The sequence below is a fragment of the Hordeum vulgare genome, chromosome 4H (genome assembly GCF_904849725.1).
Source record: "Hordeum vulgare subsp. vulgare chromosome 4H, MorexV3_pseudomolecules_assembly, whole genome shotgun sequence".
NCBI lineage: Eukaryota > Viridiplantae > Streptophyta > Magnoliopsida > Poales > Poaceae > Hordeum > Hordeum vulgare.
Genome location: NC_058521.1, coordinates 451,977,131 through 452,121,309, shown reverse-complemented (window position 1 = coordinate 452,121,309; position 144,179 = coordinate 451,977,131). Strand labels below are relative to the sequence as shown.

General features: G+C 42.7%; 1 pseudogene; it reads right to left on the bottom strand.

Annotated features, from left to right (window-relative positions):
- Positions 1–82,817: 82,817 nt before the first annotated feature.
- On the bottom strand, positions 82,818–84,171 carry LOC123450609 (annotated as a pseudogene).
- Positions 84,172–144,179: the final 60,008 nt, after the last annotated feature.

Sequence of the window (144,179 nt, the reverse complement as noted above, 5' to 3'; positions counted from 1 at the left end):
ATACCAAATTCACATGACTATTATTAACACGACTTATCCCATGTCCTCAGGAACAAAAGTAACTATGCAAAAAGCATAATCATAATCATGATCGGAGGTGTAATGAGTAGCATCAAGGATCTGAACATAAACTCTTCCACCAAGTAATCCAACTAGCATCAACTACAAAGAGTAATCAACACTACTAGCAACCTTACAAGTACCAATCGGAGTCGCGAGACGGAGATTGGTTACAAGAGATGAACTAGGGTTTGGAGATGAGATGGTGCTGATGAAGATGTTGATGGTGATGAGTCCCCTTCGATGAGAGGAGTGTTGGTGATGACGATGGCGACGATTTCCCCCTCCGGGAGGGAAGTTTCCCCGGCAGGATTGTCCTGCCGGAGCTCTAGATTAGTTCTGCTCAAGTTCCGCCTCGTGGCGGCGGCGAAACCACGAAAAAGCTCCCTCTCTGATTTTTTTTCCTGGACGAAACCCTCCATATAGCAAAAGAGGGGGGCCAGTGGGCCATTGGGCTGCCCACAAGCCCCCATGGCGCGGCCTGGGGGTGGCCGCGCCGTGCAGGCTTGTGAGCACCCCCTGGTGCCCCTCCGGTACTTCTTCGGCCCAATATTTTTTATATATTGGGAAAAAAATCTCCGTTGATTTTCACGGCGTTTGGAGTTGCGCAAAATAGGTATCCCAACTTTGCTCCACTTTCAGGCCAGAATTCCAGTTGCCGGTATTATCCCTCTTCATGTAAACCTTGCAAAATAAGAGAGAAAAGGCATAAGAATAGTACCGTGAAGTGAAATAATAGCCAAAGAAGCGATAAATATCAACATGAAAACATGATGCAAAATGGACGTATCAATCGCCTTTCATGCATGCATGCATTTTGTTTATCACCCTTTTGTTTGTTATACGATGCAGTCATGAAGGTGAGTGGAAGGAAGGTGGAGTGATACTTGGAATCCACAGTGATGGGCATGTATGCAAATAAACGGACTGGTATTAGATGTCCATGTACAAGATGCAAAGAAGTAGTAATTTTGGACCCTTCTGATCGTGGCAGTTTGAAGACCCTCTTGCCAATCAATGGTTTCATGGATGGCTATACTCGGTGGATTAGTGAAGATGATGATGACGACAGCCACATGGCAGGGAATAATGACATTGGACTAGACGAAGAGATGACCGATTGACATGAAGACGATGGCACCGGACACGGAGGCAGGGAAGACTCCGGAGACGGCGACGGGCAAGCGTCCGAAGACGGCGGCGGGGAAGACTCCAGAAAAGGCGGCGGGGCAGAGTCTGGATATGGAGGAGAAGATGCGACAAACACGCCATAGTATTTGACTCTACTAAGTTCGCTCGTGCAACACCCTCATGTTCGAGACCTCCTTCACAAGAGTACGACTTGCGACACAGTTGCTTCTAGAGAGGAGGCCAAGCTGGCGCAACTTGAAGTAGACTCGAAGACTCTATTATATGACGGTTGCGATCCCGAGATGACCCACTTGAGTTTCATGCTCGAACTTATAAAGACGAAGCTCAAAAGCAAATGTACAAACAAAAGCCTCGATGAGCATTTGAAGTATCTACATAATAAAGTTCTTCCTACAGGGAACCTGTGTCCTACTAGTGTCGAGGAGGCCAAGAAAATCATTTGCCCTCTTGATCTACCACACATTTCATACCACGCATACATCAACGATTGCATCATTTATCGAGGGGAGCACGCGGAAGCAAACATGTGTACAGTGTGCAATGCTTCTCGATACAAGAAGGCAGGTGATACGTCTCAAACGTATCTATAATTTTTCATGGTTTCATGCTATTATCTTGTCATCCTTGGATGTTTTATGTACATTTTATATCTTTTTTGGGACTAACTTATTAATTCAGTGCCAAGTGCCAGTTCCAGTTTTTTCTGTGTTTTTAGCTCTTTTCAGATTTAATTTTGGAACGGAGTCCAAACGGAATAAAATCCCCGAATAAAATTTTTCCCGAACGGAAGAAGATCAGGGGGCTTGTGGGCCAAGCCAGGAGGGCTACAAGGAGCCCACAAGCCCCCATTCGCCACCAGGGGGGCGGTGGATGGCAGGTTTCTGGCCTCCCCGGCGCCCCCTGACCTATCTCCTTCGCCTATATATTCCCTAAAATACAGAAAACAATCAAGGGATCCACGAAAATACTTTTCCGCCGCCACAAGCTTCCGTTTTCGGAAGATCTCATCTGGAGACCCTTCCCGGTGCCCTGCCGGAGGGAACTTTGGAGTTGGGGGGCTTCTACATCAACATCATCGCCCCTCCAATGACTCGTGAGTAGTTCACTTCAGACCTACGGGTCCGTAGTTAGTAGCTAGATGGCTTCTTCTTTCTCTTGGATCTTCAATACAAAGTTATCCGTGATCTTCATGGAGATCTATCCGATGTAATCCTCTTTGGCGGTGTGTTTGTCGAGATCCGATGAATTGTGGATTTGTGATCAGATTATCTATGATATATATTTGAGACTTTGCTGATTACTTATATGCATGATTTGATATCCTTGTAAGTCTCTCCGAGTCTTGGGTTTTGTTTGGCCAACTAGATCTATGATTCTTGCAATGGGAGAAGTGCTTGGTTTTGGGTTCTTACCGTGTGGTGACTTTTCCCGATGACAGTAGGGGCAGCAAGGCACACATCGTGTATTTTCCATCAAGGGTAACAAGGTGGGCTTTGTTGTAGATATGAGATTGTCCATCTACATCATGTCATCTTGCTTAAGGTGTTACTCTGTTCTTTTGGACTTAATACACTAGATGCATGCTGGATAGCGGTCGACGTGTGGAGTAATAGTAGTAGATGCAGAAAGTATTGGTCTACTTGTTTTGGACGTGATGCCTATAGATATAATCATTGCCATAGATGACGTCACGACTTTGCGCGGTTCTATCAATTGCTCGACAGTAATTTGTTCACCCACCGTGTACTTGCTTTCATGAGAGAAGCCACTAGTAAACACTACGGCCCCCGGGTCTATTCACACCTATTGTTTCCACTTTCACTTTTACTTTGCTTTGTTACTTTGTTGCTTTCATTTCTCACTTGGCGAACAATCTATAAGGGATTGACAACCCCTTCATAGCGTTGGGAACAAGCTTTTTGTGTTTGTGCAGGCACTTGAGATACTCCTTCACTGGATCGATACCTTGGTTCTCAAACTGAGGGAAATACTTACCACCGCTGCGCTACATCACCCTTTCCGCTTCGAGGGAACACCAACGCAAGGCTCCAAGGCCACGGGGGAAATCCTTTGCATATTTGCCTAGGAAGTCCCTTAAGGCATAGCCATAGCAGAAGGATTCCTGGTGCCGTTGCTGAGGAGAATCAAGAAAAGAATAGTCTCCCGTCAGCACGTGTTTCTAGCGCCATTGGAAGGTCTTTTGTTGCCGTAGCAGAAGTATTTCTCGCGCCGTTGCCGGGGAAGGAGATATCTATCCAAGTAGGTCTCACAAACTCATCTCTTGCATTTACTTTTTTGCTAGTTGCCTCTCATTTTCCTCTCCCCCACTTCACATTTGCCGTTTTCATTTGCCTTTCTCCTTTGCCGTTTTCTTTTGCCTTTTGCCTTTTTCCTTTGCCGGTTTTCTTGCTTGCTTGTGTGCTTTGTTTGTTTGTTGAAGTCATCATGGCTGAAAACACCAAACTTTGCGACTTCTTGAGTACCAATAACAATGATTTTATTAGTACTCCGATTGCTCCCGCCACTAGTGCGGAATCGTATGAAATCAACGCAGCTTTGTTGAATCTTGTTATGAAAGAGCAATTCTCTGGCCTTCCTAGTGAAGATGCCGTATCCCATCTCAATACCTTCATTGAGCTTTGTGATATGCAAAAGAAAAGAGATGTGGATAATGACGTGATTAACTTGAAACTTTTTCCATTCTCGTTGCAAGATCGCGCAAAAACTTGGTTTTCTTCTTTGCCTAAAAATAGTATCGATTCTTGGGATAAGTGCAAAGAGGCTTACATATCCAAGTATTTTCCGGTGGCTAAGATCATCTCCTTACGTAATGATATCATGAATTTCAAGCAACTTGATCATGAACACGTTGCCCAATCTTGGGAGAGGATGAAGCTTATGATTAGAAATTGTCCCGCTCATGGCTTGAGTTTGTGGATGATTATACAAATCTTTTACGCTGGCTTGAATTTCGCTTCTCGCAATATCTTGGACTCCACCTTAGGTGGAACGTTCATGGAAATCACGTTAGGAGACGCTACAAAACTCCTAGACAATATCATGACCAACTACTCTCAGTGGCACACTGAAAGGTCGCCTGCTAGCAAAAAGGTGCACGCTATAGAAGAAATTAACTCCCTTAGTGCTAAGATGGATGAGTTGATGAATTTGGTTGCTAGTAGAAATGCTACTGTAGATCCTAATGACATGCCACTATCTTCCTTGATTGAGAGTAGCAACGCTAGTTTGGACGTGAATTTTGTTGGTAGGAACAATTTTGGCAACAACAATGCTTTTAGAGGAAACTATGTTCCTAGGCCTTTTCCTAGTAACTCCTCTAACAATTATGGCAATTCCTACAAAAACACTTATGGAGATCACAACAATTTACCCTCTGATTTAGAGAGTAATATCAAAGAGTTCATCAACTCTCAAAAGATTTTCAATGCGTCCATAGAGGAAAAACTACTCAAAATAGACGATTTGGCTAAGAGCGTTGATAGGATGTCTTGTGATATTGATGCTTTGAAAGTTAGATGCGCTCCTCCCAAGGTCAACTTGGATGAAACTTTGAAAGCTATGCATGTCTCCATGAGTGAGAGCAAAGAAAGAACCGCCCAAATTCGCGCTAGGCATGAATGGTTTAAAAGGGTGCGTTCTAGTGATGCAAATCACGAAAATCTTAAAGTGCTTGGTGTGTTTCCTCTCGAATCTTTGTTTTCGCGTGTCAAACCTATTGATGGAGGGGATGGATATGAATCCACTTTGGTTGAAAAACGCCCCAATGATTCGGAGTCCACCTATCTTAATGATAAAGGTGTGGAGAGTGGAGTAGAAGAAATCAAAATTTTGGGTAGTAATGAAACTCCCACTTTGGATTTCAAGGAATTTAATTATGATAATTGCTCCTTGTTTGAATGCATTTCTTTGATGCAATCCATTGCAAACTCTCCATATGCTTATATCCAAAGCAAAGCCTTTACCGCGCAAATCATAGATGCTATGATGAAATCTCTTGAAGAGAAGCTCGAATTAGAAGTCTCTATACCTAGAGAACTTAATGATGAGTGGGAACCTACTATCAAAATCAAGATAAAAAACTATGAGTGCAATGCTTTGTGTGATTTGGGTTCTAGTGTTTCCGCGATTCCAAAGTCTTTACGTGATATTCTTGGTTTTCATGAGATTGAAGAGTGTTCTCTTAATTTGCATCTTGCGGATTCTACTGTCAAGAAACCCATGGGAAGGATCGATGATGTTCTTATTGTTGCAAATAAGAACAATGTACCCATGGATTTCATTGTACTTGACATAGATTGCAATCCTTCATGTCTCATTATTCTTGGTAGACCTTTCCTAAGGACTATTGGTGCTATCATCGATATGAAGGAAGGGAATATTAGATTTCAATTTCCTTTAAAGAAGGGCATGGAGCACTTTCCTAGAAATAAAATAAGATTGCCTTATGAATCTATGATGAGGGCTACTTATGGTTTTAGCACCAAAGATGACTATACGTGATTCCATCACCTTTCGCCTAGCTAAGGGCGTTAAACAAAAGCGCTTGTTGGGAGGCAACCCAACTAATCTATCCTTTTTCTTTCTGTTTTGTGTTTTCCCCACTTTCATAATTCTGTTATGATTGTGTTTTGTGTGTTTCCTTTTGCGTTTGTGCCAAGCAAAGACGTTATGATTAGTCTTGGGGATGATTGTTTGGTCATGCTGGAAAAGACAGAAACTTTCTGCTCACGAAAAGAGTTTTCGTTTTTTTCTGTAAGAGGTTTTGAGTGATTCTTTTTGCTGCTGATTCCTACGCAAATTCTTCAGACTGTCGTAATCTTTCAGAACTTTTGAAGTACCAGAAGTATACGAAATATACAGATTGCTACAGACTGGTCTGCTGTTAACGGATTCTGTTTTTGTTGTGTTGGTTGCTTATTTTGATGAAACTATTGATAGTATAGGGGGGTATTAGACATGGAAGATCGAAAATACAGTAACCCAACATCCGCATAAGTAGAATTTAAGTTTGCTACAGTACCTACGGAAGTGGTGGTTCGCTTTCTCATACTAATGTTATCACGAGTTTCTGTTTAAGTTTCGTGTTGTGAAGTTTTCAAGTTTTGGGTCAAGTTCTTATGGACAAAGAGATAAAGAGTGGCAAGCGCTCAAGCTTGGGGATGCCCAAGGCACCCCAAGAGATTCAAGGATGCCGTAAAAGCCTAAGCTTGGGGATGCCCCGGGAAGGCATCCCCTCTCTCGTTTTCAATCCATCGGTAACGTTACTTGGGGCTATATTTTTATTCACCACATGTTATGTGTTTTTGCTTGGAGCGTCATGTATCGTAGGAGTCTTTTATTTTTGTTGTGTCACAATCATCCTTGCTGCACACCTAGAGAGAGAGACATGCACTTACCGTGATTTTGTCGAGCTTCACTTATATCCTTTGGTAGACAATTCAGCTCACATGTGCTTCACTTATATGTTTTGAGCTAGATACTTTTGCTCTATGTGCTTCACTTATATCTTTTAGAGCACAGCGGTGCGTGGCTTGGTAGTTGATCTATGCTTTGAAATTAGTCTCGAAAGGGGTAGTTATCCAAAGGGATACGAAAACTTCCACCTTCATGTGCATGGAATAGTTAGAGAAGTTTGATTCATCTCAATTAGTTTTGAGTTGTGGTTGTGGTAATATTGAAGTTATGCTAGTAAGGTGTTGTGGATCTAGAAATACTTGTGTTGAAGTTAGTGATTCCCGTAGCATGCACGTATGGTGAACCGCTATGTGATGAAGTCTGAGCATGATTACTCTATTGATTGTCATCCTTTGCGTGGCGGTCGGGATAGCGCGATGGTTTATACCTACCAAGCCTTCCCCTAGGAGTATGCGTTGAATGCTTTGTTTTGATTACTAATAAAACTTTTGCAACAAGTATATGAGTTATTCATGACTAATGTTGAGTCCATGGTTTAGATGCACTTTCACCTTCCACCATCACTATCTTCTTAGTGCCGTGCAACATTCGCCGGTGCACAAAACCCACCATTGGCCTCCCTCAAAACAGCCACCATACCTACCTACTATGGCTTTTTCAAAGTCATTCCGAGATATATTGCCATGCAACTACCATCATGACATGTGCCACCACGTCTACATTCCCATTGCATGATTGTAAGATAGCTAGCATGATGTTTCCATTAAATGTCTATGCCATGCTAGATCATTGTCACGGTACACTACCGAAGGCATTCCATATAGAGTCATCGTTGCTCTAAGTTCTGAGTTCAAAGTGTGATGATGATCATTGATGGAGCATTGTCCCATGTGAGGAAATAAAAGAGGCCAAAGATGCCCACCAAAAAAAAAGAGGCCAAAGAGCCCACCAAAAAAAATGAGAGAAAAAGAGAGAAGGGACAATGCTACCACTTTTCCACACTTGTGCATATTAAGCACCGTGATCTTCATGATTGAGAGTCTCTCGTTTTGTCACCACCATATAGCTAGTGGGAAATTTTCATTATATAACTTGGATTGTATATTCCAATGATAGGCTTCCTCAAAATTGTCTTAGGTCTTCGTGAGCAAGCAAGTTGGATGCACACCCACTAGTTTTCTTTAAGAGCTTTCACATAATCTTAGCTCTAGTGCATCATTTGTATGGCAATCCCTACTCATTCACATTGATATAAATTGATGAGCATCTCCACAGCTCATTGATATGCCTAGTTAATGTGATCATCTTCTCCTTTTTTTGTCTTGCAACCTCCACCACACTCCACACCACTTATAGTGCTAAAACCATGGCTCACGCTCATGTATTGCGTGAGAGTTGAAAAGGTTTGAGAAAGTAAAGGTGTGAAACAATTACTTGGCTAATACCGGGGTTGTGCATGATTTAAATTCGTTGTGCAATGATGATAGAGCAGAGCCAGACTATATGCTTTTGTAGGGATAACTTTCTTTTGGCCTTGTTATTTTGAAAGTTCATGATTACCTTGCTAGTTTGCTTGAATAATTATTGTTTCCATGTCAATAGCAAACTATTGTTTTGAATCTAATGGATCTGAACATTCACGTCACATAAGAGGAGTTACAAAGGACATCTATGCTAGGTGGCATGAAAGCATCAAAAATTCATTCTTTATCACTTCCCTACTCGAGGACGAGCAGGAGTTAAGCTTGGGGATGCTTGATACGTCTCAAACGTATCTATAATTTTTGATGGTTTCATGTTGTTATCTTATCATCCTTGGATGTTTTATGTACCTTTTATATCTTCTTTGGAACTAACTTATTAATTCAGTGCCAAGTGCGAGTTCCTGTTTTTTCTGTGTTTTTGGCTCTTTTCAGATCTGATTTTGGAACGGAGTCCAAACGGAATAAAATCCCCGAATTAAATTTTTCCCAAACGGAAGAAGATCTTGGGACTTGTGGGCCAAGCCAGGAGGGCTACACGGAGCCCACAAGCCCCCCATCCGCCACCAGGGCGGCGGCGGATGGCAGGCTTATGGCCTCCCTGGCGCCCCCCTGACCTAGCTCCTTTGCCTATATATTCCCTAAAATACAGAAAAAAATCAAGGGATCCACGAAAATACTTTTCCGCCGCCGCAAGCTTCCGTTTCCGCAAGATCTCATCTAGAGACCCTTCCCGGTGCCCTGTCGGAGGGGACTTTGGAGTTGGAGGGCTTCTACATCAACATCATCGCCCCTCCAATGACTCGTGATTAGTCCACTTCAGACCTACGGGTCCGTAGTTAGTACCTAGATGGCTTCTTCTCTCTCTTGGATCTTCAATACAAAGTTCTCCATGATCTTCATGGAGATCTATCCGATGTAATCCTCTTTGGCGGTGTGTTTGTCGAGATCCGATGAATTGTGGATTTGTGATCAGATTATCTATGATATATATTTGAGTCTTTGCTGATTTCTTATATGCATGATTTTATATCCTTGTAAATCTCTTCGAGTCTTGGGTTCTGTTTGGCCAACTAGATCTATGATTCTTGCAATGTGAGAAGTGCTTGGTTTTGGGTTCTTACCGTGTGGTGACCTTACTCAGTGACAGTAGGGGTAGCAAGGCACACATCGTGTAGTTGCCATCAAGGGTAACAAGGTGGGCTTCGTCGTAGATATGAGATTGTCCATCTACATCATGTCATCTTGCTTAAGGCGTTACTCTGTTCTTTTGGACTTAATACACTAGATGCACGCTGGATAGCGGTCGACGTGTGGAGTAATAGTAGTAGATGCAGATAGTATCGGTCTACTTGTTTTGGACGTGATGCCTATAGATATAATCATTGCCATAGATGACGTCACGACTTTGCGCGGTTATATCAATTGCTCGGCAGTAATTTGTTCACCCACCGTCTACTTGCTTTCATGAGAGAAGCCACTAGTAAACACTACGTCCCCCGGGTCTATTCACACCTATCATTTCCACTTTCTCGTTTACTTTACTTTGTTACTTTGTTGCTTTCAGTTCTCACTTGGCGAACAATCTATAAGGGATTGACAACCCCTTCATAGCGTTGGGAGCAAGCTTTTTGTGTTTGTGCAAGCACTTGAGATACTCCTTCACTGGATCGATACCTTGGTTCTCAAACTGAGGGAAATACTTACCACCGCTGCGTTACATCACCCTTTCCGCTTCGAGGGAACACCAACGCAAGGCTCCAAGGCCACGGGGGAAATCCTTTGCATATTTTCCTAGGAAGTCCCTTAAGGCGTAGCCATAGCAGAAGGATTCCTAGTGCCGTTGCTGAGGAGAATCAAGACAAGAATAATCTCCCGTCAGCCCGTGTTTTTGGCGCCACTTGAAGGTCTTTTGTTGCAGTAGCAACAGGAAAGAAAGCTCCTCCAAAAGTTGTATGGTACTTTCTGATCACTCCCCGTTTGCAGCAGTATTTCACAGATCCTAAGGAAGCAAAGCTCATGCGCTGGCACGCGGAGAGGAAGAAACCCGATGATGGAGATGATCCGAAACTGAGACACCTCGCAGATGCTAGGCACAGGAGAGCATTCAACGTCGAATATGGATTTTTCGGAGAAGATGCAAGGAACATCATGCTTGGTGTGAGTACTAATGGCATGAATCCGTTTGGAAACCAGAGCACCAACCACATCACATGGCTCGTCTTGTATGGATGTAAAACCTCCCCCATGGAAGTGCATGAAGACAAAGTACATACACATGAGCATGCTGATTCAAGGGCGAAAACAACCGGGAAATAGTATTAACTTGTATATGGGGCTTCTGAAAGAGGACCTAGACACGTTATGGAAATCACGGTCAAGACATGGGACACCAGCACAAGAGATTAGTTCTATATGAGAGTTGCACTGATGACGATGGTGCACGACTATCTTGGTTATGGGTACACCTCAGGCTAGGTGTGCCACGGATAGTACAAATGCATGAGGTGCATGGATGATACAATGTCTCAGCAGCTTACGTCAACGAAAGATGGCGGGTCTAGGAAAATCGTGTACATGATGCATCGTAGAGGGATTGAAAAGGATGACCCATGGAGAAAACATGGAGATCTATTCAATGGTTTGGCTGAGCATCGAGGACCTCCACGTAAGAGGAGCGGTGCCAAAATCAACGAGCTGTTGAATAATTGGGAACGGTGCAATGCGCCGGGAAAGATGGAAAAGGCGCCGGAGCCGCTGCTGAAGGTATGGAAAACGAGGTCTGCTTTCTGGGACTTGGAGTACTGGCCCAATCACGAAACACCTCATTGCCTTGATCAAATGCATATCACAAAGAATTTCCTTGACAACTTGCTTGGCACACTGACGGACATGTCGGAGACGACCAAGGATGGGCCGAAGGCAAAGAAAGACTTGGAAGATTTGGAGATCGGGGGGATCTCCACATGCCCCGTAAAAAGTCGATGGAGGAGATGGAGATGGAGATGGCGGCGGGGCCAAGGGGAAGAAAAGTCAACAAGAAGGAGGAGAATTTTCGCCGCCTTCTTGCTTGACCTTAAGTCCGAAGGAGATCAATCAATTCATCAAGTGCCTTACAGGAATCAAAGTTAGTTCCGATTATTGTGGGAAGATAAGCAGATTTCTAGACACCAAGAAGAAAAGGTTCGGTGGGATTAAGTCTCATGACTGTCACGTGATGATGACGCAAATACTTGTGGTTTTCATTAGAGGGATAATGGACAAGAACGTCCGTGAGACGCTTACTGGTCTCTGCAACTTGTTCGATGTTATCTCTCGAAAGTCCATAAGTGTGAAGCAGCTCCGAAGGCTACAAGAAGAGATCGTTGTCACACTATGTGAGCTTGATATGTACTTCCTGCCCGCGTTCTTTGACGTCATGGTGCATCTGTGTGTCCACATCATGGACGACATCATCGACCTGGGGCCGACATTCCTTCACAGCTTGATGTCGTTCGAGAGGATGAATGGGTTCATAAAAGGATTCGTTCATAACAAGTCTCGTCCTGAGGGGAGTATTGTCCAGGGGTATGTGACCCAAGAGTGCATCTCCTTTTGCGAGAATTATATATGCAAAGAATACCCTGTTGTTGGTTTTCCCGTCAACAAGCACCATGGGAGGCTCGGAGGAGAAGGTCACAACAATGGTAGGAGGGAATTGTACATGGACTACTCGGATCGATGGGACGACTTTGACAAGGCTAACTTAGTAGTGCTACAACACCTGGATGTGGTAGATGATTATGTGACACTTCACCAAGAAATCATCGCAAAGAAGTACCATGATCAGGGGATGCACAAGACGAACGATGAAGTTTCTGTAGAGCACGACACCACTTTCTTGCGTTGGTTCAAAGTGCAGGTTCATGCTAATCACCCGAAAGAGGGCAGTGCAAATGGGTTTCTCATACACGTCTTAGCACATGGCCCTGATACGTCCACTTTGCATCATGTTATCATGTTGATATTTGTCGCTTCTTTGGCTGTTATTTCACTTCACGGTACTATTCTTATGCCTTTTCTCTCTTATTTTGCAAGGTTTACATGAAGAGGGATAATACCGGCAACTGGAATTCTGGCCTGAAAGTGGAGCAAAGTTGAGATACCTAGTCTGCGCAACTCTAAACGCCGTGAAAATCAACGGAGATTTTTTTCCCAATATATAAAAAATACTGGGCCGAAGAAGTACCGGAGGGGCACCAGGGGGTGCCCACAAGCCTGCACGGCGCGGCCACCCCCTAGGTCGCGCCATGGGGGCTTGTGGGCAGCCCAGTGGCCCACTGCCCCCCCTCTTTTTGCTATATGGAGGGTTTCGTCCAGGAAAAAAATTTAGAGAGGAGCTTTTTCGTGGTTTCGCCGCCGCCACGAGGCAGAACTTGAGCAGAACCAATCTAGAGCTCTGGCAGGACGATCCTGCCGGGGAAACTTCCCTCCCGGAGGGGGAAATCGTCGCCATCGTCATCACCAACACTCCTCTCATCGGAGGGGACTCGTCACCATCAACATCTTCATCAGCACCATCTCATCTCCAAACCCTAGTTCATCTATTGTAACCAATCTCCGCCTCGCGATTCCGATTGGTACTTGTAAGGTTGCTAGTAGTGTTGATTACTCTTTGTAGTTGATGCTAGTTGGATTACTTGGTGGAAGAGTTTATGTTCAAATCCCTGATGCTACTCATTACACCTCTGATCATGATTATGATTATGCTTTGTGAGTAGTTACTTTTGTTCCTGAGGACATGGGACAAGTCATGCTAATAATAGTCATGTGAATTTGGTATCCGTTCGGTATTTTGATATGTTGTATGTTGTTTCTCCTCTAGTGGTCTTATGTGAACGTCGACTACATAACACTTCACCATTATTTGGGCCTAGAGGAAGGCATTGGGAAGTAGTAAGTAGATGATGGGTTGCTAGAGTGACAGAAACTTAAACCCTAGTTTATGTGTTACTTCGTAAGGGGGTGATTTGGATCCACTAGTTTAATGCTAAGGTTAGACTTTGTCTTAATTCTTCTTTCGTAGTTGCGGATGCTTGCAAGAGGGGTTAATCATAAGTGGGATGCTTGTCCAAGTAAGGGCAGTACCCAAGCGCCGGTCCACCCATATATCAAACTATCAAAGTAACGAACGCGAATCATATGAACATGATGAAACTAGCATGACAGATCTTCCCGTGTGTCCTCGGGAGAGTTTTTCCTCCTATAAGACTTTGTCCAGGCTTGTCCCTTGCTACAAAAGGGATTGGGCCACTTTGCTGTACCGTTGATACTTTTGTTACTTGTTGCTTGCTATGAATCATCTCACCACACAATCACTTGTTACCGACAATTTCAGTGCTTGGAGATTTTTCCTTGCTGAAAACCACTTGTCAGATCCTTCTGCTCCTCGTTGGTTTCGACACTCTTACTTATCGAAAGGACTATGATTGATACCCTATACTTGTGGGTCATCAAGACTCTTTTCTGGCGCCGTTGCCAGGGAGTGAAGCGCCTTTGGTAGGTGGAACTTGGTAAGAAACATTCATATAGTGTGCTGAAATTTGTTGTCACCTGTCACTATGGATACTAATCCTTTGAGGGGCTTGTTCAGGGTATCTTCACCTCGAACGGAAGCACAAAGAGTTGCTCCTCAACCTGCTGCACCTACTGAAAATATTTGCTTTGAATTTCCTTCGGGTATGCTTGAGAAACTGCTGGCTAATCCTTTTACAGGAGATGGAACATAACATCCAGACTTGCATCTGATCTATGTAGATGAGGTTTGTGGTTTATTTAAGCTTGCAGGTGTGCCCGAGGATGAGGTCAAGAAGAAGGTCTTTCCTTTATCTTTGAAGGATAAGGTGTTGACATGGTATAGGCTATGTGATGATACTGGATCATGGGACTACAATCGGTTGAAATTGGAATTTCGTCAAAAGTTTTATCCTATGCATTTAGTACATCGTAATCGAAATTATATTTACAATTTTTGTCCTCGTGACAGAGAAAGCATCGCTCAACCTTGTGGGAGGCTTAAATCAATGCTATATTCATGCCCCAATCATGAGCTCTCGAGAGAAATTATCATTCAGAACTTCTATGCTCAGCTTTCTCATGATGATCGCACCATGCTTGACACTTCTTGTACCGGTTCTTTTATGAAGAGAGATATTGACTTCAAATGGAATTTATTGGAGAGAATTAAACGCAACTCTGAAGTCTAGGAGCTTGAAGAAGGTAAGGAGTCAGGTATGAATTTCACTTTTGATTGCGTTAAATCCTTTGTTGAGACAAATACTTTTTGTGACTTTAGCGCTAAGTATGGACTTGACTCTGAGATAGTAGCTTCATTGTGTGAATCTTTTGCTGCTCATATTGATCTCCCCAAAGAGAAGTGGTTTAAATTTCATCCTCCTTTAGAAGTCAACGTAGTTAAACCTACTCCAGTTGAAGAGAGAGTCATTGCCTATAATGATCCTGTGGTACCAGTGCTTACATTGAGAAACCACCTTTTCCTCTTAGGATAAAGGATCATTCCAAAGATTCAAGTGTGATACGTAGAGGCTATATTGGAACACCTACACCCCGTGAGAAAATTAGAGTTGAACCTAGCGTTGCTATCAAAGATCTTCTGTCTGAAGAAGTTGAGAGACATAATATTCACTTTTGTGAAGATGCTGCTAGAATTGCTAAACCTCACGTTAGAGACAAACATAGGCTTGTTGTTGGCATGCCTGTGGTTTCTGTTAAGATAGGAGATCATTGTTATCATGGTTTATGTGACTTTGGTGCTAGTGTTAGTGCAATACCTCAATCCTTATACGATGAAGACAAAGATGAGATTGCACCTATTGAGATAGTACCTATATACGTCACTATTCAGCTTGCCAATAGAGATACTATCTTCCCTGTGGGAATTGTTAGGCATGTTGAAGTCTTGTGTGGTAAAACGAAGTATCCTGCTGATTTCCTCATTATTGCTACCGCTCAAGATAGATTTTGTCCCATCATATTTGGCAGAAATTTTCTCAATACCGTCAATGCTCATATTGATTGTGAGAAGCAAACTGTCAGTGTTGGCTTTGAAGGTGTGTCACACGAGTTCAATTTCTCTAAGTTTGGTAGACAACCTCATGAAAAGGAGTTGCCTATTAGGGATGAAACTATTGCCTTAGCCTCTAGTTCCGTGCCTCCTACTGATCCCTTAGAGAAATACTTGCTTGATCATGAAAATGATATGCATATGGATGAAAGGGATGAAATAGATAGAGTTGTCTTGGAACAATACCCTATCCTTAAGAATAACTTGCATGTTGAACTTCTTGGGGATCCACCCCCACCAAAGGGTGATCCTGTGTTCGAGCTTAAACAGTTGCCTGATAATCTTAAGTATGCCTATCTTGATGAAAAGGAGATATATCCTGTCATTATTAGTGCTAGTCTCTCAGAGAATGAAGAAAATAAGCTACTAAAAACTCCGAGGAAGCACCATGCTGCTATAGGATATACTCTTGATGATCTTAAGGACATTAGTCCCACTCTATGCCAGCACAAGATTAAAACTGATCCTGAATTCAAACCAGTTGCTGATCATCAAAGGAGATTGAATCCTAAGATCAAAGAAGTAGTGAGAAAAGAAATACTAAAGCTCCTGGAAGCGGTTATTATCTATCATGTTGCTCATAGCAGTTGGGTGAGTCCGGTGCATTGCGTTCCTAAGAAGGGAGGCATCACCGTTGTCCCTAATGGTAAGGATGAGTTGATCCCATAGAGGATTATTACTGGCTATAGGATGGTGATTGATTTTAGGAAGTTGAATAAGGCCACTAGAAAAGATCATTACCCTTTGCCTTTTATTGACCAAATGCTAGAAAGGATGTCTAAACACACACACTTCTGCTTTCTAGACGGTTATTCTGGTTTCTCCCAAATACTAGTTGCACAATCTGATCAGGAGAAAACCACTTTCACCTGCCCTTTCGGTACCTTTTCTTATAGACGTATGCCTTTTGGCTTGTGTAATGCACCTGCCACCTTTCAAAGATGTATGGTGGCTATATTCTTTCACTTTTGTGAAAAGATTGTCGAGGTTTTCATGGATGACTTCTCCGTTTACGGGTCTTCCTTTGATGATTGCCTCAGCAACCTTGATCGAGTCTTACAGAGATGTAAAGACACTAAACTTGTCTTGAATTGGGAGAAGTGCCACTTTATGGTTAATGAAGGCATCATCTTAGGACATAACATTTCTGAAATAGGTATTGAAGTCGATAAGGCTAAGGTTGATGCAATCGAGAAAATGCCATACCCACAGATATCAAAGGTATTAGAAGTTTCCTTGGTCATGCTGGTTTCTATAGAAGGTTCATTAAAGACTTATCTAAGATTTCTAGGCCTCTTACCAATCTCTTGCAAAAGGATATTCCTTTTGTTTTTGACGAAGATTGTGAGGAAGCTTTCGAAATACTTAAGAGGGCTTTGATAACTGCACCTATTGTTCAACCACCTGATTGGAACTTGCCTTTTGAGATCATGTGTGATGCTAGTGATTATGCTGTTGGTGCAGTTCTAGGGCAAAGAGTTGATAAGAAGTTGAATGTTATTCACTACGCTAGTAAAACTCTAGACAATGCCCAGAGAAACTATGCCACTACGGAGAAGGAATTTTTACGAGTCGTGTTTGCGTGTGAAATGTTCAGGTCTTACATAGTTGATCATGCTGATCATGCTGCTATTAAGTACCTCATGGAGAAGAAGGACGTTAAACCTAGACTTATCAGATGGGTTCTCTTGCTACAAGAATTTGATTTGCACGTTGTTGACACAAAGGGTGCTGATAACCCAGTAGCAGATAACTTGTCTAGGTTGGAGAACGTTCTTGATGACCCACAACCTATTGATGATAGCTTTCTCGATGAGCAACTAAATGTCATCAATGCTTCACGTAGTGCACCGTGGTATGCTGATTATGCAAACTATATCGTTGCCAAATACATACCACCTAGTTTCACGTACCAACAAAAGAAGAAGTTCTTCTTTGACTTGAGGTACTACTTTTGGGATGATCCTTACCTTTATAAGGAAGGAGTAGATGGTGTTATTAGACGTTGTGTACTTGAACATGAACCGGGACAGATCCTACAAAAGTGTCACTCCGAGGCCTACGGAGGACACCATGCGAGAGATAGAACTGCACACAAGGTATTGCAATCAGGTTTCTATTGGCCCAATCTCTTCAAGGATGCCCGTAAGTTTGTCTTGTCCTGTGACGAATGTCAAAGAACAGGTAATATTAGGAAACGTCAGGAAATGCCTATGAACTATTCACTTGTCATTGAACCATTTGATGTCTGGGGCTTTGATTATATGGGACCTTTTCCAAAATCCAACGGGTATACGCATATCTTAGTTGTTGTTGATTACGTCACTAAGTGGGTAGAAGCTATCCCCACTAGTAGTGCTAATCACAACACCTCTATGAAGATGCTGAAAGAAGTTATCTTCCCTAGATTTGGAGTCCCTAGATATCTAATTACCGACGGTGGTTCACACTTCATTCATGGTGCTTTCCGTAAAACGCTTGCTAAGTACGATGTCAACCATAGAATTGCGTCTCCCTATCACTCTCAGTCCAGTGGTCAAGTAGAGCTAAGCAACACAGAGATTAAACGGATTCTGCAAAAGACTATCAACAGGTCTAGAAAGAATTGGTCTAAGAACTCGATGTTGCACTGTGGGCTTATAGAACTTCCTATAAGAATCCCATGGGCATGTCTCCGTACAAAATGGTGTACGGTAAAGCATGTCATCTACCTCTTGAGCTAGAGCATAAAGATTATTGGGCAATCAAAGAGCTCAACTTTGATTTCAAACTTGCTGGTGAGAAGAGGTTATTTGACATCAGCTCGCTTGATGAGTGGAGAACTCAGGCATAAGAGAATGCCAAACTCTTCAAAGAGAAGGTTAAGAGGTGGCATGATAAGAGGATACAAAAGTGTGAGTTCAATGTAGGTTATTATGTCTTGCTATATAACTCTCGTTTAAGATTCTTTGCAGGCAAGCTTCTCTCTAAATGGGAAGGTCCCTATGTTGTTGAGGAACTATATCGTTCCAGTGCTATCAAGATCAACAACACAGAAGGTAATTGTCCAAGAGTGGTAAATGGGCAGAGAATCAAGCATTATATCTCAGGTACTCCCATAAATGTTGAAAGCAATATCATCAATACCATAACTCCAGAAGAATACCTAAGGGATATTTATCAGCCTATTTCAGACTCCGAAAACGAAGAGGTATGTGATTCGGTAAGAAAGCAGAGTCCAAAACTTTTCCAATAGGAAATTTTCTCCGTTTTGGAATATTTGAAAAAATACAAAAATTGGAAGTAGTCCAGAAAGTGCGCGAGGAGGCGACAAGCCTGCACGGCGCGGGCCCACCCCCTAGCCACACTGTGAGGGCTTGTGGCCACCTCGTGCGCCTCCCGACTCCGTTTTCGTGCAGGCGACTCCTTCTGGTTTGGAAAAAAATCATTATATATACTTCCGTTTGGTCTGACCCCTGCATCACGCAGATTTCCTCAGTTTTTTGTTTCGAGCGTGTTTTCTGCCGCAGATCTAGGTCAAGATGTCTTCTCAGGATTTAGAGGGGGAGAGCTATGTGGCTGATTACCTTGCTAACCCCAAGGTCTATGGGTACTTTGATCCATATGGCTGGACTTCTGATGAGGAAGAAGATTATGATCCTAAGGGGAAGGAACAAACAAGTTCCGATTAAGAGGAGTCTCCTCTACCTCAACCTTGACGTACACATGTGGAGTTCAAGAAGTCGAGCCTCCCTGACTCAAGGAAGAAGCCTAAGACCTTGTTTATCCCTACTCGTTTCTTGCAGGAGAGTAAGCCGGAGCTTTGCCAAAGAGTGTTGAAGCTGGAGGAGGCAAATGATGATCTAAGGGAGCAGAACTTTATGCTCAAGTGGAAATTAGACAAGCTCAAGACCGCTTCAACAACTCCTCCACCTCCACCACCAAAGGAAGACAACTGAGCATTGGTATGGGCAATCCCCTTGGCTTTTGCCAAGCTTGGGGGAGTTGCCCCGGTATCGTATCATCATCACATCTTTTGCCTTTACCTTTTTTTTTAGTTTTCCTTTTCAGTTTTATTTTTCTCTAGTAGTTTAAAAGTCTTAGTGTTTTAGTCTGGAGTTTTGCTTTGTGTCACCCCTGATATATTCTTTCTCGTGAGCCATATAATAAAGAGTGTCTTAGTTGAAGGGCTTTGCCTCTTGCCATGATCAAAAGAGTGAGAATGGAACAAAAGCATGAAAGGTCATGTAGTGATCTTATGGGAAGTGATGGCTTCACATATAAAAAGAATGAGGATTGAAACTTGTTGAGGGTAGGCAAACGTATACCTTCTTCATTGTTGCAATTAATAGGAAGTGATAAGGAAGGAGAGGTTCACATATAAATATATCATCTCTGACACCATCTATGATTGTGAACACTCACTAAACTATTGCATGCCTAGAAGTAGATGTTGGACAAGGAAGACAACATAATGAATTGTGTTTGCTTGGCTCTGAACAATGTTATATGATTAGAGATCCCTTAGCATGTGACGATTGATTAGACCTCACAATAGCCAAAACTCCCGCACCAAGTAGAGATACTACTTGTGCATCCATAAACCTTCAAACCAGTTTTGCCATGAGTGTCCACCATACCTACCTATGGATTGAATAAGATCCCTCAAGTAAGTTGTCATCGGTGCAAGCAGTAAAAATTGCTCTCTAATATGTATGATCTATTAGTGTGTGGAAAATAAGCTTTATACGAACCTGTGATGAGGAAGACATAAAAGCGATAAACTGCATAATAAAGTTCTTTATCACAGGAGGCAATATAAAGTGACGTTCCTCCGCACTAAGAGGACACGCATCCAAACCTCAAAAGCGCATGACAACCTCTGCTTCCCTCGCGAAGGGCCTATCTCGTACCTTTACTTTTTGCCCTTGAAAGAGTCATGGTGATCTTCACCAACTCCTTATTCTGCCTTTGTCTTGGCTATCGTCATATGCTTGGGAAAGATCTATATTCATATGCCAACTTGGAGGTAGGCATTCATGAATTATTATTGTTGACATTACCCTTGAGGTAAGCAGTTGGGAGGAAAATATAAGCCCCTATCTTTCTGTGTGTTCAGCTGGAACTTTGATCTCATGAGTACCACGTGAGTTGTAGCAATTGTAGAGAACGAAAGAATGATTGAATATGTGGATTTGCTTTACAAGCTCTTATTGACTCTTTCTGATGTTGTGATAAATTGGAATTGCTTCAATGACTAAAGGCTATCGGTTGTTACTTCTCGGTAAGGTTCTTGATCCATGCTTTACTTTGTGAAGGAATTATCACTTTAGCATGAGAGATTATATATTGGTATGATGTTCTAATCATGATCAAGATGTATGCATGTTCGTATCTTGTTTTGTCGACACCTCTCTCCCTAAACATGTGGACATATTTATTGAGCTAGGCTTTCGCTTGAGGACAAGCGAGGCCTAATCTTGGGGGAGTTGATACGTCCATTTTGCATCATGTTTTCATGTTGATATTTATCGCTTCTTTGTCTGTTATTTCACTTCACGGTAATATTCTTACGCCTTTTCTCTCTTATTTTGCAAGGTTTACATGAAGAGGGATAATACCCGCAACTGGAATTCTGGCCTCGAAGTGGAGCAAAGTTGAGATACCTATTCTGTGCAACTCCAAACGCCGTGAAAATCAACGGAGATTTTTATCCCAATATATAAAAAATACAGGGCCGAAGAAGTACTGGAGGGGCACTAGGGGGTGCCCACAAGCCTGCACGGCGCGGCCACCACCCGAGGCCGCGCCATGAGGGATTGTGGGCAACCCACTGGCCCACTGGCCCCCTCTTTTGCTATATGGAGGGTTTCATCCAGGAAAAAAATTAGAGAGGAGCTTTTTCGTGGTTTCGCCGCTGCCACGAAGCGGAACTCCTCACCATTGTCATCACCAACACTCCTCCCATCAGAGGGGACTCGTCACCATCAACATCTTCATCAGCACCATCTCATCTCCAAACCCTAGTTCATCTCTTGTAACCAATCTCCGTCTCGTGACTCCGATTGGTACTTGTAAGGTTGCTAGTAGTGTTGATTATTCTTTGTAGTTGATGCTAGTTGGATTACTTGGTGGAAGAGTTTATGTTCAGATCCTTGATGCTACTCATTACACCTCTGATCGTGATTATGATTATGCTTTGTGAGTAGTTACTTTTGTTCCTGAGGACATGGGATAAGTCATGCTAATAATAGTCATGTGAATTTGGTATTTGTTCGGTATTTTGATATGTTGTATGTTGTTTCTCCTCTAGTGGTGTTATGTGAAAGTTGACTACATAACAATTCCCCATTATTTGGGCCTAGAGGAAGGCATTGGGAAGTAGTAAGTAGATGATGGGTTGCTAGAGTGACAGAAGCTTAAACCCTAGTTTATGTGTTACTTCGTAAGGGCTGATTTGGATCCACTAGTTTAATGCTATGGTTAAACTTTATCTTAATTCTTCTTTCGTAGTTGTGGATGCTTGCGAGAGGGGTTAATCATAAGTGGGATGCTTGTACAAGTAAGGGCGGTACCCAAGCGCCGGTCCACCGACATATCAAACTATCAAAGTAACGAACGCGAATCATATGAACATGATGAAACTAGCATGATAGAAATTCCCGTGTGTCCTCGGGAGCGTTTTTCCTCCTATAAGACTTTGTCCAGGCTTGTCCCTTACTACAAAAGGGATTGGGCCACTTTGCTGCACTGTTGCTACTTTTGTTACTTGTTGCTTGCTACGAATCATCTCACCACACAATCACTTGTTACCGAAAGTTTCAGTGCTTGCAGATTTTTCCTTGCTGAAAACCACTTGTCAGATCCTTTTGCTCCTCGTTGGGTTCGACAGTCTTACTTTTCGAAAGGACTACATTGATCCCCTATACTTGTAGGTCATCAGACCCCGCGCCCAAACTTGTGTCCTATGAGGCATGCAATATCAACGGTACACATTCTACATGGAGGCAAAAGACATGGACAGTGATTACCAGAACTTAGGGGTGACGACTGAATGTGTGATCGACTCCAACAACACAACTGAAAGATTCTACGGAAGGGTCGAAGAGATCTGGGAGCTTAACTACGCTGGAAGGCATGATGCGACGATGTTCCGTGTTAGGTGGGCTAAGGTCATCGTAAGAGGAAACAAGTATTTCACTACCATGTCTATACCTGACGCAAAGAGCGCTACCGTGAACGTTAACATTATCGCTAGAACTGAGCCATGGATACACACTAAGCACATGACACAATTCTTCTTCATAACTGACCCAACCAATCCCAGCCGTGTTGTCGTGAGGAGAGGCAAAAGGAACATCATAGGAATGGATGGAGTCGCCAACGAGGAAGACTACGACCAATACGGCAACCCGATGAGGGAAGATGACGATTACGATGAAGCATACGTGAAAAGAAGAATCAAGACTACATTACCTAAGAAAGATCGTACTCCATGGTGCCGAAAAAGACGAATCAAGACAACGAACAAGAAAGGAAAGAAGCTCAATGTGAAACGTCTTCGACCCAGCTGAGAAACAATCATTTATATATATGTATGTCTTTTGTGTACGAAACAACACATGGTTCCGGTAATATTCGCGTAGTGTGGGAGGGAGACGTTCTCATCGTCGACTGCGCGCGAAGCTGTCGAGATAGAAACAAAAAACAAAAACAAAAGGGAGATCAATACAAAAGAAAAATAAAAGTAAACAGAAAAGGAATAAAAAGAAAACAAAAATAATGAAAAGAAAACAATAAAGAAAATAATAAAAAGAAAGTAATAAGGAAAATAAAGAAAATAAAGTTAGCAGTAGCGCTGGATTAGTACCAGCACTGCTGCTAAATTAGCAGTAGCGCTCGAACTAATCCAGCGCTACTGCTATATGTCCTAGGTCATTTAGGAGTAGCGCTGGATTAGAACCAGCGCTACCGCTAAGTTAGCACTAGCGCTGGTACTAATCCAGCGCTACTACTATGTTTACTTAGCCGATTTCTCAACTCCCCCTCTCCCTCCGCTCCCCTCCCCTAGCTCCTGTGTCGTCGCCGCCGCCCGTCCCTGCGTGCCCTCGACCTCACGCCGCCCACCGGAGACGTCCTGTGTCATCGTCGCCGTCGAGGTACTCCGTCGCCGGAGAACTCTTCCTTCTCGACCTCCCGCCATCGCCCTCGACCCCACGCCGCTCGTCCTTGTTTCCTCTTCCTCGACCTCACACTATCGTCGGAGAACTCTTCTTTCTCCCCCGAGGTATGCCACCCCCTCCCCTACCACTACCATCGGCGGTGGATGAATGCCAGCAAACTATGTGCCACCTGTAAGTCACTCTTGACCTCACGCCGCTCATCCCTACGGCGGATGAATGCTCCAGGGTCTTAACAGTTTGCTTTGCAGTTCACTCATTATCATCAGCAATAATTTAGAGAGATAGTTAGGTAGTAGGTATAGGTTCAGAGTGTCAATGTAGATGTAGATGAGAGAAAGCCGCTCGGTCAGAGAACAATGGCAGAGCAGTAGCATCTTCTACCGATTGACTTCATCCCTGTGTTCACCAAACCATAGCTTTCCTTGTAACGCTACACCTCACAGTCCATCCAACACAAAAAAGGTTTCAACAGTTGATCAGAGCAATTTTTCTTGAGAAACTACACATCAAACAACGAGAGAATCGAGTGATAAAATGACTGAAACTGAAGGTGCCACAACCTCCACAACAAAGTCATGAGGTGCTCCAAGAATTTGTAGTAATTCAACCACAACCACTTCATCCGCTTTGCTGACCACAAATACATGCTCCTATAAATATAAGTAGTACTAAAAATGAAGTTCTGTAGTCGAGATAATGCTAATCTTTCCTTATGTTCCGACGAGTTTCTCACAATGGAACTACCAGTAGGTGGAAAAAAACAGAAGAACCAGTAGATATGATACAACCATATACTCATTTGATAAGGACGCAATGTACATGGAAAAAATAATATGAGTAAGAGATCATGAAGTTGATGCCAACATATACTAAGTTAGTATGACCATGAGATTGCACAATAAATTTAGCAACTTCAACTGGTCCCAAGGAAAAGCAGAGTACCATGGGCGCTCTGAAAATGCTCAAACCAGGAAGTTAGTTTTTTATCTGTGCTTAACAAGTTTAGATTTTTTTTGCAAATTCCATATCTTCTACAAACTGCTTTAGTACAATTTTAAACATGCTATTGAAAAGTTTGGTTTAAGCGTATGCCTTAGCAGGGACGCACTGCATGAAATACATCATGGTTGTTTTATTATAGGCAACATGTCATTCTTTTGTGTGTGTTAGACATATGTGTCATGTGAGATACATATGTTTTGCCGGAGTCATGGCCTACTGCTCCATGTCTTATTTTTTAGAATAGATCAAGAAAATAACCGAGTGGCCTATGTTTTGCCGGAATCTTGATTCATTTCCGTTCCGACAAATTTCAGGCGCTCCATATGTCCACTTTTTAGCAAAGGTCATGCCGAAATTTTCCATGAATTTCGGCATGACTTGTGCTAGAAACTAGGACATATCAAGTGCCCGGACTTGCCAGAAAGGGGAATGAATCAACATTTCGACCAAATATAGGCACCTTTTTGTTATTCATGTTATTCGGCCTAGAATTTAACTATTATACTTTAATACTCATAGGAAATTAATATGTCTAGCCACCACTTAGCCGGGAGTTCTGGTCACCACGAAGAAGACCATTTTGAGCAAGCTAATCTTTTATTTAATTACCTGGACGAACACCAGATGCGGATGCAGGGTGGCAGTGAGACCAACCCCGACATCGACACTGGCACCGGCAGCGACAGTGGTACGGACACCAAGACCGGCGATGATGTTAACATAGCCAGTGAAGGACTGAAGCCGAAGAGGACAAGAAAACCAAACGAGCTCGGCACCCGACAAATTGTGGTCATGGCGATACACCCCACGAAATTAGAGCCAACGGTGTTGGAGGCAGCGTGCAAGTGCTACGACAATCCACTAGGATGCATCCTCAGGGAAACTGCCAACATCAATGACAAAAAGTTAAAAAATATACCACATACGGAGCACACGCTCCTAACAAAGTTGTAGAATAGGTTCTTGTTCCCCGGGCGGACTTAATGAAACTTCTGTGGGATGATGAACCCATGACCAAGATAAACAACAAGGCAATGGTGACGTTCACCAACGCCTTCTCCGCCAGGAAAGTAAGGGTGAAAAAATGATTATGAAGAATGAACCATGGTCCAAGATTCATGCTGACAATATGTCTCTAACAGAAGAGGACTTCAAAAAATTCAAGGAGACTTGTGCTACAGAAGAATCCCAGAAAAAGAAGGAGAAAAAGAAGGAGCTCCAGGCGAGGAACACGCCTGCCCACAACCTCGAAAGTCGTGGTTACATGGGGAAGAGGCACGTATGGGCCAAGGAGGACGCCGAACGTGAAAGTTACGGAATGCCACACCCCTTGGCGGAGTTCACCTACTCGTAGGAATGTGACTGGATCAGGGCCCAACACAAGTGGGACCCCATCAATAAGGTATTTTACACGGACCCGAACACAAGGGAGTTCATGAGACTACTAGTAATTGTTGTATTATGACCTTATATTAATTAGCTTCCAATCAATTCGACAACATGTTTTGTCACATTTGTAAACCATCCATGTTCCTGTTGCTGAAAGAGCAGCACCAAAAGGCAGCCGAAAGCGATGAGTTGTCTCAATCGTCGGTGAGGCCCAAGTGGGACAACCCGTTCAACCGGGCCCTGAACATACTGAAAAATGTCTCGGTGGATGAACCTCCATCGCATGGACGTGTTCACCGCGTCGGATATGGCACCTCGTGGATGAAGTGCTACCACGAGAAGCCGGAGGAAAAAAGCAGATACGGCACCTTACTCAACACATCATCAATGAGAAGGTCGCGCGGGCGATCGATCAGAGCAAAGCTAAGACCAAAGAAGGGCCGGTCAAGGTACTCAAAGATAAGGTCAATGCAGCTGTGGCATCTTCCTTGGGCCAATTGATTCTGACCGTTTTTTAGTTTCTGAAGAGGAATCGAGAAAAAGGGCGAGACGACTTTCCCCTACTCACCTTTGTCAGGAGCAATTCGGCGAACATCACACCACCATCACCTGCTCACGCAACCGCACATGCTCCCATACTTGGTCTCACTGCTGTTCATAGCAGCCTGTCGTCGGTCTCTGGTGTGCTCGGCGGGGCTTCATCTTTGGCTGAGCTCGACATCATCACGGTAATTACGCGTCATACACTCTTTACCAGCATATCTATATATTCTTCCGTTTCAGTTGCCTTTCGGATGTCTGACGTCGTAGTCATGTGTTCGTAGGCCGACAAAAACCCGTGCACCCTACTGCACAATATCAATGGCCATAAGGTGGACGTGGGAAAGGCAACGATCATGAAGCCAAAGACCGCATGCTCCACAAACAACAGATGTCCCATGGCGTCTTCAAAGTTTGTGTGGCCAGCGTCAAAGCAGGCTTCGAGTATTTGCCCTTTGTTGCACCAGTCGATGATGACGAGACCCCTAAACAGATTGGCACATGCAATAGGATCTTGCCTTGGACGTAGACTCACCTTCATGTTGAGCTTCCCGGTAGCACACCAACAACAACTCCTCAACAAGGTATGACCACCACCCCACCTACCCAATTACCTGCACCTGTCGTGGTGGTTGATAGTGGTTTACGCAGCATGGGAGAGCCTCCATTAGTGCTAGGTGACGTCGCCCCGTCGAAGAAGCCAATGTCGATGATGTCATGGAGGAGGATGCTGATGACCCTAACCAGTATATCAATACCGGCTATGGCGATGCTCGGGAGTATGACTCACACTATGAGCATGGAGATGACTTGATGATGCCTGAATTGCCAGAGCCGCAACGTCCTACGGCTGATTGCAAAAAGTCTCTCTTCATGCGATCCTCATAGGATACGCCACCAGATGCCACCTCTACCCACCAAGAACAACACGGGATCTGTCCTCTGGTTATTAGCCCGTCGATGCTAGGGGTGGTGGTTAGGGAAGGTATGGTGGACTCACTACCGCCATCCGCTAAGAAGCGAAGGAGGAGACAGGAGAAGAAAGGCTCTAAAGGCGCCAGAGCTGCTTCAAGCAGCCAGCTGCCTCTGAAGCCCCGGGAGGTAGATAGAATACCTGTCTTAGGTGCGGAGCATTTCCATGTCGCTGGCCACCCGATCCTACCTCAGATTGCGCTAGAGAACATACTGAACAATGATCTAAGGGGACTTCATGATGATGTGTTGGCCATAGAGAGAAGACTTCTCAACACGGAAAAACAGGATACCCACTTTATGTGGCTCAGGTTCTGGGTGTGATGTCATACGTCGACAGATGGCCTGCGGATAAGTTCATCCTGTGATCCATATTACCAAGCTGGATTTTCAGTTCATCCATCTGTATGCGTTGTATCTCAACTACATCATGAGGCGCGAGAACATAGAATATATCTGCGTCTCGGACCCGTACTATATGCACAAGAGCTTCTTGGTAGTCTACAAAGAGCACCGTGACTATGCGAGCAAGTACATCAGCGATTTCATGATCGCCAATAAGGACAAGGAAATGATTCTCCTGCCTTATCATCCCATGTAAGTCATCCAGGGATATTCATTCGTAAGTTTTGATCATTCCTTTCCAAGCATTGTGGCTAATTTGAGGTGTACCTATTTTTCACAGCGGGAGGGGGGCGTCCTCATCTGTGTGTACCCACAATAGTCCCATGCTCTGTACTTGGACTCAGCGAAGAACATCAAGAAAAAGGATTACACGCACATAAAGAGTGTTCTCGATAGTGCCATTTTAAACTTCAACTTTACTCGTGCATATATTCAGGTGAAAAGGTAGAGGAATCAAGTGCCGTCTTTCAGCCATAAGACCGATTCTGCTGCATCCAGCAACCGAATGGTAGTAAGGCTGATGGATTCTACCTCACGCATCACTTGATCGAGTACAGAAGGAATAAAAAACGCCTTCGCATGTCAGCTACTTCCCGCGATGCCAAGATTGTCAACTAGGCCACAAGCGTAGCAAGGACACCGGATCATCGAATCTGATCTGAGTTTTATCATATACAGTCTGAACTTGCCCAAGTGATCATTAAGGAGGTTGTAGAACAAACACAGATGTTCTTCCATGGGCCAATGGGGCGAGAGAATGTCCGAGAACTGATACGCGCTCAACGTATGGACCTGAATCCTTTCAACAATCTCAGGTCATTCATCGCTGACTAGAAGATTGGGGCACCGACATGGAGTAGTGATTGACGATGACAATGTGTGTTTATAATTAGTACTACCGGCTTTCTATGAACTAGCGTATACATCGCTCTAGTTAATTAGCTTGTGTATGAGGAACTTCGTTATTTATGTTTACTGCAGGTTGCTTGTATTTTGCTAACTATGCCTCTTTGTGTTTATCAAGTACATTATGTTGCATATTATCGTCCGATTCATCAACTTACGATGCAGGTACATAGATTGGACATGGAAAAGGACCGCTATGTCGTATTCATTGGGATGGTTCCAGGAGTCTACGACCATTGGCTAGACGCTCAGGCCCAGGTGGACAGGTACCCAGGGGCTAGTCACAGAGGGTTCGATAGCAGAGCCGAAGCGGAAAATAGTTACTTGAAGTGGATGCTACGGCAAGAGAGGGAGCGAAACTGGTGCCTCAAGAAGTACTACATAGTCGCGCTCTTGATCATGCTGATCGCTCTTGTCTTATACATCATGGTTTACATAGGGATGATGAAACTTGTGGCTATGCCATAACTTGTGTATCCCTTTTTCAACATGTGATGATATTTGTGTTGGATAATGATGATGATTATGATGATGGTATGACGAGACTATTGTATGTGTATGATATGATGAGAATAATGTATATTTACTATGATATGATGAAACTACTGTATAGAGCATGCACAAATACAACACAAATACGTAGAGGAGGAATAAAAATGTGAAATCAGGAAACCTTAGAAGTAGCGCGGGTTAACAGCAACGCTTTTTATAGAGCATCGCTACAAATAGTTAGTAATAGCGCTCGCTGGAAAAGCGCTACTACTAACTATACTTACCATCGCGCTGGCTGGAAAAGTGTTACTGCTATAAACTTAGCTGTATCATGTTAGCAGTAGCGCTGCCACCAACGCTACTGATATGGGTAAAACAAGCACTACTATTAGGCTTTCTCCTAGTAGTGAGAGTATGTTCATATACTATATATAAGATACTACAAGTATCTTACATGAAAAAATATAGTTAATTCATAGTTTTTATAATATTAAGAATTACGTACATCAAATGAGTATGCTAAAAATATGATACATACTACCTAAAAAGTACTATATATATCATCTAATTATTTTTATATAGTACATACTACACATACATACTCTCCGATATGATAGATACTACTTACAACATACCAAACAAAAGTGGTAGTAACTACACCCGGTCGTAAGAAACATTTGTCATATATGTATATATATCAGTTTTTTTGTATGTAGTATCTATCAAATCGGACAGTATGTATACATAGTATGTAGTATATAAAAATGTTAAGTAGTATATACATTAATTTTTTGGTAGTATGTATCGTGTTTTGAGTATGCTCATTTTTACGTGCAAATATATATGTATTTCATAAGTATAATAAAAAAGGACCAACTTGCAATTTGTTCACGAAACACTTTGAAGTATCTTATATATAGTATATCAACATAGTTACAATGATAAATTATTATATACACTACCACATGTTTGTATATAAAACATGCGGGGTATTATATATATATATATGTATATATATATATGTCTATATATATATATGTATGTATATACATATATACATTTATATTTATATATGTATGTATATATGTATATATTTATATGTATGTATATCATGTATTTGAAAATATTTATCGTGTATATAAATTAAAATCTGATGTGTACAAAAATATTGAATGTGTACCAAAAAAGGTTAACATGTGTTGAACAAAAAGGAAACCAATGTAAATCGACAAGAAAAGAAATAAAGAAAACGAAAAGGCAAAGAAAACCAAAGTTTAACGAAAACGAAAAAAACAAAAGAAAACCAATGAAAAACAACATAATACCAAATTTATAACACAAACAAGAAAAACGCAAAGGAAAAAGGTGAAGAGAAAGGAAGAGAAAGAAAAATTAAAGAATGTAGAAGAAAAGACCTAGTGAAAACCGATAAATAAACGAATAAAACTGGTGAAAACAATAAAACTAGAGAAATGAAAAACCAGGGAACTGAAGAAACCCATGGAAGAAATAGAGATAACCGAAAGAAAAAAATAACAACAGAGAAAACGGAAGTGAACTATAATAGATCGAACACAACATGTGATCGAACCAACAGGTCGGTGCTTTACTGTAGATAGTAGGGAAAAGCTTTCAACGACCCGAACCAAACATCTAGCTTTTTTCAGAAAAGGAGGATTACCCCCCAGCCTGTGCATCTGGACGATGCATGTAGCCATTTTATTAATTATTCACAAAGACCTTACAAGTAGTACATCAGTTTGTCCGAAGCCACCATCTTAGCAACAACTATCGCTACTCGTAACCACTTGATGAAGGAGTGACGATAGTCCGACCTAATACCAAACAGACATCGCACCAAAGCCTAACATCTAAAGTCGGAGGCCCCAACCGAGCCACATACTGGGTTCAGGGAACAAACCGGTCCAACGCACTCTCATGTGTCGTCGCCGCCATCTTCCACCAATCCATCTTCAGAGAAGAAACTAACACACCGACTTGCTAGATCTCTCTGCCATCGACGCCACCATGACGCCAGAGAGCACCTCCTGCACGAGTCCATCTCCACGCATCAGACACTGAGTCTCCGCTGTGCCACGCTGCCGAGATCCATCACCATCAGTGAGTGAGATGAAGCACCGCTCCACCAAAAAAGCCATCCACTGGTCCCTTAAGCCCGTGTACACCTCCAAGAATGACGTCCCCAAGAGGAAAACGATACCTGCGCGCCGCCGTCATCTCATCTACTGATCTAGGGTTTCCCCCGGAGGTAGGGGATAGAGGTCTTGAGCTTCTTCACGGCGATGCCCCCAAGAAGGTGACGACATAGAAGAGTGATGCCATCGCTGGACTTAGCAACAACCCAAGAACAAGGATTTCTCCCGGATCCGCTCGACAAATCTCCGTCTCACATCATGCGCACACGCGACCACCGATCTCCGCCACCGCAGAGAAAGCTAGCCACTCAGGCCAGATCATATCTGACCAAAGGGCCAACTATGCCTGCAGCTGACCAGCCAACCAAGTCCCTACATGTCGTCGCTGATCCGAGGAGACGCAACGCCACGGCCCGATGCAGCAGCTGCCGCCGCTCGCCGCTGGGAGCGAGCCACCGAAGCGCGAGGAGCGAGCCACTCGGATCTGGGGACGCACATCCGTGCGCCTCGATGCCCCACGCCACCCACGCGCACGAGAAGGAGAGGCTCCTCCGCCACCGCCGTCATCCGCCCGGGCTTAGACCGGCGGTTTCCTCCAGCGGTGGCAGAGGGGAGGGGTGGGATGGGGAGAGACCGACGGCTAGGGTTGGAGCCCCTCGGCCGCCCGCGCGGGGGGCAGCGGAGCTCAGCCCTCGCCATCGATTCGCTCCCTACACCCCTCCTCCCTGGTTGATGATCTTCACATATTCGCATCCAAACTCTAAGAGCAACTCCAACCGACCGATCCAAAAGGACGGTCATTTTATCTATTTTTTAATTCATTTGGATCGACCCAGCAGACACCAACGTCCGTTTCGATGTTTGGGTTGGTGCATGCGTCCAACGCTGACCCGATCCATTTTTACCGGCGTGTGAAAAAAATAAAGCATTTTTAAAAATAATGAACAAGTATTAATTAAACATTAAAAGCCGTCCATGGAGGCAGGCGAGAGTTCACGCGTCTCCATTACATTAATTAAACATAAAAAAAACATAAACTAGGAGGCAGCCCTAGGTGGCGGCGGCATCGTCGTCGGGGCCGGTGAGGTCAACCAGCGTGGGCGCAGGGCCGGTCCGTGGAAACACCCTGTTCTAGAGCGCAACTACTTGCGCCTCCATCATCTGTCCCGCCAGCACAGGCTGTTCTGGTGGCGGTTGATGGGGATATGTACCTAGGATAGGGTCATAGGCCTAACCTACATGTCCTACCCAAGAGCACTACATTAAAGACTTAAAGATTACAAGGAAGACTTCGACTGACTCGCCATGGCACATGGGTCAATCGGTAGAACATCCACTTGACGACTTTCTCCCTTCACTCGACGTGAGCCTTTCACTCGGAAGAACTAGAAGCCAGTCGACTGTAGAAGATCATAAGCCACTCTCTTACCTCTTCAGGTTGCGTTGGTTTTCCCTTGAACAGGAAAAAGTGATGCAGCAAAGTAGATAAGTATTTCCCTCAATTTGTTGAGAACCGAAGTATCAATCCAGTAGGAGGAACAAGCAAGGACCCAATAGTAGCACCTACACAAATAATCAAACACTTGCACCCAACGCTATAAAGGGGTTGTCAACCCCTTCAAACTTATTTGCAAGGATGAGATCTGATAGAGATAGATATAAAAGATTGCGGAAACAAAAGTAAATAGATTGCAGCAAAGTATTTTTGGTATTTTCGGTTTATAGATCTAAAAATATAATATGGAAAATAGACCCAGGGGCCATAGGTTTTATTAGAGGCTTCTCTCATAAAGGAAAATAATACGGTGGGTGAACAAATTACTGTCGAGCAATTGATACAAAAGCAAATAATTATGAAGATATCTAAGGCAATGATTATGCATATAGGCATCACATCCGTATCAAGTAGACTGAAATGATTCTACATCTACTACTATTACTCCACACATTGATCGACTCCTTCCTGCATCTAGAGTATTAAGTTCATGGAGCACCAAGCAACACATTAAGTAAGATGACATGATGTAGAGGGATGAACTCAAGCAATATGATGAAACCCTCATCTTTTTACCCTTGATGACAACAATACAATACGTGCCTCGCTACCCCTACTGTCACTGGGTGAGGACACCGCAAGATTGAACCCAAAACTAAGCACATCTCTTATTGCAAGAATTACCAGTCTAGTTGGCCAAACCAAACCAATAGTTCAAAGAGACTTGCAAATATATGAAATCATGCATATAAGAATTGAGAAGAGACTCAAATAATATTCATAGATAAGATGAACATAAACTCACAATTCATCGGATCTCGACAAACGCACCACAAAAGAGTATTACATCGGATAGATCTCCATGAAGATCATGAAGAACATGGTATAGAATATCAAAGAGAGAGAAGAAGCCATCTAGCTACTAGCGATGGATCTGTAGGTCTGTGGTGAACTACTCACACATCATCGGAGGGGCAATGGAGTTGATGTAGATGCCCTCTATGATCAATTCCCTCTCCGGCAGATTACCGGAAAAGGCTCCCAAATTGGATCTCTCGGGAATAGAGGCTCCCGACGGCGTAAAAGTATTTTCGTGGCTCTTTTTGTGATATGGGAATATTCGACAATTTATAGGCCAAGAAATAGCGTTAGGAGACTTGCACGGGGCCCACAAGCCAGGGGGCGGGGCCACCCCCCAAGGCGCACCCTGTAGGCTTGTCGCCTCCCGGCAAGTGTCTTGCCCCCTACTCCAAGTCTCGTGGGTGTCTTCTGGTCCAAGAAAAAACTTTACGGAGATTTTGTTCGATTCGGACTCCGTTTAATATTCCTTATCTGCAATATTCAAATACGTGGAAAAAAACAGAAACTGACACTAGGCTCTACATTAATAAGTTAGTCCCAAAAATAATATAAAACATCATATTAATGCATATAAAACATCCAAAACAGATAATATAATAGCGTGGAAGAATCAAAAATTACAGATACGCTCGAGACATATCAAGCATCCCCAAGCTTAATTTATGCTTGTCCTCGAGTAAATAATTGATAAAAATGGAATTTTTGATGTGGAATGCTACTTAACATATTTATCCATGTAATATTCTCTAATGTGGCATGAATATTCAGATCCATAAGACTCAAAACAAAAGTCTAGTATTGACACAAAAACAATAATACTTCAAGCATACTAATAAGGTAATTGCTTCCTTCCAAAATAAAATGGTCTTAGAAAGTTATCCCTACAAAATCATATGGTCTGCCTATGCTCTATCTTCACCACACAAAGTATCTAAATCATGCACAACCGCGGTGAAAATCAAGCAATTGTTTCACACCTTTTATGTTCTCAAACCTTTTCAACTCTCATGCAATACATGAGCGTGAGCCATGAATATAGCACTATAGGTGGAATAAAGTGTGGTGGAGATTGCAAAAGGAAAGGAAGAAAATAGTCTCACATCAACTAGGCATACCAACGGGCTATGGAGATGCCCATCAATAGATATTAATGTGAGTGAGTAGGGATTGCCATGCAAAAAATGCACTAGAGCTATAAATGTATGAAAGCTCAAAAATAAAACTAAGTGGTTGTGCAAAACATGTATACCACTAGTTATATGAAAGTGACAAAATAGGACTCTCTATGAAGAATATGGTGCTACTTTGAAGCACAAGTGTGGAAAGAGATAGTAGCATTGTACCTTCTCTCTTCCTCTCATTTTTTTCTTTCTTTCTTTTTCCTTTTTTGGATGGGCTTCTATGGCCTCTTTTATTTATTTTATTTATGGGTTTTAGTGACCTCTTTTATTTTTTTGTAATGTATGGAGACTCATCCCAACTTGTGAGGGAATCATAGCTTCCATCATCCTTTTTCTCGCAAGGGACAATGCTCTAATAATGCAAATCATCACACTTTTATTTACTTACGACTCAAAAGATTACAACTTGATATCTAGAACAAAGTATGACTCTATTAGCAATATGGAACTGATGGTGCGTGTCATAAAAACAAGGCGGTGTTGTTCCATGGCAGTATATCTCGGAATGGCTATGAAAATGCCATAATAGGTAGATATGGTGGCTGTTTTGAGGAAAATATATATGGTGTCTGTTTTGAGGAAGGTGGGTTTAATGTACCGGCGATAGTTGCGCGGTACTAGAGAGGCTAGGAAAGGTGGAAGGGTGAGAGTGCGTATAATCTATGAACACAACATTAGTCATGAAGAACTCACATACTTATTGCAAAAGCCTATTAGTTATTGAAGAAAAATATTAGACGCATAATCCTAGGGGAAGGGTTAGTAGGAGTTAACCATCGCGCAATCTCGACCTCCACACAAAGGTTGACAATCATTAAACAAATCATGCTCCGAATTCATCACATAACGCTTCACCATACGTGCATGCTACGGGTATCACAAGCTTTAACACAAGTATTTATTCTAATTCACAATTACTTACTAGCATGACTCTCATATTACCATCTTCATATCTCAAAACTATATGCAAGGAATCAAACTTCTCGTCATATTCAATGCACTTAATATGGAAGTTTTTATTATATCCCTCTTGGAAGCCTATTATATTAGGACTAAATTCATAACCTAAAGCAATTACCATGTTGTTTAAAGAACTCTCAAAATAATATAAGTGAAGTACGAGAGTTTAATAATTTCTATAAAATAAAACACTTACCTGCTCTAAAAGATATAAGTGAAGCACTAGAGCAACATTGCCTAGCTCAAAAGATATAAGTGAAGCACAAAGAGTATTCTAATAAATTCACGATTCAGCGTGTCTCTGTCTAAAAACATGTGTGCATCAAGGATGATTTTGGCAAACTAAAAGGTAAAGACTCATATCATACAAGACGCTCCATGCAAAACACATATCATGTGGTGAATAAAAATATAGCCTCAGGAAAATTTACCGATGGATTGAAGACGAAAGAGGGGATGCCTTCCGGGGCATCCCCAAGCTTAGGCGCTTTGGTATCCTTGTATATGGCTTGGGGTGCCTTGGGCATCCCGAAGCTTAGGCTCTTTCCTTCCTTATTCCGTAGTCCATCAACAAAACATGAAAACTTCACAGCACAAAACTCAACAGAAACTCATGAGATCCGTTAGTATAAGAAAAATAAATCACCACTTAGGTACTGTTGTGAACTCATTATTTATTTATATTGATGTAAAATTTACTGTATTCTAACTTCTCCATGGTTCATACCCCCCGATACAACCCATAGGTTCATCAAAATAAGCAAACAACACAAAGAAAACATAATCTTTCAAAAACAGAACAGTCTCTAGCAATGTGTTTACTTTGATTACTTATGTAACTCAAAATATTCTGACAAATTAGGACGGTCTGGTAAATTTGTAAACCAATATTGTGTAAAATATTCAGATCAAAAGCATGTTCCAGTGAATTTATAAAATTCGTCGACTTAGAGCGAAAGTTTATGTTTTTCAGCAAAATCAACTTGCAAACACCATAGACCATCCCAAAGGTCTTACTTGGCTCAAACACTAATTAAAACTAGAAAATACAATTATTACAGAAGTAATAATGTGTGCATCACTCGAAAACAGAAACAAAAACAAAAGAAAATAAAATAAAATTGGGTTGCCTCCCAACAAGCGCTATTGTTTAACGCCCCTAGCTAGGCATAATGCAAAAGATCTAGGTATTGTCATCTTTGGTATGCAATCCATATGTATATCTCATAATAGATTCATAAGGTAATCTTATTTTATTTCTAGTAAAGTCCTCCATGCCTTTCCTTAATGGGAATTGGATTCTAATATTACCTTCCTTCATATGAATAATTGCACCAATATTTCTAAGGAAAGGTTTACCAAGAATAATAGGACATGTAGGATTGCAATCTATATCAAGAAAAATGATATCTACAGGCACATAATTCCTATTTGCAACAATAAGAACATCATTAATCCTTCCCACGGGTTTCTTAATTGTATAATCCGCTAGGTGCAAATTTAAAGAGCAATCATCAAATTCATGAAACCCTAGCACATCACATAAAGATTTTGGAATCATGGAAACGCTAGCAACCAAATCACACAAAGCATGACACTCATAATATTTAATTTTAATTCAAATAGTAGGTTCCCACTCATCATAAAGCTTTCTAGGTATAGAAACTTCCAACTCAAGTTTTTCTTCAAAAGATTTCATCATAGCATCTGCAACATGTTTACTAAAAGATTTATTTTGACTATAAGCATGCGGATAATTCAACATGGATTGTAAGAAGGAAACACAATCAATCAAAGAGTAATTATCATATTTAAATTCCTTCAAATTCGAAAGAGTGGGCTCATTTCTATTTAAATTTTTGGCCTCTTCCATCCCACTTTTATTAATCTTATCATTAAGATCTAAAAACTTTGAATCATTGGGACGCCTTTTAAATAAAGTTGACTCTTCTACTGTTCCATATTTTTCAAGATTTATACTAGAAACTAAAGATTCAATAGGTGTCACACCAATCACTTTAAGATCTTCATCATTATTATCACGAGAAAACACCTTTTCAAGCCATTCACGCTTAGCACGTGTTCTAGCGGTTCTTTCCTTGCACTCATAAATAGAAATTCTCATAGATTTTAGAGACTCATTAATATCATGCTTGGGTGGAATAGATCTAATTTTCAAATAATGAATCTCAATAGAAATTCTATCAATGTTCCTAGCCAAATCATCAATCTTGGGCAAATATTCTTCAATCATAGCATTGAAACCTTTTTGAGAGCTAATGAATTCTTTAATATTATTCTCAAGATCAGAGGGCATATTATTATAATTTCCATAATAAGTTTTGTACTAATTACCATAATTATGTGAGGAATTACTAGGAAACAACATGGGTTTGAAATTACCACTATACGCATTATTGCAAAAAATTGTTCCTACCAACAATATTCACATCCATTGATTCATTATTATTTCCAATCAAAGAAGACAAAGGAATATCATGGGGATCAATAGGAGCACTCTTAATAGCAAAAAAATCATTAATTTATCCATCTTTCCACTCAAAGCATTTATTTCTTCCATATCATGCACTTTTTTACTAGTAGGAGATCTTTTTGTATGCCATTGAGAGTAATTAGCCATGATATTATCTAGGAGTTGATTAGCTTCTCCTAACGTGATTTCCATAAAAGTACCACCCGTGGAGGAATCTAAAATATTTCTAGATGTAAAATTCAATCCCGCATAAAAAATTGTATAATCATCCAGAAACTCAAACCATGCGCGGGGCATTTCCTAATCATTAGTTTCAACCTCTCCCAAGATTGTGCAACATTCTAATGATTAAGTTGCTTAAAAATCATTATATCGTTCCTAAGGGAGATAATCTTAGCGGGCGGAAAGTACTTGGAAATAAAAGCATATTTACACTTATTCCATGAATCAGTACTATTTTTAGGTAAAGATGAAAACCAAGTTTTGGCATGATCTCGTAGTCAGAAAGGAAAAAAGCTTCAATTTAACAATTTTATTATCCACATCTTTCTTATTTTGCATATCACACAACTCAACGAAAGTGTTTAGATGGGATGCGGCATCTGCACTAGGATGGCCTGAAAATTGTTCTTTCATAACAAGATTGAGCAAAGCGGCATTAATTTCACAAGATTCCGCTCTAGTGGCGGGAGCAATCGGAGTACTAATAAAATCATTATTATTAGTAGTGGAAAAGTCACATAACTTGGTATTTTCTTGAGCTATCGTGACAAAGCAAGAAATCTAGCACACAAGGAAGAAAACAAAAAGATTAACTGAAAAAGGGCGAATAAAAAGGCAAATGTTTTGGTATTTTCTAAAAATATTTTCAGAAGTGGGGGAGAGGAAAACAAGAGGCAAATGGCAAATAAAGTAAATGCAAGATATGAGTTTGTGATTGGTACTTGGTAGGCGTGATCTTGCTATGTATCCTCCCCGACAAAGGCGCCAGATATCCTTCTTGCTACCACTTGAGCTTGCGTTGATTTTCCCTTGAAGAGGAAAGGGTGATGCATCAAACTAGATAAGTATTTCCCTCAGTTTGTTGAGAACCAAGGTATCAATCGAGTAGGAGGAACAAACAAGGCCCCAATAGTAGTACCTACACAAATAATCAAACACTTGCACCCAACGCTATAATGGGGTTGTCAATCCCTTCAAAGTTATTTGCAAGGATGAGATATGATAGAGATAGATATAAAAGATTGCAGAAACAAAAGTAAATAAATTGCAGCAAACTATTTTCAGTATTTTTGGTTTATAGATCTGAAAATATAATATGGAAAATAGACCCGGGGGCCATAGGTTTCACTAGAGGCTTCTCTCATAAAGGAAAATAATACGGTGGGCGAACAAATTACCGTCGGGCAATTGATAGAAAAGAAAATAATTATGAAGATATTTAAGGCAATGATTATTCATATAGGCATCACGTCCGTATCATGTAGACCGAAGCGATTATGCATCTACTACTATTACTCCACACATCGACCGACTCCTTCCTACATCTAGAGTATTAAGTTAATGAAGAACAGAGTAACGCATTAAGTAAGATGGCATGATGTAGAGGGATAGACTCAAGAAATATGATGAAAACCCCATCTTTATACCCTTGATGTCAACAATACAATACGTGCCTCACTACCCCTATTGTCACTGGGTGAGGACATCACAAGATTGAAGCCAAAACTAAGCACTTATCCTATTGCAAGAATTACCAATCTAGTTGGCCAAACCAAACAAATAATTCGAAGAGACTTGCAAAGATATGAAATCATGCATATAAGAATTCAGAAGAGACTCAAATAATATTCATGGATAATCTGAACATAAACTCACAATTCATCGGATCTCGACAAACACACCACAAAACAGTATTACATTGGATATATCTCCTTGAAGGTCATGAAGAACATGGTATTGAAGATCAAAGAGAGAGAAGAAGCCATCTAGCTACTAGCTATGGACCCGTAGGTCCGTGGTGAACTACTCACACATCACAAAGGGGCAATGGAGTTGATGTACATGCCCTTCGTGATCAATTCCCTCTCCGGCAGATTATCACAAAAGGCTCCCAGATTGGATCTCCTGACGGCATAAAAGTATTTACGTGGCTCTTTTTGGCGATATGGGAATATTTGGGAATTTATAGGGAAAAAATAGGGTTAGAAGACCTGCAATCAACGTTTTTTTAAGGCTCGACAGGATCGCAGGCTCGACGAAGGTGTCTAGATCAATCCCATCCGCGATGCGGGTGGTTGCATCGATGAAGGTCTCCATGAAGTTCTCAAATTGAAGCTTTTTGTGTTGGCCACCTCGAGCGCCTTGAGTTTTTCCTCCTTAGCCTCCTTGCAGTGGACCCGGATGAGTGGGAGAGCCACGTCAGCTCCGCAGCATGCAACAGATTTCTTCCACGTCTGCACTCAATCGAGAACTTGGTTAAGGCGGCTCATCATTGACTCAAGGTCAGTCTGGAGGGTGTCTTCCGGCCAAAGTTCCTTATCGATCCTCTCAAGTGCGGCACTCATTCGGGTGACATATCCTTGATATTTTTTGAGATGAGCATCGAGGCGAAACATGTTCAAGTCCACAACATCCCTAACACATGACTTGGTAGGGTCCATATTTGCTCGATCTCTTCGCTCTCCTGGTAAAAGTCCTGGAAGAAGTCTACACGAAGGGAAAATGAAAAGTTGGCCACACTAACATTCGGTGGAAATGGAGGAAATTCACTCGGCGAACGAAAGTTACCAGTAAGCATGCTGAACATCTTCTTTGCGAAGTCGCCCAAGTACTTCTCCATGCCGTTCCTCCTCTTGGTCATCTATTCAAGCTTCTTGTTCCGGTCAGCCCGTTCCTGCTTCAGTTTGCATTCTCCTCCTCCAATTTGCTGGCTGCAACGAGCTTCTTCTCCGCGGCCTCAGATTTCTCCTTAGCCTTAGTGAGTGCTTTGTACTTGTCTTCGAGTGCCTGCGTCAAGAGATTCAGATCATTTGTGTTCACCTCCAAGTCGAGCTGAAGCTAGTTCTTCTGCTTTTCCAAGTCGATGTACTTGGCCCCAAGCTCAGAGGTTTTCTGAAATCATCAAAGAAGTAGTTCAGTCGACACCAATATTTCTCCACTCACGAGTGTTACAAGTACTATAAGTACGAAAGAGGACCCTGGGTCCAAGTTCTTAAGACAACTGCCCGTCGTAAACGATCGACAGTACTCTCGGGGACTACACACAGTGGGTGCATTTGATGTGCCCCCACTAGATACGACACCACTCGACCAGGTCCGGCCTGTCCGAGTCAAAACAAGAAAGAACGAGAGAGCGCAAATATATACAACTGTCTCAAACAGACCACCACCGATGCAAGCACTTGACGGTGGTCTTGGGGACTACTCCCAGTGGATAGACTCAACATGCCCCCACAGGACCTATTATCACTCGCGCAAGTGTGTCCTGTCGAGTGTCAGCAACTATAAAAAACCAATCAAAGACCCCTGCCACTGTCACCGTCATTCGACCGCTATCTCGGGGACTACACCAAGTGGGTGCACTCAGCGTGCCCCCACTGGACCAAAATGAAGCAAGTATACGCCAAAAGAAAACACCTAGTGGGTGTAGAGTCAAGATGGACAAAATTCAATCGGAAATGCACTTACAATCGCACTTACTCGGACATTAGCACGAAGCGTCGAGCTGGTATCATATGCCAACTTGCTGGCCTCATACGCCTCCTTGGTTCGCAGCATCATCTACTCGGCATGGATCATGGCCTCCTTAATGGCTCCAGTCTGGTCTTCTTGGACATGGTGTAGAGAGAATGCAAGCATTGGAGGAGTCGGCACTACAACCGAGGTCACAGGAGTTACTAGAAGTTGTTCAATCGGTGCTGGAGTCACAAGGGTTGAACTTGTCGGAGGAGCATTCGACAGCGGAATCTCAAGCTTAGTTTTAGCTCGGGACGAGTAACGAAGTTCTGAAGGTAATTCAGCAGTCGATTGCTGCAGTTCGTCATCATCTTCCAAGTGGTTGACGTCTAGCTGTTAATCGACAATGTTCGTTTATCCAATCGACGAATTACATACAGAAAATAGAATAGAGTGAAGATTTCTTATACCTCGTTGGGAGGTGACCACGTCTGCAGCATCCACGTCCATGTGGTCCTCTTCGTCTCCCGGAGGTGATGTCACCGAGGTAGGAGCTATGACAAGCAAATTCCACTCGTTCATCAAAGGCATGAAATTCCACATCAACAAAAGAAAGGAAATAAACACTCATGCTGAGGTGACTGGCACAACGATCCTCATTCGGGGCAAAGCTTTTTGAGGTTTGGGGGCGTCGGGTTTGGGCTGTTTCGCAGCCTTCTCTATTGACTCAGTTGTTGCGGCCCGATCACGCTTCACATTTCTGGTGCTTGTGCTAGGGTCTTCCTTGGGGTAGCCGTCGGGTCTTGGCGATGCTTGGATCAGGACTCGTTACGTGGAGGAGATTGAATCTCTTCTTCACTCTCCTCAGAGCCATCTTCATTGTCCTCAGCATAATCACTGTCCACGCGGTCGCCTGCACTCTCTTCACCAACGTCAAGTTGATCTCCGTTCGGCATGGGCGAATACATATTTGTCAACTCCTACAAGATATAAACAGCTAAGTCAGTTGACTGGAGATTCAATCACTCGACAAAGATATGAAAGTATTCAACAAGGGCATAACTCACCACGTTCGGCGGTCCATTCTCAGCAGAGAGGGGCAAGACACGTTTGGCTCCCACAGGGTTGTCACAGGCCCCAGTGCTGCTCCTGAGCCACTGCGCCATGGTTTCTTCATAGACCTCCTCTGGGTGTGATAGAGTGGAGTCCCCAGGACCCAGATAATGCCACATGGCGTGGTCTCTTGCTTGTAGAGGCTGGATTCGCCAACTAAGGAATGCCTCTAGTAGGTCCATCTCAGTCACCCCGCCACGGATCAGATCGACTAACGTATTCACCAAAATTCCTACCTAGACCTTCTCCCCCTCTGACACAGTCAGCGTTTGATACGTCTCAAGCGTATCGACTTATCCAACCACTTTTGCTATTGTTTTGGCCTCATTCTTGCATGATTTGAATGAACCTAACCCGGACTGACGCTGTTTTCAGCAGAGCTGCCTGTATGGTTTTCTTGTGTGCAGGAAAATGGATATTTAGGTGTCCCGGAAAATTGCAATAAAAATAGAGAAAATCCATGCATCGGGAGGGACCCTGGGCCAGAAGATGGGCCAGAGGGGGGCCACCAGGCCTCTAGGCGACCTGTGGGCGCGTCCTGCCCCCTAGCCGCGCCAGAGGCCCCCTGGGTGGGGTCCACCTCCTCTGGTGCCCTACTTTGGCTCCTATTTTTACCCATGAAGAAGAAATCCCAGAACAGAAGTCGTTTTGCAAGTTCTCTACGCGGAACCACCGCCACCCTCGGTTCTTCTCCGGGAGAACTAATATGGAGGCTGCCTTGGCCTCCAGAGAGGGGAAATCGTTGACATCGTCATCACCATCACCACTCCATTACCCTTCCATGGCTTCCCCATCATGTGTGAGTAATCCCCTGCTATAGGTGAATGGGATGGTAGAGATTGGATGAGTTAGATCATGTAATAGTTTGTTGGATTGTTGGGGGCATGTTGCCTATCATCTACTATGGTGTTTATCATCTTTGCTACTACTTGTTACTCTTAATGATTGTCACTTTGGGCCCGAGTGCCATGATTTCAGATCTGAATGTCTTATGTTTTCATGAATATATTTGTTTTCTTGATCCTATCTATGAGTAGTATGCACCTATCGTAGTCCAGAGCCGACTATCCTAGTGGTGATAGCTTGGGACACCAAAGGGGATAGACTATAGTTTGAGGATTCCATGTATCCATTGATTGTTAATGCTTTGTTCCGGTGCTCTTTGACAGGAGCACCTTAATCTCCATAAGTTACTTTTGGCCCCTTTGGTAGCGGGATGGTAGGACAAAAGATGTTGTGCAAGTTCTTATTGCAAGCACGCACGACTACCTTGGGATACATGCCTAATGTTTGATATTTGCCTAGATGATCATTACTTTTCTATGTGCCTTGCCCCAAGTTAAATACATGATATCTCTCATCCAAGACCAACCATCCATCTCCCTAGCCTACAGTGTTTTAATCCTTCTAGTTACGAGTTGCTCTACTTTTGTTGTTTTACTTTCATTGCTTTGTCACCATTATCTCCGTTGCCACAATCACTTTCATATCACCGTTCCTACCAATATTTCATTGCCAACCAAGTATCTTTTAGGTGCGGTTGAATTGACAACTCAACTGTTAAAGCTTATAAATATTCTTTAGGTCCCCTTGTGTGTAATCAATAAATTGGGTTATCTTATCCGCGAAGAGTGTTGTGATCTCCTACACTTGTGGGTTATCAAGACTATTTTATGGCACCGTTGCCGAGGATCATAGCTTTATTTACAAGTCTACTTGCAGTTATTTTGCTTGCTGTGACTTATTCGGTATGGGTAAGAAAGGAGACCCCAAGGTTCCAATTTTACCATCCACTACACGAAAAGGTACTGTTCTTAGCACTAGCGCTACGCTTGATTCACCTTCCGTTATGAGTAAGTTTGCTTCACCACCACATGCTGCTTCTACCAAGTCCGTCACTATGCCTGATACTTTTTATGATGCTTCTACTACTGTTGATGAGACTGGTTTACTTGGTTATTTTATTGAGTCTCAGATTGCTAAGGCTGCAAAGCACACTACAAGGAATATGCTAATACACGACGCTATTTTTTCGTCGCTACATCGTCGCGGTTTTAATTTACAACGATCTCACAACGAAAAACCAAGCGTCGAAAATGGAGCGTCACAAATGAACAGCAGCGATGTTTTGATCAAAATCGTCGTAACTTTTACGACGATTCCTGGATCGTCGTAACCTTTACGACGATTCCTGGATCGTCATAACCTTTACGACGATCCTAAATCGTTGTTGGCAATCAAACCCAGTCTACGTGGCAGTCCTATGTGGCAAAATTACGACGAAATCAAAACGTCATGGCTGAAATCAGCCCAACCCATTTCAGTTGATCACATGGGCTGGTTTTAGTTTTTTGGGCTTTTTCTTATTGGGCTTCTTTTTGGCCTTGGCCTATTTACATCCATTTTAGTATTTTTTTTCTGAATTTTGATTTGTGGCCTTTTACTATCTATTGATTTTATTTTTTTACCATTTTCTTTTTCTTTTTGTACTGGTCCCACATGTCATGCTGATCTCAAAATTAGTCCCACATGTCAGAAATTTCACATTTTGTCAAATAAATATCATGACTTGGTCCCCTTGTCAAGTTTGCATTTCATAGGTATTCAAATCACATTCAGAGTCAATATTTCAAATAGGCTAGGGAGCAAATGATATTCGTCCAAACCAACATTAAATTTGTCTATTACAATCTTTACATTACACGACTATCCAGATACATCTAATACTGCCTACTATTACAATACATATGCTACTCTTTGTTGATACACTTCATAGCATCACACTTGGCTTTGTACTTCACCTGTGCAAAAAATAAGAATAAGATGTGAACGAACACCGCAGGTATTTAAATAACAGCATTTACAAAAAAAGTGTGAAATAACACTGCAGGTATTTAAATAACAGAAATTACAAAAAAAATGAATAGTGGCCCAGGTGCACATTATTTAACTATTTAAAGATGAATAGTTCCACATTTCAAATTAATTGTAGGGCAAGTCATCAGGATATCAGCAATGGTGCACATGAAGGTAGAACATGAGCATGGCCATATTTTTATCTCATCTATCGTTTATACAAACACACTAACATGTCATCCAAGCAACAAAACATATGTACTATTTTCACTTCTAGTACCAAATAGCATTTGAATGTTTAGACTTGAGATAAGCAGGGATACAAATGTACCAAGCAAGCTAGCACCATCTTCACACTTGCTGCCACTATTCATTTTTAAATAACAGTTTCTATCAAGGTTCTTTGCTGCCACTACTCATCCATAAACAACAGTAATATCCTGATGGCTTTGACAAGTTTCTATAATATAACACTGCATATGATCCAGGTTCTTAACTCCGTGTAATAATATCTTGGGAGTTGGAATCGAATCTTAGTTACATACATACACAGACACATTATATTATTGACTTATTGATGATATGATCTAGCAAAATACTCCACCTACTACTCTGACCCAGCAAGCAAAACACACACACAATCTGCTAAGCAATGCTGCTCTCCAAGCAAATACTACTTCATATGCAGAGTTGACAACATAAGGTTGAACTATATTTGACATTGGAATCTTAAAAGGTTAATTCCTTCGCAGACTTCCGTTTACTCACCCAAATCGCCATATTTTACCTTCGGGCATAAGCACAAACAGATCTGGCTACTGCCAGATCCTAAAACCGCAGCCTACTATTGACCCACGAAGTCACGAAAACAATTCAAATTATGTAGGTCTGCTACTTGTATGCCATACATTCATACAAACTTAGTTTGTGCTATATTGCATATTTTAGCAACAATACCCACAGGTTTGTAGTTGTACCATGGATTGCAGAAGCTGACATATAACAATTTGCCAATCAAACTATCATCAATATTTCTCTAGTCCAACATTTAACCTACAATTTAATTGTTACTACATGCCAAAAGTGTCTGAGAAAAGTTAAATCTATCAAAATTTGCATGTCCCAGTCAAATTTGAATAACATACCACTCGTAGTAGAGATCAGGAAATGGGAATACGGGAGGAAGGGGGCAGGTGGAGGGTGGAGGACCTTGTCGAACTGGAACCACTCATAGTAGGGCGGGTCGAAGATGCCGTCGAAGTCGGACTTGCCCATGTTCCAGCCTGCAAGTGCAAAGTGAAAACACATCAGAAAACAGTATATTTGCACTAAGCAGTGTAACCATCCCAAAATATAATTACATCAAGAAAAATAGACAGCTACTATAGATGGTATGCGACATCAAGAGAAGTAAATTTGTCCAAAAACTCGTAACTCAGAAGTTATAAGGTTGTTCCAGAATTTCTTGGTACCAGCATACGTTATTCTATATCTCTAATTAACTCAACCAAATCATAGATTATTACTAGTGTTGCCATGTGCACCAGCTGCACAGAGTGAATGCACCTGACAATCCACTTACAGCAAACGGATCGAACACGGCGCTAGAAAGGGAAGGAAATTACTGATTTGTCAATATGAAGGCGATTTATGAGTGTGAATCGGCACTTCCTAGTGTATAAACTTAGATGCGGCTATGTGAGAGATCAGACCATAAGCTCATCTTATGAAAAAAAATCCTTAGCGAAAGAACGTCAAAACTGGGGGACCTGCTGAATGCTAATGCACTCTTCTCTGGCTAGATGCTCGTATTTTCCTTTTCAGAATGGTCAATTTCTTCACAACCGTTCTAGCAACTGTTCGTGTTTATTTCCCACCACTTGCACCACTTCAATCAGCGTTGGTACTAAGAACAGAGTTTGTCCCGACAGAGACCGGCAGCTTGAGAAAAGAAATGATGGCATAACCCTGACGGGAACTCGGATGAAACAACGGACGCAAACCAAATGGATCACTAGCATGCCTAGCAATGAGAAACGAATCTCAGTTTTGTGGTACAAGGCTGATTCATAGATTGGTACTGAAACTGAAAAGATAAGATTAATTCAGAGCCCAAGCATGGGAGCAGCATCACCCAGAGCAGGCCCTAACCAATACTTGTAGATAGATATTACCAGTACGTTAATAGCCAAAAGAAACAAACAGAGCAGGGATGTAGACATGCAGTGCGTAGTAGCACACCCATTATTTGTACATTAGTGGTAGGTGCGCGCCCTGGGCGCGCCTCCTTGGCGTATCTGGGCGTACTAATCTAGTTGATGGATTTGTATACATATCTATGCAGTCCAAATAAACACCAGTTGTTAAAGAATAAACATAATAAAACTGCAGCAGCAAAATATTCACTCAACAGAGCAAGCAAAGCAAGGTATCATGGTTCAACTTATGCAACTACCAACATCTGTTTTATTGAAACAATAGAAACTTGAGACTACAACAGCATCAAGAAAGCATCATGATTTAGGCTTCACAACTACCAAAATGCTACCTCGTGCAAAAAAGGACAACAAATTGTTCGGGTTAGCATCATGTTTCAGGTTACACAACCACAAAAATATCAGGCTAAGCCATTGTCTTATAGTTTCAGGAAAAAGGATTACAAGAAAGTTCACCCATTAATGTGATTCAGATTCATCCTACCATAAGATCATAGAAGTTAATTGTCGTCCGTGTTGGCTTCATCTGATGCACTGTTTTGCTCATGGGACACTGGCCCTGACGACCCGTACCTCCTCCTCCACAGCACCGCCTACGACCGTTACCTCGGCGTCACGTTCAAGCCGTCGTTGCTCGGCCACCACGGCTGCCGCACCGAGCAGCACGACTACAACGACGAGCGGGACTTGATGGCCGTCATGTGGTGGGCCGCTGGGGCGGGCTTCCGGGGCGTCGTCCTGCTCGGCAGCGTCTCCGGCCGCCTCCTCCGCGCCAAGGGCACATACCTCCCCTGGACCGCATTTTGAAACAGGCATGAAAAATTCAAAAAAAAAATTAAAAAATTGAAAAACCTTCGCACTATGTCATTATATGTGACCAAGTTACCAGGAAAAATAATAAAGTTGTAATATGCCAATTATTTAAAAAAATGTTCTCAAAAAAGGGCTATCATGTGTGAAGATTCATGGCTTTCAAGCCAAATGATCAATCTTATGGCCACATTCATGACATAGTTTGTTGAAATGATATAATATTATGCACAAGGGTGCATATTGGAATGTCAAACAATATTGATTAAGGAAGTTTTCATTTTCCTTAGATGTGGCTAAAATTTTATGGACAGCTATGTTTTGGGCACATAGAGGATGTGGAAAAAATTCAACTCATCGGGATATTCCTATCTAGTACTTCATTCACAAAGTTGTTAGCTGAACACAAACTTTGGAAATTTGCTGAGAAAGATTTACTAGGCAAATCGTTACGAATGTTTCCATGAGGCAATGATTTGGATAGGAAAGAGTGCCCAAAAAATATGAGGGTAATCAAAGAAATAGAAATAACACTTCCTTCACAAAGTGCTATTTTGAACAAAATAGGAAAATGAATATTGCTGAATTATTTTTGAACTATGGAAGGAAGGGCTTTCACATATTTGAGAAATATATGATCCAAAGTATTTATGAGAATTTTTCGAGAATTTTTGGAATGATAGAATAGTAGGTTGCTTCACAAACTAGGATGAGGTGGGATAGAATGGACCCACGAGTGACATGTCAACATAGTTAGAACGTGTTACGACATTTTTACAATCATCGTAAAAGTTACGATGATCTCATCTTATGCGGTTACGACGTTTTTGACTCACATCGTCGTAATTTATATGTAGATTTGGTCCCGCAAATGGTTTACGACGATATCAGATGAAATTGTCATAGATTTATGACGAATTCATCAACGACATCTTAAAAAACGTCATGTATGAGCATATTTCTTGTAGTGGCAGTCTAGGGTTGAAATTCCTGTTACACGCTACCCCATTGGTATATCCTTTGGTTACCCAGACTTGAGTGGTCTCAGAAAAAGAATTCTTGATGATGATTTATGCAGGGAGCTTACAGAGTGTGTTGACTCTGACACTGCTCCTGTTAAGAAGCTGCATGAAAAGCATTCTATGAAGAACAAATTTACTCCTCATCCTAAATTTGCTTCATCTCCTATTTGCATTGAGTATGCTGATTTTGATTTCTCTGTCGATCTTTCACTTATATCCACAGGTGAAGCTGACCCCTTTTATGGCAGAGAAAATGACGATGCTATTGCACACCTTACCAAACTCACTGAGTTGGGTGGCTTATTACCTACAAAGGACAAGAAGAGAAATTATTATGTTACTAAGCTACTTCCTTTCTCTTTGAAGGAAGATGCTAAAGCATGGTATGATGCACTACCATGTGATTCCATTAAGAGTCCTCAAGATTTTTCTCAATCTTTTGTTGCTAAATATTTTCCTTCTCATAAGCAACATGCTGCTTTACAAAGAATATATAACTTTAAACAGTTGCAGGATGAGCACCTCCCTAAAGCTTGGGGGAGGTATTGCACTTTACTTAAGGCTAGACCAGGACATGGAGTCCCTAAGAATGAATTGTTTGATATATTTTATGTTGGTCTAACCGATGAATCTAGAACCTATCTGGATAGTTGTGCTGGTTGTGTTTTCATGGAAAGAACACCGGACGATGCTGAAGAACTAATGGGCAAGATAGCTAAGAATCATGATCATTGGTCCGTTCATGAACCACCTCCACCACCCAAGAAGTGGGGCATGCTTTTCTTGAGCCCCAAAGTTATGCAAGAATCCAAGAAGTCTATTAAAGATAAAGGTATTAAAACTGAACATGTGAAGAATCTACCTCCTATTGAGCAATTATGTGAGCCTACCACTCACCCACCGATGGTAGAGGTACACTCTCTTTCAGAATTCAATGCAATAGACGTCCCTCATGGTAAGCCCCCTGATCAATGTTTAGATGAGCTTGATAATTTCATTGTCAAGAAAAATCACTTTAATGAGAGGATTCAAAGCCAGTTGCATGATAATTCCCTTGCTATCAAAAGTTTGCTTGATGTTATAAGTAGAACTCAGCTTGAACAAATTTCTAATGTGCAAAAATATTTGCTTGCTAACAATACCAAACAAGTTGATACTCAGGCATATGGTATAAAGACCCGAGGTGGTACACACACCCAAGGCCCCTCTATCCGGAGGGGCATCCAAAGAGGATCGAGAAAGATTCTCAATTGCAGGAAGAAGATGTTGTTAGCTCCCCGAAGAAGAAGAAGAAACACAAGTAAATTGACAACTCCAATGATCCCATAATTTATGAAGAACCTATTGTTGATCCTAATAGTATATCTATTTCCGATGCTGAAACTGAAGTTGGTGCTGAACCTGATAAAGATAATGAGAAGAATGATCCTCCAGAAGTACAAGAAGAAGAAGCACCCTACAAGCGCAAGAGATGTACTAGAGAAGACTTTGTTGCAAGAAGACATGGGAAGGGAAGAGAACCATGGGTACAAAAATCAATGCCCTTCCCAGGTAAGTATTTCAAAACCAAACAAGAAGAGCATTACAATAAATTTTGTGAATGGATGAAACCTCTTTTTCTTCAAATTCCTTTGTCTGATGCTATTAAGTTACCTCCGTACTAGAGGTATATGAAAGTATTGTTACTAATAAAAGAAAAGTTCCTAATGAGACAATATCTACTATGCTTGCTAATTACTCTTTTAGTGGTAAGATTCCTGAGGAGCTTGGTGATCTAGGTATACCCACCATTCCTTGCTCCATAAAAAATAATTATGTCAGAACTGCCTTATGTGATCTTGGTGCAGGAAGCAGTGTTATGTCTTTCTCTCTTTACAAAAGGCTTTGTCTAGATAAACTAATCCCTACATACATCTCTCTTCAAATGGCTGATAAGTCAACGGCCGTTCCTGTTGGTATTTGTGAGGATGTTCCTATTGAAGTTGCTAATTGCTTGATCCTTACTGACTTTGTTGTGCTTGACATGCCCGAGGATGGGAGCATGTCTATTATTCTTGGTAGACCTTTTTTTAACACCGCAGGTGCTATTATTGATTGCAATAAAGGAAAGGTGACCTTCAATGTTAATGAGAAGGAGCACATGGTATATCTTTCGAAGAAAGTTGATAAAAGGCATGGCCTTAATTCTATTGATAATATTGAGACCGTGAAAGTTGGAGAGTGGGATTGTCCTCTACATGTGCACCACAAATACAAAACCATTATGGTGGGGACAATATCCATTAAGATAAAGGTACCATGATTGCTTTGTAAGAAGTGAAACTTTTTGCTCGGTATAACACATGTTTGGTAGTAAGACTTGATCAACCTTGCTAACAAATATGTTTTCTATGAGTAAAAATAGAAGCTTGTTATGTTTTCATTTCTTTTACCTTTCATCCTCCTTGTTGTACCAAAGTTTTATGTTTCTGAAGCTTCATATGTTTAACCATTGTTTCGAGCTTTCCGGAAGTTTTGCAGCTTTCGGTACTTCGATTTTTTTTCAAAAGTGAAGTTGTCAGAAAAATTCCAGAAAATTTATAATAAAAATTTCCATTGAAAAAGAGATGCAGGGACACCTAGGGCCAACCAGGGGGGCCACCCCTGGTCCAGGTGGCTAGGTGGCGCAACGTGGCCCTGGCCGCGCCCATTGGTCGCCTGGGCCCGCCTGGTCCCCTTTCCAGGTACTTCTTCTTCCCTTCTCTCTCTCTCACTCCAAAAATCTCGATTTTCACCTGGAGCTCGAGTTCTTGCTATTCTTGGTGGCAAATTTCGATTTCTCTCTACAACCCATCATTTGCATTGAGAATTTGAGCATTTGCTCCTCGGTATGTGACTCCTCCACTCCTCCAATTAGAATTTTGATTGGTAGTCTTATTTGTGAGTATTTAGGAGTTCTTGGTGCTGTTCATATGAGCTTGCATCCATGTTGAGGAATTTGTTTATGAAGTTTTGACGCAAGCTTATGCATCTGGGAAGTGAGTAGAATAGTTTTCTCCGTCTCATATTGCTTAAACCTTCATTTTTGTGAGGTACCAAAAATTTCAGAAATGAGTTTGTTTGGAAAAGCAAAAGGATGGCTTGGGAAAAAGAGACATGAGCCTACCGATAGACTAACTAGAGCTGCAGCTTCACCTTCAACTGTGAGACCAAGTTACAATGATGATATCGTGCCACCGAAGTTGCTGCACGAGACGGACACGACACGTGCCATGGCATACCCGTGTTCAGATTTCCTTACGGCGGCACGTATTAAGGATGAGTTTGATAACCTCTGTGCAGCTGCAGGTTTGGCACGTCTCGTAACATGACGTGTGCCATAATATCCAAAACTCACCTATTATTTTGTCAACTGGTTTAGATATAATGATAAAACTTCCATGATTGAATTCAGATTATCTGAGGATGTCTTTACCATGTCTTTGGCAGAATTTTGTGACGTTATAGGTGTGCGGAATGTCGGGAAGACGACCAAAATGAAAGTTCAGCCCTATGAGCTGAAATCCCTATTCGCTTACCTTTGCAGCAAGGATCCGCAAGACATTCACCGGGGGAAGATCTCCAGCATCTTGTTTCCCCACATCAGGAATTTCGCATACTATATTGCCCATGGGGTGTTAGCTCGTGAGAAGACGAGCAACATTTCGGCTCCGGATCTCGCTATCTTGGCAACCGCCCTCTTAGGAGATAACACATATAATATTGGTCCTTTGATTGCTCATCGCCTCGTCGCTAACAGCGGCAAAGGGCCTCACTTTGGTGGCATTTATGCCACGCTTATCCTCGAGCACCTCGGGCGCATTGTACGCACGGATGATACGCCTTTTTCGTTCATTAGTTTTGATCTTACCGCTATGAAGAGGCATGAGTTTGTTACTAGGACTTCTGAGTTTGGCAACCTTGTTTATATTATGAGGTTTGGCGAGCTTACTACTCGCGAGATCCGTCTACCTGCACCGCTTTTGTTTGATTACACTAGAAGGAACAGATGGTCCTTCACCTCGACTGAGCACAAGTTCGTGATCCAGCAGCAGTTCCACAACCCCATGGAGAGGGTTGTTCTCGAGGAAGAGGAGCCTTCTCCTTGGGAGGACAGTCGGGCATCAGTCTACGTGCCCGAGGCTCCGTACGATTCTTGGAGCTACCTGTACCACTCCAGAGCCGGAGGGAGCTCCTGGAGCCCACAGTAGATAAGCCCAACTTAGGCCAAAAGCCTAAGCTTGGGGGAGTTCGTACCCTTCTCCCCTTTCATTGTATCATCCGTGGTTTCCTTTTTAATATTTTTGGAGTTTTTGACTATTCTTCGTTGTTCTTTCTTCGCAAAAACAACAAAAAGATTTCTCTTTTCTTTTGCTTTCGTTTAACCTTTGGAAAACCCAAAAAGATTTATTTTCTCTCTTAAGTTTGCTTTGTTTGTAGAGCTCAGCTCACGTCCATGGTTGCAATTGCACTTGATTATAGCTTTCTACGTTCGATCGTGCAAGTGACGATGCAATAATGACGAAGTTTGATGGAAGGGATGCAACAAGGAAAGCTGGTATGAACTCTATTTGTTTCTACTTTTGTACATATGCATGTACTTATGATCTAGAGACTAGCTTGTAGTGACATAGTGCTATTTTTACAATGCTTTCCCAGTAGTTCATGCTTTCTTTGTGACTAGTCTTATAGCTGGACTGCATAATGCGTTATCGAAATGATTTGCATGCATTACATTGTTCATGGTTTGGCGCATTGAAGTGGTATTTCCCTTTGGAGTATTTTTGGATCGACTTGTCACATGCTTACACATGTTTATGACTAGAAGTCTATCAAGCCTTGATGATCTTTTTATTTTAGAATAGTTATATCGCTTTCATGACCGATTCAATGTTGCTTTATCGCTCTACATGATTATGACCGTTATTGATCTCTAGTTGGTTGCTTCCCCGTCTTTTGCAAGCCTTCACCCGTACTAAGCGGACTGACTGCTTGTGCATCCAAAATCCTTGAAACCAGTTGTGCCATATGAGTCCACCATACCTACCTATATGCGGTATTTATGTGTCGTCCTAAGTAAATTTGCATGTGTTGTATTCTAAATTTTCAAACGAATATTTGTTTTGTATTCCCGAATCGCTCATGTATTGACTAGGGGCTATTAGTATCTTCCATGCTAAGTGGGTTATTCCCAAGATATGTGTTGATTCACTATCATTCACGATGAAGTGCCTGGTAACCGGGATGCCCAGTTCCATGCTCAAAGTCAACTAAAATTTAATGAAACAAAACTCCCCCGGGATTATTGTTTGTATGGACGGTACCCGTGGATTCGGCTCACCGTGGAGTGTGATCGATTGGTGGAGGGGGAGTAAAAACTTTACTCTTCTGTTTGGGAACCGCCTATAATGTATTTAGCATGGAAGATATTGAGATCTCTTAGTTGTTATGTTGACAATGAAAGCATACCACCCAAAATTTTGATTCATCTCTGTTTTAAAAGCTCGAGTTCTGGCACCTCTGCAAATCAATGCTTCCCTCGGCGAAGGGCCTATCTATTTTACTTTACTGTTGAGTCTTCCTCTTCCTATAAAAAGCACCAACTATAGAGAGCATAATTGTCATTCTGAGTGTAATGTGCATTGTCCCAAAGTACCACATTGTCTTCTACATGATTGTGATATTACTCATTCTGAAATATTTATTTCTAGTCTCCTTTAAGACTCCGAAGGAGCGTGTGCATTTATGTTTTGCTTCACTCATGGGGCTAGCGAGATACCACTCTAGTATGTCTGAGTCATTTGCATTGTGATCTCGTCATGATTTTCATTTGCATATTATTCATTCTTAGTCATTTGAAACTCTTCACATGATCGAAGGATTGCTTCGTGCATTGTTTTTGTAGCATTGCTGCAATACTTGTTGGACTTGTTCGTAGTGCATGCTTATATACATCTAATGAAGCAAAAGAGTTTGTCAAAGTTTTCTTTGTCGCGTCCAGTTCGTTGAACTGAATTGCTTGAGGACAAGCAATATGCTAATCTTGGGGGAGTTGATACGTCTGAAATGCATCGACTTTTCCAAGCACTTTTGCTATTGTTTTGGCCTCATTCTTGCATAATTTGAATGAACCTAACCCGGACTGATGCTTTTTTCAGCAGAGCTACCTGTATGGTTTTCTTGTGTGCATGAAAATGGATATTTAGGCATCCCGGAAAATTCCAATAAAAATAGAGAAAATGCACACACCGAGAGGAACCCTCGGCCAGAAGATGGGCCAGAGGGTGGCTACCAGGCCTCCAGGTGACGTGTGGGCGCGGCGTGCCCCCTGGCCGTGCCAGGAGGCCGTCTGGGTGGGGTCCATCTCCTCTGGTGCCCTACTTTGGCTCCTATTTTTACCCGTGATGGAGAAATCCTAGAAGAGAAGTCGTTTTGCAAGTTCTCGACGCGGAGCCGCCACCACCCTCGGTTCTTCTCCGGGAGAGCTAATCTCGAGGTTGCCTTGGCCTACGGAGGGGTGAAATCGTCGCCAACGTCATCACCATCACCACTTCATTACCCTTCCATGGCGTACCCCATCATGTGTGAGTAATCCCCTACAAATATGGTCTTCGCCTGCAAAGTAACTGTCCGCCCCGTAGAGACGGGCCCGTGGATGACGTTTGCCCTACTGGCAGGAGACTGCGGCTTTGTTGCACTAGAAGGGGAACCTTTGGGGGATGCCTTTGGTAAGCCGGTGCGCCCCCGCCTTCATTGCACCAAAGGGGAAACTGTCATGTGCTGCCATCTGCTGCTCGCCTGTCCTTTCCTGGCGTCACCTTTGACTCGTGAGGCCCGACCCTACCTCGGAATATCTGCCGCTCCGGACGGGTCCTGAGGAGGCCCCCTGCGGGTCTTGACGCTGCTGCTCCTCGTGAGGCTTGACCCCTCACGAGGGCCTTCCCTTAAGCCGTGCCGGGCTTGTTGCTTTGATCCGGTGAAGCGGGCCCGCCCTGGGCCACATGCAGGAAGGACTGGGTACCCCCAATCCCCAAACGCCGACACTGGTAGCGGACGAACACGGCGAGAACCGAGCGATCGGACAGCTTGGTCACGCCGGGACCCGTCTTCTTCATATGGGCGACGCAGCCGAACGTGCGCACGTGCTCGACACTGGGCTTCCTCGTGTTCCAAGCCTCATACGGGTCACCCTGTTGAGACTCCTCGTGGGCGCTCTGTTGAGAATGTACACAACACACTTGACAGCTTCTCCCCAAAATTTTGCCGGCATGCCCATGCTCTTGAGCATGCACCAGTTCATCTCGACCACCATTTGGTTGGGACGCTCGATGACCCCATTCTGCTGCGGTGATTGCGGAGCAGTGGTGTGGTGCACGATGTTGCCCTGCTCGCGGTGGGCCTTGAACTCGCCGATGTTGAACTCGCCGCCCCTGCCCGAGCGGAACGTGCGCATGCGACAGCTCTGCTTCGCCTCGGCCTGTGCCTAAATTTTCTTGAAGCGCGCGAATGGCTTGTCCTTGGACCTGAGAACTTCCAGCGACATGTATCTACTATAGTCATCAATGACCAAAAGGAAATACTGATTACCACCCACAGTCACTGGCTTGATCGGACCGCAGAGGTAAGTGTGCACCAGGTCGAGGGCGCGCTCTGAGTGATGCGGGCTCGCATGCGGGAACGCTAGGCGATGCTGCCACCCGATCGTGCACTCGTCGCAGATCCCATCGGTGTGGTCCACTTGCGGCATCTTGCGAACCATGCCTCTCCTGGACATGACGTTCATGGCGCGGAAGTGGAGGTGGCAGAGGCGGGCATGCCATAGCCACGTCGGGTCGTCCAACTTGGCCATGAGGCACGCCAGCGCGGCCAGGTCCAGCCGCAGTATGTACATGCAATTTGCGGTGCGCCTGACCCGTACAAGAAGGTCCCTCGGTTGGTTGAACACACAGAGGTGCCCGTCCTCGATCATGGATTTGCATCCGTTCTCGTCCAGCTGCCTGAGTGAGATTATGTTGGCCCGCAGCTTAGGGATGAGGTAGACGTCCGCGAGCATCCGATGGTTGCCGTTCGTGCACCGAAACATGACGCTGCCCTTTCTCTAGATTGTGACGAGGGCGTCATCTCCGAACCGCACGGAGCCGTGCACTATTTCGTCGAGGTTGAAGAAAGCGTCGTGCGCCCCGGTCATGTGACTGCTGGCACCGGTGTCCAAGTACTAGGAACCGCGCGCTCCGGTGGTGACCGGGACGACGCACTCTTCATTGAGGAAGACCGCCTGGGCACGCACAAGTACCAACTGCACCTCGCTCGCGAAGCCCGCGGCCTGGACTGGCCGCTTGCCCTCCTCGACGGTTGCCAGTAGAAGCGCTAGTGGCTCCACATCCGCCTCAGCAAGGTTCGCCGTCTCGCCTTGGTTCTGGCGATCGCGCTCCGCCTTGCGACAATCTCTAGCCCAGTGACCGGGAATGTTATAGTAGCGGCACTTTCCCTTTCGCTTCACGCCGGCAAGCTTCTTGCTGCCGTCGCCATGCCCACCGGCCCGCTTGCCGCCTTGCAGTCGTGAGACGGAGTGTCCCTTGCCGTCCTTGGTGCCTGAGGACGGGCCCTGGCCTTGATGCTACAGGCGCGCGTACCACTCCCTCTCAGTGAGGAGCAGTTCGCCAACACCATGGTCGACGTCGTCAAGAGTGTAGCTCTCTTCAACGGACTGTAGGCGCCCGCACAGCTCCTCGATCGAGAGCGTCCGTAGGTCGACGAAGGATTCGATGGCCATGGTCATCTTCCTGAACTTGCGTGACACCGCGCGGAGAAACTTCAGGACGGTGCGGTACTCTATCACAGGACTCCAGCTTGTTCACGATCGCTTTCAGACGAAGAGAGAAGTCTTCAATCGAGTCACCATCACAGAAGCATATATCCTCGAACTCGCGTCGGTGGGTCTGCGCCTTGGCCTCCCGGGCACAGTCGCTGCCCATGCGCATCGTCCTCAGCGTCTCTCAGGCCTCCTTGGTCGAGTCCTTGCCAGCGAGCGCACGGATCTTCTCTCAAAGCACTTCTCAGGGCAGCGCGGCCAGCACGGCGCGATCGTCGTGACCGCCGTCGCCGTACTCCATGGCCTCCCATAGGCACTAGGCCTGCAGCTACACGCTTATCACCATGGCCCAGTCGACGTAGTTGGTGCGAGTGAGTGTCGGATATTGGATAGAGCCTCCACTCTCCCTCACCACTCGCTTGCGCACCACCTGTTCGCCATGCCGTCCAGGGCACGGCGGAGGCAAGTGCGACACCCTGCAATGGTGCGCAGGAGACCTGGAGCCGAGGCGTGCCACGCTGTCACCAACGCCATCGTTGCCTTGCTGCTTGTTTCCGCCCTCGCCCTAATGAACACCGCCACCGTCGCCCTGCTGAACGTTGTTGGCACCGGCTTGCGGACCGCCACCACCAGTGCCATGCCGAGCCCCACGGCCTCCAGCCATGGATCTTTGAAGGCTCTGATGCCAATTGTTGTTGGTGATTCAGGGCGAAGCCGAGGATGAACAAAAGAGGCGAGGCAAGTTTTGTGCTGCGAACTGATGCAACTTTTTGGTTTCTCCTTCCTTTTATTCATAGAACTAACAAACATGCAGCGAGATTAGCTACGCTACTAGTTCGTGCCATCCCACGACCTCGAGCACGCTCCTGTCACAATTACAATCGCGCCAGTCATCGTACATCCCGCGTCTTCTAGCGCTTAACAGAAACTAACCGAAAAAACTTAGCTGAAAACATGCAAGTGTCTAACAGAACCTACACTACGTTATTTCTGAAATTGAAACTTGAGACAGGTGCGACAGGCTTAGACGAGCTAACACCACTATCGGCTCACTGTGAGCTCCTCCTTCTCCTCCCCCTCTCCGTTTACTCGCGCGTGTCCCCTAGCCGCTTCTGCCACCGTAGCCAGAGCTCACCACCACTGTTTACCTCGCCACCACAGCCATAGCCAACCAAGCTCACCCCCGAGCTTGGTGTCATTCTCAACACCTCCCTATGAAGTGAACGCGCTCACGGGATATCACTCCCATGCATTCTAGCGGCTTTCTATTGAGGCCGTGGTTCAGCCGCCGCCCTTGCTTATCACCGACACCGATTCTGGCCGCCCCATGTCCGCCGAGTAGCCCAAATCGAGGTGGCTCACTCTGCCCGTTCAAACGGGACCGTCCGCTCCCGTTTTGGCGGCCCATAGGAAAATCCCGACGCCGGCCCGACGTCCTCTCTCGCGTTTTCGATCACCGGCGACGAAGCTCCGCCACCCGCCGGCATGGCTGGCCGGGGGCCCGCACGGGGTCAGTGCGAGTGGACCGTGCGGGTCTAGTTGAGTAGGTTGACCCGGTCAATTGTGCTGAGTGGGCATCCCTAGTCACTGAGATGTGGACCTACCATTAATTTAACTAAACCCATTAACTAATTAATTAGTTTAGCTTAATTAGACACTCACAGATGGGCACTGCCCTCTTAATTAATCAAAGTTTATATTTAAATTGAGGGATTAGCCCTAGACACTGACATGTGGGCCTTGTCCACTATTCCAAGGGATAAGGTTGATCGAGTTAGCGCGGTGACTGGCCAACATGACCCAACTATCAGCCTCTCCTCAATCGGATGTTGACCAAGTCAACAAAACCCATGAGTCATCCCGTGCGTGACCTCGTTGGGTACACTTCTGTGTTCATATACTTTTTGCTTTTTAATTTCAAAATTAAATAAATCAAGAAATTTCAAAAAAGTTTAAATGTTTGAAAATCATATAAAATAATCTATAACCCACATGAAAATAATTTAGATATGAAAATTTCTTAGAAGAATATGCTATCCACTCGTCTGTCACATGCCTCTAACATTATGAACGTGGATCCTCCCCCCTGTGATTCATCTGTGTGATAACCGCTAAAAGCAGGGAAAACATTCCCAAATATTTTCGCGCTTCGTCTGTAATGTGTAGCATTGCGTTAGGTCACCCCAACACAGCATAATGCCATGTCATGCATAGTGATGCATTTGATTGCTTTATATTTAATTTTTTTCTCCCCCCTCTTCTCTTCGGTAGACCCCGAGACCGATGATGCTACCAGGTACGACTACACCTCTGGCCTCCAGCTAATTGTAGCAGAGCTTCCTAGCAAGGAAACCCCCTTGATAATTCCTATATCACCCAATTCCATCTCACTAATGCTTGCAATAGAATTTGCTACTTTGTTGATTGCTCCTATTCTGATGCATAACCTCGTTTTGTAACCTTCTATTGTTACCTACTTGCTTACCCTATATGCTTACTATAGGTTTGATAGTGAACCAATAGTATCCCCTCACCCTGTCCGTATTGACACGCTTCATCATCGATGACTCGATCAATGTGATCGACGTCCTGAGACCGACACACCACCTCAGACCCCTTAGCCATACGAATCTGCAGAGCGACTATTGAGTGCTAAGGGTGATACCTCGTAACACACTCCTCATGATAACTCTGTAGAGTAGCTAGTCGGTCATGGATTACGGAGGGTGATTCCTCTTTCACCACCTCCAATGATGCTTCTGTCATGCAGTGCCTCAAGTCTGAACCTGTCAAGGGTGATACCTTCTAGTTCGGCATGACGGTTACATCGAGTGGAAATCCATCGAGGGTGATACCTTGGTTTTCCCCCTTGATCACACGGACACATTGTTACCTTTACCTATTGCCCCAATTACTGGTTTTGTAGGACTGAAGGGACATATTGTACCCCATGTTGAGGTGGACCTGAGTTCCCAACAGTCTCTTGTGAGTTGTATTGACCTCTAGGGTACCCGCGAGATAATTACGAGGTTTGGCTGGGCAGGCAGACCGCCCCAGGCGAGGGATGAGCCTGACCCTTGTCGTAAGTCCTTGAGATGGGGCAATAGGATAACCAATCATTTCTGCGCACTCCCAAGACACTAACGGGTTTGGATATGTGACCTGAGTAAGCCTCCGGCCTTTTTTGCAATAACCACCAAGGGGGAATAAGTATGGGCACTCTTCGTCGTACATTCTCCCAAAAGCTCTTCAGACGTCACAGTGAGTGGCACGCGCCTGGGTGGCCCGCGTAAGCACCTTCTTTGTAGAAAGAGGTAGCTAGGACTAATCCCGACCGTCCTCGTAACACGCAGGAGTGCAAAGGGTGATGGGTTGATCAGCCGAGGCCAGACATGACCTGGAAATTAAGTCTAGCCGAAGTTAATCGGACGTGTTGGGTAAGTTGGTGCACCCGTGTAGGGAAGTATATCTATTTGAATAGTCGTGTCCACAGTAACGGATGCTTGGAAAGTATCCTCATCTACTACAACTACAACTGGATACATGTGGTACTAAAATGAAATGATGGCTCTGGGATCGCTTCCTCGCACGGAGTCAAGGAAGGATCTTTGGGCATTGACACTGCATGCTTACACATGTTGTGTTAATCTTTACTGTTCAAATCCTGCAAGATGCTAGTCTTCGGTAGGCTAGGCATTCCCTTCTGTTTGGGTTGTTCTAAAGTTTAGTCCACAAATACACCCCCTTTCCCCTTGATACCGATGCATATTTTTTAGCATAGATTTGATGTAAGTCTTGCGAGTACTTTGGAGGAGTACTCACCGTTGCTTTGCTCCCCTTTTCCCCTTGATACGTAGTTGCGATCACATGATGGAGTCCTGGAGCCAGTTGATCCCGCTGATGACTACTACTACCTTGATGGAGCTTACTGCTACATGGAGGCCGCCGACGACCAAGAGTATATAGGAGGCTCCCACGCAAGAGGGTTGTGCCTTTTTGATCTAGATGTTGTTGCTTTTGCTAGCCTTCTTAAGACAGACTTGTTTACTTATGTATATACTCAGATATTGTGCTTCCACAGACTCTTATGTATTCGATCTTAAATATTCGAGCCCTCGAGGCCCCTCGCTTATAATATGAAGCTTGTATTATTTTATTTGTGTCAACAGTTTTGTTGTGATATCTTCACGTGCCTCTAATCTTGGTCGTGTGCATTTTCATGTATGATTACTGCACGATTAAGACTAGGGTGTCACAAGTTGGTATTAGAGCCGACTACCTGTAGGAAGCCCCTTTCCAACTCCCTGTCCGAAGTTGAGTCTAATCTTTGAAAAAATATTTTACTAACATTGTTGTGTGCCTCACGGGCCGACATCGCAAATGGGTGGTATTAGGATATTTTATTCCTCTTCCTTACTCTCGGTTGTGATCTCTCTTCTATTTTGGGTTAATGGTTTTTCTAACTCTAACATTAGATTTTCGTAATCACGTCCATCAGAGAGCCATTTTATGAGCAATTGTTTCTTTTGAAAGTATGATGCACACACTATCATTTGACATCTTTGAACCTCCTTGTTTCAAATGCGTCCCACTAGGTAGCTCGTACATCACACTATGGATGTCGCTGTGACTAGATTCCCGGCTATTTCGGTCGACCTATTGACCAAGATGGCATATCACTCATACCCCGAGTACACTGTTTATGAGGACTGCCTTGAGTTCAACCAGGAGAAGTACCATGCTATGGTTTGTATCTTTGATTAGCGGAACACTTCCATCATTGAGCTGCACACCTATCATGGTGTTGGAGTCACTGTTGATATGCCAGTCTATGATGCTTCCGATGCTGCTAGCATCCATCTCCGTGGAGAGCACCCCTGCTTGGAGGAGATTGGGTTCAAATACATTATGTATGTCTATGTTGGGGATGAGAGTGGGTACTACACTATTGTGTGTATCCCTTACGTGCAACATCATTACGACCGCGAGTTCTAGTTTAGTACACTGAGGCTTTGGATCATACTGCCCGAGCTCTTGTTGTTGAGTTGTACGCCACTTTTACTGGTGTTCACAATGATCTAACAAAGTTGCTACCAGCAGTCAGTGCGAGGATGCAACTTGAGCACATCCTTTACCTACGCAGGATGGAGGTACCACCAGGTTTTGAATGGCCTGCTGTTGGAGGATTTACTCCTCCACGTGGGCCTATGCTGCCCGTTCGGGACCAGGTTCTGCACCAGAGTATTCACGAAGCAGAAGCTCCTCATATCAAGGGAGGCATGCATAATCACCTATAGCTACCTTGCTTTAGTGGTTCTCTCCAACGTTGATATAGCCATCGCTATGTCCCATTGTTGTATCCCTCTATCACGTGCCTACGTGCTGCCTAGTCTTTCTAGGTTATATTTATTTTCAAACTTGTAACCACTAGCTTGTAATAGACTTATGTATGTATCTGTATGTTATGTTTGACTACTATGATGTATCTATTACACTTCTTTCATTGTGCATGTTACCTCATGAATGATTCCTTGTCTTGCTATTACTCAATACTAAATTACCACTGTTACAATTTGACAGGATTTTTAGGCCAGCTGGTCGTGGTCCTGGTGCCAACGATCAACCACTGCCTGAATATATGGACGGAATGGTACAACAGTTTGAGCACAACCATCAGTTTAGGCAAGGACTTATGGATCAGTTCCCTCAGTCGAATATGAATCAACAACCAACCCTAATAAGTCTGGAAGACTTTGTGCGCCTCAACCCTGCTATCTATCGCAACTCAACTTAGCCCCTTGATGCCGGTGACTGGCTCCGCGACATTACATATGAACTAGAGTCTGCTAACGTCCCCCTTGTCAAATATGTCACTTTTGCATCCTACTTCCTGAAGGGTCCCGCTGCTCAATGGTGGGACAATCATCGGTGTTTCGTGTGAGTTGGAACCATCATTACCTGTCCGGAGTTCCAAGCTGCCTTCTGTGCCCACTACATTCCTCACAGAATCATGGACAGGAAGAAGAAAGAGTTGCGCAACCTCATAGAAGGCAACAAGACCGTAGATGCTTATCAGCAGGAGTTCCTTGACATGTCCCGCTATGCTGAACAAGATATCAGTACTGATGCTCGCAGATAGGAAAGGTTCCGTGAAGGACGTCACCCTGATATCAAGCTCACACTCCTTGTTCAGGAATTTATTGACTTTGCGACCTTAGTGAACAAGGCCATTCATGTTGAGACTGGTCTGCAGGAATACAAGGAAGTCCTGAAGCGCAACTGTGACATGGGCCCATCCTTGGGCTCAGCATCATCGCAGAAGCGGCGTATATGGTTTCCCCATGGCATGTACCGTCCACCTACTCCTGCTTCTAGGCCATCATATATTGCGCCTCATCTCCCTCCTCCACCACCTAGGGAGTCGAGACTTCCAGCTGCACCACCCCAAGATCTTGCTCCCCATCCCAATGATGAGTTGTGCTTGAAGTGTGGTCGTCTAGGTCATTGTGCAATCAGAATCAGAATTAGCTTGCACTGCCTTCTACTAACCATGGTAACAACTAGCCTCACAATAACAATGACACGCCTTGTTATGGTCGTGGTCAGGCTAATCAGATTGATCCGAATGAAGCTCAAGACCAGCCTGCTACTGTGATGTGTATTCTTCTTATTAATTCAGTACCACCTTTTGTTTTATTTGATTCAGGAGCATCACATTCTTTCATGTCAGAAGATTTTGCATACATGCATGTCATTAAATACGAAAAGATGAACATTCCACTAGTGGTACACACCCCGGCGGGCCAATGTCGAATCTCCATGATTAGTCACAACATCACCACTGAAATAGAAGGGTTGGAATTACATGTCTCCTATTATTTTGAAGTCTTCCAATATTGCCTCATTCTGGGAATGGATTGGCTGAAAGCACATACCGGTTCAATCGTTGTGCTACAAAAACCGTCCATCTCCTACATCCTTTGAATGAGATAGTAAGCTACAATAATCATCTTGTTCGAGATGCTGAAGCCTGGATTTATTTCTTAAATGCATTGAATGTGTCACCTCTTGAGGGGATTGAAAGCATTCCAGTTGTTTGTGACTTCCAAGATGTCTTTCCAGAAGAACTTCCGGAGTTCCCCTTGTTAGAGCTGTCGAGTGTGTCATCGACTTAAAACCAGGCACCACTCTTATCGCCAAATGACCTTATAAGATGCCACCTCATTAACTCCTTGAACTTAAGGAAGAAATCAACAGTTCACTTTGCAAAGGTTTCATTTGTCCAAGCTCCTCCGCCAGGGGAGCACCTTCTTTCTTTGTGAAGAAGAAGGATGGTACAAATCGTTTGGTCCAAGACTACCGACCCATCAACCAAGCAACAATTCAGAATAAATATCCACTTCCTCGGATCAATGATCTATATGATCAACTTGCTGGTTCGTATGTATTGTTTAAACTCTACTTGAGGTCGAGCTACCACCAGATCCGAGTATGTGAGGAGAATATTCCAAAGACCGCATTCGTTACTCGCTATGGTTCATACAAGTACACTGTCATGTCTTTCGGTTTAATCGATGATCCAATAACCTTCTCTCGTTTGTTGAACTATATCTTCATGGACCACCTCAACAAGTCCGTCGTGGTTTATCTGGATGATACCGTGGTGTATTCCAAGAATAAAGAAGAACATGCTGAACATCTTTCTTGTACTGGAAAAGATTCGAGTGCATCAGCTATATGCCAAATACTCCAAGTGTGAGTTCTCGTTTCCTGAAGTGACTTACCTTGGTCATGTGATCTCCAAGTGAAAGGACCACGATGTCGCCTAGAGGGGGGGGGGTGAATAGGCATTTTAAAAAACTTCTATGAATTTGGCGTTATCCTAATGCGGAAATAAACTAAGAGGATACTTTTCAAGCACAAATCCTAAATATACTAGGCTCAACTAAGTGCACCAACAACTTGTTCTACTAAGATGAGAATAAGAAGATTACTAACAAGGACAAGTAAGTTACACAAACTTACTTGAGCAATATCACAAGATATGTAAGAGTATGACACAAGTTAGCAGTTCACACTAAACACAAGATATATCAATAGTAGCAAGTATGAATTACAGGATATAAAGTGTCGGCCTAAATAATTAATCTTTACATGGAAATAGCCAACACAATATAATGAGGACAACAATATGTAGTGAAGGTACTCTCAAGTAACCAAAGTAAACCACAAGTAACGAGTTAGGGTTAGGGATAACCGAAGTCAAGGAGATGAGGATGTATCCCGATGTTCACTTCCTTGGAGGGAAGCTAGTCCCTGTTAGAGAGGCGGATGTTACCACGAAGGCACACCAACACCACGAAGTCTCACCCTATTCTCCTTGAGATATATATCACCACGAAGGCGATTCCGAACCGCTAGTGGTAGACCTTGACTCGGCCTCCAAACCTTCACAAACTTTTTGGGGGACAAATCACAAGTTGATTCCTCACCGAAGCACTCCTACCGCCTAGGAGTCTCCAATTTCCAAGAGTAACAAGATCAAAGGAAAAATTCTCAAGACTTGCTCAAATCACAAATTTCTTAGGTCAAAAGAGAGAGGAGGAGTGGATGTATGCTTGGATGAAATCTCTCTCAAGAACTCTCAGAAATCTCTTCGGGATTTACCACAAGAATTCTCAAATCCCTCTCTCTCAAATCCCACTAGAAGCAACTAATGCTATGAAGATATGGAAGAGGAGAGGAACAATGGAGGAGGTCAACAAATGAACCCTAGATCTATGGGACAGTTTTCCCCCAAATGGATTGGAGTTTTGAGGCTTGGGGGAGGAGGAGAGAGCTCAAAAAAATGGGGAAATCTCAGATCCAAAAGCTCTCGCCTGTTGGGGAAGAAGGGTGCCTTATATAGCGCCCCACCAAATCTGCCTGTTATACACAAAAAGATGTTGTCCGGAACTTTCGGGCTCCCTATTGAGGCACACAATGTAAAGTTTCTGGTTAGCCCAATACTTGCCCCGAAACCTGCCTAGAACTTCTGGCCCCCGGAACTTCTGGGAGGGACCGGAACTTCCGGGCTCCCTTTGGGCCAGATTTTTCCAAACTTTCTGTTTAGCCTAGAACTTTCCCCGGAACCTTCCCAGAACTTCCGCCCCCAATAAATAGCGAGCATACCAATAGTAAAACATGCTAACTTTTACATACGAACTCCAATTTTGATGATGTTGGGCTTGTTTTGTAGCTATTGAAAAGCTCCAGGTCCTCACATAGAGAACCACCCAATATCAAACAAAATGGATGATGCAATCAATGCGAAGGTTTGAGTATAGAATTTGGGGAACCCTTCTTGGCTACCGGTTTTACTTTGGGATATATGATAGGAGTGGAATTGTGTATAGAAGATGTTGACTTGAGCAAGTCTATTAGAATTCCTTTGATCCCCTATTATTAGTGCAGGATACCTATAAATCAAAGATCATAAAATAGCTACACTATTAACGATAATCCATTCTTGAGTGTATATGTTTATTCGGTGATCATCAATCCACACCACTAACGTCAAAGGAACTAATACCTTTGAGTCGATCCTTTCACTTGAGCTTGATGTTATTGTTTCTTCTTGGCTCAAGATGAAGACAAGACATTGATGAAGTCTTCAAGTAGCTCTCCCATACACAATGTGGAAAGCCTTGCTTTGTATTCATCTTCACTTGTCCATCATGTGAACATCCACAAGCTTCAAGCATGTAATCCTTAGGGATGGTTACCTTGAACTTGACCTTGTCAAACATGATCATGAACACTTGATGTCATCCTCGCATGGACACTTGGAATCTATCTCTTGACGTGAGCCCATGAGAATTACCTAACCCTCATAAAAATAGACAACACATAGTATGGGTTAGTACACAAAGTGCAATTGAAAATTATTTACCATACCACAAGATCCCATGTGGTACATCATTTGCGCTTGTGCGATGACCAACTTTGAGTTAACTCTTTGTTCTTCATCTTGGTCAACATTTATCTTTGATCGATGATTAATCTTGATGTATTGAAGGACCTTTTCAATTCTTCACTGTACTTCGTTGCTTCAAGAAAATATTACCAATATCTAGATTCACCATGACCATATCAAGTTTCTCGATGAATCTGAGATTGGCAATAACTTGCTCGTCTTCATGACACAACATGGTCTCTTTGGAGGCACATTAAATTCTTCACTTGAATTACTTGCTTGAAGATATAATCATCCATGACTCAACATATGAGCTCACCATGATCTTATTTTCAAGACATATGTAGAATTCTTCTCTTAATTTATTCTCTCAGGATCTTGATCCATCATTTTTCAAACCATAAGCAAAAGCATGAGAATGTCTAAAATCCTCAATGAACTCCATATAGATCACATCTTGTTCATCACATGGAATTCATCTTGATCGTATCATATTTGATTCAATCATTGAGCTCAACCTTGATGCATGCACAACAATATGTATATGACATCCATTTAGAATTCATTCGAGATCCTTCTTGCATCTTCATGGAACAAACATCCTTCAGTTCATCCAATATTCTTAATGCATTGCAAATAGAACATTCCTTCAAATGTATAACTCAATGCAAACATTAGTACATTAGGATTGTCATCAATTACCAAAACCACACATGGAGACTATATGCACTTTCACCAAGGATGGTATTGCAGTCAACCCAGAACGATTTCAGGCCATTCTTAATTGGACTCCCTTGAAGAATGCCAATCGAGTCATAAGTCTTCTCGGACTCGTGAGCTATTGCCGCCATTTTGTCAAGAACTTCTCCAAGATTGACAAACCCTTGACTAATCCGCTTCACAAAGGCGTTAAGTTTGAGTGGACCGAAAATATCGGGAAAGCTTCCACGCACTCAAGGACAACCAGACATCTTCTCCAATGCTTGCTCCTCCAAATTCTCGTAAGGACTTTGCCATTTATTGTGACACATCCCATCAAGGATTTGGTTGTGTCCTAATGCAAGAATGTAGGGTTATTGCTTATCCCTCATGGCAATTGTGCCCTCATGAAGATAACTATCCAATTCATGACCTCAAACTCACTATAGTTATCTATGCACCATTGTTGTGGGGACATTACCTTCTCGGTAATCGTGATGATATCTGCACCGACCATCAAAGTCTGAAGTATTTGTTTACTCGGCCCGATCTGAATCTCCGTCAGCGGTGATGGATGGAAGCAATTACTGAGTATGACTGCGGTATTTCTTATACCCCTGGCAAGGCCAATGTCATGGTCGATGCCTTGAGTCAAAAAGCTTATTGTAACAACCACATGGTTCAGAAACCTCAACCGTGAGCAGAAATTGAGTAACCTGCATCCTTAGAGAGGATGTGAATCTCCTTTTGTGACGATGCATATCTACAACCTTGACACACGGGTTAATTATGAAAAGTGGCAAAAGAAACCTTCTTTTTCACTGAATGATCACTTTTAAAAGATGATCTGGAAGGAGGTTTATGCATAGCAAGAAGTCTAATGGCAGCTCTTCTTTTTACAGGGGCTAATTAAAATCCATTCTGCATCGCATTCCTTCCTCCAAATCATAAGCTCCCAGATCCAATTAGGACCACCATTTCCCCAAAGATGGAAAACACATTTGAATTCCACGCAGGTAAAAAACTGAAGATGCGCAATCATAAAACCAACCTTCTTAGATGAAACATTGAAGGAGAACACCATGTCCTTAATATGAAGAACACCAAAGTCAATAGCAGATCCGCCGATAGCACACTCGAGAGCTGTAGCCACTGAATCCTCAATAAGACGAAAACAATGCCTCCTTAATGAAACTACCAATGTGAAGGACCGAAAAACCTCCATGGGGTGCACCAAAGAACCAGTAGATCTATAGATCTTATCGGCAAACTCTAGTCCCTTGGAGAAATCCAAGCCGAGGGTTGATCCACGATGAGAACCCGTCTAAGATGGGTATTATCACGATCCTGAAGAGATGCCGGAGAGATTGATGGGAGGAGATGCAGTAGACGTAGGTCAGATTACAAGATCATCGGGAAGGTGGGGATGGTGGTGGTGGTGGTGGTGGAGGATCCATTCCCTTATAAATACCGCATTCTCAAAATCCATTTTTGTAGTCTCTCAGCTAGTAGTTTGGTCAAAACTTTAAGAAGACAACTTAGTAATGAGATCGGTCAAAAATTATTCACTCTTTCAGGTGATGTATTTTTTTGGATGAGGGTTATAAGGGAAGTGTTGAGGAAATTTAAATTGATTTTACCTTCCCAAAAATCAAGTCATAATTAATAGAAAATCTCCTTAATTATGTCCCACCAAATTTTGAGGAACTGTCCATTGAAACCATCCGGTCCTGGTGCTCTATCTAATGAGATTATTTTAATTATGTTGTCAATTTCGTCCTTGGTATAAGGATGTGCTAATTCATCTAGTCCTTCGTGCCACTTTATCAAATCCAAAAAGTCAAAATCATACAACATTAGACTTTCAATTCTCATTCTGGTCTTGAAGCACTCAAAGAAAGTTGCAGCTTTTTCTTCATGGCTTTTAATCATTCTTCCATCCGGTAGTGGCAAAGTTGGGATAACATTACATTTGTATCTCTTAGTAGAAAGTGCATGAAAATATTTGGTGTTCTCTTTTCCATCCGTTGCCCATGTGTAAGTACAACATTTTTCCAATAAGCACTTTGATATTTCAGCAGCCTAAGAAGATGCTTTTTTAGGATTCTTCGAGATTGTCTAGTTTCAACAACACTTTATTGCAATTCTCAATTAATAACTCCATCTTTGATAGAGCTTCGCTTCATTTCTTCCATGCATACCACTACAAGAAATATGCTAATAAACGACGCTATATTTTTGTCGCTACATCCTCACGGTTTTTAATTTACGACGATCTTACAACGAAAAATTAAGCATCGAAAACGAGGCGTCAAAAGCAAACAGCAGCGACATTTTGATCGAAATCATCATAACTTTTACGATGATTCCTGGATCGTCGTAACCTTTACGATGATCCTAAATCATTGTTGGCAATCTAACCCAATCCTACGTGGCAGTCCTACATGGAAAAATTACGACGAAATCAGAACGTCATGGCTGAAATCAGCCCAAGCCATTTCAATTGATCACGTGGGTTGGTTTTATTTTTTGGGGCTTTTCTTATTGGGCTTCTTTTGGGGTCTTAGACTATATACAACCACTTCTAGTATTTTTTTTGAATTTGTTTTATCATTATAATTTGGGCCCTGGCCTTTTAGTGCCGAAATACATTTGGTCGAGTTCAGTTTTGGCCTTTTTTCATTTTTGAATTCAACATTTTTTCTTTTATGTTGTCAATGGATCTGTAAATAACAGCCCATACAACTTTGAAGCCCATACACATAAATCTGAAGCATCTCTAAATGATAGCCCACACCACAAAGTTTGAAGCACATTCCGAGCTCTGATAATATAGCCAAAACTTGTAGCACAACCAAAATCTGCTACCAAACTTATAGCACAATCTGGTACATGTAGCGACCCGACTCAAAAGGAGTCAAGCCTCTGTGTATTTGTGCCATCCCCGGATCAGTATGCTCGCACACATAGTACATCAATGTATATATCAAAGTGCAATCACATGTAAATAACGTTAAACTGATATATACCTACAAAATCTCAGCGGAAACACTCAAAGGGAGTGGAGTCCCAATAAACACCAACGACAGGTTGAGTGCAAACCGTAACCCTGAATCATACTCTTACTCGTCGAAGAAAGTATCTGCAACATAAGACGTTGCAGCCGTGTAGGTCAACACATTGAATATGTCGGCAAGTCACAAAAGAGAGAGGTGAAAATATCATCTATACTATATGCATATATGGCATGTGGGGCTGTAGTTTAAGTTTTGCATAAAGAAAAATTTTCCTACAGCAAGAGAGGGTAAAAGAAAAATTTACTACATTGTTGGTTGTTTAATGAGAAGGTTCCACCAACCATTTCTCATACCCAAGTTATCAATATTACCCACATCAAAGTTAATGGTGTTGAGAATTCCTGATAGTTTCAGTTCCTTTGGCTCAAGTTGTCCATGACAGTGGACACTGCTAATCGATTAGGTTTGAGTACTCTGCTGAGTTTTGCACACGTTCCCCACAAGATTTGATCGCCCCCGTTGGAGTCCTCGCACTTCAGGGTGTTTGAGAACCGGATGATCAAAACATGGTCTTCCAAAGGGTTCCTCTTAGCCACTGTCGGTGCCCATCCAATCCTACCGTTCTTCTACATCTCGTAGCACCGCCCGTCCAGAGTCACCACGATGTCCAACCAAGCCAGAGCCCATAATGACTTTTGGTTGTGCAGGTAAGCCTTGGGTCTTGAATTATCCATCCATCTCTTCGTGCGTGGGTGATGCTTTCCGCAAGATGTCATGGCGCTTCCCCATGAATCCAGGGTCATCCACTGGTTTCCCCAGGGAGCCCATCAAAACCGTCCTTCACCAAGAGGTATATTGCATCATGAGGTCTTGAAAGTCTTGAAATCTTCAGGTCTTGATTATTAAGTTCTCACAATACTCATGATAAACACTCAACCAAACCCGTCAACTAGAAGCATATCCAAATAACGTCCCGGCCAAAGTAACAAGGGGCTTATGGGTGCCTATTACAAGGTACTACTCAAGAATAAAAGTTTCCAAGTACCTACTTTGTACGCAATGGGTGAAGAAGGTTGAGACTAATGCAATAAACCCACAGGGAAAAATATGATCAAGGTGAACTTGTCTGGTAAGGTTGATGAAGATGATTATCGCTCACAGAAAATAATTTGATAGAACTATACGTCACTCCTCGATGAAATCTATATAATTGAACATAGTATTCATATAAGCAATGATACTAGAAACAACAAATAAAATTTATCCAATTAATCAAATCAAACGAGAATCCAAAAGAAACTTCGAAGAAAACTTTGGAGCCTTCTACTATAACAATCACTAAGTACTTTTTGTTCTAATGAAACTTAACACCAAATAAAACACTAAAATAGTAAAAATAACAGAAAAGAAAATATAAAATAACTAAGATAACATAAGTAAAATTTATAAAACAATATTATTTTGAAAGTATTTTCAAATAGGAAATCAAATTTGCAATGAAATCAATTCGCAAGTTAGTATAGAACTAGAATTGATTCCATGCAAACAAATAAGAATAAGTAAAATAAAATTTTGTTATTTTTGAACAGTTACTAGTAAATATAAAAAAACAAAATATAACTTGTCACAATTACAAAAAAACAAATTAAGAACAATTAATACAAAAGAAATAGCAAGAAAACTAAAAGGGGCTAAAACATAATATGTTTTGCTTAAAACCCTAATTTAAAATATCCTAAAAATTTCGAATTTAAACCTACTTATAAATAATATCACTAGTGATCAGTAGCAAAGAGAATCAACTCAAAAGCTATTTTAAACTCTCGATATTCACAAAACAAGGTATAAATCAAATCTGTTTAAACTCAAAATTTAATTATTCAAACATAGTCTTCATCCAACGCAAAAAAGAATCAACTAATTTGGAGATACAAACTAATAGATAGTCGCCGGAGTTGGAGAAGACGTCAGGGAGGTGGCCCCGATGGTCGGCTGAGGCGGCGTAGGGTTCCAGGAGGAGCAGGGGGAGCTCCGGCGAAGCTTGGTGGCATCAGCAAGGGTTGGGGCCACGGGAGGGAGCAGTAGAAGCTCCTGGAGCTTCGGTGGGGGCGAGCTCCGGCGACGGTGGAGGGGCAGCGTTCCGGCGAGAGGAGTGCGGGGCTTGCTGGGAAAACGGAGAGAGGGGAGGCTCCTCTATTTATAGGCGGCCTCAGGAGGGTCGGAGAATGAAGGAGCGAGGAGATCGGGTCGATTTGATTTACTCCTCGCCATGGAAGGTTTTGTACGTGAGGAGAGGAAGGAGATCGTTTGGAGGAAGAAGAAAGAGATTTGGGCCATATTTGCTAAAGGGCCCAAAGTCACTTTCCTAATAAAAACGATTTATTTCCTATTAAACAAAACAGGAAAGAAATGTTAAATAAAAGAAAATCTATAATACTTTTATATAGACATATTATATATCAAAATTTGCACAAAAAGATTTCCTATGAGATGAACATATTTTCAAGGCAAAAAAAATCTCAAAAATTCTAATAATTCAAACAGTGCTACTATTTTAAATAAAAGGCAAAGAAAACATTTTGAAAATACTAAAATGGATTAACATTAATTTCTCTCCATTTTTATATTGAAGGGAATCATTTTACCCTATTTTCCATGTATTTTATTTTTGGAGAAAAACAAATTTGAAAACCACTTCAAAAATTGATTTTGAAATTTAATATAAAACATTTTCAAAATAGTCTTGTGAGTTTCATAAGTTCAAATAAAATTTCAAATGGCCCTTCGTTTGGAGTGTCATATTGCTCCTCTCAAGATTTAGAATTTTGGGTAAGGGGATTTTGAATTCATTTAAACTTTCAAATAGGACTAAATATGAAATAGATTGCGAAAGGAATTATTTTCACGAACCACCTTTTTTTCCAAGTCCTTTATTTTGAAGAAGTCATATTATCTTCTCTCAGTGATTTCTATTGGACGAAATTGGAATTCAAAAGAAACTGGGAAAGTCATTTTATTCCCTCTCATTCAAAAGTTTTAAATTTTTTCAAATTTCACTCAAGTCTCAATCACGCAATCAAACAATCAATCAATCTAGTAATTATTATAACATACCAAGATTTGGGATGTTACAAACCTACCACACTTAAAATGAATCTCATCCTCGAGATTCGAAGAGGCTAGAAAGAAAAGTTTAGGGTTTGGTGGTCTTCTAAAAAATCCAATTTCGTCCAAAGTGGGGTGCTACCACACTTAAAATGAGGGTTACCGGTCCCTCAAAATTCATGGCAATCCTCTAGGGTCCTTAGCACTATGCGTCTCTTCACATTCTTCGCAGTAACTCCTTTCTTGAAGCTCTTTTGTTTTAGCCATAAAGTTTTCCTTCAAAATTCAGTGTTCTTACGTCAATATAAAGTCATTCTGATACTGGTTCTTCTTAGCTGACAAGTCTCGTGATCAATCTAAATAACATATCGATGATTCTCATGGTGGTCTACCATTTCTGGTTATCCTTCAGTGAAAAGGGCCTTGGTTTCATCCTCGCCGAAAAATACCTACTTTTGACAACAACTGCCAAGTATAAGGGGTCTCCATCATACCATTCTAAGGTTTAAACAAAAGCTTCAAAGAACGTCTTCTCTCTCTTTGGGTAAGTCTCTCAGATTTACCATTCCGAATAGCAAGAGAATGATAAGAGTAAGTCATCATGGTGATCAATCCATTTCGCACCCAAATCATTACTCTGTATAAGGTTTAGCGAGTCTCGTATTCGAACACTCGGGCATCCTCACAAGCGTTGCCGAAATTCTCTTGTACAAGAAGGAAGTTCGTACGAATCCTTTGGTTCTGCAAGCTGAACAAAACATCTATCGTGTTCTTCACCACTCTCAGGTTTTCGTATGCTCCTAAGAAAACGTTTGCTGATCCATCATAGCTTATCCCTTAATGCTCCTAGGATAACCTTCATGAAAATCTTGAGATGCATCCTTGGTACCGGTTGTATTCCTTTAACTCATTTTCCTTTCCATTGGTTTGTATACCAATAAAAGTGTTTGTTTCTCATATTAAATCTCTCCTCAAATTTCCAATTCCATGGTACATTATTCAACTGTTGTCATCCCCATAGTTTGATATGGTCCAACATTTCCTTCAATTGTATTCAGTGGGTTTGATTCCTTGGTATGCATGGTACATTCTTACTCATTGTATCCTGTGGGTTTACCGATTACTACCACACTTAAAATGAAATATACTCACGCCTGCATAGTCCATATTTTCTCATATCCTCGAAAATGAACATAGATCTTTGTACTTGGAGAAAAAACTCATACAATTTCAACATAGGAAATCATGACACAATAAATTCCATTGATTCATGAAGTTATTACAATCTCTAAGTCTTCTATTACAAAATTCAAATGCATAATCTCATGGACACGAGTGCTTCATGTTACACTTATTGCCATTGTCAAAAATTAACTACTCCATTTTAGCTTTTTTCCTCTGTGGACATTTAGTAGCATAATGTCCTGCTTCCTTGCACCGGAAACAAATAACTTCCGACCTGTCTCGAGGCTCCTTGGTGTTTGTTGTTGCTCCTTGGTTTTCCTGCTTCCTTGCTAGGCACATATTGGCATAGTGACCTAAGGTTTTGCATTTGAAACATGGGATATAACTTAGGTCCTTATCTGCAGATATTTGGCTCATCCGAGTGTACTTTCTCTTCTTTCTAGACTTCTTCGTTCTGGCCAGTTCTTCTATTTCATGAGGATCAAACTCTACTTTTTTTGTCGGCAAGTTCCCCAGACACTCTTGGCTTTCCTTCGTGCAATCTTGTGAAAGGTGTCCTTCTCCACATGAGTAGCAGGCATTGGAGCAAAATCTGGTTAGGCCTTGTCCATCAGGTTCTTCAATATTTTCGTTCATCACATGTTCTTCTAAAATCTTCTACTTGAATGTTTCCTTCATTGCATCTTTCTGCTACTTGACCACTTGTTGCACCTTGGGGTAAATGTAACACTAGGCTGGGTAGTGGGTGGTTCCTTCACACAAGAAACAAGCCACCTGAATAGTTGGGCATTCCTCTGATGAGTGATTTTCTTCACAATGAGGGCATCCATCCTTGTGTTCTTCCTGGGTGTGTCCTATTTCTCCATATATCTTGCATGCACAAGGCTTTTTCATCGGGTTATCATAGCACTTCTGAATGAGACGGGATCTTAACAGAGTCTTCTTGAATTCGTCCCAGGTTCTTGCTCCACTAAATCCTTGTATGGCGTGATGCATTTTCCACCAGATAGCAGCACCTTGGGTAAAGTAATGAAGAGCGTGTGCAACTTCATACTTCCTTGAAATCAAATTGCTCCCGAAGTGGTTCTCCATGTTCTGAATCCATATTTCAACTTCCAGCTGGGTCATTGGTCCAAAGATTACAAGTCCAGCTTCATACGCCATCTATTGTGTCCAACGTTTTTGGGATGAGATGGGTAAGACGGAGAGGGAAAGAGGAAGATACACACAATAGAAACAATATTTTTGAGAATAGATTTTATTTGTGGCTGTCGGAACACACACACAAATTAATGCTCACAAATCATCGTATCTAACGTGGGTATATAACAGGGGTTTGTACTTCTAATTGCCATATAAATATTGGAACACTTTAGGGTCTTCGAATTCTTCGGGTCTTGAGAGTCTTCAATAGGCGCAGCTTCAATTCTTCAAATGCATGGTGAAATCCTCTTTACTTTAAAGTGGGACTCAGTTGATCCTTCATGTGGTCAAAGGGGAAAGGGTATTCTCTAACTATTTGAGGTCAGAGAGAACATTTGATGAAATCAGAAGAGATGATAAGTAAAGGATGTTCTTGGAAATAAAATTTTAAAGAGATCCTTTCCTAAGGGATTTCCAGTTTCTAGTGTCACATCCTACAGTCAACATGTGCTCTGTACCATATCTATAGAGACCCGACTCAAAAGGAGTCAAGACTCTGTGTATTTGTGCCATCCCCAGATTAGTATGCTCGCACACATAGTACATCAATGTATATATCAAAGTGCAATCACATGTAAATAACGTTAAACTGATATATACCTCAAAAATCTCAGCGGAAACAGTCAAAGGGAGTGGAGTCCCAATAAACACCAACGGCGGGTAGAGTGCAGACCGTAACCCTGAATCATACTCTTACTCGTCGAAGAAAGTATCTCCAACATAAGACATTGCTGCCTTGAATATGTCGGCAAGTCAAAAAAGAGAGAGGTGAAAATATCATCTATACTATATGCATATATGGCATGTGGGGATGTAGTTTAAGTTTTGCGTAAAGCAAATTTTTCCTACAGCAAGAGAGAGGGTGAAAGCAAAATTGACTACATTGTTGGTTGTTTAATGAGAAGGTTCCACCAACCATTTCTCATACCCAAATCATCAATATTACTCACATCAAAGTTAATGGTGTTGAGAATTCCTGATAGTTTCAGTTCCTTTGGCTCAAGTTGTCCATGACCGTGGACACGGCTAATCGATTAGGTTTGAGTACTCTGCAGAGTTTTGCACATGTTCCCCACAAGATTTGATTGGCCCCATTGGAGTCCTCGCACTTCAGGGTGTTTGAGAACCGGATGATCAAAACATGGTCTTCCAAAAGGTTCCTCTGAGCCACTGTCGGTGCCCATCCAATCCTACCGTTCTTCTACATCTCGTAGCACCACCCGTCCAGAGTCACCACGATGTCCAACCAAGCCAGAGCCCATAATGACTTTTGGCTGTGCAGGTAAGCCTCGGGTCTTGAATTATCCATCCATCTCTTCGTGCCTGGGTGAAGCTTTCCGCAAGATGTCATGGCGCTTCCCCATGCATCCCGAATCATCCACTGGTTTCCCAGGGAGCCCATCAAAACCGTCCTTCACCCAGAGGTATATTGCATCATGAGATCTTGAAAGTCTTGAAATCTTCAGGTCTTGATTATTAAGTTCTCACAACACTCATGATAAACACTCAACCAAACCCGTCAACTAGAAGCATAGCCAAATAACGTCCCGGCCAAAGTAACAAGGGGCTTATGGATGCCTATCACAAGATACTACTCAAGAATCAAAATTTCCAAGTACCTACTTTGCATGCAATGGGTGCAGAAGGTTGAGACTAATGCAATAAAAGCATAGGTAAAAATAAGATCAATGTGAACTTTCCTGGTAAGGTTGATGAAGATGATTATCGCTCACAAAAAATAACTTGATGGAACTATACGTTAGTCTCCGATGAAATCTATATAATCAAACATAGTATTCATATAAGAAATCATACTAGCAATCATTCTAACAATCAATATCACAACAACAAATAAAATTTATCCAATTAATCAACTCAAACGAGAATCCTAAAGAAAGTTCAAAGAAAACTTTGGAGCCTTCTACTATAACAATCACTAAGTAGTTTTTGTTCTAATGAAACTTAACAGCAAATAACACACTAAAATAGTAAAAATAACAAAAAATAAAATATAAAATAACTAATATAAGAGAAGTAAAATATACAAAAAAATATTATTTTGAAAATATTTTCAAATAGGAAATCAAACTAGCAATGAAATCAATTCGCAAGTTAGTATAGAACTAGAATTGATTCCATGCAAACAAATAAGAATAAATTAAATAAAATTTTGTTGTTGTCGAAAAGTTACTGGTAAATATCATAAAACAAAATATAACTTGTCACAATTATAAAAAACAAATTAAGAACAATTAATACAAAAGAAATAGCACGAAAACTGAAAAGGGCTAAAACAAAATATGTTTTGCTTAAAACCCTAATTTAAAATATCCTAAAAATTCCAAAATTAGACCTACTTATAAACAATATCACTAGTGATCAGTAGAAAAAAGAATCAACTCAAAAGATATTTTTAAACTCTCGATATTCATAAAACAAGGTTTAAATCAAATCTGTTTAAACTCAAAATTTAATTATTCAAACATGGTCAAATTTGATATCTACAAAAACTACATAAAATTTGTGATCCAACGCAAAACGAATCACCTTATTTGGAGTTCTAGACTAATAGATATGAATTTTCTAATTTTGCTCTTATTCTGAACAAAACAACGTTACGGGATTTTTGAATCTCACCGGAGATAGTCGCCGAACTTGGAGAAGACGACATGGAGGTGGCTCCGGTGGCCAGTCGAGGCGGCGGAGGGGTCCAGGCGGAGGAGGCGAAGCTCCGGCGAAGCTTAGTGGCGTCGGCAGGGGCTGGGCGCGATGGGAGGGAGCAGCAGAAGCTCCTGGAGCTTCGGTGGGGGCGAGCTCCGGCGAGGGTGGCGGGGCGGCGTTCCGGTGAGGGGAGTGTGGGGCTTGGGGGGCAACGGAGAGAGGGTAGGCTCCTCTATTTGTAGGCGGCCTCGGGAGGGTTGGAGAAGGAAGGAGCAAGGAGATCGGGTCGATTTGATTTACTCCTGGCCATGGAAGGTTTTGTACGTGAGGAGGGGAAGGAGATCGTTTGGAGGAAGAAGAAAGAGATTTTGGCTAGATTTGCTAACGGGCCCAAGTCATTTTCCTAATAAAAATAATTTATTTCCTATAAAATAAAATAGGAAAGAAATCATAAATAAAAGAAAATCAATAATACTTTTATATAGACATTTTATATATCAAAATTTGCAGAAAAAGATTTCCTACGAGATGAACATATTTTCAAGGCCAAACAAAAATCTCAAATATTTTAATAATTCAAACAACGTTACCGTTTTAAATAAAAGGCAGAGAAAACATTTTGAAAATACTCAAATGGATTCAAATTAATTTCTCTCCATTTTTATATTGAAGGGAATCATTTTACCCTATTTTCCAAGTATTTTATTTTTGAAGAAAATAAATTTGAAAACCACTTCAAAAATTGTTTTTGAAACATAATATAAAACATTTTCAAAACACTCTTGTGAGTTTCATAAGTTCAAATAAAATTTCAAATGGCCCCTCGTTTGGAGTGTCATATTGCTCCCCTCAATATTTTGAATTTTGGGAAAGGGGATTTTTAATTCATTTAAAATTTCTAATAGGACTAAATATGAAATAGATTGCGAAAGGAATTATTTTCACGGACCATCTTTTTTCCAAGTCCTTTATTTTGAAGAAGTCATGTTATCTTCTCTTAATGATTTGTATTGGATGAAATTGGAATTCAAAAGAAACTAGGAAAGTCATTTTATTCCCTCTCATTCAAAAGTTTAAAAAGTTTTGAATTTCACTCAAGTTTCAATCACTCAAGCAAAAAATCAATCAATGTAGTAATTATTATAACATACCAAGATTTGGGATGCTACAGTACAAAATTACACAACCAAGTGCACAAAATCTGCTACCAAGCCAAGTGCTTTCACAAAATCTTCTACCAAACCAAGTGCTATCACAAAATCTGTTATCAAGTGCATAAAAACTGCTACCAAAATTTGTTTTGCTTGATGGGCGATGCTTGGTCAGAACTTCCGCAACAACCGAAAAAGAAGACTTTCGCTCTTCGCCTTATTGTACAGGAGCAATCATCTTCTCTTCCATCTCAGTGTGAAAGATAATGGATGCATTGAGAAAGAGTTTGGATCCATGAGAAAGAAAGCAAAATAAGCGGACAATAATGAGGAAAGCATCACCATCAGGTAAGAGAGCAGGCAAATACTCTATTCACATAAGTAAACTATGCACTACATGTGATGATGAAGATGATTTGCACATTTTACTGGACACGCTATTTCACCACTAAGAAAGAGTTCTGGGTATCAAATTTTCAGATCATCATAAAAACTAGGGCAGAACAAGAGTAGCAGATGGCTGATTTGTGATGGGCTGGGCATCAGGTTTAAAAAGCTCAATTTTGAAACATCAAATGTATCACAATAATTGTATGAAACATCAAATCGACACCTTACTTTGACTAACCGTACCAATCAGACACACTTTGACTAACCTTAAAAATACGTTGTCAGTGGAGTGGACGTGAAATCCTATTAACGTGATGTTAAAAAGAGGCACAAGCGTTGGTCTCTTAAAAGCGTTGGATACAAAATTGTTTCCTACCATTGTGATGTCCTATTTATCAAGATTAAATAATCATGTCTCCAGCTCTTGGAAACATGGGGCTGGGCTTGTTTCATTTATTCTATAAAACAAGATTGTGTTGCTGGAATTGTACCAAATATTCATTTTTAAGAGAGAGAACTGTACCCATATTATATGGAACATGTAATGCTACCATATTTCTATGTGAGACCTTAATTATGACGCCTATTATGAATATTTCATTTCAACTAGTTAATTGCCTTTGCGCTCTAGTCTGGATTTGTTAACATGTTTAAGTACTTTAACAAATTGGCCGTATCAATTGGACTGAAACCTGTAGATTATGGACGTAACTTTATCTTATTGACAGAACTAATTCATCCTAGTAATTATCAAGGCGTAGGACAAAATGCAACACACATGGTAGAGTAAATCACACATACCAAAGCAACATAGACTTGAAAGAAACATCTGCCATATACTACAAAGAGCACTGGGCAGACAAACTTACATGCGCTACATATCCAAGCACAACTGCTGACCACTGAAGCTCCTTATGGCTGTAACTCGTCTCCTTTGTCTTGGGCTTTCCAATTTTCCAACCAAAAAAGGTAAAGGGACCAACATGCGGAGATTTGATAACACTGAGGAAATGAATTCCATTTCCATTCTCTTGAGGAAGTGCTCCATTCTCTTGTGAATGTGTTTGACACTCTCCTGCAAATGTGGTGTCATTTCATCATAAATGGATGCAGGAACTGAGATATAAGGATCGATTGTGTTTTTAATGTGACAGCATGATTGCAATTTCCTTGCTTATACGAGCCTATGGGGCATACACACTAAAAATATGCACATTAGATCAAACATTGTTGCTCAGGGGAGGCACACAGATGATGAATTCTAACCATTAGTGCGGGAATGGCGGTTTTGTGCGACCGGTAGCTCACGGAAGACCCTCACGGGGTACAGGGCAGCGACCTAGGCAACCATGGGATGTTGCCTCGTCCTGAGCAGCCTCTGCAGATCCCCAAGCGATGCCTTCTCCGCGGATTTTAACTCTTTAGCTTCCTGCAATCGATTAGGGTGAGACGGATGATTTCAGAACGAACGCAGCCAGACACAATACCCAACACATTCCGATCGATCTCGTGTGGAGGGGAGGGAGAAACAGGCAGGTACTTGCACCTGTCGGTGCGCGGCAACGAGGGCCCTGGAGAGCGGCATCACCCGCTCGATCTGCGCGTGCATCTGCTCCTTCTGCCGGTCGACGCCGTCGGCGGCCCCCCTCCTGGAGACGACGAGGTCGTCCGCGCGTGCCCCCCGCAGCTCGAGCCGCTGCCTCATCTCGTCTAGCGCCGCGCCCTTCCGCAGCGACTCCCTCCTCACCTGCATGCCCGAGACAGGCATGTAAAATCAAGGCCATGCCAGAAAGGGGCGCGACCAGCAAAGCAGACCAGAGCAGAGCAAGCAAGCGAGAAGCAAGGCATTCGGACCTCGAGCGCGGCCTCGAGGCGGCGTTCCAGGCATGCCCTTTCCTCCACTGCGGCCACAAGCTGCACGGCGAGGGCGCTGGCCTACTCGAGGCGGCTCCGGAGGTCCGGCCACGCGACCGAGGCTTCGGCACCCGGATCCGGACTGGACCTCGGGCTCATCGTAGTGGACACCGGCGACGCACATGACCCTGGCCGCCGTGAGGAAGCCGAGGCGTGTGTCGTGCTAGTGACTAGTGACCGTAGGAAGCAAGCTAGCGAGCGAGCGAGCGACGCGAAGCGAACCCACACAAGAAAGAAGGTCTCGGTCGGTGGCATTTCGCGGACGGGGAGGAGGTGGTGGTGGCGGCGAGGAGATGGGGACGAGGGAGGAAGGGTGGGATGGGGGATCTGGGCTAGGGTTTGGGCTGCGGGTGGGGTTATCTCTTTTTCAGGTTTTTGTTCTGTAGATAGATGGATGGATGTATGTGGGATGGAGAGATGGATGGATGGATGGATGGGCGCCATGTCATCGATCCGTGGGAAGGGTTCTGATTGGTTTGGAACCACACAAATTTTCACTAAAGTTAGACCACATTTTACGGATGAGGACCAATCTATATGCACTTCTGATATTTCTAGCTATTTTTAATTATTTTCCGTGTGGCAAAATTTGATTTTTTGTGAAGAACCTACCAAAATTTTGTTGCAAAATAGAACTCCATCAATTTTCTAAAATACTAGTACATATTTAATATACAATTGACCAAATGATTGGGTGTCAAAAGCTTTTATCCACCTCTCATGAAAAAGAAAAAATTCTGCCGATTCAGTTGGAAGCAGGTCAATTTTGAACTGCAGCTGCCTCATAGTTTGCTATTTATATTTTTCAAAAATAATTTGTAGGTACAAAAGTATTTATTTCTTCATAGATACTCCAAAATATTTGCAAATATCAAGCCCTAGCTACGAACGGTCATACCCGCCGTTTTGACCGTATTTTGAAATGGGCATGAAAAATTCAAACAAAATCAAAAAATTGGAAAACCTTCGCATTGTGTCATTATATGTGATAAAGTTACCAGGTAAAATAATAAACTTGTAATATGGCAATTATTTTTAAAAAGTGTTCTTAGAAATGAGCTATCATGTGTGAAGACTCATGGATTTCAAGCCAAATGATCAATCTTATTGCCACATTCATGGCATAGTTTGTTGAAATGATCTCATATTGTGCACAAGGGTGCGTATTGGAATGGCAAGAAATGTTGCCTGAGAAATTGTTCATTTTCTTTAAATGGATAATTCATTTTCTATTTTTCGGGTACCCAAAATGAGTTTTTTTGGAAGGACCTACCATATATTTGTTGCAAAATTGGACCAAATCATTTTTATAACATACTAAGACATATTGAATGTGACATTGACCAAATGGTTGGGTGTTAAAGGCTTCTATCCACCTCTCGTGAAAAAGAAAAAAATTCGTTGAATCAGCTGGAAGCAGGTCAAATTTGAACTGCAGATGCATTATAGTTTGCTCTTTAGTTTTCTCAAAAATAATTTCCAGTTACACAAGTATCTGTTCAATGAGAGAAACACCAAAAGTTTTCCAAGATTCAACCACTAGGTAGGAACGGTCATACCCGCCATTTTGACCGCATTTTGAAATGGCCCTAAAAAATTCAAAAAAAAATGGAAAACCTTTGCATTGTGTCAATATATGTGACAAAGTTACCAAGAAAAATAATAAATTTGTAATATGGCGCTTATTTTAAACTAGTGTTCTTAGAAATAGGCTATCATGTGTGAAGATTCATGGCTTTCAAGCCAAATGATCAATCTTATGGCGACATTCATGACATAGTTTGTTGAAATGATCTAATATTATGCACAAGGGTGCATATTGGAATGGCAAACAATGTTGATTAAGGAAGTTTTCATTTTCCTTGTATGTAAAAATCATTTTCCATTTTTCAAGTTTCCAAAATGAGTTTTTTTGTGAAGGACCTACCATATATTTGTTTCCAAATTGGACCAAATAATTTTTCTAAAATACTAGGCCATATTTAATGTACAATTGCCAAAATGGTTGGGTGTTAAAAGCTTTTATCTAACTCTCATGAAAAAGACAAATTTATGTCGATTCAGTTGGAAGCGGGTTAAATTTGAACTGCAGCTGTATTATAGTTTGCTCTTTATTTTTCCCAAAAATCATTTATAGGTATATAAGTATCTATTTAATCAGAAATACATGGTATGGTGGCTTGACGTCGAGGTTTGGATGGTGGTCGAGGGCCCCAACTCTAGAGCGCATAAACTTGCATGCCAGCCGCGTGGTCACCGCTTGACCGTTGCGTTGTCGCGCGTTCTAGGTGGAATAGCCATGTCTGGTTGATTGGACACTCCATACGTAGGTGTTAGGAATAAGAATACAATAGAAGAATCTCACGAGGAGACTGAACTAAGCTCAAACATGAATTAGCAGCCAAGTGTTTGATTAGCGGTGTGGGTAATGCACATAGACAATGGGCCTAAATTTTGGCTGAGGATCATCATCTACTAAGGAGACTCTCTTGGAAAATTTTATCTCAAATGGATGAACCTAGCTCACACTTGCTTTGCAAAGTACCACACTGTGCAGAAATATGGATGTTGAAGGTGGGATCAAATGAATGAATGGATTGAGCTGAAATTTGATGTATGATGTTAATTTGGGCATATGAAGGCATTGTAAAACAATTATACCATTTGGACATGCCAAAGTGACACTTCCTTCACAATGTGCCAATCTGGACAGAAAATGGTAATTGAAACTGGGCTCACATAGATGATTGTATTGAGCTGAAATTTGGAGGAGGATGATAATTTGGGCACATTAAGGCACTGTAAAAATTTCATAAAATTTGGATAAACAAAAAATGTACTTCCTTCACAATGCTCTCTACTGAACATAGTATTGGGAAAAATATTGAGGGAAACTGGCTGAATTAAATGAGCTAAAATTTGGTGGAGTGAGTTTATATGGTCAGTTTCATTCCATGGTAAATTTTCATCAACTATAAAGCAATATAAAATGTAGTTGCTTCACAAACTGAAAATATTACCGGAAACAAAGATTGGATGATGAGATCACATGGATTGTTAGATTGGGCTAACATTTTGTGGAGAGCTATGTTTTGGGCACATAGAAGATGTGGAAAAATTCAACTCATGAGGATATTCCTATCTTGTACTTCCTTCACAAAGCTGTTAGCTGAACAAAAACTTTGGAAGTTTGCTGAGAAAGATTTACTAGGCAAATGGTTACGAAAGTTTTCATGAGGCAATGATTTGGATAGGAAAGAGTGCCCAAAAAATTTGAGGGTAATGAAAGAAATAGAAATAGCATGTCGGGACCCCGATCCTAAGCCATAGGAATCCAGCCTGTAACACATCGCATCTCTTTGCGGTCTCACGCACGGTTAACTCCACGGCTGCAGCCTTACCATAGCCGGGACCGTTTGCACCTTTTGACTCGCGTATGCAATTGTGTCGCTAGCAATCCAATGACAAAGATCCCGGATCGACATGTCTAGTCATAAAGCAAAGTGGCAGTTCCGCACAGGGACAGGCATACATGACCCAGCAAAGCAGGTGTCGGGGGTCACCAGCGAATGTAGACGAGTCGTAGCAAGCTACAAGGACTCCATTACATCGCGGGACATTCCCCAAAGGGGACAGACACAGCAGCTAAGAAGGACACACGCCGGTCAACCAATATGTCCGGAGCAGCAGCGAGCTACCATGGCTCGTTGGATCACAAAGGGGCATTTCCCTGTAAGGAATGCTACCAAAGTCTACGGCTAGGTAATCGAACCCCATACATATCAAGTACGACACACGTACGCATGGCATACTGATATGTATAGATACATCGATGGCATCACAACATAACCATAAACATACAAGCTTTATTTAAGAGGCTCGGAAGAGCCACACAGATAATATTACACAGTAGGGGTCTCACGACCCATCATAACAGTCATGCAAGTTACAAGCCAGCGGAAGTAATTAAATTGTCTGAGTACAGACAGATGAAACTAGAAGGCACATGGCCTAACTATACAACAGACCCACCCTAGGGCCAAATTGTAGCTGGGACACCAGCTACTCGTCGTCGTCGATGTCTAGGAAGAACCCTCCATTAGGGTCATTAACAACCTCTGCAACAATTATTAAGCAAACATGAGCACGGAGGTACTCAACAAGACTTTAGGATAACTATGTACTCATGCAATGTATCAATAAGGTATTGTGGGGTTTCATGCGGAAAGCCAGCATTTGACTCGTGGCTAGACAACTTGCATTTTAAAACAATTTTTGACAACTTGATTTGTCGCACACGAGTCCACTAACACCACAACAATACTCCATTATGGAATCATTCCGTCTCCATACGGAAACGCCGTCCACGACACTCACGCTTATCTTGACAATTTCATGAGTAGCCATTGAAGTTATCTATGAACAACATATGTCTCCAAGTAGTCCATATCCGCGGACGCGGCTATTCGAATAGATCATAACCCTGTAGGGGTGTACTTCTTCACACACGCTCTCGCCACTTATCGCCATGTGCACGTCATGCACCTCGGCAACCTTCAAGCAGAAGCCCAGCGAGGGAGTCGGCCACGACCGTTAACCACGCTAATACTTAGTCCAGGTCTATCGCCTATCTGAGGGTAACCCGCACGGAAGTCCGGCCGAGGTTTCCGCCACGGCCTCAAACGATGTGCGCAGGGTTCCCAAGCCCACCATCCGGGTGCCACTTGGTACACCGTGCCACTACCTACCGCATCACAGCCCACCTCTCAGGTCAGCGCTATGCACGGCCTCCAACATGACTATAAACACCAGAAACTACTTGCAACTCCTGGACCGAGTACTAAGTGAATAATAAGTCGAGAGGGTCAATTAAGTATCCCAACGTGTGGTAGTATCTAGTCTTGGATTACATACACGGAACTCAGTTCCTAAGGACGGTTCCAATGAAACAACCCGCCATGTACTCCTACATAGCCTTTCACCGGTACCTTTACCAAATCAGGTTCAACACACCACCTTTACTTACTGAACACATTCTCACAATTCTGTTCATCTCCCAGATGACAGACCATACACAACTCTAAGCATAGCATGCATAGCAGGATAAGGCACATCATGGCTCAAGCATCTATCAGGTATGCTAGGTTGCAAGGTTCAGCTATTTACTGTGACAAAGACATGTCATGCAAAGGAAGTGGGTTCAACTAACGTGGCAAAAGCATTTGAAGCATTTGATCCTAATGCAATAAGTAAGAGCAGGAGCGAGAACATGGGATTTATCGGGATGATCAAAATGGTTGCTTGCCTTGTTGCTCAGAGGAGGGACAATATCCGTCAGTCGGATATTCGGTGGAATCCGGAGGAGCGGAGCCTACCGAAGAAAATGACAACAATCAATAACAATCATATGAAACAAGATGATGCATGAGCATGGCATGAGGATGCAAGGTGGTATGCTAATATAACTAACATTCATTAGTTTGAAGTTGATTTGAATCAGATTCAAATATCACTTCAAACGAGGTATTCTCGAATACCGTTTTAATTGATTCGACCTGATGCTCAGATCAACTTGTTTTTAACATGCATGGAAATGTTATGCTAAGTTGCTGGTTGTGATTGAACAATGTTTGATCATAGCATTTGAAGTGGAATTCAAATGATTTTGAAATTCCATCTCCAAAGCATTTATAAAATTTAACTTATACATTATTCTATATGTTTGGTCTAGTAACATTTTCAAAGATATTCAGATTCCTTGGATTTTTCTGATACTTTTTCATATATAAATTATTTTCATTGGAGTTACAGATTAATTTCTATGATTTTTAGAAGTTTTGGCATTTTTCTAGAATTCTTTTAAATCAGAAAATCTTTACTGCATCAGCATGACATCAGCAGGTCCAACTGGCCGTTGAAAGTCAAACCTGACCAGTGGGACCCACTGGTCAGTGAATCTGGTCAGTTTTAGATTAGTTTTAATCTTAATTAGCTAATTAACAATACTGGACCCACATGTGAGTGACTTATTAAATTAATTAACTTTATTTTTATTAAACCAAATATCCAGAGGCTGGCCCCACACGTCAGTGGCTCAGGCCAGCTGAGATCCACCGGCGGCGAGGTCGTCCTCGCCGGCGGGGAGCCTCCGGCGACCACCAGTACGACGGAGGGCATCGGAAACTTGTCTCCGACGACCAAACACACGGCGGAGACCACAGGAAGAACGGCCACTCGACGGCGCGCACGATGGGGCAAACCCCAGGGGCTGGGGTGGCCGGAATCGATGTCGGCGACGAGCTCGGCGGCGACCAAGTTTGGCCATCGTCGAGGTCATCGGAAACAGGGTCAAATCGCGTGGGGCTGGGCTCCTAAAGCATCTACGCGACGGCCTGAAGCTGCTGGTGGCCTCAGATGGACCAACCGTTCACCGGAGGGCTACCGGCGACGAGCTGCAGCGGCGTTCCTCGACGGGCTCCGGTGAAACTGGGCCTAGGGGAAGAGATCGACGGGGAAAAGTTGGGGGAAAATTGCGCAAGCTCATGAGGAGTGCAGTGGAGGGCTTAGACGGCTTGGGGAAGCGCTGAGGGCGACGAATTGAGCGGAGCTCGCCGGTGGCCGAAGCTTGAAGACGACGGTGCCGTGGGCGTTGCAGGGCTCGGGGACCTTCGGCTACTGCAGGGAGGACCAGCTCGTCGAGGCGGAGAGAATGGGGCACTCGGGGAGAGATCTAGTGGCCAGAGGCACGGGCAGCTCGAGCTCGAGCTCCTGGCAATGGCGGTAGAAGGGGGAAGGAAAGAACCGAGAGGAGAGGGGGAATGGCGCACGGGAATGGATTGGGACGTCCTCGGGGAGGTTATCCCGGCGCTCGCCAGCGCGAAGCGGCGGCCAGGCAGGCAGGGAGCTGCGTGGAGGCGCGCGGTGTCGTGGCGGCCACCTCCTGCTCCCACTAGCGGGGGAGGAAGACGACACGGAAGAGCCTGGGCCGGGCCAGGTGAGCGTCAGGTAAGTCCTTCCTTAGTTTTTTTCTGTTTTGTTTATGTTTTGCTAACTATTTGATTTGCTATTTATTTTGGCTTCAAAAAGCAAACTAAAAATAGTTTGAAAAATGCTGGGGTGTTAGTTGGAATATTTCCAATCACCCATAAAGTTTTCAACATTTTTGAAAACTTAAAGTTTTTGAATTCAAATTTTAAACTTGAAACCAGTAGCCTTTTGCATTTATTTAAAATGCCAAATGTGTTAAGAAAATGGTTTTCTTCATTGCTTATTTTCTTTCAAGAATTATCAGAAAGTTGAACTTTTCTTGAGGCCATTTTGGGTTCATTGATTTGAACAAGTTTGTAATTTCTTTGAATTTGAGAAGTGGCTAGGATTTTTGAGTTTTTTTCTTCACCACTTGCTTTGTTCTTGTTGAAATTTTCTTCGATGCAATGCAAAGAAGATATGAGCACAATGCTAACTTGATTAGGGTTTCAGGGATGTGACATAGCACTTCCTTCACAAAGTGCTATTCTGAAGAGAATAGGAAAATGAATATTGCTGAATTATTTTCGAACTATGGAAGGAAGGGTTTTCACATATTTGAGGAATATATGATCCAAAGTACTTATGAGAATTTTTCGAGAATTTTTGGAATGACATAATAGTAGGTTGCTTCACAAACTAGGCAAAAATAACACATGGACATGACACGTAGGCAAAACTGATGATGTGGGTCTTTTTGACAGACCACAAACCAGCCCATTAGCAAGCATGGAGAATAAATACTCATCCCAATGTAAAAGTAAGTTGAAAAAAATAGCCCAACAAAAAAGTGGTATAAAAAAACCAGTTCAATACATGGATGAGGTGGGATAGAATGGGTCCATGAGTGACATGTCAACATAGTTAGAACATGTTACAAAATTTTTATAATTGGCGTAAAAGTTATGACGGTCTCATCTTATGCGGTTACGACGTTTTTGACTCACATCATCGTAATTTATATGTAGATTTGATCCCCTCAAACGGTTTACAACCATCTCAGATGAAATCATCATTGATTTATGACGAATTCATCAACGACCTCTTAAAGAACGTCATGTATGAGCATATTTCTTATAGTGACACCTTAATCACTTTAGTTTTGCTAAAATAAGAGTGGCACTAGAAGAGGATTTCATTGGCATGTTCCAAGATTTGTGTACCACTTGCATGAAACAACGGTGCCCTGGACAGAAGCTCTCAAATCGAGATATTTTAGATCATGTGGAATACTTAAGGTTTATCGTTTGACTCAAAGCAGGAAACACTTATGGGATCAAATTAAAATGTTGCATTGGTATGCCTGGGATCTATGCTTGAGATATGATTATTATTGTTGCTCTAGGATGAAAGCTCCACTCCTTCCCATTTCATGTGAATTTAATGATAATAAAGTCTTGGCTTCTTATGCTAATGGTTTATATGATTACTATGATGTGGAACAAATAGAAGAATTTGTTGCTTTTAAGGGTGCTTATGAAACTAAATCTTTGTTTGAAAAGTGTGATAATTGTGATGATGCTATTTATAGATCTAAAAATTATGCTATACTTAAATATTGTTATGATGATTATGTATACAATGCCTATATTGATAAAGTTATTGAGAAAGTCTTCGTTGCCCAAGAAGAGACTAATATTTTGCAGGAATCTATGAAGAAGAAATTGCTAAAGATGATGAAGAGATAAAAGAACAAAAGGAAGAAGAGCGGATTAGCTACCCATGACCACCATCTAATGAGAGTAACTCTTCAACTCATTAGCACATATTGAATTGCTATGATTATTACTATGATCCCTTGGATTCGTTAGAAATATCCCTTTTTGATGAACTTGATGGTTGTCATCCTTGTGGCCATGATGCCAATATGACTGATGCTCATGGAGATGAACTTGTTATAGTTTCTTATGTTGAACATGAAATTGTTGCTTTGCACCCACAGATGATAGTCCTATTATCTTTTTGAATTCTCCCTACTACACTATATCAAACAAGTTTGCACTTATTAAGGATTATATTGATGGGCTGCGTTTTACAATTACACGTGATGATTTTGATGTATATGCTTGATGTCGTACTTGCAATTATTATGAGAGACGAACGAAATATTCACCTCTCTATGTTTCCAATACAATAAATTTGCATGAAACTACTTATGCTATGCATTGGTCTTTACGTTGTGTGAATGCATTGTTCTTTTATGACATGCCAATGCATATGAAGGGAGTTAGACTTTGCTGTGACATGTTATATATTATTTTGTGCTCACTACTAAGTTACAAATCATTGTTAATTAAAATTTCCTTGGATATACCTTGGGGTCTGGGTGGATCAATTACTTGAGCACTATATGCCTAGCTTAATGGCTTTAAAGAAAGCGCTACCACAGAGGCAAACCAGAAGTTTCAGAGTTTCTTTTTTTGTATTGTTCTTTTAAAATTATTAAAAAATTAAGTGGGGAACTTAAAAAATTTCAAAAAGAAAAGTGGAAGTGAGACAGATGAGCAATGTCCAAGTGCGGGCTAGCCTTGAACATTGGTCATGGCCATGGAAACTTTGTGAACCTTGATTACAAAGACTTTTCAACAAAATAATTAGCCCCCTTGTACAAATCCATTCATTTATAAAAATAGTGTGCCAAGATTTACCTTTAGGATGTTTAAATTGCTTGTTTGATATGTGTTGTGCAAAAACATAAACTTTAGTTGTAGTGTTTGGTTATTCCTATTTTACTGGAACGTCAAAACCTTCTAATTTTTTTTACAAAGTACTGTGATGCAATTTTTTATTATGTCCTCATTTTTTGGAATAGTTTTATCTACACAATTATATGTTTCATTTGCATCTTTACAAACTATCATATTTTTCATAGATTGTTGTTATAGTTTGTTTGTCTACTTATGTTTGAATTCTTGTTGAGCCCCATTGACTTAGGAGCCATAGAATTATGATCAGATGTAGTAGGTAATGTTTTATTATAATTATGAAATAATGTTATGGCAATAAATGATGTGATTTGATGTTATATGTACTAACTTTTCTAATGAAAGTTCTGTTAAGTTTTATGTGGATGAAGTGTTCGAAGATCGAGGAGGTATTGCTATGAGAAGAATAAGGAGAGACAAGAGCTCAATCTTGGGTATGCCCAATGCACCCCAAGTAATTATTCAAGGAGGCTCAAGTGTCTAAGCTAGGGGATGCTCCGGAAGGCATCCCATCTTTCTTCCTCGACAATTATCTGTATGTCTTAGTTTTTGTTTTGTTCACATAATATGCGTAAATTCTTGGAGCGTATTTTATGCTTGTTTTTCCTTTTTATTTGATGCACAATGCTCCTATGGGATAATACTTAGTTGTTTTATAGAATGATCTATTCACTTCACTTATATCTTTTGAGTACAACTTTATAGAATTGTCCGTGTGTTTCACTTATGTATTTTGAAGTTTGGATGCTCGCTTCTCTACTTTGGAAACATCATTATTTTTCGAATGCACTTTTGCTTCACTTATATTTATTAGAGCATGTCCAGGTCTTAGGTAGAAATAATTAGACTATCATGCTTCACTTATACCTATTTATGGAGTTAACATGAATTGGTTATTCACATGGTTAGTCATAAAATCCTACATAAAACTTGTAGATCAATGAATCTGATATATTTGATTCCTTGCAATAGTTTTGCGACATCAAGATAGTAATATGTGGGGGCACTAGTGGATGAAATGGTTTAGTAGGAATATCGATGTTAAGGTTTGTGATCTCCTGCTCATTAAAGTGTCGGTTATGGCATGACCTGGATGTTGGAGCACTTTTATTCCTTGTTGAAATTGTTGTGTTGTTTAAATCGGGGGCTCAGGATGGTTAAATATCTAAAAAAAACTTTCGCACTAATTATATGAGTTATTTATGACTAATGTGAGTCCATGGATTATACACACTCTCACCTTTCCGCAATTTGATAGCCTCTTTTATATCGTGCATTTCCCTTTCTCACCTTCAGAGTCGGTGCAAACTTCGCTGACACATCCAAACCATACGATACGATACGCTCTATCACACATAAGCCTTCTTATATATTCCTAAAAAAATCTCCATACCTACCTATCATGGCATTTCCATAACCATTCCGAGATATATTGCCATGCAACTTCTATCATCATCATATACATGACTTGAGCATTCATTGTCATATTGCTTTACATGATCGTAAGATAGCTGGCATGATATTTACATGGCTTGTATATTTTTTATATCTTTGCTATGCTAGATCATAGTACATCCTAGTACACTGCCAGAGGCATTCATACCGAGTCATCTTGTATAGTTTTTTTATTGAGTTGTAAGTAAATAAAAGTGTGATGATCATCATTAGTAGAGCATTGTACGAGTGAGGAAAGGATTATGGAGATTATGATTCCCCAACAAGTTGGGATCAGACTCCGAATGAAAAAAATAAGAAAATGGGGGGTTTCAAATGAGCCCACCAAGAAAAAAGGAAAAAAGAAAGAAAAAAAGAAGAAAAAAAGAAAAGAAAGGAAAAAATGAGAGAAAAAGATAGAAGGGGCAATGTTAATATCCTTCTACCACACCCGTGCTTCAAAGTAGCACCATGTTCTTCATATAGAGTCTCCTAAGTTGTGACTTTCATATACGAGTGGGAATTTTCCATTATAGAACTTGGATTCTATATTTTGATGACGGGCTTCCTAAAACGCTCAAGGTATTCATGAGCAAGCCCACCTAGTTTCGTTTGAGATTTCATACACCTATAGCTCTTCATGCATTCCTTGCATGGAAATCCCTATTCCTCGCATTGATGTCGATCGATGGACATCTTCATAGCCCATTGATCCTCCTAGTTGATGCGAGACTTTCTTCCACTTTCGACTCATTTGATCTTTACCACCATACTCTATTCCACCCATAGTGTTATGTCCATGTATCATGCTCATGTATTGAGTGTAGTTGAAAATGTGGAAGCACATTTAGAAGTATGAACCAAAATCCTAACTTGACACGAGGGTGATGATGATTTGTACTTGTGTTAGGAAGACGGAGTCATGCCATGCTTACATGATTAGATATGTAGGGATAATGTTCTTTAGCATCGTTTATTTTGAAGGACATGATTGTTTGTTAGAAAACTTGAGTATGGATGTGTTTTTATCAAATGATAGACTATTGCCTTGATTCACTTGTATCTTAATATTCATGCCATGATTAGACATTTCTTCATGATTATGTTAGGTAGCATTCCACATCAAAAATTAGCTCTTTATAATTTTTCTACTTGAGGGCGAGCATGAATTAAGCTTGGAGATGCTCATATGTCTGCGTCGTATCTAAATTTTTTGAATGTTTCATGCCATTGTTTTACAAATTTATATACTTTTGGCAACAATTTGTATGATTTCTCGGACTAACATATTGATTCAATGCCCAATGCAAATTCTTGTTTGTTGCATGTTTTTTGTTTCGCAAAATACCCATAGCAAACAAAGTCCAAACGCGACAAAATTTATGTAGAATTATTTTGGAATATATTTGGTTTTTGGGAAGAAGAGTCAATGCAAGACAATGTCCGAGGTGGTCACAAGGCAACATGGTGCGGCCAAGGGGGTGGGCATACCGTGTTGCCTTGTGACTCCCTCGTAAGGCAGTTGCAACCCTTCTTTCTCCACAAGAAAGAGAATTTTCTGCGAAAAATCCCCTCAAAATTTTAGTCCAATCGTACTGACAGATCTCCGGAAATATAAAAATGGTGAAGGGGTCTAATGCAAAATAGAGGAGAAATTGTGCGGCCCCAATCCTAAGCCATAAGAACCCAGCCTGTAACACATCACATCACTTTGCAGCCTCACGCACGGTAAACTCCACGGCTGCCATCTTACCTTGGCCAGGACCGTTTGCGTCTTTTGGCTAACGTATATGAATGTGTCGCTAGCATTCAAATGGCAAAGAAGCCGGGTCGACATGACTAGTTGAACCCAAGTGCACATCCCTACAGGGAAATGCATACATAACCCAGCAAAAGAAGGTGTCGGTCAACACCATGTGTAGACAAGTCGTGGCAAGCTAGAGGGACTCCATTACACCACGTGACATTTCCCCGAGGGGACGGACACAATAGAAAAGAATGATACATGCCGGTCAATCAATGTGTCTGGAGCAGTAGAAAGCTACCAAGGCTCGGTAGAAGCACAAAGAGGCATTTCCTCGTAAAGATTACTACTAAAGGCATACAACTATGTGTCGAATACCACACATACCAATGCATTTCAAACATACACACAATATGCACGATATGTGTAGATACAACATGCATCACAACTTAACTCTACAACTCAAGTGTTTATTAGAGACTCATAAGAGTCAACATAGTGTGATATTACAAACAGGGGTCACAAGACCCAACACTCAAGTCATACAAGCAACAAGCGGAAGCATAACATGTCTGGGTACAAACATCTAGAAAGTAAAAAGGCTCAGGAATCATGTCTATCTGCAAGACCCTCTATAGGAACCAGACCTCTGTCTGGGATTCCCAAGATACTTGGTCAACATCGATCTTATTATCGAAATCAGTAGCGATACTAGAGTCTCCTCTACAAAACAAAAATTAAGCAACAGTGAGTACATAGGTACTCGGCAAGACTTGCATCAGCATTAACCACATATGCATCAATATAAACAAGGGGGTTGTGGGGTTTAATGCCGCAAGCCAGCTTTGACTCAGTGGCTACCCTGTACTACGACTATCAGCTGTTTAATAATGTGAGGAAGTGCACACGAGTCCACTAGCTAGTCTCCACAACAATACACCACTATGTATCCACTCCCGTCTCCCTACGAGAAGGCCATCGATAGCAGTCACACTTATCTTCCATATTTTATAGTATCCACTTCAAGTTTTCTATGACCATATAAGTTTCCAAGTAGTCCATATCCGCGGACGCGGCTATTCGAATAGATTAAATTACCCTGCAGGGGTGTAATTCTTCACACACGCTCTCACCATTTATCACCATATGCACGTCATGCATCTCAGCAACCTTCAAGCAGAAGCACTGGCGTGGGCGTCGGCCACGACCTGACTAACCACTCAAGACTCTAGTCCATGTTTATCGCCTATTTGGGACTGAACCCGCAAGGAAGTCCGGCCGAAGTTTCCTCTATGGCCCCAAATGATGTGTACATGGTTTACAAGCCCACCTCTACAGGGTGCCACTCAGTAGACTACTAGCATGACCTACAAACACCAGAAACTAGTTGCAACTCCTCGACACAGATCTAAGTGATTAATAAGTCGAGAGAGTCAATTAAGGATCCCAATGTGTGGCAGTAGCTAGTCTTGGATAACATACAAACGACTCAGTTCTTAAGGACGGTCCCAATGAGACAACCCACCATGTACTCCTACATGGCTTCTCATCGCTACCTTTATCAAATCGGGTTCACACACTTAGCTTTCATCATTAGAACATGATCACATTCATTCCAAACCATCACCCAGATGGATCAGACCTGACATGACTCTAAGCATAGAAAGCATGGCAGGGAAAAGGCACAACATGGCTCAAGCATCTACCAGGTATGCTAGGCTGCTTGGTTCAAATATTTACTGTGACAATGAAAGGTCATGCAGAGGAATGGGTTCAACAACCGTGATAGGTAATAGTTCAAGCGTATTGTCCTAATGCAATAAAAGAGCAAGAGCGCGAGAGTGGGATTGTATCAGAATGCTCAAGAGGGTTTGCTTGCCTGATAAAACATCAACATATTACTGCTCCTCAGATGGATACTCGACCGTACCCTCCGGAACAGTACCTAACATGAAGAAACAACCAACAAAGGGGAACAAATCAATACACATGAGATGCAACAGTATTATGCATGGATATGACATGGCAATATGATGTGGTTTGGCCTAATGCACCTAGCAACATATTTAAATGAAGTAGGTTTGAACCCAAGGTTCAAATTCAACTACATATATGAGGTTACATATTGCATTTTGAACAAAATGTCCAAAAACTCCTAATTAGGTTTCTCTATCATGCATTAAAATAGTACATATGGATTCTTTGGATTTTTCTGATAATTTTTCATATATAATTTATTTCATTTGGAGTTACTGTTTAATTTCTATGGATTTTACAAGTTTTAGAAATTTTTGGAATTGTTTTAAACCTAGAAATGCATTTATGACATCAGCCATGCACGAGCTTGATGTCATCTCGTCAAAGGCGCCATCCTAGGTCAAACCTGGTGGCTAGGCCCCACTTTTCATTAGCACATCTTGCTAATGTTATTTTCTTAAATAAGCCTAACATCAATTAACAGAACCGGGCCCATATCTCAGTGGTTCAGGACTAACTAATTGGGTGATTACCTCTAAGAAAATCACCTGATGGCGTGGCCCCACCGGCCAGTGGCACATGAGGGAGTGCTCGTCGCCCGCGACATCACGGCGGTGTCCGCGCTGCCGGCCACGGGAGCGGCGGCTGAGACCACTCGGGCGTAGCCCCAGCTCGCCCGCATCTAAACTAGCAGGTTGGGGGCACGGGGATGTCCGGAGATGATGGCAATGATGCCGAAGGCGGCAGCCTGAGCTCTTCTAGGTGGAGCTCATTGCTAGGTGATACGTCTCCAACGTATCTACTTTTCCAAACTCTTTTGCCCTTGTTTTTGACTATAATTTGCATGAATTGCCTTGGTGTTATTTTTGTGTAGAAATCAAAGTGCTCCAAACGTCCTGAAAATTTATGAGGAGAAGTTTTGGAAAATAACAAAAATATATGCGCCAAGTTCCACCTCAGGGGGTGCGCCAGTGGGCCACAAGACCCTGCTCCGCCACCACCCCCTGGTGGCGGTGGGCAGGCTTGTGGGGCCCACAAGCACCTGCCGCCCCCAACTCCAGCTCTATAAGTTGCCTTTCCTCCCAGAAAAAATAAAGATAGAAGTTTTCATCGTATTTTCGATACGGAGGCGCCGCCACCACCTGTTCTTCATCTGGAGTCCGTCTTGGGCTCCGGAAAGGGGAAATCGTCGCCATCGTCATCATCAACCTTCTTCCCTCTCCAATTCCATGAAGCTCCTCGTCGTTCGTGTGTAATCTATTCGTAGGCTCGCTGGGCGGTGATGAGTAGGATGAGATCTATCATGTAATCCAGTTAGTTTTGATGAGGATTGATCCCTAGTATCCACTATGTTCTGAGATTGATGTGGCTACTACTTTTGCCATGCTTAATGCTTGTCACTAGGGCCCGAGTGCCATGATTTCAGATCTCAAATTATTATGTTGTCACTAATATATGTGTGTTTTAGATCCGATCTTGAAAGTTGTAGTTACCTACTATGTGTTATGATCCGGCAACCCCGGAGTGACAATAACCGGAACCACTCCCGGTGATGACCATAGATTGAGGAGTTCATGTGTTCACCAAGTGCTAATGCGTTGGTCCGGTTCTTTATTAAAATGAGAACCTTAATATCCCGTAGTTTCCTTTTGGACCCCGCTGCCACGGGAGGTATGTGTTGGAGAACGTCCCATGGGAAAAACAATCCTACGCGCACGAAGACCTATCATGGTGATGTCCATCTACGAGAGGGGATGTGTGATCTACGTACCCTTGTAGACCGAACAGCAGAAGCGTTAGTGAACGCGGTTGATCCTCACGTCCCTCGATCCGCCCCGCGAACCGTCCCGCGATCAGTCCCACGATCTAGTGCCGAACGGACGGCACCTCCGCGTTCAGCACACGTATAGCTCGACGATGATCTCGGCCTTCTTGATCCAGCAAGAGAGACGGAGAGTTAGAAGAGTTCTCCGGCAGCGTGACGGTGCTCCGGAGGTTGGTGGTGATCTTATTTCAGCAGGGCTCCGCCCGAGCTCCGTAGAAACGCGATCTAGAGGAAAAACCGTGGAGGTATGTGGTCGGGCTGCCGTGGACAAGTCGTCTCAAATCAGCCCTAAAACCTCCGTATATATAGGGGGAAGAGGGGGAGCCTTCCCTTGGGGTCCAAGGACCCCTAAGGGCTTCGGCCGAGCCAAGGGGGGCAGCCCTCCCCATCCATACCGAGTCCAACTAGGTTTGGAAGGAGGAGTCCTTCCCCCTTTTCCCACCTCCTCTTTTTTTTTTTTTTCTCTTTGATTTTCTTCCTATGGCGCATAGGGCCTTCTTGGGCTGTCCCACCAGCCCACTAAGGGCTGGTGCGCCACCCCCAAGTCCTATGGGCTTCCTTGCCCCCCCCCCCAGGTGAACTCCCGGAACCCATTCGTCATTCCCGGTACATTCCCGGTAACTCCGAAAACCTTCCGGTAATCAAATGAGGTCATCCTATATATCAATCTTCGTTTTCGGACCATTCCAGAAACCCTCGTGACGTCCGTGATCTCATCCGGGACTCCGAACAACATTCGGTAACCAACCATATAACTCAAATACGCATAAAACAACGTCGAACCTTAAGTGTGCAGACCCTGCGGGTTCGAGAACTATGTAGACATGACCCGAGAGACTCCTCGGTCAATATCCAATAGCGGGACCTGGATGCCCATATTGGATCCTACATATTCTACGAAGATCTTATCGTTTGAACCTCAGTGCCAAGGATTCATATAATCCCGTATGTCATTCCCTTTGTCCTTCGGTATGTTACTTGCCCGAGATTCGATCGTCAGTATCCGCATACCTATTTCAATCTCGTTTACCGGCAAGTCTCTTTACTCGTTCCGTAATACAAGATCCCTCAACTTACACTAAGTCACATTGCTTGCAAGGCTTGTGTGTGATGTTGTATTACCGAGTGGGCCCCGAGATACCTCTCCGTCACACGGAGTGACAAATCCCAGTCTCGATCCATACTAACTCAACGAACACCTTCGGAGATACCTGTAGAGCATCTTTATAGTCACCCAGTTACGTTGCGACGTTTGATACACACAAAGTATTCCTCCGGTGTCAGTGAGTTATATGATCTCATGGTCATAGGAACAAATACTTGACACGCAGAAAACAGTAGCAACAAAATGACACGATCAACATGCTACGTCTATTAGTTTGGGTCTAGTCCATCACGTGATTCTCCTAATGACGTGATCCACTTATCAAGCAACAACACCTTGTTCATAATCAGAAGACACTGACTATCTTTGATCAACTGGCTAGCCAACTAGAGGCTTGCTAGGGACAGTGTTTTGTCTATGTATCCACACATGTATATAAGTCTTCATTCAATACAATTATAACATGGATAATAAACGATTATCTTGATACAGGAATTATAATAATAACTATATTTATTATTGCCTCTAGGGCATAATTCCAACACTCTCCCACTTGCACTAGAGTCAATAATCTAGCCCTCACATCATCATGCGAATTACATTGTAATAAATCTAACACCCATACAGTTCTGGTGTTGATCATGCTTTGCCCATGGAAGAGGTTTAGTCAGCGGGTCTACTACATTCAGATCCGTGTGCACTTTGCATATATTCACGTCCTCCCCTTCGACGTAGTCGCGGATGAGGTTGAAGCGTCGTTTGATGTGTCTGTACTTCTTGTGAAACCGTGGTTCCTTTGCTAAGGCAATGGCACCCGTGTTGTCATAGAACAAGGTTATTGGATTCAGTGCACTTGGCACCACTCCAAGATCCGTCATGAACTGCTTCATCCATACACCCTCCTTAGCCGCCTCCGAGGCAGCCATGTACTCCGCTTCACATGTAGAATCTGCTACGACGCTTTTCTTGGAACTGCACCAGCTTACCGCACCCCCATTAAGAATAAATACGTATCCGGTCTGCGACTTAGAGTCGTCCGGATCTGTGTCAAAGCTTGCATCGACGTAACCCTTTACGGCGAGCTCTTCATCATCTCCATACACAAGAAACATCTCCTTAGTCCTTTTCAGGTACTTCAGGATATTCTTGACCGCCGTCTAGTGATCCACTCCTAGATTACTCTGGAACCTGCCTGCCATACTTATGGCCAGGCTAACGTCCGGTCTAGTGCACAACATTGCATACATGATAGAACCTATGGTTGAAGCATAGGGGACCGTGCTCATATGCTCTCTATCCTCATCAGTTGCTGGGCACTGAGTCTTACTCAATCTCGTACCTTGTAAAACTGGCAACAACCCTTTCTTGGACTGTTCCATTTTGAACATCTTCAAAACTTTATCAAGGTATGTGCTTTATGAAAGTCCTATCACGCATTTCGATATATCCCTGTAGATCTTAATGCCTAGAATGTAAGCAGCTTCTCCTAGGTCCTTCATAGAGAAACTTTTATTCAAGTAATCCTTTATGCTCTCCAAAAACTCTACATTGTTTCCAATCAGCAATATGTCATCCACATATAATATTAGAAACGCCACAGAGCTCCCACTCACTTTCTTGTAAATACAAGATTCTCCAACCACTTCTATAAACCCAAATGCTTTGATCACCTCATCAAAGCGTTTGTTCCAACTCCGAGATGCTTGCACCAGTCCATAAATGGATCGCTGGAGCTTGCACACCTTGTTAGCATTCTTAGGATCGACAAAACCTTCGGGTTGCATCATATACAACTCTTCCTTAAGGAAACCGTTAAGGAACGCCGTTTTGACATCCATCTGCCAGATTTCATAATCGAAAAATTGAGCTATTGCTAACATGATTCTGACGGACTTAAGCATCGCTACGGGTGAGAATGTCTCATCGTAGTCAACTCCTTGAACTTGTGAAAAACCCTTTGCCACAAGTCGAGCTTTATAAACGGTCACATTGCCGTCAGCGTCCGTCTTCCTCTTAAAGATCCATTTGTTCTGAATAGCCTTGCGGCCCTCAGGTAGTACTTCCAAAGTCCACACTTTGTTCTCATACATGGATCCTATCTCGGACTTCATGGCTTCTAGCCATTTGTTGGAATCTGGGCCCACCATTGCTTCTTCATAATTTGCAGGTTCATTGTTGTCTAACAACATGATTGACAAGACGGGATTACAGTACCACTCTGGAGCAGCACGTGGTCTCGTCGACCTGCATGGTTCGACAGAAACTTGAACCGGAGTTTCATGATCATCATCATTAACTTCCTCCTCAACCGGTGTCGCAACGACAGAGGTTTCCCCTTGCCCTGCGCCACCATCCAGAGGGATGAGAGGTTCGACAACCTCATCAAGTTCTATCTTCCTCCCACTCAATTCTCTCGAGAGAAACTCCTTCTCAAGAAAAGCTCCGTTTTTAGCAACAAACACTTTGCCCTCGGATTTGAAATAGAAGGTGTACCCAACTGTCTCTTTTGGGTAACCTATGAAGATGCACTTTTCCGCTTTGGGTTCTAGCTTTTCAGGCTGAAGCTTTTTGACATAAGCATCACATCCCGAAACTTTAAGAAACGGCAACTTTGTCCTTTTGCCATACCACAGTTCGTATGGTGTCGTCTCAACGGATTTTGATGGTGCCCTATTTAAAGTGAATGCAGATGTTTCTATTGCATAACCCCAAAACGATAACGGCAAATCAGTAAGAGACATCATAGATCGCACCATCTCTAATAAAGTACGATTACGACGTTCTGACACACCATTACGCTGTGGTGTTCCAGGCGGTGTCAACTGTGAAACAATTCCACATTGTCTTAAGTGAGCACCAAACTCGAAACTCAGATATTCACCCCCACGATCAGACCGTAGGAACTTGATCTTCTTCTTACGATGATTTTCAACTTCACTCTGAAATTGCTTGAACTTTTCAAATGTTTCAGACTTGTGCTTCATTAAGTAGACATAACCTTATCTACTCAAATCGTCAGTGAAGGTGAGAAAATAACGATATCCGCCGCGTGCCTCTACGCTCGTCGGACCACACACATCGGTATGTATGATTTTCCAACAAGTCACTTGCATGCTCCATTGTTCCGGAGAACGGAGTTTTAGTCATCTTGCCCATGAGGCATGGTTCCCATGTGTCAAGTGAATCAAAGTCAAGTGACTCCAAAAGTCCATCGGCATGGAGTTTCTTCATGCGCTTTACACCAATACGACCTAAGCGGCAGTGCCACAAAAATATGGCGCTATCATTGTTAACTCTAACTCTTTTGGTGTCAATGTTATGTATGTGTGTATCACTATCAAGATTCAATATGAACAATCCTCTCACATTGGGTGCATGACCATAAAAGATGTTACTCATAGAAATAGAACAACCATTATTCTCTGACTTAAAAGAGTAACCGTCTCGCAATAAACAAGATCCAGATATAATGTTCATGCTCAACGCAGGCACTAAATAACAATGATTCAAGTTCATAACTAATCCTGATGGTAACTGAAGTGAAATTGTGCCGACGGCGATTGCATCAATCTTGGAACCATTTCCTACGTGCATCGTCACTTCATCTTTCATCAGCCTTCGTCTATTCCGCAGTTCCTGTTTCGAGTTGCAAATATGAGCAACAGAACCGGTATCGAATACCCAGGCACTACTACGAGAGACGGTTAAGTACACATCAATAACATGTATATCAAATATACCTGATTTTTCTTTGGCCGCCTTCTTATCAGCCAGATACTTGGGGCAACTGCGCTTCCAATGACCCATACCCTTGCAATAGTAACACTCTGTTTCAGGCTTAGGTACAGCTTTGGGTTTCTTTGTCGGATTGGCAACAGGCTTGCCGTTCTTCTTCGAATTACCCTTCTTGCCTTTGTCGTTTCTCTTGAAACTAGTGGTCTTATTCACCATCAACACTTGATGCTCTTTACGGAGTTCAGACTCTGCGACTTTCAGCATCGCAAACAACTCGCCGGGAGACTTGTTCATCCCTTGCATGTTGTAGTTCAACACAAAGCCTTTATAGCTTGGCGGCAGTGATTGAAGGATTCTGTCAGTCATAGCTTCTTGCGGGAGTTCAATCCCCAGCTCAGCTTGACAGTTTGAGTACCCAGACATTTTGAGCACATGTTCACTGACAGACGAGTTCTCCTCCATCTTGAAAGCATAGAATTTATCGGAGGTCTCATACCTCTCGATCCGGGCGTTCTTCTGAAAGATAAACTTCAACTCCTGGAACATCTCAAATGCTCCATGACGCTCAAAGCGACGTTGAAGTCCCGGCTCTAAGCCATACAAGACTACACATTGAACTACTGAGTAGTCCTCCTTACGGGCTAACCAAGCGTTCTTAACATCCTGATCAGCCGTAGCGGGTGGTTCATCTCCTAGCGCTGCATTAAGGACATAATCCTTCTTCCCAGCTTGTAAGATTAGCTTAAGATTACGAGCCCAGTCTACAAAGTTGCTTCCATCATCTTTCAACTTAGCTTTCTCTAGGAACGTATTAAAATTCAGGGTGACTGTCGCGTGAGCCATGATCTACAACACAAATATATTCAAAGTGTACTTAGACTATGTTCAAGATAATTAGAGTTTAACTTAATCAAATTACTCGCTAGACTCCCACTCAAAAAGTACATCTCTCTAGTCATTTGAGTGGTTCATGATCCACTTACACTAGCTCAAGTCCGATCATCACGTGAGTTGAGCATAGTTTCAGTGGTAAGCATCCCTATGCTAATCATATCATCTATATGATTCATGATCGACCTTTCGGTCTCATGTGTTCCGAGGCCATGTCTGCACATGCTAGGCTCGTCAAGCTTAACCCGAGTGTTCCGCGTGCGCAACTGTTTTGCACCCGTTGTATGTGAACGTTGAGTCTATCACACCCGATCATCACGTGGTGTCTCGAAACGACGAACTGTAGCAACGGTGCACAGTCGAGGAGAACACAATTTCGTCTTGAAATTTTAGTGAGAGATCACCTCATAATGCTACCGTCGTTCTAAGCAAAATAAGGTGCATAAAAGGATTAACATCACATGCAATTCATAAGTGACATGATATGGCCATCATCACGTGCTCCTTGATCTCCATCACCAAAGCACCGGCACGATCTTCTTGTCACCGGCGCCACACCATGATCTCCATCAACGTGTCGCCATCGGGGTTGTCGTACTACTCATGCTATTACTACTAAAGCTACATCCTAGCAAAATAGTAAACGCATCTGCAAGCACAAACATTAGTATAAAGACAACCCTATGGCTCCTGCCGGTTGTCGTACCATCGACGTGCAAGTCGATATTATCTATTACAACATGATCATCTCATACATCCAATATATCACATCACATCGTTGGACATATCACATCACAAGCATACCCTGCAAAAACAAGTTAGACGTCCTCTAATTTTGTTGTTGCATGTTTTACGTGGTGACCATGGGTATCTAGTAGGATTGCATCTTACTTACGCAAACACCACAATGGAGATATATGAGTTGCTATTTAACCTCATCCAAGGACCTCCTCGGTCAAATCCGATTCAACTAAAGTTGGAGAAATTGACACCCGCCAGTCATCTTTGAGCAACGGAGTTACTCGTAGCGATGAAACCAGTCTCTCGTAAGCGTACGAGTAATGTCGGTCCGAGCCGCTTCGATCCAACAATACCGCGGAATCAAGAAAAGACTAAGGAGGACAGCAAAACGCACATCACCGCCCACAAAAACTTTTGTGTTCTACTCGAGAAGACAGCTACGCATGAACCTAGCTCTGGTACCACTGTTGGAGAACGTCGCATGGGAAACAAAAAATTTCCTACGCGCACGAAGTCCTATCATGGTGATGTCCATCTACGAGAGGGGATGTGTGATCTACGTACCCTTGTAGACTGTACAGTAGAAGAGTTAGTGAACGCGGTTGATGTAGTGGAACGTCCTCACGTCCCTCGATCCGCTCCGCGAACCGTCCCGCAATCAGTCCCACGATCTAGTGCCAAACGGACGGCACCTCCGCGTTCAGCACACGTACAGCTCGACGATGATCTCGGCCTTCTTGATCCAGCAAGAGAGACAGAGAGGTAGAAGAGTTCCACGGCAGCGTGACGGTGCTCCGGAGGTTGGTGGTGATCTTATTTCAGAAGGGCTCCGCCCGAGCTCCGCAGAAACGCGATCTAGAGGAAAAACCGTGGAGGTATGTGGTCGGGCTGCCGTGGAAAATTCGTCTCAAATCAGCCCTAAAACCTCCGTATATATAGGGGGAAGAGGGGGAGCCTTGCCTTGGGGTCCAAGGACCCCTAAGGGCTTCGGCCGAGCCAAGGGGGGCAGCCCTCCCCTTCCAAACCGAGTCCAACTAGGTTTAGAAGGAGGAGTCCTTCCCCCTTTTCCCACCTCCTCTTTTTTTTCTTTTCTCTTTGATTTTCTTCCTATGGCGCATAGGGCCTTCTTGGGCTGTCCCACCAGCCCACTAAGGGCTGGTGCGCCACCCCCAAGGCCAATGGGCTTCCCCGGGGTGGGTTGCCCCCCCCCCCCCCCCGGTGAACTCCCGGAACCCATTCGTCATTCCCGGTACATTCCCGGTAACTCCGAAAACTTTCCGGTAATCAAATGAGGTCATCATGTATATCAATCTTCCTTTCCGGACCATTCCGGAAACCCTCGTGACGTCCGTGATCTCATCCGGGACTCCGAACAACATTCGGTAACCAACCATATAACTCAAATACGCATAAAACAACGTCGAACCTTAAGTGTCCAGACACTGCGGGTTCGAGAACTATGTAGACATGACCCGAGAGACTCCTCGGTCAATATCCAATAGCGGGACCTGGATGCCCATATTGGATCCTACATATTCTATGAAGATCTTATCGTTTGAACCTCAGTGCCAAGGATTCATATAATCCCGTATGTCATTCCCTTTGTCCTTCGGTATGTTACTTGCCCGAGATTCAATCGTCAGTATCCGCATACGTATTTCAATCTCGTTTACCGGCAAGACTCTTTACTCGTTCCGTAATACAAGATCCCGCAACTTACACTAAGTCACATTGCTTGCAAGGCTTGTGTGCGATGTTGTATTACCGAGTGGGCCCCGAGATACCTCTCCATCACACGGAGTGACAAATCCCAGTCTCGATCCATACTAACTCAACGAACACCTTCGAAGATACCTGTAGAGCTTCTTTATAGTCACCCAGTTATGTTGCGACGTTTGATACACACAAAGTATTCCTCCGGTGTCAGTGAGTTATATGATCTCATGGTCATAGGAACAAATACTTGACACGCAGAAAACAGTAGCAACAAAATGACACAATCAACATGCTACGTCTATTAGTTTGGGTCTAGTCCATCACGTGATTCTCCTAATGACGTGATCCAGTTATCAAGCAACAACACCTTGTTCATAATCAGAAGACACTGACTATCTTTGATCAGCTGGCTAGCCAACTAGAGGTTTGCTAGGGACAGTGTTTTGTCTATGTATCCACACATGCATATAAGTCTTCATTCAATACAATTATAGCATGGATAATAAACGATTATCTTGATACAGGAGTTATAATAATAATTATATTTATTATTGCCTCTAGGGCATAATTCCAACAGTATGGACAATAGATGTCACGCAAGTTCTTTTCCCTAAGCACGTATGATGACACACGGAATGCATGCCTACATCACATTGACGAACGGGAGCTAGCCACTTATCTCTCCATGTTATAGTTGTTGCATGATGAATATCATCCAAACAAATCACCGACCCATTGCCTACGAGTTTGTCCTACTATTGCTACTGCTGTTACTTGTCTTGCTCTGCTGCTGCTACTACTGTTGCTACTGCTGTTACTTGTCTTGCTCTGCTGCTGCTACTACCGTCGCTTGCTACTGTTGCTACTTGCTACTGCTGTCACTACTGATGTTCCTTGCCACTGCTATTGCTCGTTACACTGCTGCTACCTGCTACACTGTTGGTTCACCTACCGTTGACGGGAATTGACAACTTCCGTCGACGCGGCAACGAAGGCGCCATTGATACAATTGTTAGGAATAGTCTGTCGTCAACAGATTGTTTCTAACACCATTGTTATCATACTACTTTGTTGTTACTACTGTGCTTGAAGATACTAATCTTTTAGGTGTGGTCGAATCTGACAAATTCAGCTGCTAATACTCGAGAGTATTCTCTCACCTCCTTCAGGCGATCTACAAATTTGGGTCGAATACTCTACCCTCGAAAACTGCTGCGAACCCACGCACTGGTGGGCCGTCAACAACATTCTTCTAGTTTCATTACCGGGGAGTGCTATCAGCATTCTTCTGGTGTTGTTGCAAGAGAAGGTTTGTTGTCATAAGCATTCGTCTAGCTAACGCTAAAGATTGTGCGATCAGCATTTTTCTGGCGTCGTTGCCGGGGAGGTATTGCTATATTCTCTGAGTCACTTGGGATTTATATCTGCTGATCACTATGAAGAATCTGAAGGATCCGAAGACCAAAGTCTTGCCCTCAACTACGAGGGGAGGTAAGGAATTGCCATCTAGCTTTGCACTTGATTCACCTTCAGTTATGAGTAAGTTTGCGACATCAACTCCTGCTAGAAATTTTGATATGTCGCATGTGCTTGATGATGCTTGTGATACTGCTAGAGATGCTATGCTTGATACTGCTTTGCCTAATGATGCTATGCTTGATACTATGCCTGATATTGTTAGAGATACTATGCCTGATACTGCTAGAGATGCTATGCCTGATACTTCTTTGCCTGATGATGCTAGAGATGCTATTTTGCCTGATGATGCTATGCTTGATACTGCTAGAGATACTCCTTTGCATGATGTTCCACTAGGAGTGTTCCTTGATGCTCATATTTCTAGAGTTACTGCCAATGCTCGTGATGCTTCTGAAATTGCCGATGCTATAGAACCTGCTTTTGCTCCTGCTAGATCTAGCTCTCCTAGATATAAATTGCCTGATATACCTGAGGGTTACGTCATGGAGGGAGAGATAGCTGAGGATTTTCTTGCGTGTAAGGATGCCTATGACGCTGAGAAATTACTTCTCAAGTGGAAGGAAAAATCTCGGGAAGCTAGGATGAAAAATGACCCAAAGTTTGCCACTTCGCCTATCTTTGTAACCGATAAGGATTATGAATTCTCTGTCGACCCTGAGATAATCTCTCTAGTCGAATCTGATCCTTCTCACGGTTATGAGTCTGAGATGGTCATAGCCCATCTTGCCAAACTATCCGAAATAGCCAACCTTTTCACTAATGAGGAGAAGATTCGCCACTACCATATCCTTAAGTTGTTTCATTTCTCTCTAAAGGATGATGCTAAAGCCTGGTTCACCTCTCTTACTCCTGGATGTGTGTGTAGTCCCCAGGAGATGGTCTATTACTTCTGTGAGAAATATTTCCTTGCCCATAAGAAGCAAGCTGCCTTGCAGGAAATATACAACTTTGCTCAACTCCAAGAACAGAGTCTTCCACAAGCTTGGGGGAGGCTCGTCCATCTACAGAATGCTTTGCCTGATCACCCTCTTAAGAAGAACGGGGTACTTGATATCCTCTATAATGGACTTACCGATGCCTCTAGAGACCACCTAGATAGTTGTGCTGGTTGTGTTTTTAGGGAACGAACTTCAGAACAAGCTGAGACTCTAGTGAATAACCTCTTGATCAACGATAATGCTTGGACTATTCCCGAACCACCTCCTAAGCCAACTCCTAAGAAAAGAGGTATTCTATTCCTCAGTCCTGAAGATATGCAAGAAGCCAAGAAATCTATGCAAGAGAAAGGCATTAGAGCTGAAGATGTCAAAAATCTACCACCTATCGAAGAGATCCATGGTCTCGATAACCCGATACAGGTAGTGGAAGTGAATTCTCTGCGTAGGTTTGATGAGAGTGATATTCCTTTTGATAAACCTGCTAGCCTATGCATTTATGAATTTGACAACTTCGTTGCCAAACAACAGAGTTTCAATGATTATGTTAGCAGACATTTGGAACAAAGTACTCGTATGCTTAGCCATTTAAGTGCTTGTGTAGACAGAAATGTCAATGCTCTGAAGCTTCTGAGTAAACATGCCTCTATGATTACTACTCAGGTAGAACAAGTAATTAAAGCTCAGAATGACTTGCTCAATGATCTAAATGACAACCCTGTCAGAGTCATTACTAGAGGAGGCAAAATGACTCAGGAACCTTTCTATCCTGAAGGTCATCCTAAGAGAATTGATCAAGATTCTCAAGGAATCAATGCTGATACACCTAGTCATCCTAAGGAGAAGAAGTAGGATGATAGAAACTTGCACGCCAGTTCACCAAATACTGTCACACCTGAAGAACCTAATGATATTTCCGCGTCTGATGCGGAAACACAATCTGGTGATGAACATGAACCTGGTGACAATATGGACTATGATGTTCATAATAATGCTCAACCTAGCAATGATGAGGATGTGGAGATTGAACCTACGGTTAATCCTGATAATCCACAACCTAAGAGATACGACAAAAATGACTTCACTGCTAGGAATCATGGTAAAGAAAGAGAGCCATGGGTTCAGAGACCTATGCCCTTCCCTCCTAATCCATCCAAGAAAAAGGATGATGAGGATTTTGAGCGCTTCGTTGAAATGATAAGACCCGTCGTTCTGCAGATGCGGTTAACTGATATGCTCAAGATGTCTTCGTATGCCAAGTACATGAAAGATATCGTGACTAATAAACGGAAGATACCAGATCTTGAGATCTCCACCATGCTTGCCAATTACACTTTTAAAGGTGGAACTCCTAAGAAACTTGGTGATCCCGGAGTGCCCACTATACCTTGCTCTATTAAAGGAAACTACGTAAGAACTGCCTTATGTGACCTTGGAGCCGGTGTTAGTGTTATGTTGCTTTCTCTTTATCGTAGACTTGAATTGGATAAGTTGACACCCACTGAAATTTCTCTGCAAATGGCCGACAAATCAACTGCTTTCCCTATTGGCGTTTGCGAGGATGTGCCTGTTGTGGTTGCTAATACCACTATCTTAACAGACTTTGTTATCTTGGATATCCCCGAGGACGATGCCATGGCTATTATCCTCAGAAGACCCTTTTTAAACACTGTAGGGGCTGTTATAGATTGCAACAAAGGCAATGTTACTTTCCATGTCAATGGTAATGAGTACACCGTGCAATTTCCTAAGAAACGATATCTAGTACATTGCATCAATGCTATCGAAAAGACTTCATCGATTCTTCCTCGTGTCAAGATGAAGTATGATTTGCTTGTTGGGGAGATTCATATCCCCATTGAGGTGACTTCGTGGCTATTCGAAAATTCTCCGTTATCTCTTGCGATTCGAGAAGGTTTTGTCGTAAGGACTTGATCAATCCCATTGACAGATTTCTTTCGATGACCATGAAACGGATGAATCAAGGAGTCACATACCTCTGTTTTGAGTTTTCCTTTTCTTTTGTTTAGAAGAAAAATGATAGAATTAGTTTAGTTTTTCTTGTTTCCTGTTTTAGCGTCCCGGAGAAAAATACCGCAAAAATAAAAGTTCTCCGATGGTCCTGAAAATTTACTATGATTTTTTCTGGAATTTTTAAAAATTTCTAGGCCTGAGAGCTGGCCTGGGGGCCAGACGAGTGGTCCACAAGCCCCCCCACCGCCACCTACCCCCCTGGTGGTGGGGTGCAAGCTTGTGGAGCCCACAGGCACCACCTCCACTCATTCCAGCTCCCAACCTCTTCTTCCACCTCCAGAAAAAAAATTGTTTCGCGGCTCAAACCCGTGTTCTTGCTCATTTGGCTGTGATTTTCGATCTCCGTGCTCAAATCACTATTCTCCGTACTGTTTTGGGGAAATTGCTCGTTGGTAAGTGACTCCTCCATTGGTCCAATTAGTTTTTGCTCTAGCGCTTTGTCCTTCGCGTATTCTTGCTACCTTGGTGACCCTGTTCTTGAGCTATAAAAGTTGATTTTAGCTGGTCCCAAGTAGTTTTAGCTCGTGATACGGTCTCTAGGCGCTAGTAGGAGTAGTTGCTACAAGGTATGGTTGGTCGTCATTCACTTTTCTCTTGAACTTCAAAAATTTCAGCAAAAGGAAATTATGTTCAGGAGGAAGTATCATGGTGGTTCCTCAAGTAAGAAGGGTCCTCGTCTCTCCTTTCGGGAGCCTGAACCTTTTCAACTAAGGGACGCACCGGTGCAACCATGTGAATGGCCTTCCGATGAGTTCATGATCAAAGCAGGCTTCAAGGATGAGTTTGATGCACTTGTCCGCAATGCCGGGTTAGAAGAATTCCTCTCAGATAAATGTGAATATTATGCTATGCTCACTGCCTCTTTCGTGCGTAGATTTAAATTTTTAGTTGGACGTGAATCATCCATACTGTTTGATTTGTACGATAAATCATATACCGTGGGTCTGGAGGATTTCAATAGGATTTGCAAGATACCCGATGGAGGTAGTGTTAATGATCCTCCTAAGTCTTCGGTCAGAGACTTTGTCTCCAGTATAACTGTTGGAGAAACCAGAGATATCACGCAAGCCACCATAGGAAGCATCCATTTCCCTGCCTTGCACTACCTTGCCCTCTTCATAGGTAGGTGTGTTAACGGCAAGGGTGCACATTGACACCTATGCGCTTCCTATCTTAGTATCCTTAAGAGCGTAGTAACAGGTGACAGGAGCTTCAACATGGGAGCTATTATAGCAAGGAGGCTGAATAAAAATGCCAGTGAGGGGGATTTCTTTGGTGGAGTTTATGCTACACGCTTAGCAAAATTTCTTGGAGTATCCATCCGTCCAGAAGACCCTCCTCTCCGTACAGCCTACCTTGATCGTGTCGCTCTAACACGCTACCAGTTCCTTGAGAGAGATCATGGATCCCTCCTATACCGCTTGATATTTAACCGGCAGCGTGTTTTCCATATTACCCTTCCTGCTCCTGCTTTCTTTGATTTTCAGGTTAAACGAAGATACTACATAACCATAGGAGAGGCAGAGGAGTATGAGAGGGAGGCGACTGTTGCTCGACTTCGTGAGGCAGCTATTCAGGCAGTGGCTGCAGCACTCCCGTATAACACCCATTATGACTTTGGGTTTCGCCAGGATCATCCATGGGAGTAGACCAGGCTAGGCCAAAAGCCTAAGCTTGGGGGAGTACGCGTTCTCACCGACTTTACATTCATGCTTATGCTTTCACCCTGTTAGCCGGTGTTTAAACTTTGCCACTGTATTATCCATGCTAGTTTCTTTTTGTTTTCTTGTTTTCTTGTTTAGTGTCCTTTTGAGAAAACCCAAAAAGATTTTTCTTTCTTCTTTTGTTTGTTTGGAACTTTCTCATGTAAATAGTTTTCTTTTTTCCTTGTGTCAAGGTAGAATATATTGGTTACAATGTTTATTGGTTCTTGCATGCTTACCTGTTTAGCTTTCAAAGAGCCATATTATTTTGTCTTCTCCTTTGTGTTTGCCTGCAGATTCAGCTTAGTCCAATGCACGAGCACTCTTATTATTGTTCACATCGTTCGATTGTGCAAATGAAAGGCAACAATGATGATATATGATGAAGTGACTGAGACTGAAAACCTAGTATGAATTCTATCTATTTTGTTTTTGTAAATATGTCTAGCTTGTCGACCCAGATTTAGCTTTGTTGTGAGAGAACCATGTTTGCAATGACAACTTAGAGATCATAGTTTCTGATGCCATGCTTATTTAGCTGAGAGCTTATAATGGTTTGTCTTGATTGCCAACATAGATTTTGAGATGACTATGATGTAGTATGATAGGATGGTATTCTCCTTTGAATGTTTCAAGTGGCTTGACTTGGCGCATGTTCATGCATGTAGTTGATACAAAATCAACATAGCCTCTATGATCTTCGTGTTCATGGTGATTTATATCCTGTTCATGCTTGCATTTAATGTTAGTCAAACTCATTGCATCTTGATGACTGTTGTCGCTCTCTAGTTGGTCGCTTCCCAGTCTTTTGCTAGCCTTCACTTGTACTAAGCGGGAATACTGCTTGTGCATCCACTTCCATAAACCCAAAAGTTTTTCCATCAGAGTCCACCATGCCTACCTATTTGCGGTATCTACCTGTCGTTCCAAGTAAATTTGCATGTGCCATTCTCCAAACCTTCAAGAAATAATCTGTTTTGCATGCCCGAACCGCTCATGTGGTGACAGAGGGTTATTGGTATCTTCCATGCTAGGAGTGTTATCCTCGATGTTTATTCATAGTCATTCATGAGAAAGGGGCCTATTTGGGATGCCCAGTTCCATGCTTAAATCGAAAACATAACTGTAAAACAAGACTCCCCCCGGATTCATGTTAGTATGGACGATACCCGAGGATTCGGCTAGCCGTGGAGTGTGATTGATTGGTGGTGGGGGAGTTAAAACTTTACTTTTCTGTTTGGGAACCGCCTATAGCATGAGTAGCATGGAAGATATTGAGAACTCTTGGTCATTGCATTGACAATGAAAGCATGCCACCCAAAATTATTATCTCTGTTTTCAAAAGCTTGAGCTCTGGCACCTGTGCAAATCAATGCTTCCCTCTGCGAAGGGCCTGTCTATTTAGTTTCCTGTCGAGTCATCCTTTATAAGCACCAATTAGAGAGCACCTCTGTCATTCTTATGCTTTGCTTTTGACTGATATTGAGTATGACTATGACTGGATCTTCGTTGCTATGAATTACAATGTTTAGTCAGCCCTTGATCTTTGAAAGTGCTCTGCATTTATGTTTTGCGGTCTGAGAAAGAGCTAGCGAGATACCACCTATTCATATTGCTTCATGCTTGTTTCGATTGAAGTGTTGGTATTTGAAACTCATTATTATTTGCTCGTTAGCTGATTATGCCATTGATATTAGTTTACCATGAGACCTTTGTGTCATTTGCTTATGTGGTTAACTTGTGATCTTCCTGAAATTCTGGTTATGAGTTAGACATAGTTGCAACAACAAGATCAAACAGAGTTTGTCAAAGTTTTTCTTTCTCTCTCAGTTTTTCAACTGAGTAGCTTGAGGACAAGCAAGGTTTTAAGTTTTGGGGAGTTGATACGTCTCCAACGCACCTACTTTTCCAAAATCTTTTGCCCTTGGTTTGGACTATAATTTGCATGATTTGAATGGAACTAACCTGGACTGACGCTGTTTTTAGCAGAATTGCCTTGGTGTTATTTTTGTGCAGAAATCAAAGTTCTCCAAACGTCCTAAAAATTTACGGGGAGCAGTTTTGGAAAATATCAAAAATATCTACGCCAAGTTCCACCTCAGGGGGTGGGCCAGTGGGCCACAAGCCCCTGCTCCGCCACCACCCCCTGGTGGCGATGGGCAGGCTTGTGGGGCCTAGAGGCACCTCCCGCCCCCAATTCCAGCTCTATAAGTTGCCTTTCGTCCCAGAAAAAATAAAGAGAGAAGTTTTCGTCGCGTTTTTGATACGGAGGCGCCGCCACCACCTGTTCTTCATCTAGAGAGCAGATCTAGAGTCCGTCTTGGGCTCCGGAGAGGGGAAATCGTCGCCATCGTCATCATCAACCTTCTTCCCTCTCCAATTCCATGAAGCTCTTCGTCGTTCGTGAGTAATCTATTCGTAGGCTCGCTGGGCGGTGATGAGTAGGATGAGATCTATCATGTAATCGAGTTAGTTTTGATGGGGATTGATCCCTAGTATCCACTATGTTCTGAGATTGATGTTGCTACTACTTTGCCATGCTTAATGCTTGTCACTAGGGCCCGAGTGCCATGATTCCAGATCTGAAATTATTATGTTGTCACCAATATATGTGTGTTTTAGATCCGATCTTGCAAGTTGTAGTTACCTACTATGGGTTATGATCCGGCAACCCCGGAATGACAATAACCGGAACCGCTCCCGGTGATGACCATAGTTTGAGGAGTTCATGTGTTCACCAAGTGCTAATGCATTGGTACGGTTCTTTATTAAAAGGAGAACCTTAATATCCTATAGTTTCCTTTTGGACCCAGCTGCCACGGGAGGGATGGACAATAGATCTCATGCAAGTTCTTTTCCCTAAGCACGTATGACGACACATGGAATGCATGCCTACATCACATTGATGAACGGGAGCTAGCCACTTATCTCTCCGTGTTATAACTGTTGCATGATGAATATCATCCAAACAAATCACCGACCCATTGCCTACGAGTTTGTCCTACTGTTGCTACTGTTGTTACTTGTCTTGCTCTGCTGCTGCTACTACTGTTGCTACTGTTGTTACTTGTCTTGCTCTGCTGCTGCTACTACTGTCGCTTGCTACTGTTGCTACTTGCTACTGCTGTCACTACTCCTATTTCTTGCCACTACTATTGCTCGTTACACTGCTGCTACCTGCTACACTGTTGGTTCACCTACCGTTGACGGGAATTGACAACTTCTGTCGACGCGGCAACGAAGGCGCCATTGATACAATTGTTAGGAATAGTCTGCCGTCAACAAATCGTTTCTAACACCGTTCTTATCATACTACTTTGCTGTTACTACTATGCTTGCAGATACTAATCTTTCAGGTGTGGCTGAATCCGACAAATTCAGCTGCTAATACTCGAGAGTATCCTCTCACCTCCTTCAGGCGATCTACAAATTTGGGTCGAATACTCTACCCTCGAAAACTGCTGTGAACCCACGCGCTGGTGGGCCGTCAACAACATTCTTCTAGTTTCATTACCGGGGAGTGCTATCAGCATTCTTCTGGTGCCATTGCAGGAGAACGATCGTTGCCATAAGCATTCGTCTAGCTAACGCCATATATTGCGCGATCACTAGGGGAGGAGGGAGGAGGAGCTGATGGTCGGGGAGGCTTCTACAGATCCCTATGAACACGCTGAAGTTCTAAAACGAGCAGGGGAGGTGCTCTAGCCACGACGGCCATGTCGCCAGCTGCAGGAGCTTCCGGCTCCGGTGTCTAGCGGCCTAGAGGAGAGAAAACGGTAGGGGCAAGAGGGGAAAAGGAATCGGAGCTCACCTCGGAGCTGATGGCACTGACGCGGGGTCGGAGGCAAGCTGAAACCGGCGAATCGACATCGGCGGATTCCGATGGCCGGCGTTGGTGGGGGATAAATGGCGTCACCTCGGGCCTTCTAGGCTCGATTCCTCCTATTGGAGAATGGGGTGCTCGACGGGGTAGCGCTAGGATACGACGGAGGGACTTAGAGGCGGTTGTGGTTGCGGCTGTCACGACGGCACGAGCTCAACAGCTTCGGCCATGGCGAGGGGAGGGAGAGAGAGAGGAGAAAGGAGCTGGAGGGGAGGTCTGCTCGATGTAGATGGCTCCTGGGGCCTTATCCTCGTCTCCATCGCGACAACAAGGAGGCAGGTGGCGTGGCACGCCCACAAGTGTCGTATGTCGTGCTCTCCTTCGCCTCTCCCTATTGGCAGAGGTAGGAGATGACTCGCATGGGTCAGTGGGCCTCCCAAGTAAATTGGCCAAGTGACTCTTCTTCCTCCTTTTTTCTTTATTTGTTTTATTTTTCTATTTTTTCAGTTTATTTCGATTTAGTTTAGGCACTAAAACATTTTATAAAAAATATGAAGCTTTCTCTCGGCACTAACAGAAATAGTCTAAAGGCCCTGACCAAGTTTAGTATTAATTGGAGCTATAATCTTATTTATATTATTTTATAACTCCAATTCAAATATTTATTGTTTTAATTCAAAGAGCAAAACTGGCATATAAAAATGTAAGTCACCTCTGGTTCATGTTGCCACATTTTTCCAGAGATGATGAACATTTTAGAATGCCACTTTGGTTCATTGAAAAATATTTTGGTTGAACCTACTAGAATTCATATAGTGCTAGGGTTTTGATCATCCCCATTTCAGGTTTAAAGAAAATTTAAATACAATGCAATCACAACCAAGAACCTTAGTGCATGCTAGAACTAGGGATGTGACAACTCACCCCCACTTAAAAGAATCTCGCCCCGAGATTGAGGAGTCATCGAGAAGAGGGCGGGGTACTCAAGTCGAGGACGATCTTCTCACTCCCATGTAGCCTCATACTCGGAATGATGGGACCTCTGAACCTTAAGGATCTTGATGTTCCTACGCCGAGTGACACGCTCAACTTGATTGAGAATACGAATAGGATATTCTCAATAGGTGAGGTTTTCTTGGAGATCAATCTTTTCGTGGTCCACTTCGCGGATAGGATCCTTGAAGCAACGCGTGAGTTGAGAAACGTGGAGGACATCATGAACTCTGGAAAGCTGAGGGGCAATTCTAATTGGTAGGCAACATCTCCTCGTTTAGCAAGAATGCAAAAAGGACCAATGTAACAAGGAGCCAACTTGCCCTTGATACCAAAACGATGGTACCCTTCAAAGGAGTAACCCTAAGGTAAACCTTTTCGTCAACCTCATAAGTTACTTCCTTATGTTGGCGGTCATACTAGCTCTTCTAACAAGACTGGGTTGTCTTCAGATTCTTGCGAATAACACGAACTTGCTCTTCTGCCTCCTGGATCATATCCCGCCCAAAGAATTGTCTATCACTTGTTTCTGACCAGTTCAAAGGTGTTCGGCATCTTCGTCCATAAAGAACTTCAAAATGAGCTTACCCCAAACTGGATTGGTAGCTATTATTGTAAGCAAATTCAGCGAATTGAAGTCACTTCTCCCAATCCATTCCAAATGAGATAACACAAACTCTAAGCATGTCTTCCAGAATTTGATTAACTCTTTCGACTTGACCACTTGACTAACGATGAAAAGCGGTGCTAAAGGAGAGATGAGTTCCCATAGCATTATGGAAACTTTCCCAAAATGGAGAGGTGAAAAGACTTCCATGGTCTGAATTGGTTTCCAATGGAACACCATGCAGGGACACTGTTCAGGAAATATATAAATCAGCCAACTAACTAGTAGTGATACTCTCTCGGACAGGAATGAAATGAGACACTTTGGAAAGACGTTCAATAACCACAAAGATAGCATTATTCCCTTTCTTGGTCCTGTGAAATTCAGTGATGAAATCCATTTCAACATTATCCCATTTCCACTCAGGAATAGCTAAAGGCTGAAGGGTACCAACAGGCCTTTGATGCTCTGCCTTTACACGACAACAAACATTGCAGTTAGCAATGAACTCAGCAATTTATCTTCATTCTGGTCCACCAAAACCTTTGGCGTAGATCGTGATACATGTTGGTGCTGCCTGGGTGGATTTGTGAAAGGAGATTCATGAGCCTCCTTAAGGATCAACTCCCGAAGTTCTTGCTTTTTTGGAACTACCAAACAGTTCCCAAAATATAATGCACCTCTATCATCCATGGAGAAACTACCAGCAACACCCTTTGCAATATTTTCCTTGATTCGGGTAATACCCACATCATACTGCTGGCTAGCTATAATCTGATCCTCCAGTGTAGGTTTTGCCACCAAGGTAGAAAGGGATCCGCGAGGAACAATATGAAGATTAAGCTTGCAAAATTCCTCATGAAGTAGTGGTTGACCTTGTTGCAGCATAAGATTGTTGCAGTAGGACTTACGACTTAAGGCATGAGCCATAACATTGGCCCTGCCTGGGGTGTCAATAATTCCTAAGTCGTAATCCGTAATCAACTCTAACCATCCTCTTTGTTTGATATTTATATCTGGCTGGGTGAAGATATACTTCAGACTTTGGTGATCGGTGTAAATCTCGCTACAATTACCAAGAAGGTAATATCGCCATGTCTTCAGTTCATGGACTACTACTGCAAGCTCCAAATCATGCATTGGATAATTTTCCTCAAATGGATGCAATTGTTGGGATGCATAGGCGATCACCTGGTGATCTTGCATAAGAACACATCCCAGTCCTTGTCTTGAGGCGTCGCAATAGATGACAAAGTCTTTGGAGAAATCAGGTGGCACAAGGACGAGAGCTGAAGTGAGACGCATTTTCAATTCCTGGAAACTATGCTCACATTGTAGCATCCACTCGAACTTCTTATGTTTTTTGAGAGTTTCTGTCAAAGGCTTGGAAACTTTGGAAAAGTTCTCAACAAAAGGCGGCAATAGCTCGCTAAACCAAGGAAACTCCTAACTTTCTTAATTATTTGAAGTGGAGTCCAGTCAAGAATGGCCTGAACTCTCTCAGGATTGACTGCAATGCCCTTACTAGAAATCACATGGCCTAGACAGGTCACTTCTGGTAATCAAAATTTACACTTGGAGAACTTGGCATAAAGGCGGTGCTCTCTGAGTTTTTCTAGCACAAGTCTGAGATGCTCAGCATGCTCTGCTTCATTCTTTGAGTAAATCAGTATATCATCGAGGTAAACCAAGACAAACTTATCCAGATACTCCATGAAGATTGAGTTCATCACACGAGAGAATGTGGCTGGAGCATTGGTTATACCAAAGGACATGACCGTGTACCCATATTGTCTAGAACGAGTGAGAAAAGCTGCCTTGGGAATGTATCCATTCTTGATTTTGATTTGATGGTAGCCTAACCTCAGATCCATTTTCAAAAAGACCAAGGATCCAGCAAGTTGATCATACAGATTGTTGATACTGGGAAGCAGATACTTATTCTTTATTGTGACCAGATTGACGGGTCGATAATCTACAACCATCCGATCTGTTCCATCCTTCTCCTTGACAAAAAGAGCAGGACAAGCCCAAGGAGAGGAGTTGGGGCGGATGAAACCCTTTTGCAATGACTCATCAAGTTGTTTCTTAAGACCGGCTAGCTCCAAGGGTGCCATCTTATAAGGTCTTCTACAAATTGGAACGGTTCCTGGTTGAGGTCTATCACAAACTCTACAACCCTGTCGGGAGGAATGCGTGGCAGTTCTTCTGGAAAAACATCCGGAAAATCACGGACTACCAGAATATCTTCAAGCTCAGGAAGAGGGTTGGCATTGAGCGAATATAGCTGACGCTCTGCAACTCGTGTTGAAACAATGACTATCTTGCCAAATGGGTGCGTAAGCTGAATAGACCTGGTGGAACAATCAATCTTGGCATGATGAGATGACATCCAATCCATACCCAAGATGATGTTAATATCCGAAGACATAAGAGATAGCAACGAAGCAAGGAATACCAGTATATTAACAAGTATTTCATTTCCATAGGTTATTCGTGTGGTCTTCCATCTAGACCTGGGAGCCTGAATTTCAAGAGCAGTTGGCATATCACAAAATGACATGTCATGCAACCGGGCATAGCTTTCCGAGATGAAAGAATGTGATGCCCGAGTATTGAACAGAACTGATGTTGGATGACAATTGACAAGAAGCGTTTCAAGGACGACATCTGGGTCATCATTAGCTTCTTCGGTTGAGACATGATTCACACATCCATATTTACTCATGGCTGGCTTGACATGGGTCGTCTTGACTGATGGCTTGTCATGACAAATAGGCTTCCCAGATTGAGTGCAGTTTCAAGCAATGTGTCCTGGCTCTGCACACTTGTAACAAATCACTGGGTTGAATGTGGAACCGTATTGACAGACGGTCCACCATTAGGCTTCGGTGGAGCATACAATGAAGCCGGGTGAGGCGCCACACAAGAGGGCCTCGGTACATATCCGTGTGGAAGTGCTGAGTTAGGAACCCAAATCCGATGCTTCTGAGATCCAGAACTAGAAGAAGAACCATTGTCACGGGTGTGCTTACGAGTTTTTTCATAAGTTGTCTGAGTTGTCTCTGCATTGATGGCCTTGTTCACCAGAACTTGGAAGGTAGCGCAATCGTGTAAGTGAAGCTCAGGACGCAACTTTGGGTTGAGACCCTTCCTGAACCGAGCCTGCTTCTTGGCATCGGTGGACACTTCTTCCGTGGTGTAACGAGGAAGGTTCCCAAACTCTCGACTGTAAGCGTCAAGATTCATCGTACCCTGGATGAGATTACAGAACTCTTCCTTCTTGCGATCAATAAGACCCTGAGGAATGTGGTGCTCCCGAAAAGCCTCACAAAAATCTTTCCAAGAAGTGATCTGGCCAGCTGGACACATAGCCTCATAGTTTTCCCGCCATAAGCTAGCAGGACCTTCCAGATGGTATGCAGCAAAAGTGACCTTGTCAGCTTCGGCTACGCTAGCAGACCGTAGCTTACGTGTGATACTGCATAGTCAATCATCTGCATCAAGTGGCTCAATGGACTGATGGCAGGTTGGTGGATATAGCTTGATGAAGTCATGGATGGTCACTATCCCATTATGTTGATGTGAGGTGTTCTCCTCAATACGTGCCAACACACGGATGGACTCACACTTGTTCCTCTCAATGTCTAGTATAAACTGTGCCAACGAGGGTGAATCAGACAGAACTTCAGCATCTTTCGTTCCAAGTCTGTGGCCCTTCTTGCGACCAATGGTAGCTTGGGTACTGCGTGACATCCTGATGATCAGAAACTAGGATTTATCAGGGTGACATTCCACATCGATAGATAAGAATGCAAAAGTAGTATATCTTCAAAGAAATCCTAGGGAAAATTGGACAACATAATGACTGTGAATGCTCAAATATGAGACATCCTGCAAAAGATTTAGGTGGCACGACACCTATCATCACAATCTCAAGATTCTACTCATCATAACAAGCTACACATAAGTCATTCGAAGATTGGAATGCGAATCGGATCAATAAATTCTATAAGTCTACAGAATAGAACTCGGGATCCTGGTAGATAGGTAAGAAGCCTAGTTCTTAATCCCCGTATAAAAGAAAGATGACTCAGAATTAGAATAACATGGGAAAGGAGTAAAAAGAGCCTTACGTTCCCTTCCACAATCAATTCCCCTATATAACTAAAGAGTTGCTAGACTCAACATCGACTAGTTTGGCTTGGTAATCCTACAGTCAGTCTAGCTTTGATGCCAACACTGCCGTGACCCCAATCCTAAGCCATATGAACCCAGCATGTAAGACATCACATCACTGTGTGGCCTCATGCACGGTAAACTCCACGACTACCACCTTACCTTGGTCGGGACAATTTGCGTCTTTTGGCTCACATATATGATTGTGTCGCTAGCGTTCAAACGACAAAGAAGCCGGGTCGACATGACTAGTTATAAACCTAAGTGGCACATCCGTACACGTACAGGCATACATAACCCAGCAAAGCAGGTGTCGGTCAACATCGTGTGTAGATGAGTCGTAGCAAGCTACAGGGACTCCATTACACCGCATGAAATTTCCCCGACGGGACAGACACAACAACAAAGAAGGATACATGCCGGTCAATCAATGTGTCCGGAGCAGTAGCATGCTACCAAGGCTTGGTGGAAGCACAAAGAGGCATTTCCCAGTAAAGAGTACTATAAAGGCATACAACTAGGTGTCGAATCCCACACATACCAATGCATTTCAAACATACACACAATATGCACGATATGTGTAGATACAACATGGCATCACAACTTAACTCTACAACTCAAGTGTTTATTAGAGACTCATAAGAGTTAACATAGTGTGATATTACAAACAGGGGTCAGAAGACCCAACACTCAAGTCATACAAGCAACAAGCGGAAGCATAACATGTCTGGGTACAGACATCTAGAAAGTAAAAAGGCTGAGGAAGAATGTCTATATACAAGACCCTCCATAGGAACCAGACCTCTATCTGGGATTCCCAAGCTACTCGGTCAACATCGATCTTATTGTTGAAATCACTGGCGAGACTGGAGTCTCCTCTGCAAAACATAAATTAAGCAAAAGCGAGTACATAGGTACTCAGCAAGACTTACATCGGAACTAACCACATATGCATGAGTATGAACAAGGGGGTTGTGGGGTTTAATGTAGCAAGCCAGCTTTTACTCAGTGGCTATCCTCTACAATAACTACCAACAGTTTAATAATGTGAGGAAGCGCACACGAGTCCACTAGCTAGTCTCCAGAACAATACACCACAATGGGTCCACTCCCATCTACCTACGAGAAGGCCATCCATAGCACTCATACTTATCTTGCATATTTTATAGCATCTACTTCAAGTTGTCTATGACCATATAAGTTTCCAAGTAGTCCATATCTGTGGACGCGGCTATTCGAATAGATTAAATTACCCTGCAGGGGTGTACTTCTTCACACACACTCGCACCACTTATCACCATATGCACATCATGCATCTCGGCAACTTTCAAGCGGAAGCACTGGCGTGGGCGTCGGCCACGACCTGACTAATCACTCGAGACTCTAGTCTAGGTTTATCGCCTATTTGAGACTGAACCCGCAAGAAAGTCCGACCGAAGTTTCCTATATGGCCCCAAACGATGTGTACAGGGTTCCCAAGACCACCTCGACGAATGGTTCTACGCTTGGTACACCGGGCCACGATGCCTAGTCTGTCCCAAGCCCACCTGTACGGGATGCCACTCGGTAGACTACTAGCATGACCTACAAACACCAGAAACTAGTTGCAACTCCTGGACAAAGATCTAGGTGATTAATAAGTCGAGAGAGTCAATTAAGGATCCCAATGTACGGTAGTAGCTAGTCTTGGATAACATACACAAGACTCAGTTCTTAAGGATGGTCCCAATGAGACAACCCACCATGTACTCCTACATGGTCTCTCATTGCTACCTTTATCAAATCAGGTTGACACACTTAGCTTTCATGATTAGAACATGATCACATTCATTCCAAACCATCAACCAGATGGATCAGACCTGACACGACTCTAAGCATAGAAAGCATGGCCGGGAAAAGGCATAACATGGCTCAAGCATCTAACAGGTATGCTAGGTTGCTTGGTTCAGCTATTTACTGTGACAATGAAAGGTCATGTAGATGAATGGGTTCAACTACCGTGACAGGTAACAGTTGAAGTGTATTGTCCTAATGCAACAAATGAGAGAAAGAGGGAGGGAGTGGGATTGTATCGGAATGCTCAAGGGGGTTTGATTGCATGATAAAACGTGAACATGTTACTGCCCCTCAGATGGATACTCGACAGTACCCTCCAGAACAGTACCTAACCCGAAGAAACAACCAACGAAGGGGAACAAATCAATACACATGAGATGCAACAATATGATGCATGGATATGACATGGCAATATGATGTGGTTTGGCCTAATGCACCTAGCAACATATTTAAATGAAGTAGGTTTGAACCCAAGGTTCGAATTCAACTCCATATATAAGGTTACATATTGCATTTTGAACAAAATGTCCAAAAACTCCTATTTAGGTTTCTCTATCATACATTAAAAAAGTACATATGGATTCTTTCGATTTTTCTGATAATTTTTCATATATAATTTACTTCATGTGGATTTTACAAGTTTTAGCAATTTCTGGAATTGTTTTGAACCTAGAAATGCATTTATGACATCAGCCACGCATGAGCTTGACATCATCTGGTCAAAGGCGCTATCCTAGGTCAAACCTGGTGGCTAGGCCCCACCTATCATTAGCACATCTTGCTAATGTTATTTTCTTAAATAAGCCTAACATCAATTAACAGAACCGGGCCCATATGTCAGTGGTTCAGGGCTAACTGATTGGGTCATTAGCTCTAAGATAATCACCCGATGGCGTGGCCCCACCGGCCAGTGGCACACGCGGAGTGCTCGTCGCCGGCGACATCTCGTCACGGTGGTGTCCGCGCTACCGGCCACGGGAGCGGCGGCTGAGACCACTGGGGCATTGCCCCAGCTCGCATGCATCTAAACCAGCAGGTTTGGGGCGCGGGGATCGCCGAAGATGATGACAGCGACGCTAGAGGCGGTGGCCGCAGCTCGTTCAAGTGGAGCTCATTGTTAGGGGACGCAGGGAGGAGGAGCTGATGGTCGAGGAGGCTTCTACAGATCCCTATGAACACGCCGGAGTGCTCAAACGAGCTGGGGAGGTGCTCTGGCCATGGCAGCCATGTCGCCGGCGGCAGGAGCTTCCGGTTCCGGTGGCTAGCGGCCTAGGGGACAGGAAAACGGCGGGGACAAGGGGGAAAGGAAGCAGAGCTCACCCCGGAGCTGAAGGCACTGACGCGGGGCCAGAGGCGAGCTGAAACCGGCAAATTGACGGCGGGGATTCCGATGGCCGACGTTGATGGGGGAAAAATGGCGTCGCCTCGGGGCCTCCAGGCTCGATTTCTCCTGTTGGAGGACGGGGTGCTCGACGGGGCAGCGCTAGGATACGAAGGAGTGACTTAGAGGTGGTTGTGGCCGCGGCTGTCACGACGGCGCGAGTTCAACAGCTTCGGCCATGGCGAGGGGGTCGGCGAGAGAGAGGAGAAAGGAGCTCGAGGGGAGGTCTGCTCGATGCAGACGTCTCCTGGGGCCTTATCCTCGTCTACAGCGCGACAACAAGGAGGTAGGTGGCATGGCGCGCCCCCAAGTGCCATGCGTTGTGTTGTCCTTCGCCTCTGCCTTCTAGCAGAGGTAGGAGATGAGTGGCATGGGTCAGTGAGCCTCCCAAGTAAATTGGCCAGGTGACTCTTCTTCCTCTTTTTTTCTTTATTTGTTTTATTTTTCTATTTTTTCAGTTTCTTTTGATTTAGTTTAGGCACGAAAACATTTTATAAAAAAATATGAAGCTTTCTCTCGGCACTAACATAAATAGTCCAAAAGCCCTAGCCAAGTTCCATATTTTTTGGAGCTATAATCTTATATATATATTATTTTATAACTCCAATTCAAATATTTAACACTTTAGTTCAAGGAGCAAAAATGGCATATAAAAATATAAGGCACCTCTGGTTGATGTTGCCACATTTTTTCAGAGATGATCAACATTTTAGAAGGCTGCTTTGGTTCATTGAAAAATATTTTGGTTGAACCTACTAGAATTCAAGTAGTCTTAGGGTTTTGATCATCCCCATTTCAGGTTTAAAGAAAATTTAAATATGATGCAATCACAACCAAGAACCTTAGTGCATGCTAGAACTAGAGATGTGGCAGAAACAGAGAGAGAGATCCAATCCCAGAGGGGATCCTGCCCTCCAAGAGCCATGGCGGCGATGGACCAGACGGGAAACTCACCTCTCATCTAGGGGGAGTCCAAGCAAAAAGAATGAGGGAGCTCCCCCTCTCTCTTGGTGGCATCGGAGCACCATGAGGGGAATGCTATCCCACAGACAACAACGCCAGAAATTGACATGTTGACAGAGGTTGGGCTTGCGTTGGTTCTTCCCTTGAAGAGGAAAGGGTGATGCAGTAGAGGAGCAGTAAGTATTTCCCTCAGTTTGAGAACCAAGGTATCGATCCAGAAGGAGGGTCTCGTCAAGTCCAGAGTACCTGCGCAAACACAAACAAGCTTGCACCCAACGCTTCAAAAGGGTTGTCAATCCCTTTAAGATTGTTTGCAAAGTGAGATCTGAAGGCGGAAAGTGCAACGAAGTAAAAAGTGTAAGGCTGGAAATATGGTGTGGAGTAGACCCTGGGGGCCATAGTGTTCACTAGAGGCTTCTCTCAAAATAGCAAGTATCATGGTGGGTGAACAAATTACTGTCGAGCAATTGATAGAACCGCGCAAAGTCATGACAATATCTAAGGCAATGATCATGCATATAGGCATCACGTCCGAAACAAGTAGACCAATACTTTCTACATCGACTATGATGACCCACAAGTATAGGGGATTAATCGTAGTCCTTTCGATAAGTAAGAGTGTTGAACCCAACGAGGAGCGGAAGGCTCTCATAAACGGTTTTCAGCAAGGTAATAACTGCAAGCACTGAAAGTAGCGGTAACAAGTGATGATGTAGCGAGGTGAAACGTAGCAAGTGAAAAGTAACAAGTAACAAGTAGTAGGAAAGGTGCAGCAAGTGGCCCAATCCCTTTTGTAGCAAGGGACAAGCCTGAACAAAGTCTTATAGGAGGAAAAATGCTCCCGAGGACACACGGGAATTTCTGTCATGCTAGTTTCGTCATGTTCATGTGATTCGCGTTCGTTACTTTGATAGTTTGATATGTGGGTGGACCGGCGCTTGGGTACTACCCTTACTTGGACAAGCATCCCACTTATGATTAACCCCTCTTGCAAGCATCCGCAACTACAAAAGAAGAATTAAGACAATGTCTAACCATAGCATTACACTAGTGGATCCAAATCAGCCCCTTACGAAGCAACGCATAGATTGGGGTTTAAGCTTCTGTCACTCCAGCAACCCATCATCTACTTACTACTCCAAAATAAATTCCTCTAGGCCCAAGTATGGTGAAGTGTTATGTAGTCGACGTTCACATAACACCACTAGAGGAATAGACAACATACAACATATCAAAATACCGAACGAATACCAAATTCACATGACTATTATTAGCATGACTTATCCCATGTCCTCAGGAACAAAAGTAACTACTCACAAAGCATAATCATAATCATGATCAGAGGTGTAATGAATAGCATCAAGGATCTGAACATAAACTCTTCCACCAAGTAATCCAACTAGCATCAACTACAAAGAGTAATCAACACTACTAGCAACCTTACAAGTACCAATCGGAGTCGCGAGACGGAGATTGGTTACAAGAGATGAACTAGGGATTGGAGAGGAGATGGTGATGATGAAGATGTTGATGAAGATGTCTCCCCTCCGACGAGAGGAATGTTGGTGATGACGATGGCGACGATTTCCCCCTCCGGGAGGGAAGTTTCCCCAGCAGGATCGTCCCGCCGGAGCTCTAGATTGGATCTGCTCAAGTTCCGCCTCGTGGCGGTGGTGAAACCACGAAAAAGCTCCCTCTTTATTTTTTTCTGGAACGTAACCCTTCATATAGCAAAAGAGGGGAGCCAGTGGGCCGTCAGGGAGCCCACAAGCCGTGTAGCCGCCACCAGGGGGGTGGCGGCTACCAGGCTTGTGGCGCCGTGGTAGCTCCCCTCTGGTACTTCTTTCTCCTAGTATTTTTTATATATTACCAAAAAATTCCACGTAAATTTTCGGAGCATTTGGAGTTGTGCAGAATAGAGGACTCAGATTTGCTCCTTTTCCAGTCCAGAATTCTAGCCGCCTGAATTCTCCCTCTTCAAATAAACCTTGCAAAATAAGAGAGAAAAGGCATAAATATGGTACCACAAAGTAATATAACAGCCCATAAAGCGATAAATATCAACATGAAAGCATGATGCAAAATGGACGTATCAACTCCCCCAAGCTTAGACCTTGCTTGTCCTCAAGCGAAAACCAAGTTCCATAAACATGTCCACATGTTTAGGGACGAAGGTGTCGATAAAAGATAATACAGACATGAGGGCATCATGATCACACATAGAATAGCAATACATCATAAAGATTCTTATGGGAAAGTAACAAATCCTTCACAAAGCAAAGTATGAAGCAAAAATCTTACCGAGAAGTAACCAAGAACAGTCCAAAGTCATTGAAGAAATTGCAATTTATCATAACATCAGAAAGAGTCAAATAAGAGCTTGTAAGGCAAACCCACATACTCAATCATCTCTTTTATTTTCCACAATTGTTACAACTCACGTGGTACTCATGGTATCAAAGTTTCAGCTGGACACAGAGAAAGATAGGGGCTTATAGCTTTGCCTCCCAACCATTTACCTCAAGGGTAAAGTCAACAATAATAAAGCATAAGTACGCATTTCGAAGTTGATATATGAATATAGATCTTTCCCAAGCATGTGACGGTATCCAAGACAAAGGCAAAATAAGGAATTGGTGAAGATCACCATGACTCTGTCAAGGGCAAAAAGTAAAGGTACAAGATAGGCCCTTCACAGAGGGAAGCAGAGGTTGTCATGCGCTTTTGAGGTTTGAATGCGTGTCCTCTTAGTGCGGAGGAACGTCACTTTATATTGCCTCCTATGATAAAGAACTTTATTATGCAGTCTGTCGCTTTTATGTCTTCCTCATCACAGGTTCGTACAAAGCTTATTTTCCACACACTAATAGATCATACATATTAGAGAGCAATTTTTATTGCTTGCACCGATGACAACTTACTTGAAGGATCTTATTCAATCCATAGGTAGGTATGGTGGACTCTCATGGCAAAACTGGGTTGAAGGTTTATGGATGCACAAGTAGTATCTCTACTTGGTGCGGGAGTTTTGGCTAATAAGAGGTGGAAGCAATCGTCACATGCTAAGGGATCTCTAATCATATAACATTGTTTGGAACCAAGCAAACACAATTCATTATGTTGTCTTCCTTGTCCAACATCTACTCCTAAGCATGTAATAGTTTGATGAGTGCTCACAATTATAGAAAGTGTCTAAGATGATATATTTATATGTGAACCTCTCTTTCCTTATTACTTCTTATTAATTGCAACAATGACTGAGGTCTATGTTGATTTATTATCAACAAGTTTCAATCATCATACGTGTCCTATGTGAAGCTATCACTTTCCATAAAATCCTCTCATGATCTTTCATGCTATCATTCTTTTCATACTTTTGATCACGACACGAAGCAAAGCCCTTGACTAGGATACTCTTTATTATATAGCTCGCAAGCTCGAATACATCGGGGGAGACACAAGGCAAAAGACTCAAACTAAACACTAAAGACTTATTCCACTAAGAGAAGAAATAAAAACTGAAAAGGAAAGAACTAAAACAAAGGTAAAAGCAAAAGATATAAAGGTGATACGATACCAGGGCAACTCCCCCAAGCTTGGCAAAAGCCAAGGGGATTGCCCATACCAATGCTTAGTTGTCTTCCTTTGGTGGTGATGGTGGTAGAGTTGTTGAAGCAGTCTGATCCTTCGTCTTCTAAGGCATAGGTGCTCCATCATGGCAGGATGAACGAGTCGCCGGAATCCTCAAATCTGTAGCCAACCTTATTGATTTAAATATATACTCATACTCACAGTTTTGGTTCTGCAGGTCATAGATCTGGCCCTGAAGTTGGTCAACCCTGCCATAGAGCCTGGAGAGGTGTTTCCCAAGGTTAATGGCATCCATGATAGCTGGTGAATTCCATTATCATCATGTGGTTGGGGTTGAGTCCACACTCCACCATCCCTTGACACTTGAAGACTTGTTGCTCCATTGCTTCGATCCTCGTCTCCATGCTTCCGGTCTTCTTAGGCCCCTCAACATCACGGATGTGCAACATCCCCTCGCTCATCTTGATAGATTGAGGGTGTTTCAGCACTTTCGTGAGGTAGGGATTGATGACCTTCTCGAAGATCTTGTCCTTAGGAGCGTTTGGGGAAGTCATGATGATCTAGATCTGCCACAGAAACAGGCTCGAAATGAAAACAGAGGAAAATTGCACGATATGGAGATCAAAACCTTCGGGCGTATATATAATGATTTTTTCTGGACCATAAGGAGTGCTCCGCAAGAAAACGGAGTCCGGGAGGCACACGAGGTGCCCACAAGCCCTCTAGCCGCCACTAGGGGGGTAGGTGGCGGCTACCAAGCTTGTGGCCGCCTCATGCGCTCTCCGGACTGCTTTTTATTTTTCTAATTTTCCAAAAATTCCAAAATGGAGGAAATTTCCTATTGGAATAGCTTCGGAGTCCAATTTCTTACCGAAATAGATACCTCTTCATTTTCAGGGTCTGAAACAGGCTGATAAACATCCCTTATGTACTCCTCTGGAGTTATGATATTGATGATATTGGTCTCAACATTTATGGGAGTATCAGAGATATAATGCTTGATTCTTCGCCCATTTACCACTCTAGGAAAATTTCCTTCCGTGTTATTGATTTTGATGGCACCGGAGCGATATACTTCCTCGATAACGTAAGGACCTTCCCATTTAGAGAGAAGCTTGCTTGCGAAGAATCTTAAGCGAGAATTGTATAGCAGGACATAATCACCTACATTGAACTCTCATTTCTGTATTCGTTTTGTCGTGCCATCTCTTAACCTTTTCCTTGAACAACTTGGCATTCTCATATGTCTGGGCCCTCCATTCATCTAATGAGCTGATATCAAACAACCGCTTCTCACCGGCAAGTTTGAAATCGAAGTTGAGCTGTTTGACTGCCCAATAAGCTTTGTGTTCCAGCTCAAGAGGTAAATGACAGGCCTTACCGTAAACCATTTTATACGGCGACATGCCCATGGGATTCTTATAAGCAGTCCTATAAATCAATAGTGCATCGTCAAGTTTGCTAGACCAATTCTTTCGAGATCTATTGACAGTCTTTTGTAGGATCAATTTGATCTCCCTATTACTCAACTCCACTTGACCACTAGACTGAGCATGATAAGGAGATGCAACTCTATGGTTGACATCATACTTAGCGAGCATCTTGCGGAAAACACCATGAATGAAGTGTGAACCGCCATCAGTCATCAAATATCTTGGGACTCCAAATCTTGGGAAAATGGCTTCTTTAAGCATCTTAATAGAGGTGTGGTGATCAGCATTTTTAGTGGGGATAGCCTCTACTCACTTGGTGACATAATCCACGGCAACTAAGATGTGATTGTACCCATTGGAACTCGGGAAGGGTCCCACATAATCAAAGCCCCAGGCATCAAATGGTTCAATGACAAGTGAATAGTTCATAGGCATTTCCTGACGCTTACTGATGTTCCCTATTCTTTGGCATTCGTCACAAGACAAGACAAACTTACGGGCATCCTTGAAGAGAGTGGGCCAATAGAAACCTGATTGAAATACCTTATGAGCAGTTCTATCTCCAGCATGGTGTCCTCCGTAGGCTTCGGAATGACACTTTTGCAAGATCTGTCCCTATTCATGTTCAGGCACACAACGTCTAATAACACCATCTACTCCTTCCTTATAAAGGTGAGGATCATTGCAAAAGTAGTGTCTCAAATCAAAGAAGAATTTCTTCTTTTGCTGATAGGTGAAACTGGGTGGTATGTATTTGGCTACGATATAATTTGCGTAATCAGCATACCACGGTGCACTATGTGAAGTGCGGATGACATTTAATTTCTCATCAGGAAAGCTGTCATCAATAGGTCATGGGTCATCAAGGACATTCTCTAGCCTGGACAAGTTATCTGCTAGAGGGTTATCAGCACCCTTTCGGTCAACAACATGCAAATCAAATTCCTGTAGCAGGAGAACCCATCTGATTAGCCTAGGCTTAGCGTCCTTCTTCTCCGTAAGGTACTTAATAGCAGCATGATCAGAGTGAATAGTGACTTTGGAGTCAACTATATAAGATCTGAATTTTTCACATGCGAACACGACTGCTAAAAACTCCTTTTCCGTTGTGGCATAGTTTCTTTGGGCACCTTCTAGAGTTTTACTAGCGTAATGAATAACATTCAACTTCTTGTCAACTCTTTGTCCTAGAAGAGCACCAACAGCATAATCACTAGCGTCGCACATGATTTCAAAGGGCAAGTTCCAGTCAGGTGGTTGAACAATAGCTTCAGTTATCAAAGCCTTCTTAAGTATTTCAAAAGCTTCCTCACAATCCTCATAAAAACAGAAGGATCATCCTTCTGCAAGAGGTTGGTAAGAGGCCTAGAAATCTTAGAGAAGTCTTTAATGAACCTTCTATAGAAACCAGCATGACCTAGGAAACTTCGTATACCTCTGATATCTGTGGGGCAAGGCATTTTCTCAATTGCATCAACCTTAGCCTTATCAACTTCAATGCCTCATTCAGAGATTTGTGTCCTAAGATGATGCCTTCATTAACCATAAAGTGGCACTTCTCCCAATTCAAGACGAGGTTGGTATCTTTGCATCTCTGTAAGACTCGATCAAGGTTGTTGAGGCAATCATCAAAGGAAGACCCGTAAACGGAGAAGTCATCCATGAAAACCTCGACAATCTTTTTCACAAAAGTCAGAGAATATAGCCATCATACATCTTTGAAAGGTGGCAGGTGCATTGCATAAGCCAAAAGGCATACGTCTATAAGCAAAGGTACCAAAGGGGCAGGTGAAAGTGGTTTTCTCCTGATCAGATTGTGCGACAAGTATTTGCGAGAAACCTGAATAACCGTCTAGAAAGCAGAAGTGTGTGTGTTTGGATAGCCTTTCTGGCATTTGGTCGATAAACGACAAAGGATAATGGTCTTTACTGGTTGCTTTGTTCAGTTTTCGGAAGTCTATCACCATCCTATAGCCAGTAATAATCCTTTGTGGGATTAATTCATTCTTACCGTTAGGAACGACGGTGATACCTCCCTTCTTAGGTACGCAATGTACTGGACTTACCAATCACTATGAGCAACATGATAAATGATTCCTGCTTCCAGAAGCTTTAATATTTCTTTTCTAACGACCTCTTTCATCTTAGGATTTAATCTCCTTTGATGATCAGCAACTGGTTTAGAATCAGGATCGGTTTTAATCTTGTGCTGACATAGAGTGGGACTAATACCCTTAAGATCATCAAGAGTATATCCAATAGCGGCACGGTGCTTCCTCAGAGTTTTTAGTAACTTCTTCTCTTCGTGCTCTGAGAGGAGAGCACTAATAATAACAGGATATATCTCCTTCTCATCAAGATATGCATACTTAAGAGTATCAGGCAACTATTTAAGCTCGAACACATGATCACCCTTTGGTAGGGGAGGATCCCGAAGCAGTTCAACAGGCAGATTATTCTTGAGAATAGGATATTGTTCTAAGATAATTTTATCTATCTCATCTCTTTCCTCCATATGCATATCATTTTCATGCTCAAGCAGATATTGCTCTAAAGGATCCGTAGGAGGTACGACAATAGAGGCAAGAGAAATGATTTCATCCCTACCAAACGACTCTTTTTCATGGGGTTGTCTTCCAAACTTGGAGAAGTTAAATTCAGGAGACACACCCTCGAAACTAACAGTGGCAGTTTGCTTAATGCAATCAATGTGAGCATTGATAGTTTTGAGAAATGGTCTACCAAATGTTATGGGACAAAAGCTATCATGTGCAGTACCAAGGACGAGGAAATCAGTAAGATACTTCGTCTTACCACACAGGACTTCTACGTCTCTCACAATTCCCAGAGGGCAGATAGTGTCTCTATTAGCTAGCGTAATAGTGACATCAATGGGTTCTATCTCAGCAGGTGCAATCTCATCTTTGATTTCATCATATAGGAACGGGGTATTGCACTAACACTAGCTCCCATATCACATAAACCATGGTAACAGTGATTTCCTATCTTGACAGAAACAACGGGCAGGCCAACTACAGGTATGTATTTGTCTTTCGCGTGAGGTTTAGCAATTCTATCAGAGTCCTCACAGAATTTGATAACATGCCCATATATGTCTTCGATTAAGAGATCTTTGATAATAGCAACACTAGGTTCAACTATAATCTCCTCAGGGGGTGCAAGTGGTCTAATGTAACCCCTACGTATCACAGTTGGAGCTTTAGAATAATCCTTTTTCCTAGCAGGGTAAGGTGGTTTCTCAGCGTAGGCACAAGGAACAACAGGATCACTAAAAGCAATGACTTTCTCCTCAACTAGTTTGGTTTTGACTATGTTGCTTTCTATAGGAGGATGACACTTAAACCACTTCTCTTTGGGAAGATCAACACGAGCAGCAAAAGATTCACATAGAGAAGCTACTATCTGAGAGTCAAGTCCATACGTAGCGCTAAAATCTCTAGAAGTGTTTGTCTCAGCAAAAGATTTAACGCAATCAAACTGGAAATTCATACCTGACTCCTTACCTTCCTCCAGCTCCCAATCTTCAGAGTTACGTTTGATTCTTTCCAATAAATTCCACTTGTGGTCAATATCCTTCTTCATAAAAGAACCGGTACAAGAAGTGTCAAGCATGGTACGATCTTCATGAGAAAGCCGAGCATAAAATTTTGAGTGATAATTTCTCTCAAGAGCTCATGATTGGGGCATGAATATAGCATTGATTTAAGCCTCCCCCAAGCTTGAGCTATGCTTTCCCTATCACGAGGCCAAAAGTTATAAATATAATTCCGATCACGATGTACTAAATGCATAGGATAGAACTTTTGATGAAATTCCAATTTCAACCGATTGTAGTCCCATGATCCAGTATCATCACATAGCCTATACCATGTAAACACCTTATCCCTCAAAGATAAAGGAAAGACTTTCTTCTTTACCTCATCCTCGGGCAAACCTGCAAGCTTAAATAAACCACAAACTTCATCTACATAGATCAGATGCAAGTCTCGATGTGAAGATCCATCTCCTGTAAAAGGATTAGCCAGCAGTTTCTCAAGCATACCCGAAGGAATTTCATAAAAGATATTTTCAGTAGGTACCTCAGGTTGAGGAACAACTCCTCGTGCTTCCGTTCGTGGTGAAGATACCCCGAACAAACTCCTCAAAGGAACAGTTTCCATAGTGACAAGTGACAATAAATTTCAGCACAGTATATAAATGTTTCCTTACCAATTTCCACTTACCAAAGACGCTTCACTCCCCGGAAACGGCGCCAGAAAAGAGTCTTGATGACCCACAAGTATAGGGGATCAATCGTAGTCCTTTCGATAAGTAAGAGTGTCGAACCCAACGAGGAGCGGAAGGCTCTGATAAACAGTTTTCAGCAAGGTAATAACTGCAAGCACTGAAAGTAGCGGTAACAAGTGATGATGTAGCGAGGTGAAACGTAGCAAGTGAAAAGTAACAAGTAACAAGTAGTAGCAAAGGTTCAGCAAGTGTCCCAATCCCTTTTGTAGCAAGGGACAAGCCTGAACAATGTCTTATAGGAGGAAAAACGCTCCCGAGGACACACGGGAATTTCTGTCATGCTAGTTTCATCATGTTCATGTGATTCGCGTTCCTTACTTTGATAGTTTGATATGTGTGTGGACCGGCGCTTGGGTACTTCCCTTACTTGGACAAGCATCCCACTTATGATTAACCCCTCTCGCAAGCATCCGCAACTACGAAAGAAGAATGAAGACAAAGTCTAACCATAGCATTAAACTAGTGGATCCAAATCAGCCCCTTACGAAGCAACGCATAGACTGGGGTTTAAGCTTCTATCACTCCAGCAACCCATCATCTACTTACTACTCCCCAATGCCTTCCTCTAGGCCCAACTATGGTGAAGTGTTATGTAGTCGACGTTCACATAACACCACTAGAGGAAAAGACAACATGAAGCATATCAAAATACCAAACGAATACCAAATTCACATGACTATTATTAGCATGACTTATCCCATGTCCTCAGGAACAAAAGTAACTACTCACAAAGCATAATCATAATCATGATCAGAGGTGTAATGAATAGCATCAAGGATCTGAACATAAACTCTTCCACCAAGTAATCCAACTAGCATCAACTACAAAGAGTAATCAACACTACTAGCAACCTTACAAGTACCAATCGGAGTCGCGAGACGGAGATTTGTTACAAGAGATGAACTAGGGTTGGAGAGGAGATGTTGCTGATGAAGATGTCTCCCCTTCGACGAGAGGAATGTTGGTGATGACGATGGCGACGATTTGCCCCTCCGGGAGGGAAGTTTCCCCAGCAGGATCGTCCTGTCGGAGCTATAGATTGGATCTGCTCAAGTTCCGCCTCGTGGCGGTGGCGAAACCACGAAAAAGCTCCCTCTTGATTTTTTCTGGAATGTAACCCTTCATATAGCAAAAGAGGGGAGTCAGTGGGCCGTCAGGGAGCCCACAAGCCCTGCAGCCGCCACCAGGGGGGGGCGCCTACCAGGCTTGTGGCGCCGTGGTAGCTCCCCTCTGGTACTTCTTTCGCCTAGTATTTTTTATATATTCCCAAAAAATTCCACGTAAATTTTCAGAGCATTTGGAGTTGTGCAGAATAGAGGACTCAGATTTGCTCCTTTTCCAGTCCAGAATTCCAGGTGCCTGAATTCTCCCTCTTCAAATAAACCTTGCAAAATAAGAGAGAAAAGCCATAAATATGGTACCACAAAGTAATATAACAGCCCATAAAGCGATAAATAGCAACATGAAAGCATGATGCAAAATGGATGTATCACACTACTATTACTGCACACATCGACCGCTATCCATCATGCATCTAGTGTATTGAGTTCATGACGAACAGAGTAACGATTTAAGCAAGAGGACATGATGTCGAGGGATAATCTCAAAACAATGATGAAAACCCCATCTTTTTACCCTTGATGGCAACAACACGATGTGTGCCTCGCTACGCCGTCTATCACTGGATGAGGTCACCGCACGGTATGAACCCAAAACCAAGCACTTCTACCATTGCAGGAATCATAGATCTAGTTGGACAAACAAAACCCACAACTCGAAGAGAATTACAAGGATATGAAATCATGCATAAGAGAGATCAGAAGAAACTCAAATAAGATTCATAGATAATCTGATCAAAAATCCACAATTCATCGGATCTCGACAAACACACCGCAAAAGAAGATTACATCGGATAGATCTCCATGAAGATCATGGAGAACTTTGTATTGAAGATCCAAGAGAGAGAAGAAGCCATCTAGTTACTAGCTATGGACCCGTAGGTCTATACTGAACTACTCACGCATCATCGGAGAGGTCATGGTGTTGATGAAGAAGCCCTCTGTGTCCGAATGCCCCTCCGGCACGGCACCAGGACGTGCCCCAGATGGGATCTTACGGAGACAGAAGCTTGCGGCGGTGGAAAAGCGATTGCGATGATATCTTGATTTTTTCTAGAATTTATGGGAATATATAGGCGAAATACCTAGGTCAGGGGACGTCCAGGGGGCCCACAAGCCTGGATGGCGCCCCCTAGCCGCGGGGTGGGAGCTTGTGGTGCCCCTGGGGCTCCCCTGCCATGGCTCCCAAGTTCCCCGATCTTCTTCCGTTCCAAAAACAAATTCGGGGATTTTCTTCCATTTGGACTCCGTTTCAAAATCTCCTCTAAAAGGGGTCAAAAACATGGAAAAAACAGGAACTGACACTTGGCACTGAGTTAATAAGTTAGTCCCAAAAAATATATAAAAGGCATACAAAACATCCAAAGTTTGATGTGGAATGCTACCTAGCATAGTTGTCCTTTGCAACTTCTTTCACGTGACATGAATGTTCAGATCTGTAAGATTCAAAACAATAGTTTGCTATTGACATGAAAACAGTAATACTTCGAGCAAACTAGCAAAGTAATCATGAACTTCCAAAATAACGAGGCCAAAGAAAGTTATCCCTACAAAATCATATAGTCTGGCTATGCTCCATCATCCTCACACAACTAATGTAAATAATGCCCGGTATTGGCCAAGTAATTGTTTTCGCACTCTTACTTTCTCAAACTTTTTATAACTATCACGCAATACATGAGCGCGAGCCATGGATATAGCACTATAGGTGGAATAGAGTGTGGTGGTGGTTGTGAGACAAAAAGGAGGAGATGGTCACATTGACTCGGCGTATCAATAGGCTATGGAGATGCCCATTAATAGATATCAATGTGAATGAGTAGGGATTTCCATACAAGAGATGCACTAGAGCTATAAGTATGTGAAAGCTCAAGAGCAAAACTAGTGGGTGTGCATCCAACTTGCTTGCTCGCGAAGACCTAGGGCAATTTTGGGGAAGCCCATCATTGGAATATACAAGCCAAGTTATAAAACGAAGATTCCCACTAGCATAGGGTAGTGACAAAGTAAGAAGCTCTCAATCATGAAGAACATTGTGCTAACATGAAGCACAAGTGTGGAAAAAGATAGTAGCATTGTCCCTTCTCTCTTTTTCTCTCTTTTCCCTTTTCTCATTTGGGCTCTTAGGCCTCTCTTTTTTTCTCTTCTTTTTTTGGGTTGTTTGGCCTCTTTTTTTATTTCCTCACATGGGACAATGCTCTAATAATGATGATCATCACACTTTTATTTACTCACAACTCAAAGATCACAATGATGATGACTCCATAGGAAATGCCTCCGGCACTGTACCAGGATGTGCAACGATCTAGCTTGGCGTATGACGTTGAAACATCTCGCTAGCTATCTTACGATCATGCAATGGCAATATGATAGTGACGGCACAAGTCATGAGACGGAACGGTGGGAGTTGCATGGCAATATATCTCGGAATGGCTATGAAAATGCCATAGTGGGTAGGTATGGTGGCTGTTTTGAGGAAGGAATTTGGTGTGTTTGTGCACCGGCGAGAATTGCGCAGCACTAGAGTGGCTAGCAATGGTGGAAGCTGAAAGTGCATCTATACCATGGGCTCACATTAGTCATGAAGAACTCACATACTTATTGCAAAAGTTTTTATTAGAAACCAAAACAAAGTGCTAAACGCATACTCCGAGGGGAAGGGTTGGTAGGTGTAAACCATCGCGCGATCCCGACCTCAACACAAAGTATGACAATCAATAGATCAATTATGCTCTCACTTCCTAACATAGCGGTTCACCATACGTGCATGCTACGAGAATCACTAACTTCAACACAAGTATTTCTAGATTCACAACACCCTACTAACATAACTCTCAATATTACAGAATCCATGTCTCAAAACAATTGAGAGGAATCGAAACTTCTCTTTCTACTCAATGCACATGAAGATGGAGGTTTTTGCATCCTCTTTGGGTACCTAGCACATTTGGTACTACTTTCATAGCATAAGCCAACTACCAAGTCATGCACCGCCGTGCTCTAAAGATATACGTGAAGCACAAGAGCAAAAGTATCTGGCTCAAAAGATATCAGTGAAGCACTATGAGCATTCCAGCAAAATCATGATGAGTGCATGTCTCTCTCTCAAAAAGGTGTGCAGCAAGGATGATTGTGACACAACAAAAATAAAAGACTCCTAAGATACAAGACGCTCCAAGCAAAACACATATCATGTGGTGAATAAAAATATAGCTCCAAGTAATGTTACCGATGGATTGAAGACGAAAGAGGGGATGCCTTCCTGGGGCATCCCCAAGCTTAGGCTTTTTGGTTTCCTTGAATTTGGCTTGGGATGCCTTGGGCATCCCCAAGCTTGAGCTCTTTCCACTCCTTATCTCTTTGTCCATGAGAACATCACCCAAAATTTGAAAACTTCACAACACAAAACATAAACAGAAACTTGTGATAACATTAGTACAAGAAAACAAACTACCACTTCTTTTGGTACTGTAGCAAACTTTAATTATATCTATATTGATGATGGGCTACTGTATTCACACTTTTCCATGGCTAGTACCCCCCGATACTAACCATAGTTTCATTAAAACAAGCAACCAACTCAACAAAAACAGAATCTGTCAAAAACAGACCAGTCTGTAGCAATCTGTATACTTCGTATACTTGTGGTACCTCAAAAATCTGAATAATTACGACGGCCTAGGAAAAAAGCATATAAATCAGCAGAAAAAAGATTCAACTCAAAATCTCTTTCTGAATAAAAATGAAAAAGCATCTCGTGAGCAAAAAAGTTTCTGTCTTTTTCCAGCAGGATCAAACAACCATTACCAAGACTAGTCACAAAGGTTTTGCTGGGCTCAAACGCAAAAAGAAACACAAAAAACACATTCACAACAGAATTATGATGGTGTGGACTCAACAAAACAGAAATAAAAAGATAAATTCATTGGTTTGCCTCCCAACAAGCGCTATTGTTTAACACCCTTAGCTAGGCATAGAAGCGATAGAATCACGTATCGTCGTCTTTGCTGCTCAAACCATAAGTGGCGTGATCATTTATCATCTTGAGGTTTTCATCTTTCTTGCTGGATGATTCACCACTACTTTTAGGAACAAAGAAAGACTTGGTGATTTTATTGTGGGCAAAATTTGGAGTATTATGCACAGCGGAAAAAGCGGAACCCAAGTTGGTTATAACATCCTCTAGTTTGCCAATCCTAGCGGAATCATGACCTAGCTTTTCGTTAACTGTGGGTTCCTTATCCTTTATATTTTTCAAAACCATTCCCACCTTGGATCCGTACTGAGTGATTTGATTGTGGATATTTTTATCCAAATTCTCAATGAGTTCAATCGTAGCAACTTTATTTTCAATAACGTCCAGCCTAGGCATCACATGTTCCAGAGTTAAGGTAGTTCCATTAACTAAGAGTGGGGGTGAGCCTACAAAATTTATCACAGCTCCATAAGAATCAACGGTATGGATACACAAGAAATTTCGACCTATGATGGTGTCAAGAATATACCTATTCCAAGGAGAAACACCCACATAAAAACTGCGAAGCAAGACGGTAGTGGATTGCTTATGAGTAGATCTACTCTGAGCATTGCAAATCCTATACCAAGCGTCCTTTAAGTTTTCTTCCTCAGTTTGTTTGAAATTGAGAACTTCGCTCTCGGGAGTATCGTTTGAAGTGGTGGATCTAGCCATCAGGATAGACTATCCCACACAGAGGAGTATAAAGCAAGCGAGAGAAAAGGGCGAACAAAAAGGCGAACGAAAGAGGCAAACGAAAAAGGAAAATTGGTGAAGTGGGGGAGAGGGAAACGAGAGGCAACTGGCAAA